Below are 144179 nucleotides of genomic sequence, written 5' to 3'. Positions count from 1 at the left end.
AGAACACTCATAATAATAATAATAATAATAATAATAATAATAATAATAATAATAATAATAATAATAATAAAGTACGCTGCTCGAAACGTCCCAATATCATTTCTGTAGGGAACTACAGAACACTCAATCATTAAAAACGTAATGTGAAGGCACTTACGTCTATAAAGGACACTCTGTCAGGCCCATATTTTCATTAATCAGTTTTGATGTGTCTGGGTTCTGCTTCCACTGGGGAAATTGACTAGTAACATGATTGGAATATCGTAAATATTCATATTGAACTCTTGGCCTTTTGCAGTTTGTATATATCGCGAAGTTTTTACAATTAAGTGTTTATTATTATTATTATTACTACTTGCTAAGCTACAACCGTAGTTGGAAAAGCAAGATGCTATAAGCCCAGGGGCTCCAACAGGGAAAATAGCTCAGTGAGGAAAGGAAACAAGGAAAAATAAAATATTCTAAAAGGAGTAACATCAGCAAAATAAATATCTCCTATATAAACTATATAAACAAAACAAGAGGAAGAGAAATACGATAGAATAGTGTGCCCGAGTGTACCCTCAAACAAGAGAACTCTAACCCAAGACAGTGGAAGACCATGGTACTGAGGCTATGGCACGACCCAAGACTAGAGAACAATGGTTTGATTTAGGAGTGTCCTTCTCCTAGAATAGCTGCTTACCATAGCTAAAGAGTCTCTTCTACCCTTAGAAAGAGGAAAGTGGCCACTGAATAATTACAGTGCAGTAGTTAACCCCTTGGATAAAGAAGAATGGTTTAGTAACCTCTGTGTTGTCAGGTGTATGAGGACAGAGCAGAATATGTAAAGAATATGCCAGACTATTCAGTGTATGTGTAGGCAAAGGGAAATGATCCGTAACCAGAGAGAAGTATCTAATGTAGTACTGTCTGGCCAGTCAAAAGACGCCACAAATCTCTAGTGGTAGTATCTCAACGGGTGGCTGGTGCCCTGGCCAACCTACTACCTACAGTGAATAGATTTATATAGCATGACCTATGCAGGCCATGAACTTGCTAAGTATTAGACAAAAGGGAAAAATTTAGTCTCGTGAATCAAAGTAAGATTCGAATATAAATAAAGACTCACTAGTCAGCCAACACGAATCTGCATATTATTTTCAATGGCAAATGTACAACCATAGTTGGAAAATCAGGATACCATAAGCCCAATAGTTCCATCAGGGAAAGTAACTTGGTGTGGAAAGGAAACAAGAGAGATAAAGAATAAACTATAGAATATATGAAGATCAGAAACATTAAAATAAATCAGGCATATATAAACTACTGGAAAGAAATTTATGTCAACCTGTTCATCAAAGATGTATTTACTACAAGTTTGTATTTCTGACGTTCCGCGAATTCTACGGCCAGATTAGGAAGATCATTCCACAATCAGTTACAGCTGGAATTAAACTTTTAGAATAGCATGTACCATTGAATGTTATGATGTAGAAAGCAAGACTGTTAGAATTATTATCATTATTACTACTTGCTAAGCTACAACCCTAGTTGAATAAGCAGGATGCTATAAGCCCAGGGGCCCCAACAGGGAAAATAGCCCAGTGAGGAAAGTAAAAACTTAAAAATAAAATATTTTAAGAACAGTAACATCAAAATATATATTTCCTATATAAACTATAAAAACTTTAACAAAACAAGAGGAACAGAAAGATAGAATAGTGTGCCCGAGTGTACCCTCAAGCAAGAGAACTCTAACCCAAGATAGTGGAAGACCATGGTACAGAGGCTATGGCACTACCCAATCCTAGAGAACAATGGTTTGATTTTGGAGTGTCCTTATCCTAGATGAGCTGCTTACCATAGCTTAAGAATCTCTTCTACCCTTACCAAGAGGAATGTAGCCACTGAAAAATTGCAGTGCAGTAATTAACCTCTTGAGTGAAAAAGAATTGTTAGGTAATCTCGGTGTTGTCAGGTGTATGAGGAAAACGGAGAATCTGTAAAGAATAGGCCAGACTATTTGGTGTAGGTGTAGGCAAAGGGAAAGAACCGTAACCAGAGAGAAGGATCCAACGTAGTACTGTCTGGCCAGTCAAAGAACTCCATAATTAGTATTACGAATATGATGGTACAGTCTAGTAAGATCTGAACGCCAAGAATAATTATGAAAATTCTTATGCCGCATACACAAACAAATAACTGAACGACGGTACCAGAGTTTAATATACAGATCAGTGATAAGAATTTTAATAAAATAGGTTTGTGTTCACCAAATTAAGATAAGAGTCAGCCGCTAAAGACCAAACAAAACTCTAAACATGGTAGAATGATGTCATGGAAATATTTTCTCAGGATAGATTTATCACGAAAAATCTTAACAAGACTTTCTCTAAAAGCCAATCATGTAAGAAGAAATAGACTAAACGTGTTTCTAAAAAGTATATTTTATATTAATAACCATTACCTAGAATCTTAAATGAGTTGTATATAGTAAAGACACGTTGGCAATGCAGCAATGGATGTTGAGGAGCACCTATCCTTGACCTACTTAGAACCGGACTTAAGAGTTTTGCTAAGTTCAGCTTCATCCCTAAAATTCACCCCCAAAGGATCAATAGTTAGAGTTTAGCAATACATATTCGAACCCTGAGCATTCGTCTACGAATGTGAAGCCAAGCGAATAATCTCGTTTACAGGGAAACGATTTTAAATTCCTTTCCTATTATGTGAAGCAATAACTTAAGACACAAGGTTTAATCATTTGCCAAAAATATAAAAACTCCTAATTCATCTCCATCCACTATAACATTTTTTTCCTACAACAATAGACTTAATTATTTCACCAAATAATAAGTTTCATCTCTTGTCTTCATGTAATGCCTAACAAACCTCTCTCCCAAACTATACAAGCTAATAGCCAGTCTTTAAATATGACCAAAATCTAGTCTCCAAGAGAGATGCCTGACACTCAGACTATAATTATTCACCATAATCATGGCAATAAGCAAACAATTCCCAAACGACTAAAATTTCACCTTAAACAAAATACTCTTTGTCTCTTCTTCTTAACATTCTTCACATTAAAAAAAAAAAAATCTTAAATCAATGTGAAATTCAATATTAGTCAAGTAGACGAGTTAAATTGAAGAGAGAAAATAATGGCCATAAAAAATATTTTAAAGTTCAAATACACTTTTTCAAAATACAGAAATTTCAATTATTTAAAACCGAAATAACTTCACTGTCGCCACAAAAAGCATAAGATATCCGAAGTGGAAATAGTGCTAATGTTGCCACAGCTACCTAATTGGCTCCTTCATTAGTATATAAAATAAAGGTAGATGAATAAATATAATTTCCTCCCTTCACTTATTGGGACTAAGCTAAGAGGGAATTTAAAAAAATAAAATAAAAAAAAATCATAAAAACCTATGGCTGTACTGGATTTTGAACCAAATGTTATTGTGCATATGGTGATAGTAATTTAATCACCATTACAAATCATCCATTTGGTTAATCAAAGAAATCATTACCTCTACTTTTCATAAATTATCTCATAAAGACTGTTTGACTCATAAAAAAGATGGCTGTTTAAAACAAATGAAGTGGTCACTCAAAATAGCAATACTTGTCATTAACTGGTGAATTATGACACAATTTAATTCCCAGAAAACTTATCACATTATTGACTATAGTCCATTTCTTTTATCGAGGCAGATTTGCACCGACTCGCAGCGATGCCCTTTTAGCTCGGAAAAGTTTCCTGATCGCTGATTGGTTAGAATTATCTCGTCCAACCAATCAGCGATCAGGAAACTTTTCCGACCTAAAAGGGCACCGCTGCGAGTCGGTGCAAATCTGCATCGCTAAAAGAAATTGACTATAGTCTATATACGTTCATCTAAGCCTATATTCACACTCTAAACTTGACATACTGTATATCATGCACATAATTGCACACTTCACATATTAGCAAAGTCTGGAAGGGTTTGTCCTAGGACGAAATTAGAGCCAATCACAGAGCGAGCTGGCTATGCAGAGACGAGCAATGCCAACATTTAATAGCAACACACGTGGATGGCGTGCACAGCATATCCATATACCACTTGCCAGAACAGAGAAGCAATATTATCTTTGTAATCTGTTCTTTCCACATGACTGAGCCGCCAGAACAGAGAAGCAATGAGATTATGTTTAATTGTTATCCCTTCTTTCCAAATGACTGAGCCGCCAGAACAGAGAAGCAATGAGATAATGTTTAACTCTCATCTGTTCTTTCCACATGACTGAGCCACCTTAAAATACTTTGATCCGTTAATTCATCAATGTTGAGACCTTTTACTACTTCTTGATTTACTGTACAACATAGAAATTCCCCTAAATCGACATATATTGCACATACAGTTCATATCAACAGTTTCAAACATTTTTCAATCCATACCCACACTTCAAATCCATACCAGAGCTGGTTCAATTATCCATTCATATAGTAACACTTTGGCTTCCACCATCTATAATAACATTCATTACTTTATCTTCCACTTATTATTACCTTGCTCTTTCGCTATTCCTTATCAACTTTCTCTTCCTGCAACATATCTAAACGTTTCAAAATACATAAATACCGTACTGTATATTTATTTACACAAACATACAGTACACACAAAATACACACACATATAACTATTCAGATGCATCCATATACAGGCTACATACGCATGTTCGTGTATGTATGGATATGCATCTGTATATACTAGTGTCTGCAACCCGTCGAAAGTGATGGCTAAATATACCACTGTACTAACTACTGTAGTAGCCAGGAGGCTACTTCCACCTCTGCTTGGGTATGAGAATTGATTTCTCCCAGTTTACCACAATCACCAGATCATAGCAAAATGCAAGAATTCTACCTCAATCCTAAAGCAACTACCTCTTTGAAGAGGCCAGGATCAACCAATCGTCGAGATACACAAGAAGACGTATCTCTCGCGAGTGGGCCCTAAGTGGCTATCAAGGTAACCATGAGTGAATGCCTGGGGAGCCGTACAATCTCCAAAGTATAGTCTTTGGATGGTACACTGTACTGCAGATGGAGAAGAGGAGGTACTTTTGAGAGGTCTGATAAACAGGCACTTGAAAGTATGTGTCCTTCAGGTCTATCAAAAGCATGAAGTCTCCCTCTCTGACTGAGGACAGCACTGACCGTACTGTATTCATCCTTAAAATTTTCTTTGACGAACAAATTTGTTCAGCGGAGAGAAGTCGATGACCGGTCTCCAACCCACAGTCGACTTTTCAACCAGGAATACCAAACCGACTTTAGAAACCAGGAAATCCATCTCGAATGACTTCAGGCGTGGTGTTCTCCAATATCCCTTCACCTCTGCCCCTAGGTCCTGGGCTTTCATTGATGTTGGATAATCGAAGAGGAACTATATTATAACTAGAGGTATGGGAGGTCAATGGTCCAGGAAGGGTAGCAACTACGATAACCATCCTGAACGACACTCACCACCAAAGACTCAGCCCCATGATTCTGCTAAGTCGCCCATTGATGAGGCAATCCACACCCCCCTCTCGGCAGTGGGAAAAGGAGAATGCTGGCATCAGCATCTCCTTGATAGTTTATATATAAAAGTAAAAAAAAGAAAATCCAATTTCATTTTTTATACATGGGAACATGGTGGTGGCTATTGGGTATGTACTATTCACAAGCTTGGGGCTTCAACATTTTTCCTTGATGTAATTATTAAACAATGTATTGAACAAATTAAAACTTGAAAACTTTCCATGCTTAACTTCCTGCATGTTTACCTATTACAGTCAAGCCATATTTTGACAACATTCTTAGTTAACCTATGACATGTCTGCTGTGGCCTTGATACAGCATTCCAGTGAAACCTAGGGGAGGTAGCAAAGATCTTGCTAGAGTAGGATATGTCCACATCTATTAACCACACAACAAATTTTTTTAATCTAATAAAAGTTCACATACACAGAACACCAAGTGTTCACAGGAACATCAAAAGTTACATTCACTGTAGTGGAACGAAAAAGCAATACTTCATGAAATACTTTTGTCGTTACATCTACACCAATAATTGTAAAGTCTCCCGAATAACTATGAGTCAAGCTTATTCAGTTACCAAGATGGACGGTTCCACAAATTCTGCTCAAACCCACCAAACTGTACCTTTACCCAACTACAGTATTAAAAGTGTACTACAGGTAGTTCCTTCAGATACAGAAAAACCTTAGCCTTTGACCTCAACGGCAAAAGGTAAGAAATAATGAAAATATTACATTGACTGATGTTTTCTCTAAGGCTTTCTAATGGATATAATCTTGTAAGTCAAATTAAGAAAAGAGTCTGTCTTTAAAATGAAAAAATCCCCCAGTAGGCAAATAAAAAATAAAAAGGAGAGGAGCAGGTCTCCTAAGCTAGGTTAGTTTTTCTTTTTGTTAGGATGAATCTCTGCATTCTATCAGCTCTTGTGATAAATGATAACCTACAGCTTAATAAAAAAACATGGGAGGAGTAGCAGGGACTGGTAGAAGCCTGCCTGGTACCCAATGAAGACAAAGTGACCTAGATTAGGTTAGGTGGGTGTAGTGAGATTATGATGCATAATGCACCGTAGAATTTCACTCATTTGATTTCCTCCATCCCCTTAAAAGGCTCTCCCATGACATATGAGTTACAGTATACAGTATATATTTTATATCTAGTTTTGGTATAATTTGTACATGCCCAAGACTATTCCAAGGTTTGATATACAGTACTTGATTTTGGGTCTTGCCACCAAAAACAATTTACCACTGCACCAAAAATGATGGTCAGAAATACATAAAACAAGATTTGGCAAGAAATTAAAGTATGATATGAATATAATCCGTTAAATTAAACCTTTCTCTCTGGCTCTCTATTCATCAATAATCACATGTAGCACATACATACATACATACATATATATATACAGTATATACATATATATATATATATATATATATATATATATATATATATATATATATATATATATATATATATATATATATATATATATATATATATATATACAAGCTAAGCTATAACCCTAGTTGGAAAAGCAAGATGCTATAAGCCCAAGGGTTCCAACATGGAAAAATAGCCCAATGAGGAAAGAAAACAAGGAAACAAATAAACCATAAGAGAATAAACAATCAAAATACAAATATTTTAAGAACAGTAACACCATTAAATTGGATCTTTCATGTATAAACTACAAAAACTTAAAAAAAAAAAAAAACAAGAGAAATAAGATAGAAAAGCATTTCTGAGTGTACTCTCAAGCAAGAAAACTTTAATCCAAGAAAGTGGAAGACCATGGTACAGAGGCTATGGCACTACCCAAGACTAAAGAACAATGGTATGATTTTGGAGAGTCCTTCTAGAAGAGCTGCTTACTTTGTCTTAAACACAATATTATAATGGTAGTTCCATGATTTACGAAATATTATGATTTAGTGTTATTCCGCAGGAGTGAAGCCAGTTGAGTGAACAAACACATGGATGAGACAGTTGTCTTTGTTGTTGTAGATTGCCTGGCTCTTCAGGGTAAGTACGGGGTCTTGCAATTCCGCAGCCGGTAAAAAAGCAGACTTAGTACAAGGGCAAGCTAATGATACGGTCACAGGTTGGAGGGTAAGTAGTTAAGGATATGACATCTAGGTTAGGTTAGGTGGAGAGCCTTAAGGTGATATTTTGATAGAGTCCCATCCAGTAATTACTGCTTACCAGTAGGCTACATATGAGCTTGATGTTTTCATTTCTTTGAGAGCGAAGCGAACGCACAACGGAGCAAAAACCATTAAGGACTATCAAAAAGTCACAGAAATCTAATGGTTTTTGCTGGGCCATGCGCTCACTTCGCTCGCGAAATAAGAAAAGCCTCCAGCTCCTATGTACTGGCAAGCGGCAATGGCTGGGTGGGACACTATCGAAATATTACCAACCATAGTTTAGGTTGTGTTCTTGTGTTTGGCTTCCTCTTGAAATATTTATGTCTTTCAGCCATAAAATTTGAGACTTTCCAATCAACTGCAAATGGGAAAAAGTCTAACTATTCAATAACCTAGTTGCTTTTACATTAAACTCGCTTAACACGGGGGTACATAATTGCAAGAGCCCGTGCTTGGCCTAAAAATCCATGAAATCTAGGTTCTATTTAAAAATATGGTTAATATTTATTATAGGAGAGATCTCAAATATAAGAAATGCGGCTTATGAGCCGTAAAAACCAAACGGATTGATACAAAACTGCCAAAAATATACGAAGATTTTTTAGGGGAATTAATTTGGGATTACTTTGTTTAGACTATGTTATAATACCTAATACTTTTGCATGCATTTCATAATACTTCCCCACACATTTCATGTAAGTATCGTGTCAGTGAAGCACAGGGACAAATTAGACGCTATCTTAATGTAAACAAAACAAAACATAAATCACTTAATTAGACAGTAGGTCAATGGAAAAAATATATACTTACATCAAAGCTCAATGAATCACTTTAAACGCCAACATGCATCTTGTAAATACACTATATAGGACATTTTTTATTGAAATTTACGCGAAAACGTCCGAACTCCACCGTACACCTGTTAACTCACCAAGGAACATGCAAATTATGGAACTGAGAATTTGAGAAAGTTAGACGTGTGAACGGCATAGGTCTAGTGACTGTGATAATGCAGTGTGCCAGATTTCAGCAATCAAACAGCCCCTTTTCTTTTATTTTACTATTAAAAACCTTATGATATTATTGTTGTAAATAATTTTCACAATATTCTGAACTTTGATATTTTAAATAAAAAAAAAGTTTGAAAGTATATGACTAGTGATAAACTTATAATGCAGTGTTGCCAGATTTCGGTAATCAAACATCCACTTTTATTTTATTTCCCCCTTAAAAAAACTAATGATATTATTGTTGTAAATATTTTCCACTATATTTTGAACTTTGGTATTTTGAATTAAAAAAAAAAGTTTGAATGCATATGACTAGTAATAGTGCAGTGTTGCCAGAATTGGGTAATCAGACACCCACTTTTATTTTATTTCCCCATTAAAAAAATAATATTGTTCTAAATACTTTTCATAATATTCTGAACTTTGATATTTTAAATAAAAAAAAAAGTTTGAACGCATATAACTAGTGATAATGCAGTGATGTCAGATTTCGGTTATCAAATATCCAATTTTCTTTTATTTTCCCATTAAAAAAACCTAATATTGTTGTAAATAATTTCTCAATATTCTGAACTTTAGTATTTTAAATAAGAAAAGTAAGAAATAAAAAATGTAGCCTACGGTTGCCACAGATTTTGTTGTTGTTAATATTTGGCATCGTTTACCATTGAAATTAAATAAAATAACAATTATTTAAATTCATATTGGGACTATCTTCGATGCTATTACGAATATAATTTCTGTAGATTTGATTAAACTTTTATATACCCTCTTCTTTCAATTATTTCCTTATCCGCCAATCGCCATTGCTTTAAATTATATGCAGAATGAAATTAGACAAGTTTGCATTTCTTCTTATGGTCATATTGTATCACATTAGATCCCTCTTTGGTTACAGTTCATTTTCCTTTGCCTACACATCACGTGACATACACCGAATAATTGTGGCCCATTCATTATATATTCTCATATTTCCTCATACACCTGATGACACTAAGACGACCTAACAAAATCTACACTCAAAGGGTTAGTTAAGGCACTATAATTGTTCAGTGGCTATTTTCCACTTGTTAAGGATAGAATAGACTTTGGTTATGGTAAGCAGCTCATCTACAAGAAGGGCACTCCAAAATCAAACCATTGTTCTCTAGTCTAGGGTAGTGCCATAGCCTCTATACCATGGTCTTTCACTGTCTTGGGGTAGAGTAGAGTTCTCTTGCACACTATTCTGTCCATATTCCTCACTGGGTTATTTTCCGTCAAGTCCTGGGCTTACAACATCCTGCTTTTCAAACCACATTTTAAAGGTCACTCGTAAATGGCAAACACAAGGCACACTAATATTGCCCTAGCAAGCAGGGCAATTCTGTAGAGACTGGCCACATATACATATGATCAGAAACCAAGCCTCCCAAACTAGGACCAGGGAGGCTCAGGCAATGGCTGCTGATGACTCAGCAGGTAGACCTTAAGGCTCTCCAATACCTCATCCTTAGCTCACAAGGATGGTGAGATTGCAGCAACCAAAGGAACTAACGGGTTTGAGCGGGACTCGAACCCCTGTCTGGCGATCACCAAGCAAGGATTATTATTATTATTATTATTATTATATAATTAGCTAAGCTACAACCCTAGCTGGAAAAGCAAGATGCTATAACCCCAAGGGCTCCAATATGGAAAAACAGCCAAGCGAGGAAAGGAAATAAATAAACGATATGAGAAAAAATTAACACAAAAAATATTCTAAAAACAGTAAGAACATCAAAGCAGAAATGTCATATATAAACTTTAAAAAGATTTATGTCAGCCTGTTCAACATAAAAACATTTACTGCAACTTTGAACTTTTGAAGTTTTACCGATTCAACTACCCGATTTGGAAGATCATTCCACAACTTGGTCATAGCTGGAATAAAACAGGTTATTATTAATATTAATGATAATGGTGATAATAATTGAATAGACCGGCGAGATGATTTAAGAGGGCCTATAATGACTTATTTAGACCACCCATAACCTTCTAATAAAAAATTTACTTGCTTCTTTTAAGATTGGAGTTCTTAATTCGATCTTAAGATCACTGTTTATGAGAAATTATCCCTAATATACCTGGTATGACTTTGTAATGATGGCTCGATTTGTTTAATGTGCCTGCGTACTAGACAGATGATGTACAAAATAACGAATAGTCCTACCATTTAAAAACACATATGTGCCTTAAGCTATTACACATAAAAATAAAAATATATCAATCTAGTTTAGATAACCTACTGAAAACTCTAATCGACTTACTTTTCATTGAAAACTTACTCTGACGAGGCATAAGGACTGGTGCAAGAGCCAAGGAGACCATTCAGCATTAAAGTAGGCCTACATCTGAAGGTGATTCCATCAGTTGCATTACAATCAAAACGTTAAGAGGTTAGGTAGTAAGATAAAAGAACTGAAACGGTATTGAAGTTAGGATACAGTAGAAGGCAATATATTAACTGCAGTCAGGAGAAACATGTTTAGAAGACAGGACAGGTGAGACTTACTTTTCTGACACACGCATGGTTTAATACTTACCATTGGTGAAGATTCTTCAAGTTTTCTCTTTTCTATTTTATTTATTATCATTTACAATTATTTCAGTCACCCTATCTTTCCGTTATTTATTCTACAATATGTTACTGATCCAATATGACATAAGCCTTAAAATAACTCCTTTTTGCCTTGGAATTCCAAGTCTCTGTCACCATTGATGATATTTCCAACATTCTGTCCTCATGCACTTAATTTGTTCATCATCCTTTCATGTTGCATAATTCATCCTTCACCTCATAATAACATCCTTCGATGCTCAAGACATCATGCAGGTTTGAATTCCATGGCCCTTCCTTTAATGTCCTCATTATGTATTTTCCAGGATGAATTATTCTCATATGTTTTTTTTAAATTCATGCACAATCATTATATACACCAGACAGGTTTTACTTTATCCATATTCTCCTTGAGATGCAAAATTACTCCTCGTATTCTTTATAGACATCTCTCAAGACTTCTGCTTCTATGAAAAGATTGATCCAGACTTTTGGATTCGACATGATACCTCAAGCTCTGCACAGATGTCTGATGTAGGTCTGCCTTTAAACCTGTTGGAATTGCGCATACCAGGTGATGATGCGCCCAAAACGACTGTGTTCACCTCCAGTCACCATTATGCAAGGAGCTAACATTTGTCTCTCACACCATTAAGTTTATGGGTGTATCTGAGGTCCCCCTCTTGCTTTAACATCACTTTCTAAAGATGAAGTGTGTTTGTAGTTTGCATCATCTTGAGTAACCTAGCAGCATCATCTACAGCAGTCTCGAAATTCTTCTGACTAAAGGGCCCCCTTAAAGATTTGAAACGGCATTATAAGTCCCATCAAAAAGGCCTCCCAACCAATGACAATTACCGAGAATTAGAACTGAAAAGGGTCATCAAGACAGAGGCTTAAAAGAACTGCAGCCAAGTATTAAAGGACCACATCATTAGAACTTCAGAGGATTCAAGCATCAACCCGGACCATAAGAAGTTTCGTCAATCACACGAGTTGGTAAAGGCGTCTACATGGCCACACTTCCCACCACTCTTAGCTAAACAAATATCTAAGAACCCTTCATTTAGGTATATTCATATTTTATCCGGCTATGAACATTAGGGTGTGCCCATAGAAGTTTTTGTATCAATTGGTTTTGTTATCTATATTTCATATCATTGTTTTTGACTGACCCCTTGCTTACGGAATAACTGTTTGATCTCTATTTAAAACTGCACTAATCAACAACATAAGCTAGTTACAATTTTTTCATTAGGTAAATTTTGTGAATAAGTTTATAAGTTTAAAGTGATCACTGATTTCAACTAAACCCCTTTTCTTAATCTGGATCTCATTTTACAAATACTATTACAAGTCTAAATTGACTCGTAATAGCCGCATGATCCCGGTCTCATAGCTGTAGCCCCCGTGGTAATGCCCCTACTGTTAACCATAATCGGATAGCGTGGTTCAGTAATGATTCAACTGTCCAGGCTGATCAGATTGCCTCTATTCCTTTGCCCACCTTTACAGGTGACCTACTTAGTGGCAAATTTAAACATTTGACTCGCATTTTTCTAGATTGTGATGCCCAATGCACCTTTGTAGGCCTTCACCCCAATGTAGTCTAGTCCTTAAACCTTAATCTTATTGGAACAATTGTATTCCAGCTTGATTTAGTTAACCTTGATGACCCCCTCCAGATGTTAAGACTTACTCCATTTTAATATGAAAATTGGTCAGCGCAAGCATAAAATTGCCCTTATGTATCCTAATGTAGGCCTGACTTGAGATTATTCTAGGTGTGGACTATGTTCCCTTGTACCTCAAACATGACAACATTTAAAGGTGTTATTCTATTTAGTACCCCTCTTGATTATGTGATGTAGGGAGTAATACCAGAATAGTTACTGTACTTGAAGGAAGAAATCCCCGAAAAGTCAGTGCCCTATCAATTACCCTTAACAGCATAAGCATAGAAAATCTCACAATGATAGAAACCTTAATTGAGAATCTCCGGAAGCTCCTCACAATTGGTATTATCAATGAACCTTTTAGCCATTTCAAGGACCAAGGTGTTGATCTCTTTAAGTGTGTTACGCCATATAAAACCAAAGGTAAACCAAAGGTACATAGTCCAGTTGCCCTTCAAAAAGCATTAAATGCCCCAAGATTAATTACGGTAGAGCTTTTGCCAAATTATTGTCCCGTAAGAAATCTACAGACTCTACTTGTTTGCTAAGTACAGGAACATCCTCAATGAATATGTCTCAAATCGTCACTCTGCTGAAATATAAAATACAGTAATAAAAATTTCAGGAGACACAAATGCCGGTATCAACATACATTTATTAAAAATAGAAAAATTTAGCAGTAAATCTACAATAATACAGAATCCTTAAAATCCAAAATTGATTTTTAATAATCTTTTATAATATACATACAAATTTAATGACAGTTATTGAGCAAAGTAAAAGACCTTCAGACCTCACCAATGACATTAACCACAGAAATAGAAATAATTAAGTAAATTCCATTTTATTATTAGCCATTTTACCTTACACACATACATTTTATGAATTGAATACTATATTTATAATGCATTGCACATAAAATGAAATAATAATTTAATTGATGATGATGAAAAACAAGATTTTGATAAAATTCATTACTTCAATACTTACCTTACAGTCATCATGCTAAAATAACCAAAACCTCCAACTCCTTGACATCTAAATTTCTCTCTTTCTTCCATTTTCCTCTCATATATTCTGCCTAGCCATCCCAGTAGACAGTGCCTCGGGAGGAACACAGCCACAACAAGAACTTCATATATTCAAGGTCATTGTAAACCTCTATATAAACTAAATTCTTGACATCACTAAAAAGAGGGGAGGAGGGAAGGAAATAGATAACTAAAAGGTAAGTATTGGTATCATAATAAACCTTATCAAAATTCAGTTTATTTTAATGATTTTACCTTGTAGTCAACGAGCTGAATCCTACACTCTTTTGGAGGTGGATATGTGATGGAGAAAAAGAAAATGTGAACCATTTCTTAAAATTGAATCACACATAACTAAATCAACTTGATCAATCTTACCTTGGAGGCTACTACTGCATATTGCTAAATAATTTTGTTGTTAGACATACGGAGCATTTGCATTCCTCTCTGGTTTGGGTGGTTTCATATGCAGGTGGAATCTATAGTGTTGTGGACCCGGTAGCAAGCAGAACGCATTTTAAAGGCTAAAGGGTTAAAGGTGTCAGGTTTCAGTTACAATTTCATCCCAAGAGATGTTCAACAATGTTACCTGAGCAAGCCCAAGCACAAACAATGATGCTTAACTACAGCAGTAACCGCCCCAGTAAACATCTTAAAATCTTGGGCTGAGGCAGGTCCTGATCGGCTCTCCATGGAAATACAAAACTAGTGTGTTACTGCTGTACTAGCCAGGACATAGGTACTATTTGACACTTTAAAATTGATCACACGGAGGCGAGTTGTTTCTCATCATTCTGTCCCTCCTTCTTCTTGGGACATCTCTTTCTGTCCCAGAGACAATGTTCAAAGTTTTGGACTAGCAGGAGGAATGCCCAGGAGGAGTTTGATCTTCTAGAACTCAATGACAGTCTCCAATGGTAAATCTCTGTATGAGGAAAGCTAGCCTACTTTTATCAGGTTTGGAAAAACCTCCTTCTAGAGCCATGCCTTCTCTCTGTGGTGAATGCAAAACATTGGATTCCTCTGTCCTCCAACAACCTCTCTCTTTTCCAAGTTACATTAGCAATTCAGCAAAATCCAATATTTTGAAATTAAGAGATTGCAAAAATTCTTATTTTTAACAGAAAGTTATTTCTAGCACCCAAGACATCAAGTATTGGAAGCTAGTTCTAGAAGTCTCAATTCTAAAGAGGTGTATTGTTCTCACCTAGTTTTTAATGGAGACTTTCTATAATTTAGGGGGAATAAGAAAATAAGAAATTTTTTTCAACAGATTTGACAATGCCTATTTCCACATTCCCATTCATCTGAAGTCACAATATTTAGCGAATCCATGTTGTGAGCCTTTGGAAGGGCTGTCCTTCAAAATGTTATGACTTTTCTGTTGACTTGGGTTTGCCTAAACATGAAATACAGGCTCTTTCCACGAGTGTGGATTTTAGTGTTGATAAAATGGTTTATGGCGAAGAATGATTTTAAGGAAAATATTTTTCCCATGACCTACAGGTGCCAAAGAATCATACAGATCTACACATCCAGAGAACAGTTCAACAATAGGATCTGTTTCCTATGCTGTAACTGTCAGTTAACAATTATCTTACATGAAGTAGTACTTAACATGTTGCTAACTTTGTACACCTCTGCCAGCCAACAAGAAATCCTAAATCAAGTACTGTCCCAGGTTCAATTGTATGCCACTAATATTTAGTTGTCAGTAATCCTTCCTGTATATTCCTTGTCAATAGCCTATTGAACCCTTAAAGGCCTAAGAAGACAGCCTAAACTTAAGGAAAAGAAATGCCTTTCCCTGCAAAGTAACATACAATATTTATTTACTCAGCATCACTATGGGTGCAAAACCCAACACCAGCATAAAAAGTATCAAGAATACAAGACTTTTTTTGGAAGTAATGCCTAGTAAGTCAAAACAGTATCTTTAAAGATGCCATTTTTTAATTTGTTTTCAAAACATCAAAATATACCCAAAGAAAGGGAATAGTGAGACTCCTACTAAATAAGGAAGATATAGAGTGGACATGGCTGTAATAAGACCAACCTTCAGATTAGGTAAGTAAGGATTGGACAAAGCCAGTTGCAAGAGAGTCCTCAGACAAGGTGGATACGGAGCATTTATGGCTGGGCTGGTATCAAGGTTGGTCATCAGGTAGGAGAGAAATAAGAATCTTTGGAGTGGACCAGGCAGGAGTGGTAGGCGAGATGAGTATACACAGAACTACACATCATACTGAACATTAAAGGTCACTCATGAATGTCAGTGGTAAGGAACACTGACAATGCCCTAGAGACTGACCATATATACATTTGATCAATGCCCAAGCATCTCTTGGGCCTCTCCAAACCTGGGAGGGCCATGCAATGGCTGCTGATGACTCAGCAGGTTGGCCTATAGGCTTCCCCAAACCCCCTTCATTAGCTTTCAAGGATGGCGAGGTTGCAGACACTACAAGAAACTATTGAGCTTGAGCGGGTCTCGAACGCCAGTCTGGCTGATCACCAGGCAGGGATGTTTCCAATAGGTTACCACTTGGATAACAGGCACAAGTAAAGATACTGTATCAAGAAACAGCCAAGGATAGACATCATCCAATAGTAAGGCTTTCTCCATCACGAGGCTCAATACTACACAGTATTCTAGAAGTTTTATTCCAGCTATGACCAAGTTGTGGAATGATCTTCCTAATCAGGTAGTTGAACTGGAGAACTTCAAAAGTTCAAACTTGCAGCAAATGTTTATATGTTGAACAGGCAGACATGTCTCTTTTTATAGTTTATATATGGAAGATGTTTTAATATTGTTACTGTTCTTAGAATATTTTATTCTATTTTTTTTACCTTTCATATACTGTAGTTTATTTATTTCCTTTCTTCACTGGTTTAATTTTTTCTGTTGGAGCCTTAAGCTTATAGCATCCTCCTTTTCCAACTAGTTTTTTAGCTTAGTAATAATAATAATAATAATAATAACAATAATAATAATAATAATAATAATAATAATAATAATAGTAGCACTTTTTCACTAAGATCCATAACAATATTATTGTCATTGTCTACCGCGAGACAGAAACTCCAAAAGTAGAGGCAGTAGACAATTCAATAGAAGACCTCTTTTAATTGATTCCCCCTGAATGCCTCCCTTAATGGGCAGGCAAGCCAAATGCAGGTGAAAACAGCCAGGTCAGTAGGATTGACTACCACCATCACAGCTTTTTTCAAATAAGTGGATCAGTACATCTTAACATGACTACAACTCCAAGATGAAGTGTCTGTTGAGGGAGGATATGAGTGCAAGACAAAATTTATCTGGACCTGATAAGAACACTGATATGGAACACAAGGCTTTGATAAATTGAGTAAAAACTGATAAAATATTCTCCTCAAAGACAAAACTTCCTTATCAATTTTATTATAATTGATTTCATCAGTATTACGATTCTCGTAACCTTCTAAATCATATATCTATTCATACTTGTACAGTACTGAAAAAAAAGACTACAGGAATGTTTGTAAGATTGTGTAGAGACCAGAGGTTTCAAGATTAAGACATTTAACACCTATGCATTATCTAGGACATTTTGTAACTCAAAAACCACTAAAACCTTTCATTATTTTCTTTAATATTTGCTAAATTATTAAGTACGATGTTGTATTTCATTGCATGACTCTAATTACAGTAGAGCCTGTCTTAATGTATGAGCAACCACTCACTTGTGGAATGGATTTGTTGCTTGTAATTTTCTCCAGATTGTATATGAAGAGTAGGTTACTGGTACATATTGTTACCTCATTGTGCATTTCATGGCCGAGTCTAATTGAATTTTGTCAATAAAATCACAAAAGCTTCGGCTATGGATAGTATTTTGGAAAAATTTATTTGAAGCCTCAGCCTAATTGGCAAAAATATGCAGTGATGTTTAATGTTGATAATTAAGGTACTTATCAAAGTAAACTAGAGACATTTAAATGGTGATTTATCTAAATCTATCACGATCACAGATAGAGGCTAGTAAAATGTCATTATTGATACTGTAGTATGACGTACTATGTTAAAAATGTAGACTCAGATGTTTGAAGTATAAATAGTATATGGAATATCTATATTGTTTCACACACTCAACACCTACACACACGCGCACTCTCTCTCTCTCTCTCTCTCTCTCTCTCTCTCTCTCTCTCTCTCTCTCTCTCAACACCTAAACACAAACACACTCTCTCTCTCTCTCTCTTTCCCTCTCTCTCATTTTTTGATGAGTCATGCCTTTTAAGTAGTAGAGTACAATAAGGGAATGGGCATCAAGTGAGAATATTAACTGTAAAACAGTTCCATCATATAATTAACTTTTCCCTTAACTTTTGATAATATTAAGCCAGCATTGTGTTTTGAGCAGACCATAAATGAGGAACCTTTAACAAGAATAGAGAAAATAAAAAATTTCTACAAGAGCAAAGGTAAAATTGGAAGCAAAAGATCACTCTCTAAAAGTAACTTTTGTCCACGTTCATCCTCATCATCCTGGTATAGGTCTTCTGTATCCTGTCATCAATATCTAAATTTATAATGATAGGTCCCACAGGCTCCTGAATGTTGTCCAATGACCAATAGCCATCCTCAAATTCTCGAGATTGTCTCACTGCAGATTTCCAAACACTTTGAGTGACCAAAAGCCTGGCTTCTTCCAGTCTTGCCTGAATCGATGTAAGGATTAACAGACATGACGTTACATTCATTACCATACCTGCCCAATGACATTGAGCTCTAGGTAATCATGTGACAGCAGACCATCTTGTGGCCTCACTCTCAGATGATGGTCACGGTGTACCGTAATTTTGGCCAATTCTCTTGGCAGCTAAGCAGCAACTAGGGTTGTATCTCTTTACTTGCTATCATACTTCTAGTGCATCTGATGTTATATTTTACATCACAACTAGCCTCTTTCTGGGTTCTTACTAAATTTAGTTAAGTTTCCCTCTGACTTGTACCTTAATAATACAATTTACACGTCACAGCATATTTTTGGAAATTAGGCTGTGGCTTCTAGTAGTTATTTCCAAAATATGACCCATATCCCATCTTCTGGTAGGATTTTATTGATGAAAATCAATTAGACATGGCCTGAAATGCACAGTAGATCACAGACACTAATAACTGTCAAGTAAAGTAATTACTAAGATCTTATTGTTAGGATATGCCATTTGATCATTTATTAATTTTATTCCAGATATTTATTTCTATTTCCCCCTTTAGCTTAACAGTCTATTGTAAGTAAATAAAGTTTCCTTTGCTTTTCAATATGGTCACAGAAATCTATACATTGCATGGTCTAGGTCAGGTTTGGAGTGTACCTACTAATAACGGAAAATGCAGCACTGGTATACTTTTTTCACAGGGAAACAGTTTTGAAGGGAATAGTTTGACTGCAAAACATCTTCTATTTCTAGTAGTTCACACACTAAACCTGACTGAGACCACACAAGGGGCAGGCTGATTTTCTGCTGTACTCCGAGAACCAGTTTTGGAGGGAGAGTTTAATAGTGCTGCATATTCAACTGGTAGAAGCATACAGTAAACATAACATACACTATTAAGGGAAAGGGAAATTTTCCGTGGCCTATAGTGAAAAACAAACAATATCTTAATTGTCAAAATTGATTGAATGATTGAAAGTTTTCTGGCATCCTGACATTAAATGTCATAAAATATAGTATAGGTATAGTAAAGTACTGTTATAGCTTAAGGGGCAAAATGATAAACACCTGGAATATAAAGAATAAAGGTTCAAATGGCATGGAATAACAATAAGATCTTGGGTGCTTTACATTTTCTCATAAAGTAATCCCAAAATTAAAATAAAATTCTCCCTATATAATTCATTGATGCACATTGTAGTGCATGGTTTGATAGCCCTATTGTAATAATTTTTTTCTGTGCTGTTGGTCTTCCTTGCTTGTGGTTTTCAATACAAACAGGAAATACATGAACAGAAAATTGAAAAAAAAACCAAGTAACATAAAAAATAACTCTACTGAGTGATTAAATATGAAGTTTGTCCTCTCAAAAAAATAATCTTTTAGAACAAAATTAATGCATGCATATTGACATAATCATATGACAGCCTGTTAGTTATCTTATACAAGAAAAGATCAAATGACTCGAGAATGTTAGCACATACACTTCCTTGAATCATACATTAGATTGCCTTGTCTTTTTGGTCAGTCAGAAGCTCATGTTAAGTTCTTGGTACTCAGCTGAATCATTCATATTATAGCCTGATCCAACTGGGAAAGAGCTGCAAAAATGTTATTTTTATTAATAAAATAAATTTTTGAATATACTTACCCGGTGATTATATAAGCTGCAGCTCTGCTGCCCGACAGAAAAACTCTACGCTCAAAATACGCCAGCGATCGCTATGCAGGTAGGGGGTGTACATCAACAGCGCCATCTGTCTAGCAGGTACTCAAGTACTCCATGTAAACACAGAACCAATTTTCTCCTCGGTCCACTGGGTCTCTATTGGGGAGGAAGGGAGGGTCCTTTAATATATAATCACCGGGTAAGTATATTCAAAAATTTATTTTATTAATAAAAATAACATTTTTCAATATTAAACTTAGCCGGTGATTATATAAGCCGATTCACACCCAGGGGGGTGGGTAGAGACCAGCATTACTTGTTTACATTATTATGAGCTAAGTATTTTGTATTTCATTTTAGCAGTTATTCAAAATAACAAACATAAAATTAATAAGTACCTGGTAAGGAAGTCGACTTGAACAATTACTCTGCCTTTTTAAGTACGTCTTCCTTACTGAGCCTCGCGATCCTCATAGGATGCTGAGCGACTCCTAGGAGCTGAAGTATCAAGGGTTGCAACCCATACTAAAGGACCTCATCAAAACCTCTAATCTAGGCGCTTCTCAAGAAAAGAATTTGACCACCCGCCAAATCAACCAGGATGCGAAAGGCTTCTTAGCCTTCCGGACAACCCAAAAAACAACAATAAAAACATTTCAAGAGAAAGATTAAAAAGGTTATGGAATTAGGGGAATGTAGTGGTTGAGCCCTCACCCACTACTGCACTCGCTGCTACGAATGGTCCCAGGGTGTAGCAGTTCTCGTAAAGAGACTGGACAATCTTTAAGATAAAAAGACGCGAACACTGACTTGCTCCTCCAATAGGTTGCGTCCATTATACTCTGCAGAGATCTATTTTGTTTAAAGGCCACTGAAGTTGCGACAGCTCTAACTTCATGTGTCCTTACCTTCAGCAAAGCATGGTCTTCCTCATTCAGATGGGAATGAGCTTCTCGTATCAACAGTCTGATATAATAGGAAACTGCATTCTTTGACATAGGTAAAGAAGGTTTCTTAATAGCACACCATAAAGCTTCTGACTGTCCTCGTAAAGGTTTAGTTCGTCTTAAATAGAACTTAAGAGTTCTAACAGGGCATAAGACTCTTTCTAGTTCATTTCCAACCAAATTAGAAAGGCTTGGAATATCGAACGATTTCGGCCAAGGACGAGAAGGTAGTTCGTTTTTGGCTAGAAAACCAAGCTGTAAAGAACATGTAGCCGTTTCAGATGAAAATCCGATGTTCCTGCTGAAGGCGTGTATCTCACTGACTCTTTTAGCTGTTGCTAAGCAGACGAGGAAAAGAGTCTTTAAAGTGAGATCTTTAAAGGAGGCTGATTGTAGTGGCTCGAACCTTTCTGACATAAGGAATCTTAGTACCACGTCTAAATTCCAACCTGGTGTGGCCAAACGACGCTCCTTCGAGGTCTCAAAAGACTTAAGGAGGTCCTGTAGATCTTTGTTGTTAGAAAGATCTAAGCCTCTGTGACGGAAGACTGCTGCCAACATGCTTCTGTAACCTTTGATCGTGGGAGCTGAAAGAGATCTTTCCTTCCTCAGGTATAATAGGAAGTCAGCTATTTGGGTTACAGAGGTACTGGTTGAGGATACTGATACCGACTTGCACCAGCTTCGGAAGACTTCCCACTTCGACTGGTAGACTCTAAGAGTGGATGTCCTCCTTGCTCTAGCAATCGCCCTGGCTGCCCCCTTCGAAAAGCCTCTAGCTCTCGAGAGTCTTTCGATAGTCTGAAGGCAGTCAGACGAAGAGCGTGGAGGCTTGGGTGTACCTTCTTTACGTGTGGCTGACGTAGAAGGTCCACTCTTAGAGGAAGTGTTCTGGGAACGTCCACCAGCCATTGAAGTACCTCGGTGAACCATTCTCTCGCGGGCCAGAGGGGAGCAACTAACGTCAACCTTGTCCCTTCGTGAGAGGCGAACTTCTGCAGTACCTTGTTGACAATCTTGAACGGGGGGAATGCATAAAGGTCTAGATGGGACCAATCCAGTAGAAAAGCATCTATATGAACTGCTGCTGGGTCCGGGATTGGCGAGCAATAATTTGGGAGCCTCTTGGTCATCGAGGTTGCAAAGAGATCTATGGTAGGTTGGCCCCATGTGGCCCATAGTCTCTTGCACACATTCTTGTGTAGGGTCCATTCTGTTGGGATGATTTGACCCTTCCGACTGAGGCAGTCCGCCATGACATTCATGTTGCCTTGAATGAACCTCGTTACTAGAGACAGGTTTAGATCTCTTGACCAGGTGAGGAGGTCCCTTGCGATCTCGTACAACGTCATAGAATGGGTCCCTCCTTGCTTGGAGATGTACGCCAAGGCCGTGGTGTTGTCTGAGTTCACCTCCACCACCTTGCCTAGAAGGAGAGACTTGAAGCTTTTCAAGGCCAGATGAACTGCCAGTAGCTCCTTGCAGTTGATATGTAACGCTCTTTGATCAGAGTTCCAAGTTCCCGAGCATTCCCGACCGTCTAATGTCGCACCCCAGCCCGTGTCCGATGCGTCCGAGAAGAGAACGTGGTTGGGGGTCTGAACAGCCAGGGGCAGACCCTCTCTGAGGTAGATGTTGTCCTTCCACCAAGTCAGTGATGACTTCATCTTCTCGGAAATGGGGATCGAGACCGCTTCTAGTGTCTTGTCCTTTCTCCAGTGAACAGCTAGGTGAAATTGAAGGGGACGGAGGTGTAGTCTCCCTAACGCAATGAACTGGTCCAGGGATGAAAGCGTCCCTATCAGACTCATCCACTGTCTGACTGAACATCGATCCTTCTTTAGCATGTTCTGGATGCATCCTTGGGCTTGACTTGTTCTGGGGGCCGACGGAAAAGCCCGAAAAGCTTGACTGTGAATCTCCATCCCTAAGTACACTATAGTTTGGGATGGGACCAGTTGGGACTTTTCCATATTGACCAGGAGACCCAATTCCTTGGTCAGATCTAGAGTCCACTTTAGATTCTCCAGACAGCGACGACTGGAAGAAGCTCTTAGAAGCCAGTCGTCCAAATAGAGGGAGGCTCTGATGTCCGCTAAATGCAGGAATTTGGCAATATTCCTCATCAGTTTCGTAAAGACAAGAGGCGCCGTGCTTAGGCCAAAGCACAGGGCTTGAAATTGGTAGACAACCTTCCCGTAAACGAACCTTAGAAAAGGTTGGGAATCTGGGTGGATGGGGACGTGAAAGTAAGCGTCCTTTAGGTCTAAAGAGACCATCCAGTCTTCCTTCCTGACCGCTGCTAGAACAGACTTTGTCGTCTCCATGGCGAACGTCTGCTTTGTGACAAAGACATTCAGAGCACTGACGTCTAGCACCGGTCTCCACCCTCCTGTCTTCTTTACCACTAAGAAGAGACGGTTGTAGAAGCCCGGGGATTGATGGTCCCTGACTTTGACTACCGCTCCCTTTTCTAGTAAGAGAGACACCTCTTGCTTCAAAGCTAGTCTCTTGTCCTCCTCTCTGTACCTGGGAGAGAGGTCGATGGGAGACGTTGCTAGAGGGGGCTTGCGCATAAACGGGATCTTGTACCCTTCTCTGAGCAACTTCACAGATTGTGCATCTGCGCCCCTGTTCTCCCAGGACTGCCAGTAGTTCTTGAGTCTGGCTCCCACTGCTGTCTGAAGAAGGTGGCAGTCAGACTCTGCCTTTAAAGGACTTGGTACCTTTCTTCTTAATCCCACGTCTCCCTTCGGCACGAGCACCTCCTCTGCTGGAGGCTCTGCCACGAAAGGGCGGAATAAATCTGGACGCTGGAGTGTCCATCCTGGGTCTAGACACGGTAGGCAAAGGGGTGGCTTTGCGGGCAGATGACGCAACCAGGTCATGCGTGTCTTTTTGAATCAAGGAGGCAGCAATCTCCTTGATCAACTCCTCTGGGAAAAGGCACTTTGAGAGAGGAGCAAACATAAGTTCCGATCTCTGACATTGTGTTACTCCAGCTGACAAGAAGGAGCAAAGGTTTTCCCGTTTCTTGAGGACCCCGGAAACGAACGAAGCCGCAAGCTCACTGGAACCGTCCCGTATGGCCTTGTCCATGCAGGACATAAAGAGCATGGAAGTTTCCTTGTCAGAAGGGGAGGTCTTCCTGCTCAACGCTCCCAAACACCAATCCAAAAAGTTAAAAACCTCGAAGGCTCTGAACACTCCTTTCATCAGATGGTCTAAGTCTGAAGGAGTCCAACAAATCTTGGAGCGTCTCATGGCTAGCCTGCGGGGAGAGTCTACTAGACTTGAGAAGTCGCCCTGGGCAGAGGCAGGAACTCCCAAGCCGAGAACTTCTCCCGTGGCATACCAGACGCTCGATCTGGAAGCGAGTTTCGCAGGGGGAAACAAGAATGCTGTCTTCCCAAGGTGCTTTTTGGACTGCATCCAATCTCCCAACACTCTTAAAGCTCTCTTAGACGAGCGGGCGAGGACGAGCTTCGTAAAGGCAGGCGCGGATGACTGCGTGCCTAAAGCGAACTCAGATGGAGGAGAGCGTGGGGCTGCAGAAACAAACTGATCAGGATACATCTCCTTGAACAGTGCAAGAACTTTCCTAAAGTCCAAGGAGGGAGGCGTGGTCAAGGGGAATTCAAAATCTATCCAAGTCGTCAACAAATAATCCAAAAATCAATAAAAGAATGCAAGGATGTATTGAAGATAACCTCTGCAAAGCGAAAGCTAATAACTAGAAATGTGTACTTCACCAAAATCTGTGAAAACCAATCCAGTAAGCAACAGCGAATTTAGTAGGTCTTGCCGGTGGCACGACAGAGAGAAAATTGGTTCTGTGTTTACATGGAGTACTTGAGTACCTGCTAGACAGATGGCGCTGTTGATGTACACCCCCTACCTGCATAGCGATCGCTGGCGTATTTTGAGCGTAGAGTTTTTCTGTCGGGCAGCAGAGCTGCAGCTTATATAATCACCGGCTAAGTTTAATATTGAAAATTGGTTTTAGGGTAATTGTGTTAAAGTGATGCATTTCTAAGAGCAAGCATTAAAATGCAAAATAACAAAATGCAAATTGCCTAAAAAATACCCCGGACATCAGACGCACCAGATCACGAATAATTTGGTGACTGAACAAAATTTCCTACCATTTTTTGCTGTGGAGATTGCACAACATTTTAAGCTTGATGACTTTCAACACAGATATTACCAAAGATAACGATTAAAATATGAACTTTAAATTAAAAACAGTCCAACTCTAACTACCTCCTGCTTTTCAGAGACAAAACTGGGACTAAATATTGTTACAAAATCTTCACCAAATAAATTGCACATCTGAGAGACTGAAAATCTCATCACAACTAGAGTAAATGAAACCAGTAAAGAAGTAGTTTGATGAAATAAAAGGCTGGTGCTATTCCCATTCCTTTGCAGGGGTTCATTGAAAATTGTGAAAATCTTAACCATATAATTAATGTTACTGCCATCACACTGAAAAGATTAATAAACTAAATTAATGAAAATATTTGAAATGTAAATTGAAAAAGGCACAGTAATCCTCAAGGGCTCTTAAATTCTGGGAACAACTGAAGGTGGTAACCAGTTGACATACTCACTAGAAGTGATTTGGTTAACCACCACGTACTTAGGGGAGCATAAGTGCAAGTGCCAACCTACTTGATCCACCTGATTTTTACTGTCTTATGGAAGTGGCATTATATGACTGGAATTTTCAAATGACGTACAAATAGCCTATGGAAAATTGACAGGCTTGAAATGGAAAAATATTTGGAATACTAATGCTGTAAGTCTGTGCTGTCAACTTATGAAGAGGAAAGATTTTAAAGGAGTCTGAGAACTGTATAAATATATCTTTATGTACAGAATGCAGTGTTTCCACATACACATAAGATAGAAAACTATAAATATTTTTTTAATACTTAATCAGTATCATAAAACTCATACATCCAACTCCGAAACATGACCATCTCGTTGAAGTGGCAAGCTGGAGTTGAATGATTGTCTTGATTCTTGTCATCAAAAGCATCTCTTAAGACATTTTTTATGCGTACGACGAGGGCTGGACGGGACTCTCTGAAATACAAAATGAGCATTAATTTCGCAATGAGCACAAATTTTATTAGCATACAAATGGCAAAAGAGAAAATGACATATGAATTTATTTAGTATACCTGACTAGTAAAAATATCTTAGAATAAAGTAACCTAACACATACAATATGTATTCCATATCTGTTAAGTCTAGATGCTGCTTGACTTAAACATGTTTTTTTTTTCTTACATTTTCCTACAAGAAACTAAAGTGAGCAAGACTTAGAGAAGGTTTCCATAGTGTCCTTCTGAGAGGTAACTGTTAACCCCAAAGCCTTGACTTCTCGTGATTTCCTCAGGTTCACGATCAGTCGAGAAGCCTTATTTTTAGGCACGGTCTTTGAGTGCTTGCACTCTCTGAGGTATGAACATAAGAGAACGAAGGGAGGAGACTGATGGTTGCCTTCCTTTCTCTTGATGTCCTAGGCTCAGGATCTGAACGGATCTTCATCTGATATGAAGAAGGCTGCGGGAGGTTTTCATCGTTCCTTCTACTACTAAGGAGAGGGGAACGAGAGTGTGTCCATCTCAATCACTGATGGTGAAAACTCCTTGATGTAGGTGATCTCCATGGGTGATCTGGGGCCCCGATGGGTTGTAGGATGGAGAGTATCACCCATAGGAGGAGTCAACTGGCACTGTTGTTTACATCTCTTATCATCTAGTCTAATTGGCATGATTTCCCATTCCTGAAATTGAGGATCACTGTAATCTTCTGAGGAGCTGAGGAGTTCGTGCCCTAACGCTCTCAGGTAAGCGTTCTTGAAAATGTGAGGGTTCTAGATGGCAGTCCAACATGAAGGTGCGAGGACCATGAGCAAGCCTAGGATCCTGTTGGACTTTCAGCAGGATCAAGTGCCCTGCTACATCACTGGTTAACTACGAACAATATTCTGATAGCGAGCATGAACTATGATGGCTCGCCTTTTAATGATATCTGTGGCAGGTAGGTAACCTGCTGTCTGCCTATAAATAGTTGAGAGCTCGCTGTAGGAGTATGCTGTTGAATGACACACATCATAGTGCATCCTCACTCCCCAGATGTAGGTGAGGGAGGACTGCGTTGAATTACCAGGCATGCACACAGGTGAGCTACTGCACTCAAGAGTAAATACGCCCCTATAAAGTACTTAAGAACGTGCCGATGGTTCTCGTGATTGCTATGAAGAGCAGGAGACAGGGCACGCTCATATACGAATCTCTGTTGGTGATGAAGAGACAATTTCGAAGAGCAGGGGTGCTCAAGTGCTTCTGAGCTTTCTGTAAAGCTGATGAGACCCCTACAGGAATGTTTGCACATATACTCAAGGACAAGCTCCAAAGGGCCGACAAGCTAAGAGGGTGTGTTGAGAGGCAATTTGCTCATCAACATGTACTCACATCCTAGAGGGAGGGCGTGCAGTGTGTGGGAGACTTACTAGCAAGTGTGTCTCCTACAAGGAGCTCACAAGGCTCTGGGTGCATGAAACCAAGATGAAGAAACTCTTTCTTCTCTACTTTAGAGGGAGATGAGCTGATGGCATCTCCGACAAAAGCCAAAATTCACTCCTGATGAGTACCTGAGACAGACCCTTCACCAGATGTTCATTGGAGGGGGATTCCTGCATATCCAAGGAAAGCCATGACAGTTGCAAGGCATCATCTATCTGAAAACTGGGTTCTCCCTGAGAGGAAGGCCCTCTGTTTCGCTAGGCAAAACAGGAAGGTCCTCCTGCTTTGAGGTTTCCCCTAACGTTAAAGGACCATCACTTCTACCCAAGCAGCCTTCAGAGGAGACCAAAGGAGAAGGGTCGTTATGGGAGCACACCAGGGGTTGGGAGAGATGTAGGGATTTCTTTGACTTCAGGCGCTACCCCAAGGAAGAAGAATCACTTTTCGACCTCTTCTTCCTCCTCCTGCCGTAAGCTTCCCACTGGGCATGAAAGGTGAGGATCTGTTTCCCTTTTAGACAAGAAGGTGCCACGCTTCTGACCCGACATATCCGTGCAAGCCTGCATCTCCAGCATCTCCCCGAAGACACTTCCTCAAAAGTACAAGAAAATACAAAGCAATTAAAGCAGCCAGTACTCTAGTCAGTGGAACGTCCATTCTCACCAAGGGTTGAAATCTAAGTGGTTTGTCAGTGAGCAGGCATGGGAGCAGTGCTTCCCCTCTACAGGCCGGCAACTACTGAGCAATTGTTTACATTTACCGTAGTTATAAAATTTTAACGACCGTATACTCCAGCTTCGCCATTATTTCTTCTATGTAAAGATGGTTTGTATATGTATTGGAACAAATGCACATAAGATATCAAAATACTGCATAGCGTTTACAGTATGGTGAAAAATAATAATGCAGGTGTGATAAGCACAAATGGCATAACTCTGGGACAACAATACAGGGGAGATGTTCACTGAACTTAAACATTATACTATCCCTATGAGAGTTTAGAAATTAAATAATGGCCTGAATAAGTTTCTCCATATTAACAATGATTTTGATACTTACAAATTCTTGAATTTTCTCATCAGTTTGATGCATTTATCTCTCGTCACCAAGCTTCCTAGGATGAATACAAAGATAAGACCCAAGTGGTTTTGAATAAGATGCTCGATAGCATCTACGTTTAACGGCATCATATCTCTTTCAGACAAAAGAGCAAACCTCTTGAGCTTTGGGCATTCCTCTACTGCTTTGAATATGGCTGTTCCTGGTGCTAAGTAGTTCTGTTCAACTCTGAAAAAAAAAAGACAGAACTTCAATCATAAAATCCATTATTTCCATACTTACCTTCAAGACATATGGCTAATACAGTATCTACACAATGCCATCTCCCTGACCTTAAGAAGGAAAATTTAAGTCAATTATATCAATACTTGCCTATATTAAAAAAGTTACATACGTTTTAGCACAAGCTTTTACGTAAAACATTTAAAAAGCCTATGATCTCAGCAGGCCATAGACTAGGTCTAAAGGTAAGTATAAAAAAGCACCACTAATCTAGGTAGAACCCAGTACCCAGTTCTTAAGCCTATTCCAAGTTGCTTTTGTTTTAGGTATACTGTACAGTATGTTGGGAAGATGTCACTGGTCTAAATATTAAGTACTGTATTGAAATTATAAATTTCCTTATAAATTTTTTTTTATTTCTATGATTGATATAGATGGCCAGAGAGTAATGAATCATTAAGGACAGTTGAAGATCCACCCCAAAAATATAAAAAAATATAAAAATTCCTTCAACATGGCTGTCATTTTTCAAATCTACATCAAATAAGCTTATCATAATTTAGAGTAGGGGTTAGGACTATAGATAGGAGTTACTTCTATACAAAAATAATAGCCTGAATAGTAGAGATCTAAGATATCTACAGTACCACCCAGATAAGTTAGTCATTCTAAGCACAGTTCTCAAAGGAAAAGAATGGAATACTTATTTATTTAGAATTTTATATATCACTAATTTGGAGAAAGTTGCTGTTTATCTTTTGAGATACAGAAGAGATTTTTCTTGAATAAATTCTAGGGGGCCTACATTTTGAGTTAAGGTTATACATGGTAAGGGAACATACTTAAAATAATTCCAGAATAAGTTAACTAACAGAAGGAAAGACTCATCCAACAGGTTAATATTTCAGCCACTACCATTCCATTAATAAGATTAAAAGCTACTGTATATGCAATGTTACGGTGCCTGGATTTAAATCTTGTAGCCATAGAAAATTCTTCAGTAATCAGGGATAACAAAAACATCCCTTCAGTCATATATAACAACGAAGGGGCCTTGTGAATTACTCAAAACAGCATCAATCCAAAGATGAGGATGAGATAAGCATCCCTTGTCTCTATGGAACAGACCCTTAGACTTGATCCACAGGCAGCCGAAGTGTGCCAAGATATATTCGAGACTAAGGGTAAGGGCCCACAAAGAAGAAGACATTTGGTGATGGTGTATTGAAGTACAGAAGTGTCAGAGAAAATCATGGTACATTAGGACTAACATTTCAATATACATTAGGTTTAAGAGGCTGGTTCCATGCCACGACAAAGAGGGATGTTTCAGTATATTTCCATAAGGTTTGGGCACCTTGATACCAAAAGAGAAAAAGCATGTAGATGTTAAAAAAGTGAATTAGGAGTCATAACCCACTATCTACAAGTTGTTGAGGCTTTATGTAGATGACAGACTAAGGAGCAAAAGAGAGAGCTATAAGCTACTACAAGTCCACATATGAGACTCTACTCTAAATCAAAGACACAAATTTACGCCCATATTCATTTGTTCCGGGAACACCCTTGCATTACCACTTGGTCTCCTATATCTTGGGCAGTCTCTCCCACCATCCATAAAAAGCAATAAAATGTTGAGATGTAACCTTGTGAATAACAGAAATGCTTCATATCACTGAAGTCATGGAAGAGTTTTATAGTTTCTTCAAATCTCTCTCAGTCATTGAAAGTGGGGATGAGGGGGGAAATATGTGACTTAAAGTCAAGTATCAAAAAAATGATATTTTAATTATAAAATAAATTTTTGAATATACTTACCCGGTGAATATATAATAGCTGCTACTCAGCGGCTCGACAGAAAACACACTCAAAAAACTCGCGAGCGATCGCTATGAAGGTTGCGGGTGTGCCCACCAGCGCCAACTATCGGCCAGATACCACTCTTGCATGTAAACAAACCCTTCAATTCTTCTCGTCCCGCTGCGTCTCTATTGGGGAGGAAGGGAGGGCCTTTAATTTATATATTCACCGGGTAAGTATATTCAAAAATTTATTTTATAATTAAAATATCATTTTTAAATATTTAACTTAGCCGGTGAATATATAATAGCTGATTCACACCCAAGGCGGTGGGTAGAGACCAGAGTTAATTAAGTTTACAGCGTATAAGCTAAGAGTTTTTGACAGTTATCAATATAACAAAACCAAAATATATAGGTACCTGGTAAGGAAGTTGACTTAGACGATTACTCTGCCTTGTAAGTCTGTCTTCCTCACGAAGCCCAGCGATCCTCTTAGGATGCTGAAAGACTCCCAGGAGCTGAAGTATAAAGGGTTGCAACCCATACTAACAGGACCTCATCAAACCCCTAATCTGGGTGCTCTCAAGAAATGACTTTGACCACCCGCCAAATCAACAAGGATGCGAAAGGCTTCTTAGCCTTCCGTACAGCCCAAAAACAATATTAAAAAACATTTCAAGAGACAGATTAAAAAGGATATTGGAATTAGGGTAATGTAGTGGTAGAACCCTCACCCACTACTGCACTCGCTGCAACGAATGGACCCAGTGTGTAGCAGTCCTCGTAAAGAGTCTGGACATCTTTTAAGTAAAATGACGCGAACACTGACTTGCTTCTCCAAAAAGTCGCGTCCATAATACTTTGCAGAGATTTATTTTGCTTGAAGGCCACGGAGATTGCTATAGCTCTAACTTCGTGCGTCTTAACCTTAAGCAAACATCGGTCTTTCTCATTCAAGTGAGAATGAGCTTCTCGTATTAAAAAATCTGATAAAATATGACAAAGCATTCTTTGACATAGGCAATGATGGTTTCTTAACTGAGCACCATAATGCCTCAGATTTACCTCGTAATGACTTAGTACGAGCTAAATAGAACTTAAGAGCTCTAACAGGACATAATACTCTTTTCAGTTCGTTGCCTACGATCTCTGATAAGCAAGGAATATCAAAAGATTTAGGCCAAGGACGAGAAGGCAGTTCATATTTTTGGCCAGGAAACCAAGTTGAAGTGAACAAGTGGCTTTTTCTGTAGAAAAAACCAATGTTCTTACTGAAGGCATGAAGTTCACTGACCCTTTTAGCCGAAGCCAAGCACACTAGGAAAAGTGTCTTGAGGGTGAGATCCTTCAGGGAGGCTGAATGTAATGGCTCAAACCTGTCTGACATGAGGAACCTTATGACCACGTCTAAGTTCCATCCAGGAGTTGCCAAACGACGTTCCTTAGAGGTCTCGAAAGACTTAAGGAGATCTTGGAGATCTTTATTGTTGGAAAGATCTAAGCCTCTATGTCAAAAGACCGAAGCCAACATGCTCCTGTAGCCCTTAATCGTGGGAGCTGAAAGGGAGCGAACCTTTCTCAGATGTAAAAGAAAATCTGCGATTTGGGCTACAGAGGTACTGGACGAGGACACAGATGCTGACTTGCACCAGTCTCAAAAGACTTCCCACTTCGACTGGTATACTCTAATGGTAGAAGCTCTCCTCGCTCTTGCAATCGCACTGGCTGCCTCCTTCGAAAAGCCTCGAGCTCTTGAGAGTCTTTCGATAGTCTGAAGGAAGTCAGACGAAGAGCGGGGAGGCTTTGATGGACATTCTTTACGTGGGGCTGACGTAACAGATCTACCCTTAGAGGAAGACTTCTAGGAAAGTCTACCAGCCATTGAAGTACCTCGGTGAACCATTCTCTCGCGGGCCAGAGGGTAGCAACCAACGTCAACCTTGTCCCTTCGTGAGAGGCGAACTTCTGCAGTACCTTGTTGACTATCTTGAATGGTGGGAATGCATATAAGTCCAGAAGAGACCAATCCAGTAGAAACGCGTCTATGTGGATTGCTTCTGTATCTAGGACTGGAGAGCAATAGATTGGTAACCTTTTGGTCAACGAGGAGGCAAAGAGGTCTATGGTGGGTTGACCCCAAGTAGCCCAAAGACTCTTGCCCACGTCCTTGTGGAGGGTCCATTCCGTGGGTATCACCTGACCCCTCCGACTGAGACAGTCTGCCAAGACGTTCAAGTCCCCCTGGATGAATCTCGTCAACAGGGAGATACCTCGATTTCTTGACCATAAGAGAAGGTCCCTTGCGATCTCGAGCAGCGTGAAGGAGTGTGCCTCCTAGCTTGGAGATGTACGCCAAAGTTGTGGTGTTGTCTGAGTTGACCTCTACCACTTAGTTTCGAAGAAGCTTTCGAATATCATCAAGGCCAAGTGGACTGCTAATAGCTCCTTGCCGTTGATGTGCATGCTCTTCTGACTTGAGGTCCACAGACCCAAGCATTCCCGACCGTCCAGGGTCGCACCCCAACCCAAATCCGACGCGTCTGAGAACAACATGTGGTTTGGGTTCTTGACTGCTAGGGATAGTCCCTCTCTCAGACTGATATTGCTGTCCCACCATTTCAGGCATGCCTTTACTGGTTCGGAGACTGGGAATGATACCGTCTCTAACGTCTTGTCCTAGTTCCAGTGAGAGGCTAGATGGAACCGGAGAGGCAGAAGGTGTAGTCTCCCTAGTGAGACAAACTGCTCCAGGGATGAGAGAGTCCCTACGAGACTGTTCCAACTCCTGACTGAACAAACGTTTTCTTTTCAGCATTAGTTGGACTTCGAGAGGGCTTGTTCTATTCGGTGGCAGACGGAAAAGCCCGAAAAAAAAACTGGACTGCGAATCTCCATCCCCAAATATAGAATACTCTGGGATGGGATCAGTTGGGACTTTTAGGTTGACCAAAAGTCCCAACTCCCTGGCCAGACTCAACGTCCAATGTAGATCCTGCAGACAGCGAAGACTGGACGATGCTCTGAAAAGCCAGTCGTCCAAGTACAGGGAGGCTCGGATCCCCGATAGATGGAGGGATTTTGCCACATTCCTCATGAGCCTCGTAAACACGAGAGGAGCAGGACTGAGGCCAAAGCACAGGGCTCGAAACTGGTACCCCACATTCCTGTAAGCAAACCTCAGAAACGGTTGGGAATCCGGGTGTATAGGAATGTGGAAGTATGCCTCCTGAAGGTCGAGAGAGACCATCCAGTCGCCTTCCATAAATGCTGTCAAGACAGCCTGGTAGACTTCATCGTGAAGTTTGTCTTGACAATGAACACATTAAGCGCACTTGCCTCTTACGTACTCCTGCATTGAACATGACTGCCAGATCATTGGAGCCATCCCTGAGGGACTTGTTCCTGCAGAGAACGTGGCTGTCAGATCATTGGAGCCATCCCTGAAAGCCTTGTTTATGCATGACATAATTGTACAGCAAAACTTCAAACGCTCGAAAATAGCTCTGAAGTCGACCATAAAATCTTGGAGCGTCTCATGGCCAGGCACCAGGGAGAGTCTATGAGGTTTGAGAAGTCTATCTGGGCAGAGGCAGGAACTCCCAAGCCGAGAACTTCTCTCGTGTCATATCAGACTCTCGCTCTATAAGCCAGCTTAAAAGTAGGGAAAGCAAAGGCTGTCTCCCCCAAACTCCTCCTGGTGATAAACCAGTCGCCTAGCAAACGTAAAGCTCTCTTAGAAGAGCGAGAGAGCACTAGCTTATAAAACAACGGCTTCGAAGTAGCTAGGCCTAGTGTAAACTCTGACGTTTAGGCGAACGAGGAGCAGCAGTTACAAAAAGATCCGGACAAAGATCCTTAAAAATCAGCATGATTTATTTAAAGTCCATAGAGGGCTAAGCAGCTTTAGGCTCCTCTCCATCTGACAGAGTCCTCAAGGGAATATCAGTAGGAGGGGGAACAGCAACTTCCTCATCTGAAGGAACCTTGTCCGACAATAGCCGAGTCTCAAGCAAGGGAGAGACCTACCGTGGTAGCAATGCTTTACAAGCAGAGTCCACACGCACTGGTGCATTAGTAGCGGACCAGGACGCAACGTCATGTAACTGCTTAACAGTCTGTGAACTGTCAACAACAACAGATGCGGGAGGACGCTCGGCGTCCACTCGAGACTGTTTTGACTGCCTAGTCTGAGCAGTCAAAACAACTCTGGACTGCGGTAGTTGACGCTCAGCGTCAAAACAAGTTAACTCCGCTGGTTGGCGAACGTCCTGAACGTCAACAGGAGCATTAGGAAGCGGCCTAACGTCCAAATGCGGCTGAAAGTCAACACGTGACCGCATCGAGTGAGGCTCTACATATCGTGACTGACGTGACTTAGCTACGCCAACGTCAACAGGACGCACAAAGGTTCGTTTGGGCGGCTGAAGGCCAGGATCTCGATGAGATAAACGGCTAGGATCAACGTGAACCTTATCGGCAGAATAGTCTTCCATAAGAGAGGCAAGCTTATTCTGCATGTCTTGCCGTACAGCCCATTTAGGATCAACGGGAATGGTTGCGGTAAGAGACGAGGGTAACGTCTGTGACTGCAAAACCTTGCCTACAAAAAGACTCTCGGAGCCTGTGTTACGCTTTTGTTTTGGCGGCGAGCAGTCTTCCGATGACTGCATATGGTCAGAGCTGTCCTAATAGTTAAAACCAGGACGCTGGACCTGTCCTGAAAGGACTGACTTTCGCTTAAAGGGCCTCGAAACCTTGTTCCACGGTTTCTTATGTGAAAAGCCTTCGGATGACGAGGAGAAAATGGTCTCTCTCGCCTTATGGTAGGGGTGATCTTGGTGAGATACGCCCGATACCATAGAGGGAACGTCTGTTCGCTGATCAAGGCCTCTCGAACCCATAAGTCGTACGACATTACTTCTCCCCTGGGCTTGGGAGCTTGCAAGAGGTCCCGGACTAGGCGAACGACAGGCACGAACAGACGAACCCTCGGTCGCAACACTGATAACACTTTGCGCAATATCACTTTATCACTACGATTTTCTGTTTTGCACTTATTTCACTGAAATCGAATTTTTTAACAATTCACATTAGGTATGAATAAAACTGATTTCTACCTGAAGCACGCAATTCTACCCTCATCAAAAGGTTATAATTGCGAAATCAGTCGTATAATGTAAGCACATTAATACAAGCAAAAAACAGTAAACATATTTTAAGATAAAAAGATCAGTGGCTGGGAAAGAGACTAAACACTAGTTCATTCAAAACTACGTTTTCAATCTCTCACCGTACAGTGCCTTGGAACGAGAATAAAAACTAAAAACGTTTTATCCTTTCTCCCCGTAAAGAGACTAGGGACGAGAGTAACACGAGAACAACGTTACTCGCTTGGGACGAGAATAAAGATCGGAACGTTCTCTCTCCTTTGTCTCTCTCCGTCTCTATCTCTCTCTCTCTCTCTCTCTCTTGATTTCGCACCGAAGAGAAGAGCCCACTTACGTTTCGTCAATAAACAGGTTATTTGACCAAAGGAAAAAACTGAAAGGTTTTTCAATTAAAAAGTTCCTTTAAAATAGAATTTAAAACATTTAAGCTTTGAAAGAAGAATGAACAAAACGTCAAAATCGATTTACTCTTTCTGCAAAGTGAAACCATGATACTCTCTCTCTCTATCGTAACGATAGAGCGCAAACTGCGTAGCATAAATAAACTAAACGTTAGTTCATCTTCGAAACAGTACGAAGACTATTCAAAGAAATTCTTTCATAAAATATCTACTAAAAAATATTCATTTAATAAGTTTTAAATCATTAGCTCTGTAAAAGTTATTTACGATTGAAAGGGCTCAACGTTGTTTAACTTCGGTTTCCAAGTTAGGACCGCCTACTCTCAGGAAAGGTCGCATATAAACAAATCATTAAAATTTATCTTGATGTTTATTATACATGGAAAGCTAATCGAAGAGGCCTAATAAAGGCGGTTGAGATATAAAATATATAGAGGAAAATCTATAATTAATTTATAACGTGATAAGATAATTGCTAAAAGCCAAAAACACTTCCGTACTAAGGGAAGGGTCGGCCATTTAAAATTCAAAGAAAGTCCATAAAACAATCCAAAGTCATCAAAAATTAAATCTATCCAAAACGAGTTCAAGATTTAAGTTGAAGATAAAACACCTGCACTGCGAAAGCTCAACCCAAAATGAAGTACTTCACCAAATATGTTGAGAAAACTCCAGGTTCTACAGCGAGTAATGATACGTCTTGTCGTCAAGGTCGACAGAGAAGAATTGAAGGGTTTGTTTACATGCAAGAGTGGTATCTGGCCGATAGTTGGCGCTGGTGGGCACACCCGCAACCTTCATAGCGATCGCTCGCGAGTTTTTTGAGTGTGTTTTCTGTCGAGCCGCTGAGTAGCAGCTATTATATATTCACCGGCTAAGTTAAATATTTAAAAATTAATTCTATCATCAAAATTGTTTATTTTGATGAATCATACCTAGGAGTCACATTGGTGGCAACCAAATTCCTTAGGAGATAGGTAAGTAATGGAAGGTGATGAAACAATTAATCAATCTTAAATATAAATAACCTAAAACATTCTGATATATCTCATCTTATAAATACTAATAACATTTTCTGTTTGGCTTGATTTTGGAACAATTACAGAGATCTTTATTTTTCTTTTTGACACCATCTAAAAATAAAAGCTTGCTCTCAAGAGCATTGCTGACTTTGTACTTCCCCCTTTGAGCAAGGCAACCACATCTCAACCATGCATCTCCTACTACCAAATTAAAAACTTCCTACCAGACCTCCATGGAATTAAGAATAAACAAGCATAGAGAAAAATGCTGTATAAAACTAATACATAATATAAAAAAACAAGTACAATTATTTGAAATAGCTCATGCCATGACGAAGCTATTCAGCCAAAAGCCCAATAACCTTAATAAACTAACCAAGACTTTTTCAAATTTTTTAAAATGTTGATTTAGTGCTCCACTGAACTGCGGCTAATACGTTTCTTTCCCAATGATAATTTTTTAAAGAAATTAAGAGACGTAGCTGCACCCCTTATATCATGAATTCTAACTTTCAGGAGTGGAAATATACTCTGCTTCCAGCTCTTAATGAGCTTTAATGACTAAACCCTTTATAAGAAAAGACATTGCATTCTTAGATATAGGATTATTAACCCTTTTACCCCCAAAGGACGTACTGGTACGTTTCACAAAACCCATCCCTTTACCCCCATGGACGTACCAGTACGTCCTTGCAAAAAAATGCTATAAAAAATTTTTTTTTCATATTTTTGATAATTTTTTGAAAAAATTCAGGCATTTTCCAATAGAATGAAACCAACTTGACCTCTCTATGACAAAAATTATGGCTGTTAGAGCAATTTAAAAAACATATACTGCAAAATGTGCTGGAAAAAAAATAACCCCTTGGGGGTTAAGGGTTGGAAATTTCCAAAGAGCCTGGGGGTAAAAGGGTTAATTACATGCCATTGCGCCACTTGTCCCTGCTTCTAAAACACCTTAGATGAAAAAAATTAATCTTAATCAGATATCTAAGATATCTTCTCTCATTGCATTAAACTATGACTTTCACTGCACATCAAAAGCTTTGAAAACTGTAGCAAATAAAAGTATAGAAACAAATAAAAACTTCTATAGAATATTACCTTAGATGAACCAGATTTTTGCAGAATGGTAAAGCCTCTGCCAGCTGCGCTGAATAAACACACTTTCCAGAGGGCCCCAATCGCTTCAGGCGAAGGAATTCTAGACGAGAACAACCTTTAGTAATCTGCAAATATATCACACTAAATATAGAGAACTCAAAATAATATGTAGCAACCTGAAAATAAGCCAAACAAAATAATATGAACATTGTACTAAACAAAAAACATATATACTAATTTTTTAGATAAGTTTTCAAAAAATGAGTGAAAGCTAAATCAAGCTGACTTTGTTTATCCCTAATAGTAATCTTGAATTATGTCTTGTTAATCAAACTTTTTTTGAGAAAGAAAGAATACTAATCTACAAAAATATAATGAATACAATAGCAATGTTTTAGGTTCTCCACATAACTATTGTTTTTTAGTTCCCACTCTTATTTCAAAATATGCACTCGTTCCATACTTTTATCATTATTTAATAACAAGTCTACTCATGTGTACTTATTTGGAACAGTTTTATCCTTATGAGCATGGGTATCAGAAAATTAATTACTTTTAAGATTTCACAAAAAAATAAAAAATCAAGCAAACATACATGCAACTGCTACAGATGAAAGTTTTTTGTCAGAAAACTACATCTGAAACTTTCAAAGGTACTTTGAACTTCTTAAAAAGATTATTAACACTTTTTAAGTACTTTGAAAAGGTTTTTTTAAAACGAAACTGTTTTTCATGCAAACTCATCAATCCTATCAATTGTAAGACATTTTCAGTCTCAAATGTCCTCGGACTCAAATACTTTTCTCTAACAGGCAAGAGAACTTAATCTTAAGGCAAACTCAATGAAAGCCCAGGTACAGAAGGTCCCCAACTTACAAATATTTGGAGATACAATCACAAATCCAACTGAAATCATAAACCTCAGATTTTGTATCAAAAGTCTTGTAAGGACAGTGAGACGAGCTATCACCAACAACAACTGACGGTTTATTCAAACAGGTGCGAGAATATAATACAAGGTGCGGACGGCAATGTAGCATGCGCGCTGGCGCAAATCTGGCTTGAACCAACCGTCACAAAATGTGTGTTTTTTTACACTTATAAATACTTGAAATACAAGTCAATAGAAATATGTAGCGAAATGATAAATATGTTATTTTCCTTAGTAAAATAAATTTTTGAATATACTTACCCGTTGATCATGTAGCTGCAGCTCTGCTGCCCGACAGAAAAAACCTACGGGCGGAATACGCCAGCGATCGCTATACAGGTGGGGGTGTACATCAACAGCGCCATCTGTCTAGTAGGTACTCAAGTACTTCTTGTCAACAAAGAACCAATTTTCTCCTCGGTCCACTGGGTCTCTATGGGGAGGAAGGGCGGGTCCTTTAATTCATGATCAACGGGTAAGTATATTCAAAAATTTATTTTACTAAGGAAAATAACATTTTTCAATATTAATCTTACCCGTTGATCATGTAGCTGATTCACACCCAGGGGGGTGGGTGGAGACCAGCATACATGTTAACATTAGAAGCTAAGTATTCCGTATTTCATTTTAGCAGTTATTCAAAATAACAAACATAAAATTAATAAGTACCTGGTAAGGAAGTCGACTTGAACAATTACTCTGCCTTTTTAAGTACGTCTTCCTTACTGAGCCTCGCGATCCTCTTAGGATGCTGAGCGACTCCTAGGTGCTGAAGTATGAAGGGCTGCAACCCATACTAAAGGACCTCATCACAACCTCTAATCTAGGCGCTTCTCAAGAAAAGAATTTGACCACCCGCCAAATCAACCAGGATGCGAAAGGCTTCTTAGCCTTCCGTACAACCCAAAAACAACAATAAAAACATTTCAAGAGAAAGATTAAAAAAGGTTATGGGATTATGGGAATGTAGTGGTTGAGCCCTCACCTACTACTGCACTCGCTGCTACGAATGGTCCCAGGGTGTAGCAGTTCTCGTAAAGAGACTGGACATCTTTAAGGTAAAATGATGCGAACACTGACTTGCTTCTCCAATAGGTTGCATCCATTACACTCTGCAGAGATCTGTTTTGTTTGAAGGCCACTGAAGTTGCGACAGCTCTAACTTCATGTGTCCTTACCTTCAGCAAAGCATGGTCTTCCTCATTCAGATGAGAATGAGCTTCTCTAATCAAAAGTCTGATGTAATAAGAAACTGCGTTCTTCGACATCGGTAAATCAGGTTTCTTAATAGAGCACCATAAAGCTTCTGATTGTCCTCGTAATGGCTTCGTACGTCTTAAATAGTACTTAAGAGCTCTTACTGGGCAAAGTACTCTCTCTTGTTCGTTTCCAACCAAACTGGACAGACTTGGAATCTCGAACGATTTGGGCCAAGGACGAGAAGGGAGTTCGTTTTTAGCTAAAAAACCAAGCTGTAAGGAACATGTAGCCGTTTCAGATGTAAATCCTATGTTCATGCTGAAGGCGTGTATCTCACTGACTCTTTTAGCTGTTGCTAAGCAGACGAGGAAAAGAGTCTTCAAAGTGAGATCTTTAAAAGAGGCTGATTGAAGCGGTTCGAACCTTGCTGACATCAGGAACCTTAAAACCACGTCTAAGTTCCAACCTGGTGTGGCCAACCGACGTTCCTTCGAGGTCTCAAAAGACTTAAGGAGGTCCTGTAGATCTTTGTTGTTGGAAAGATCTAAGCCTCTGTGGCGGAAGACTGCTGCCAACATGCTTCTGTAACCTTTGATCGTAGGAGCTGAAAGGGATCTTACCTTCCTTAGGTGTAAAAGGAAGTCAGCTATCTGAGTTACAGAGGTACTGGTTGAGGATACTGAATTCGCCTTGCACCAGCTTCGGAAGACTTCCCATTTTGACTGGTAGACCTTGAGAGTGGATGTCCTCCTTGCTCTGGCAATCGCTCTGGCTGCCTCCTTCGAAAAGCCTCTAGCTCTTGAGAGTCTTTCGATAGTCTGAAGGCAGTCAGACGAAGAGCGTGGAGGCTTGGGTGTACCTTCTTTACATGCGGCTGACGCAGAAGGTCCACTCTTAGAGGAAGAGTCCTGGGAACGTCTACTAGCCATTGCAGTACCTCGGTGAACCATTCTCTCGCGGGCCAGAGGGGAGCAACCAACGTCAACCTTGTCCCTTCGTGAGAGGCAAACTTCTGCAGTACCTTGTTGACAATCTTGAACGGGGGGAACGCATAAAGGTCTAGATGGGACCAATCCAGAAGAAAGGCATCTATGTGAACTGCTGCTGGGTCCGGAATCGGTGAGCAATAAATTGGGAGCCTCTTGGTCATCGAGGTAGCGAACAGATCTATGGTGGGCTGACCCCACAAGGCCCATAGTCTGTTGCAAACATTCTTGTGAAGGGTCCATTCTGTTGGGATGATCTGACCCTTCCGGCTGAGGCGGTCTGCCATGACATTCATGTCGCCTTGAATGAACCTCGTTACTAGAGATATTCTTCGATCTCTTGACCAGGTGAGGAGGTCCCTTGCGATCTCGAACAACGTCATCGAATGAGTCCCTCCTTGCTTGGAGATGTACGCCAAGGCTGTGGTGTTGTCGGAGTTCACTTCCACCACCTTGCCTAGAAGGAGGGACTTGAAGCTTCTCAAGGCCAGATGAACTGCCAGTAGCTCCTTGCAGTTGATGTGCAGTGCTCTTTGATCCGAATTCCACGTGCCCGAGCATTCCCGACCGTCCAGTGTCGCACCCCAGCCCGTGTCCGATGCGTCCGAGAAGAGAAGGTGGTCGGGGGTCTGAACAGCCAGTGGTAGACCTTCCCTGAGCAGAATGTTGTTCTTCCACCAAGTCAGTGCAGACTTCATCTTCTCGGAGATAGGAACTGAGACCGCTTCTAGCGTCATGTCCTTTCTCCAGTGAGCAGCTAGGTGATACTGAAGGGGTCGGAGGTGGAGTCTCCCTAACGCGATGAACTGGTCCAGCGATGAAAGCGTCCCTATCAGACTCATCCACTGTCTGACTGAACATCGGTTCCTCTTCAGCATGCTCTGGATGCATTCTAGGGCTTGACTGATTCTGGGGGCCGACGGAAAAGCCCGAAAAGCTTGACTCTGAATCTCCATACCTAGATATACTATAGTTTGGGATGGGACGAGTTGGGACTTTTCCATATTGACCAGGAGACCCAATTCCTTGGTCAGATCCAGAGTCCATTTGAGATTCTCCAGACAGCGACGACTTGACGCAGCTCTTAAAAGCCAGTCGTCCAAATAGAGGGAGGCTCTGATGTCTGCTAAATGCAGGAATTTGGCAATATTCCTCATCAGTTTGGTAAACACTAGAGGTGCCGTGCTTAGGCCAAAGCACAGGGCTTGGAACTGGTATACCACCTTCCCAAAAACGAACCTTAGAAAAGGTTGGGAATCTGGGTGGATGGGGACGTGAAAGTACGCGTCCTTTAGGTCTAACGAGACCATCCAGTCTTCTTTCCTGACCGATGCTAGAACCGACTTCGTCGTCTCCATGGTGAACGTCTGCTTGGTGACAAAGACATTCAGAGCACTGACGTCTAGCACCGGTCTCCACCCTCCTGTCTTCTTCGCCACTAAGAAGAGACGGTTGTAGAAGCCCGGGGATTGATGGTCCCGGACTATGACTACCGCTCCCTTTTGTAGCAAGAGAGACACCTCTTGCTGTAAAGCTAGCCTCTTGTCCTCCTCTCTGTACCTGGGAGAGAGGTCGATGGGAGTTGTTGCTAGAGGGGGCTTGCGCAAGAATGGAATCCTGTACCCCTCTCTGAGTAACTTCACAGACTGTGCGTCTGCACCCCTGTTCTCCCAGGCCTGCCAGTAGTTCTTGAGCCTGGCTCCCACTGCTGTCTGAAGAAGGTGGCAGTCAGACTCTGCCTTTTGAGGACTTGGAACCCTTCTTCTTGTTGCCACGTTGACTAACGGCACGAGTACCTCCTCTGCTGGAGGTTCTGCCACGAAAGGGCGGAATGAACCTAGACGCTGGTGTGTCCATCCTAGGTCTAGGCACGGAAGGTAAAGCTGTGACTTTACGTGCGGATGACGCCACCAGGTCATGAGTGTCTTTCTGGATCAACGAGGCAGCAATCCCCTTGATCAGCTCTTCAGGAAAGAGACACTTCGATAGCGGAGCAAACATCAGTTCTGACTTCTGACATGGGGTGACTCCCGCCGACAAGAAGGAGCAAAGGTGATCCCGCTTCTTGATAACTCCAGACACGAAAGAAGCCGCAAGCTCGCCAGACCCATCCCGTATGGCTTTGTCCATGCAGGACATGATGAGCATGGCAGAGTCCTTATCCGAAGGGGAGGTCTTCCTGCTCAAGGCTCCCAAACACCAGTCCAGGAAGTTAAAGATCTCGAACGCACGGAAAACTCCCTTCAAAAGATGGTCCATATCCGAAGAGGTCCAGCAAATCTTGGAGCGTCTCATAGCCAGTCTGCGGGGAGAGTCTACCAGACTTGAGAAGTCGCCCTGGGCAGAGGCAGGAACTCCCAAGCCGAGAACTTCTCCCGTGGCATACCAGACGCTAGATTTGGAAGCAAGCTTGGTCGGGGGAAACATGAAGGATGTCTTCCCAAGTTGCTTCTTGGCCTGCAACCACTCTCCCAGTACCCTTAAAGCTCTCTTGGATGAGCGAGCGAGTACGAGCTTCGTAAAGGCAGGAGCTGCTGACTGCATGCCTAAAGCGAACTCAGAGGGAGGTGAGCGTGGAGCTGCAGACACAAACTGGTCCGGATACAACTCCTTAAACAGGGCAAGGACTTTCCTAAAGTCTAAGGAGGGAGGTGTAGTCTTGGGTTCATCTATGTCGGAGTGTTGGTCGTCCAAATGCGCAGCTTCGTCGTCATCAGAGATTCCTTCATCCGAATGCTGAGGAGGAAGCGGCAAAGGAGGAGATAAAAGCTGAACGGCTGAATCCGGCAGCACGGGTGCATGCGTAGCTGCACTGGATCCAACATCATGCCGCTGTTGGTCAGTCTGAGAGCTGACAACAACCAAAGCGGAGTGGTGGTGCGTGGTGGGGACTGCCGTGGGTTGCGGAGACTGCCGCATCGCGTCAAAACACGGCAGCTTGACTCCACCTTCCTGCTGATGCGGTAGCTCACGCATGTCAACGGAGGGTGCTGCACGTCGGCTAACGTCAACATGCGTCTGGCAGGGTCGACTGCGCATCGGTGGTGGAGCTCTCACAGCCGGAGTGTGGGAGCAGGCAGCCGCAGTGTCAGCTGAGCGCACAACCGTGGCAGGTTGTAGGTTAACGGGTGCAGCGTCAACCTTCTCAGCACGATACTCCTGCATGAAGGAAGCTAGCTGAGTCTGCATAGACTGCAGCAAAGACCACTTAGGGTCTACAGCGGTTGGTGCGGCAACAGACGGAGTGATTGCCTGCTGCGGAACCACTCTACCTCTCTTGGGAGGTGTGCAGTCTTCGGAAGACTGCGGCGAGTCAGAACTGACCCAGTGGCTACACCTGGGCCGTTGGACTCGCTCGGAAGGGACCTTGCGCTTGAGAGGTCGTGAGACCTTGGTCCAGCGTTTCTGTCGAGAAACCTCTTCCGCAGACGAGGAAAGAATGGGCTCACTCGTCTGTTTGTGGGTGGGACGATCTCTGCAAGATACGTCCTCAACCACGGAGGGTACGTCTGTACGCTGATCAAGGCCTGTCGAACCCTTTGGTCGTACGACATTGCTTCTCCCCTGGGCTTGGGAGCTTGCAAGAGGTCCCGGACTGGGAGGACGACAGGCACGAACAGACGCACCCTCATGCGTAACACTGACACTTTTCACTGCACTGACACTCACTACACTTCCCACTGCACTTTTCTCCTTCAACTCTTTGACGTCAGCCAAGAGTTGATTGCGGTCATTCGCTAATGACTCAACTCTGTCACCAAGAGCCTGAATGGCACGCATCATATCCGCCATCGAAGGTTGATGAGAGCTAGTAGAAGGGTCGGGTGTAACCACTACAGGGGAAGGAATAGGTTGAGGGGCATGGGGAGAGGAAAAATCAATAGAGCGAGACGAACTCCTCCTGATCCTATCCTTCTCTAGCCTACGTGCATTCTTAAGGAATTCTTGAAAATCGAATTCCGAAAGCCCAGCGCATTCCTCACATCGATCTTCCAATTGACAGGCTTTACCCCTACAATTGGAACAAACGGTGTGAGGATCTATAGAGGCCTTCGGAAGACGCCTAGAACAGTCCCTAGCGCTACACTGCCTGTACTTGGGGACTTGAGTAGGGTCAGACATCTTGAATTAGTCAAAGGGGGAAATCCAAAATCTATCCAAGTCGTCAACAAATAATCCAAAATCTAATCAATGAAAGTGATAAAGTATTGATGATAACTTCTGTACAGCGAAAGCTAATAACTAGAGAGAATACTTCACCAAATAGCGTGAAAATCAACTCCAGAAACAACAGCGTATCAAGTAGGTCTTGCCGGTGGCACGACAGAGAGAAAATTGATTCTTTGTTGACAAGAAGTACTTGAGTACCTACTAGACAGATGGCGCTGTTGATGTACACCCCCACCTGTATAGCGATCGCTGGCGTATTCCGCCCGTAGGTTTTTTCTGTCGGGCAGCAGAGCTGCAGCTACATGATCAACGGGTAAGATTAATATTGAAAAACATGAAATTGTAGCTCTGAGGGAGCGGAACAAATATATACAGTTAGCCACAGTGTGGCGAAAGGAGAATTTAAATGAAATGGAGAATTCGATGAGAATGCTGGACGACGGAGGGAGCGATGTCCTTACAGTCTGTATACTGTAATAAGATAAAGAATTAAAGTACTGTAATAAAACAATATTATATCATTTAACACAGTATGCAAAATCAATTTTGCTATAATCTGATATTTTCAATATTAATCTTACCCGATAATCATGTAGCTGTCAACTCCGTTGCCCGACAGAATTCTACGGAAGGGATACGCCAGCGATCGCTATACAAGAGGGGGGTGTACTCACCAGCGCCACCTGTGGCCAGGTACTGCAGTACTTCTTGTTGACACCACCTCAATTTTTCCTCTGTCGTGCCTCCGGCTAGACCTACATGGATACGCTGTTGATTCTGGAGTTTTTTGCTCACGATTTGGTGATGTATTTGCTCTAGAGTTTAGCTTTCGCTATTCAGGAAGTTTTATCATTAGCTTAGCTAGCTTTTGGAATTAATTTGATTAATTATGGTGACGAAGAGAGTATGAACTCTCTTTCACTTTTAAATGGCCGACCCTTCCCTTAGACGGAAGTGTTGGTGTCTAAGAGAGTATAGACTCTCTTTCTTAATTTTGCTTAACAAAAGTTATAGATTTATTTTATATCTCTCCGCCTTTTATAGGCCTCTTCGATTAACTTCCTTTTATTATAAACTTATTAAAATTAATTTTTATATTTGTTTATATTCGACCTTTCCTAATAGTAGGCGGTCTTTTCTTGGTACCGAAGTTAATTAACATTGAGCCCGTCATTTCGGTTTTACCTGTTAACATATTATGCTATTTTAATGTTTTTGAAAGAATTTCTTTGATAGTCTCGTACTGTTTTCAAAGTTGAACTAACGTTTTGTTTTGTCTCTGCAGTTGTTGACGTTCAGAACGTTCAACTTGCGCTCTATCGTTACGATAGAGAGAGAATTTTCACGGTGTCACGTTGCAGTAAGAGTAAACCGTTTCTAGCGTTTTGTTCATTCTTTCTTAGCTTAATGGTTTTAATTCTAATAAAGGAACTTTTTATTTGGGAAATCTTTCAGTTTTTTTCCTTTAACAATAATATGTTTTAACGATATATATGATTGGGCTCTTCTCTCAGGTTCTAAGTCAAGAGAGAGAGAGAGAGAGAGATAGAGACGAAGGGAGAGAGAGGAGGATAAACGTTTCGTTCAAGCGAGTAACGTTGTTATCGTTTTTGCTCTTCTCCCTAGTCTCTTTAGGGGAAGAAGGTAAACGTTTCTAGAGTTTTATTCTTGTTCTCAAGCTTTATGCGGTGAGAGATTTTAAACGTAGTTTATTTGATCTAGTGTTTAGTCTCTTTCCAGCCACTGAATTATTTATCTTTCATTAGATTTTTCTGTTACATTGTAATTCTGTTTTCGCAATTACTAACTTTTAAGGAAGGATAGAATTGCGTGTTTCAGGTACAAACCACTTAAAGTTTCGAGTTCAGTGAAATAAGTGCAAACAGAAAATCAAAAGTGATAAGTGATAAGCGCAAAGTGTTACAGTGTTGCGTTCGAGGGTTCGTCTGTTCGTGCCAGTTGTTCGCCTAGTCTGGGACCTCTTACAAGCTCCCAAGCCCAGGGGAGAAGTAATGTCGAAGGACTTATGGGTTCAGCAGGCCTTGATCGACGAACAGACGTTTTCCCTCCGTGGTTTCGGGTGTATCTACACACGTTGCCGACGTGATCACCCCACCCACACAAAGACGAGAGAGCCCTTTTATTCCTCGTCTGCGGAAGAGGTTTCTCGCAGAAACCATGGACCAAATCTTGCAGCTTTTAAGTGCAAGTCGGTCCCTTCCGCACAAGTCCAACTCCTAGGTGTAGCCATTAGCCCTGGGTCAGTTCGGACTTGCTGCAGTACGACAACTGCACACCTCCCAGAGAGGCAAGGTGGTATCGCAACAGGCAGTAGCTCCGTCTGTTGCCGCACCAGCTGTTTTAGACCCTCAGTCTCAACGGACAGTAGCTCCGTTTGTTGTTGTCTTTCTTAAACTCTTGTGGTCTATACTGCAGACAATGCAGTCTCAGCTTGCGGTTTTGATGCAGGAGTTTCAGGCAGAGAAGGTTAATACACCTCCTCCTGCGAACGCTCCTCCCCCTCTGCGCAGTACAATCTGCCAGACGTATGAGGTTGAGGTTCCTCTAGCTACCTCCATGCGTGAGCTGCCGCGTTGGGAGTTGCCAGATACCAGCGCTGTGCAGCAACCTCCACTTTCCTTGAGGCTGGAGCCTCTTACCACGCAGCAACCTCCTCAACAATGGGGGCAGGAGCCTTATGCCTTACAACCTCCTCTTCCCTTGAGACAAGAGTTTCTTGCAGTAAGACCATCCTCGAGGCAGCAACCTCTTGAGGTACGACAACCTCTACCATCCTTGAGGCAGCCACCTCAGCTCTCGCAGCTGCAACCTCAACTCTCGAGGCAAGCACCTCAAGAACCTCAACTCGTGAGACAGGAGCCGCGTTCTGCGCAGCCGCCACCTCAACTCTCGCAGCTCACACCTCAAGAACCTCAACTCGTGAGTCAAGAGCCTCTCTCTGCGCAGCCACCTCAACCCTTGAGGCAAGCGCAACTCTTGAGGCAGGAACCTCATGCTATGAGTCAGCCACCTCAACGCATGCATCTGCCACTTTCTCCTCAGCTTGAGCCTCTTCCCATTCAACTTTGAAATAACAAATGACAATAATAACACCTCATTACTTTCATAACTTGCATTTGTAAAACATATACATGTATGCCTACACAAACATTATGATAATGGAGGTTATTCGTATTACTTAAAAAAAAAAAAAAAAAAAATATATATGTATTCCTTGCAATATATTTTTAACAAAATCGCAAAAATATGGCAAAAATATCTTCAAAACAAAAATGAATCATGAGTTATGAATGTAATGTAAATATTATGTTGATATTAAAACCCCATGCAAGCATGCATGAAGTAATGCAGTGTTGCCAACAGGGCGAGTTTCCCTTTCCTGAGGTGAAGTAGATTATAGTACGTATATTTAGTGCAGCTTAATTCTACGATTATCATGCCGGCTATCAAATTCATCAACAAAACAGTCTAAATCAATTCCCTCGGCACGTGCACTTTCAATGGACAGTAATGCGATATTACTCAATCTAGCACTGGTCATGGAATTTCTGAGAAATGTTACACGCCATGCAACATGCTCTGCTTACCTTACAGCATGCTCTACATACAGCATGCTCTGCATACAGCATGCTCTGCATACAGCATGCTCTGCATACCTTACCGCATGCTTCTCAGTCACACATCTTTGGTTGTTGCCAACTCACTAGACTGTCAAGCAGTTTCATAACGTTGCCTTCTAGTCTGCTGCTTTTGCACCAGTGAAACCCTCACTGAGAGAACTTAGCTTTTCTCGGATATGGTCCCTGTAGATGAGAAAGTGCTTTTCTCCCTCCTTCTGATATTCCCTTGAGGACTCTGTCATTTGGAGAGGAGCCTTTAGCTGCGTAGCCTCCTATGGACTTTTATTTAAGCATAACATGCTTCCAGGGAAGGTAATGGTTCCACTTCAGTCGCTAACCCCGTCTGTTACCACACCTGCTCCCATAGACCTTGAGCTGTGTTGCAAGACATGCAGTCCAAGCTTAGTCCTTGTTAGAGGATTTTTTGTTTACGGAGTCAGTGTGTCACTGGGAAGACGTTCAACAACCAGCAGAAGTGACTTGTTGTGACGCAGTGCGGCAACCTCAGCAACCCGATAAGGAGTTGTCTGTACGACCCAGACAGTCTAGACAGCTTCGGGTTGTCACTGTACTTCCTCGCTTCCCCATGGTTGACAGTTCACAGACTGTGCAGCAGTACCATGATCTTGTGTCCGGCTCCGTCAGACGACTGGCTTTTAAGAGCTCCCACAAGTCGTCGCTGTCTGGAGATTCTCAGATGGACTATGGATCTGACCAAGGAACTGGGCCTCCTGGTCAATTTTGAGGAGTCCCAGCTCGTCCCATCCCAGACCATTGTCTACCTGGGTATGGATCTTCAGAGTCGAGCTTTTCGGGCTTTTCCGTCGGCCCCAAGGATCTTCCAAGCCCTAGAATGCATCCAGAGCATGCTGAGAAGGAACCGATGCTCAGTCAGGTAGTGGATGAGTCTAACAGGGACACTTTCATCGCTGGCCCTGTTCATCGTGTTAGGGAGACTCCACCTCCGCCCCCTTCAGTATCATCTAGCTGCTCACTGGATAAAGGACATGACGCTAGAGACGGTCTCAGTTCCTGTTTCCGAAGAGAGGAGGTCTTCTCTCGCGTGGTGTAAGAACAGCTTTCTTCTCAAGGAAGTCTACCTTTGGCTGTTCAGAAACCCGACCGCCGTCTCCTCTCGGACGCATCAGACACGGGCTGGGGTGCGACTTTGGACGGACAGGAATGCTCGGGAACATGGAATCAGGAGCAAAGGACACTTCACATCAATTGCAAGGAGTTGTTGGCGGTTCTTCTGGCCTTGATAAACTTCAAGTCCCTCCAGCTTAACAAGGTGGTGGAGGTGGACTCTGACAACACCACAGCCCTGGCTTACATCTCCAAGCAGGGAGGGACTCTTTCGTGGAAGTTGTTCTAGATCGCAAGGGACCTCCTCATCTGGTCAAAAGATCGAAAGCTCACGCTGGTAACGAGGTTCATTCAGGGCGGTATGAATGTCATGGCAGATCGCCTCAGCCGGAAGGGTCAGGTCATCCCCACAGAGTGGACCCTTCACAAGAATGTTTGCAGCAGACTTTGGGCCCTGTGGGGTCAGCCAACCATAGATCTGTTCGCTACCTCGATAACCTAGAGACTCCTGTTGTATTGTTCTCCGATTCCAGACCCAGCAGCAGTTCACGTGGATGCTTTTCTGCTGGATTGGTCCCATCTCGACCTGTATGCATTCCCGCCGTTCAAGATTGTCAACAGGGTACTTCAGAAGTTCTCCTCTCGCAAAGGGACACGGCTGACGTTGGTTGGCTCCGCTCTGGCCCGCGAGAGAATGGTTCATAGAGGTACTGCAATGGCTGGTCGACATTCCCAGGACTCTTCCTTTAGGAGTGAACCTTCTACGTCAACCTCACGTAAAGAAGGTACACCCAAACCTCCACACTCTTCGTCTGACTGCCTTCAGACTTTCGAAAGACTCTCAAGAGCTAGGGGCTTTTCGAAGGAGGCAGCCAGAGCGATTGCCAGAGCAAGGAGAACATCCACTCTCAGAGTCTATCAGTCTCAAGGGGAAGTCTTCCGAAGCTGGTACAAGACCAATGCAGTTTCCTCAACCAGTACCACTGTAACCCAGATTGCTGACTTCCTGTTACATCTAAGGAAAGTAAGATCCCTTTCAGCTCCTACGATCAAGGGTTACAGAAGTATGTTGGCAGCGGTTTTCCGCCACAGAGGCTTGGATCTTTCCACCAACAAAGATCTACAGGACCTCCCTAGGTCTTTTGAGACCTCAAAGGAACGTCGGTTGTCCACTCCAGGCTGGAATCTAGACGTGGTCCTAAGGTTCCTTATGTCATCAAGATTTGAACCTCTCCAATCAGCCTCTTTTTAGGACCTCACATTAAAAACTCTTTTCCTCGTGTGCTTGACAACAGCTAAAAGAGTAAGTGAGATCCACGCCTTCAGCAGGATCATAGTTTTCACATCTGAAACGGCTACATGTTCCTTGCAGCTCGGTTTTTGCTAAACGAGCTTCCTTCACGTCCTTGGCCTAAGTCGTTCGAGATCCCAAGCCTGTCCAACTTGGTGGGGAATGAACTGGAGAGAGTACTTTGCCCAGTTAGAGCTCTTAGGTACTATCTAAAAAGGTCTTAACCTTTACGAGGACAATCAGAAGCCTTATGGTGTGCTATCAAGAAGCCTTCTTTTCCAAGGTCTAAGAACTCAGTTTCTTACTATTCAGGCTTCTGATTAGGGAAGCACATTCTCATATGAAGGAAGAAGACCTTGCTTTGCTGAAGGTAAGGACACATGAAGTGAGAGCTGTGGCTACTTCAGTGGCCTTCAAACAGAACCGTTCTCTGCAGAGTGTTATGGATGCAACCTATTGGAGAAGCAAGTCAATGTTCGCATCATTCTATCTCAAAGATGTCCAGTCTCTTTACGAGTACTGCTACACCCTGGGACCATTCGTAGCAACGAATGCAGTAGTAGGCGGGGGCTCAGCCACTACATTCCCATAATCCCATAACCTTTTAACCTTTCTCTTGAATACTTTTTATGGGTTGTACGGTCGGCTAAGAAGCCTTCCACATCCTTGTTGATTTGGCGGGTGGTCAATTCTTTCTTGAGAAGCGCCGAGGTTAAAGGTTGTGATGAGGTCCTTTAGTATGGGTTGCAGCCCTTGATACTTCAGCACCTTAGAGTTGTTCAGCCTCCTAAGAGGAACGCTGCGCTCAGTAAGGAAGACGAACTTATTTAAGGCAGAGTAATGGCTCAAGTCGACTTCCTTACCAGGTACTTATAATTTCATTGTTATTTTGAATAACTGATAATATGAAATACGGGATACTTAGCTTCTTGATATACATGTACACTGGTTTTCACCCACCTCCCTGGGTGTGAATCAGCTACATGATTATCGGGTAAGATTAATATTGAAAAATTTTATTTTCATTAGTAAAATAAATTTTTGAATATACTTACCCGATAATCATGATTTAATTGACCCACCCTTCCTCCCCATAGAACCAGTGGACCGAGGAAAAATTGAGGTGGTGTCAACAAGAAGTACTGCAGTACCTGGCCACAGGTGGCGCTTGTGAGTACACCCCCCTCTTGTATAGCGATCGCTGGCGTATCCCTTCCGTAGAATTCTGTCGGGCAACGGAGTTGACAGCTACATGATTATCGGGTAAGTATATTCAAAAATTTATTTTACTAATGAAAATAACATTTTATATCTTATGATATGGGACTATTTGTTGACTTTTGTAGCTGGAGATAGTAGGCATGGGAGTCAGGCTAGGCCTACCCTAGGCCGAAATGTAACAAAATTTTATTTACAAACAACTACTTGGAACCTATTAAGTTTGTAAGTTGAGGACCTACTGTATGCTCATTCCATCTTGACAACCACCAACCATACAGAAAACTGAAATTAAAATGGGAAAACACAGAACTGCAAAACCTTCCACATCCACTCTATCTCGATGTCACTCTTAATAGAATGCTGACTTTCTAAGAGCATGTTAACAAGCTCAACAAGAAAGTGGCCACCATAAATAACCTCCTCAGCAAAATAGCCTCCACCAAGTGTGGAGCTGATGGAAAACCTTTAAAACAAACAGTCTGAAACTCAGATACTCCACAGCAGAATATTGTGCTCCTCTGTGGGAAAGATCAAGCCACACCAAAAGAGTAGAATAAAGCCTGCTGATGAATCATTGGTACATTGAGAGCACCACCCCTACCAGCTTTAAATAGACTAGCCATCATTGCAACCACCTGACATCTGTTGAGATGCCATGGCTAGATATGAAAAGACCAAACAAGCAAATGATCCCAAGCACCTACTCTATAACCATCGCGAAACAAGAAGACGTCTGAAATCATGGAAGAGCTTTATGACTGTGAAAGAACTGGAGATATCATATCTCTAACATCCATCATTATCATTTATGTTATTACAGGACTCGCTATTCACAAGTGACTGTGGAAAAAAACATGAGTCTTGGTCTTACTGCATTGAATATAGCTAATTCTCTTGCTTGATGGTACACTCGGGCATGCTGTTCTGTCTTGTTTCTTTTCCTCTTGTTTTATTAAAGTTTTTATAGTTTATATAGGATATTTATTCTAATGTTACTCTTCTTAAAAATTTTATTTTTCCTTGTTTCCTTTCCTCACTGGGCTCTTTTCCTTGTTGGAGACCCTGGGCTTATAGCATCCTGCTTTTCCAACTATAGTTGTAGCTTAGCAAGTAATAATAATAATGATAATAATAATTGTTTATATTAAACTACCCTAATTGTACAGTATTTAGAACTTGAGTAAGAAAATGGTATACCCACTTATCTTATTTATCAAGAAACTCAACTCTTTCAATAATGGTGATGACTGCTTGTGTATGCTTTTGAGGAGTATTCACTTCTTAAAAATTATTAATTTATTATAAACTTCTGGATTTTGAAGTCTTTAGTGTCCAAAATATACAACAGGAATTTTAACAGTAGTCACCAGAAACTTTCTTTTTTTGGTGGTTTTACTTTAACTTGTACTATGGATCTGGAGAAAGCGTATGATAGAGTTGATAGGGAAGCAATGTGGAATGTGATGAGGTTATATGGAGTTGGTGGAAGGTTGTTGCAAGCAGTGAAAAGTTTCTACAAAAGTAGTAAAGCATGTGTTAGGATAGGAAATGAAGTGAGCGACTGGTTTCCGGTGAGAGTGGGGCTGAGACAGGGATGTGTGATGTCGCCGTGGTTGTTTAACTTGTATGTTGATGGAGTGGTGAAAGAGGTGAATGCTCGAGTGCTTGGACGAGGATTGAAACGGGTAGGCGAGAATGACCATGAATGGGAGGTAAATCAGTTATTGTTTGCGGATGATACTGTACTGGTTGCATACGCGGAAGAGAAGCTTGGCCGATTAGTGACAGAATTTGGAAGGGTGTGTGAGAGAAGGAAGTTGAGAGTTAATGTGGGTAAGAGTAAGGTTATGAGATGTACGAGAAGGGAAGGTGGTGCGAGGTTGAATGTCATGTTGAATGGAGAGTTACTTGAGGAGGTGGATCAGTTCAAGTACTTGGGGTCTGTTGTTGCAGCAAATGGTGGAGTGGAAGCAGATGTGCATCAGGGTGAATGAAGGATGCAAAGTGTTGGGGGCAGTTAAGGGAGTAGTAAAAAATAGAGGGTTGGGCATGAACGTAAAAAGAGTTCTGTATGAGAAAGTGATTGTACCAACTGTGATGTATGGATCGGAGTTGTGGGGAATGAAAGTGACGGAGAGACAGAAATTGAATGTGTTTGAGATGAAGTGTCTAATGAGTATGGCTGGTGTATCTCGAGTAGATACGGTTAGGAATGAAATAGTGAGGGTGAGAACGGGTGTAAGAACTGAGTTAGTAGATAGAGTGGATATGAATGTGTTGAGGTGGTTTGGCCATGTTGAGAGAATGGAAAATGGCTGTCTGCTAAAGGTGATGAATGCAAGAGTTGATGGGAGATGTACAAGAGGAAGGCCAAGGTTTGGGTGAATGGATGGAGTGAAGAAAGCTCTGGGTGATAGGAGGATAGATGTGAGAGAGGCAAGAGAGCATTCTAGAAATAGGAATGAATGGCGAGCGATTTTGACGCAGTTCCGGTAGGCCCTGCTGCTTCCTCTGGTGCCTTGGATGACCGCGGAGGTAGCAGCAGCAGGGGATTCAGCGTTATCAAGCTTCATCTGTGGTGGATAATGGGGGAGGGTGGGCTGTGGCACCCTAGCAGTACCAGCTGAACTCGGTTGAGTCCTTTGTCAGGCTGGGAGGATCGTAGAGAGGAGAGGTCCCCTTTTTTGTTTCATTTATTTGATGTCGGCTACCCCCCAAAATTGGGGGAAGTGCCTTGGTATATGTATATATGACTATGACAATGTTTAGCCTTTTAGCATTCATATTTTCTTACTGTTTGAAAAAAAATAATGAGGAACCTCTTAACTATGGTGCTTGCTTGAAAATATTTCTATGACTTGTGCAAGAAAAATTTCATAGCCCAGAATTATCAATATTGTAAGGTATTCTTACAAAGTTTCCCCATCGTTTATCATTTTTCATTCATTGTAAAAAAAAACATGTTTTCTCCATATTTTATTTCTTTTGGCCATATTTTCATATCTTACCATAGCCTTGAGCTTTTAATATTGTATAAGATTATTTGTATTTGTTAATATTTTCATCATAACTTTCTGTATAAAGTATGGCTTCATACTTAATTTTTCCTTATCTTAATGATCTTTGTCTTTGTTATCTTTGACTATAAAAAACAAAAACCTGAGTCTGGAGCTTTATGAAATTCATTACTTTGAAGTCTATTTCTGTGAAGTTTTACTGTATTTATATTGGGAGGAACGTAGAGAGTAGAGGTCTCCTTTTTTGTTTTGTTTCATTTGTTGATGTTGGCTAACCCCCAAAATTGGGGGAAGTGCCTTGGTATATGTATGTATGTATGTAGAAGAACTAGAATGTTATAGAGAGGCATAACATCAAAACATACTAGGTCTAACAAAAAATAATTAATACCAGCTACTAACCTCAATTAGGAATCCCCCACTTGTGATAGGAATGCTGTCCAAGGTCAATCTGGTTAAATTTTCAAGTTTCTTCATGTTTGATAGACATTCCCACTGAACTTTCAATGGACTGCATGAAATCCTGAATAAAAGAAATAAAAAATATGTCAGTGCATAGTACCATAATTATATCTAAATAAAGAGGTTCAATGTAAGGAAAGACACATGCTGTGCAATGTGAATATGACAAAATAAAAAATGTGATAAAAATGACAAATTCGTAGATAATTTGTATTTTTCCTAACTATACAAACCTTAGCTATTTAAATGGGGTAATTACTTCGGCGTAGCTGAATGACGAGCCATAAGAATTTTAACGAGGGTTTACTACCCCACCGCTAGTTAGCGGGGGGGGGGGGGGGGGGGGTAGCAAGCTACCCTTCCCCCCTCACACACACAGTGAGTGCTTCACTTTGCTTAGAGGTAGGACTTATCCCGGGGGACAGGGCTGGCGGGAAAATATGTGTAAATAGCTAAGGTTTGTATAGTTAGGAAAAATACAAATTATCTAAGAATTTGTCATTTGTTCCGTAACTGAAATACAAACCACGCTATTTACATGGGGTGACTTAACCCTTAGGTAGGGTGGTAAGTCCCTGCCATACTGGCTTTGGCTTGCCCGGGGACTCCATATTCGAGTGTCTACGTACTCAGACAATAGGGAATCCCTGCTCCTCGCTAGCAGCTGTGAAACTGCTGCGGCCTACGTAAGGTGTGTGCGAAGGTGAAAAGTGACTCGTCCTAGGAAGTTGACCTGGAGTTCCTCAGATGGAAATCTAGGCTAGGACTCTCCCAATACCACCTCATCAGGGTATGGGGACATGACAGTATTACACTTAATACTAGGAACACAAGGAAGCATGGTTTACCTGCAGTGGTTTGAGGTCAGCTGTGCAGAGAACCCAGGAGGCTGCTTTCTCCAAGGGAGGAGAGGATGAAGAAAAGAATAAGGGCCAGACATACCTTTTCATTCATGCAGACTAAAACCGGGTAACAATGCCCTCAACCTTCTGCTACTTGTCCATTAAGGAGCCAGAGGTTTAGACCAGCTGTTGTGCAGCCACCACAGGGCCGATAGAAAACGTATCGAGCCTCCTGTGGGTCACGTCTTGCAGGTAGTGGGCTGTGAAGGTGGTCTGACGCCTCCACACCCCAGCTTGAAGGACCTGCGTCACTGAATAATTCTTCTTGAAGGCCAGGGACGTAGCTATGCCCCTGATATCATGCGCTCTAGGGTGACGTGACGGAGAAGGGTCAGGATTCAAGGCCAGGTGTATTACCTTGCGAATCCAGGCTGAGATGGTATTCCTGGTGACCCTCCTCTTCGTTTTCCCAGTGCTCATGAACAAGGCTTGAACCTGGGGACGAACTGCAGCTGTTCTTTTAAGATACAACCTCAGACTCCTAACTGGGCACAGTAGGAGATGGTCTGGGTCATCTGTTACAGAAAGGAGACTCGAAACCTGGAAAGAGTCGAACCGAGGGTCAGGCACTCCCGGGTTCTGAGTCTTGGCAACAAACTCAGGGACAAACCTGAACGTTACCTCCCCCAATCCCCTTGAATGGGTGCTGTCGTATGAGAGACCATGTAGTTCGCTGACTCGCTTGGCCGAGGCCAAAGCTAGCAGGAACACCGTCTTCCAAGTAAGGTGACGATCTGAAGCCTGCCGTAGTGGTTCGTAAGGAGGTCTCTTTAGAGACCTGAGAACTTGAACCACATTCCAAGGAGGGGGTCTCACTTCCGACTGAGGGCAGGTAAGTTCATAGCTTCGTATGAGAAGAGAAAGTTCCAGTGAGGAAGAAATATCCATTCCTTTGAGCCTGAAGGCAAACTTAAAGCTGAGCGATAGCCTTTCACTGCCGAGACTGAAAGGCGCATTTCCTCCCGCAAATACACGAGGAACTCCGCTATTGCTGGAATAGTGGCATCGAGTGGAGAGATACCCCTTCCACGACACCAACCACACAAAACTCGCCACTTCGCCTGGTAGATCCCTGCGGATGACTTGCACAGGTCTCCAGACATCCTGTTTGCAACTTGTTGCAAAAATCCTCTCTCTTTGAGGAGATGCTGGATAGTCTCCAGGCGTGAAGTCGAAGCGAAGCTACGGCTTTGTGGAAGATGTTGGCATGTGGTTGTTTGAGTAGCTCGTGACGTGGAGGGAGTTCCCTTGGAGGCTCCGTAAAGAGTTGCAGAAGGTCCGGGAACCATTCTGCGTGATGCCATAGCGGAGCTATGAGGGTCATTGACAGGTTGACCGATATTCTGTTCTTGTTGAGTACTCTCCTCATCAGACAGAACGGGGGAAAGGTGTACACATCGATGTTGTCCCACCGTTGTTGGAAGGCATCTTGCCAGAGAGCCTTGGGGTCCGGGACTGGGGAGCAGTACAGCGGGAGCTTGTAGTTCAGCGCTGTAGCGAACAGGTCCACAGTCGGGGAACCCCACAAAGTCAGGACTTTGTTGACTACTTGAGGATCCAAAGACCACTCGGTACTCACTATCTGTGTCGCTCTGCTCAGACTGTCGGCGAGCACATTCCTTTTGCCCGGAATGAAGCGAGCTGCTAGTGTGATCGAGTGGACTTCGGACCATCTCAGTGTCTCTACTGCAAGATGGGATAGCTGTTCTGAAAAGGTACCTCCCTGCTTGTTGATATAAGCCAACACTGTGGTGTTGTCGCTCATCACTACCACAGAGTGGCCCGCCAGGACTTGGTGGAACTTCTGAAGTGCCAGGAACACGGCCTTCATTTCTAGCAGGTTTATGTGAAGGTAATTTTCTGATTCTGACCACAGCCCTGAGGTCCTGTGGTTCAGAACGTGGGAGACCCTTTCTTTGATGCGTCCGAAAACAACATCAAGTCCGGCGGGAGGATGAGAAGATCCACTCCCTTTCGTAGGTTCTCGTCTGCCACCCACCAATGGAGATCCGTCTGTTCCGGTTGTCCCATAGAGATCAGGGTGTCCGGGGAATCGTGTCCTTGATTCCACCGCGACTTGAGTCGCCACTGGAGATATCTCATTCTGAGGGGACTGTTGGGAACCAGACGGGCCAGGGAGGAGAGATGGCCGAGGAGACGTAACCACGTTTAAGCTGGAAGTTTTTCTCGTGTGAGGAAAGGTCTCGTGACCTTCCTCAGCCTTGCTATCCTGTCGTTTGATGGGAAGGCTTTGTGGAGATTGGTGTCTATGACCATGCCTAGGTATACCAGTCTCTGAGAGGGCTGCAGAGAGGACTTCTCGAGGTTTACCATGATCCCCAGATCTTGGCAAAGTTCGAGAAGCTTGTCTAGGTGGCGAAGAAGGGTTGCCTTCGAGTCTGCTAGGATCAGCCAGTCGTCCAGATAACGGAGGAGACGGATGCCGATCCTGTGAGCCCATGATGAAATCAGGGTGTACACCTTGGTGAACACTTGGGGTGCTGTGGAGAGACCGAAGCACAGCACCTTGAACTGGTAGATCTTGTCGTCTAGGCAGAATCTTAAGTACTGTACTTCCTTGACGACGGGTGGACTGGGATCTGGAAGTACACGTCCTTCAGGTCCAGTGTGCACATGAAGTCTAGTGGTCTCACTGCAAGCCTGACCGTGTCTGTCATCTCTATACTGAACGGAGTCTGTTTGACAAACCCGTTCAGTGTCGAGAGGTCGATGACTGGTCTCCAGCCTCCAGACGCCTTTCTCACAAGAAAGAGTCGACTGTAGAAGCCTGGGGACCGTCCACAACCTCTTGGAGAGCGTCCTTCTTCAACATGGTCTGGACTTCTGCCAGGAGGGCCTGTCCCGTTACCGATCCCACGGTAAGGGAGCTCAATGACACTGGATTCGCTGTCAGGGGAGGTAGACATGAGATGAACGGGACGCGATAACCCTGACCGATTACGGAAATCGTCCAGGTATCTGCCCCGAGTTGCTGCCACCTTGTCGCGCAACTTTATAGGCATCCCCCCACTGGTGGACATGCAGGGGGACTGCCAATCCTAGCGTTTACGGCCTCGGCCGTTCCTTCTAGAACTTTTACCTCCTCCCCTGGAGGACTTCTTGCCCCTTCTGCCCTTGGCAGGAGAGGGCTTAGACACCTTCTGCTTTGCTGCCGTTGTCGTTGTCTTCCTAGTGTCCTTAGCTGGACGGGGTTGCTGAGCTGCTGGAGGTTTGTAAGGCCTCGATGTCAGGGCCCTGTGGATGAGGGAATCCTGATTGGACTTCCTCCACCTCTCAGCGGCTAGCTCCACGTCCTTTGGCTCAAACAAGCTCTTACCGAGAGCGGAAGAGTGTCTGAGCCTGCTAACATCAGAACTGGGGACCTTCTGGTGGAACCTCTCAGCCACTGCGTCCCGACGCTTGAGAATCGTGTTGGCCCACAAGCTCGAGACTTGATGGGCCAGAAACTCAATGGTTCGGGTGCCTGAGAGTAAGACTGTCTCCAGTGCCTTCCTGGTACTTTCTTTGGAGAGGTCCTCAGAACGTACCAGGATGCCCAGAGATCCCAGCCAGATGTCCAGCCACGAAGTTGCCTGCATGGCACACTTCGCAACTTTCTCCTGGCTTAGGATCTCAGTTGCGCAATAGGACACTTGCCGGTTGGAGAGTCTCTCAAGAGGGACTCCCCCAGTGAGCTCTTCCACCGAATGGTGTACTGGAAGACTCAAACAAGTCTCCTCTAGGATTTCAAAGTACCTCATCTGATGTACTCGAGGAGGAGGGAGGAGCTTGTTACCGGCACTGGATCGATTGGAGGAGGCAAGCTCAGAGAGCTGGCCCTCGACCTTGTCTCTGGCACTCTTCCTCCCCTGAGACCAGGGCAAAGCTGCACTGGCCCTAGAGGGTTTCTGGGTGCCGTAGATTCGGTCCAGGACCGTATCTTTCCCTTCACGAGGAGGAATCTCTGGGTCTGGAATCCCATTGATGTTCCTCATGAGGGTCAGGACTTGCCAGAACGCATGTTCTGACTCCTGGTGCTCTCCTCCTGACGGACTGGCAGCGAAGTCTCCCGTCCCCAGACGCTCTTCCTGGGGAGACTCACGGACATTCTCCAAAAGTCTATCTGGTTCCTGTCGGGTCCTTGCGGAAGACTTGGGAACAGTCTTCGAGTCCTTCGGCTCCCTCCTAGGAGGGATGCAGGACTCCAGCAATGAAGGATGTAAGGCCTTCGCCACCTCTATACGAGGAGACTTCTCAGGAAGCAGCAGAGTTTCCCCCATTGGTGCGATGGGGGAACGGACCGGATCTTGCGGCTCTCCTAAGGATGGGTAATACTTATCCGCAGAGGAGCGAGAGAAAGTCTGAGGTGGGGTAGGATCCTTACGTAAGGACTTGCGAGGAAACAGGATAGTCCTTGGAGAAGTTACCACGTCTGGGACTCCTCTCTTCCTCTTCAGGGGGGAGGAAGTTGCCACTGATTTGTGACCCTGTCAGAAAGCACAGGCTTCATTGCCTGCATAAGCGCTCTGACAATGGTACCAAACCAGGGCTGCTGGCTGACAGTCGCGCTGTCAGATACTCCCTCTGGAGGGAAGGGGATCGTTCGATCCCTTGGAGGAGTCGACACGAGGGTTCGCCTGTTGAGAATCTGCAATGAAGGAAGAAGAAAGGTCCTTAGACCTGTCCGGAAACCTCCCCTCCTCCGGCGAGCGCACTGTTCTGCGCTTGCGGGGAGGGGAGCGCGATGATAACCTGTTCGCCTGTACCCCTGATGTAACTCGAGCGTGATCGCGTTGGCGATCGTTGCGCCGATCACCGTGTGAAAAGCCCTGTTCTGGATCGCGCGTAAATGAATCATGCGCAGCAGGACATTCTCACTCGCGCGCGCGTGAGCGTGGGCGTGCGAGGTTGAGGGCGCGGGCGCGCAGGAGGGGACGCGGGCACGCGTAGGAGATGGCGAGGGCGTGTGGCGCACAGGAGCTATCTTATGAGGCGGGGTAGAAGGCTGGATGCGAGGGCGCACAGTGGGCTGATGGGCTACTGATGAGCGCGAGTGCGCGGTAGCATGCTGGCGCGTGTCTGTCACGACCGGGCGTGGGCGTGATTGCGCAGCCTGGTGATAGCACGAGAGCGAGATCACGCGTTGGTGCGCAGACGAGAGATGCGCATGTGCAGGTGCCTTAGGCGGGCGCTCATGGCGCGCATCAGGATGTGGGCGCACAGGTGTGCGCTGTTGCAATGGGTGCGCAGGGCGCGCAGCAGGAACTGACCGTGTAGATGTGCACTGTTGGGTTGGGCGCGCATCGCGTGCAACTGGAACCTCGCTCGGTACTGGAACATTGTGCGCAGTTTTTATATTGCGCGCAGTTAGCAGAGAGTCCAGGGGAACCCATGAGCGCCCGTGCGCTATCTTGGGAGCCTCCTGGACTGCGCGCTGTGATGTAGAAGCGCGCTTGCGCTATAACAGGAACAGCGCAAGGTTGGCGTGCATCACTTTTAGTAATATAAGAGTGTTGGGGGTCTAGAGGCACCTGTGAGCGCCTGTGCGCTAACTTAGGTGCCTCTTGGACCGCGCGTTTATCAGGAACTGCCGGGCGCGTTTGCGCAGGCGAGCGCGTGTGCGCAGGTGGGTGTGGGAGCGCTATTTCAGGAACTGCTGATGGGTGCGGGCGCGCCGAAGGTTGTGGGCGCGCAGGGGAACCCTGGCGCGTAACTGGAACATTTGCGCGCACGCTCGCAGGTGAGCGCCGTGGCGCTAAATCAGGATCAGCGGCAACAGCAGAAGGGCGCGCAGGCATAACCTGGCGCGCAGGGGTTTGATGCGCAGTTTTGAGCTTATTACCCTTTTGCCCCGAAGGGACCGGTGCCTGCGCAATGACAGGTTTAGATGGCACGTAGCGCGTATCATCCTTGAAAGGAGATGGCAGGACAGCATGTCTGGAGGGTGACTGGATACAAAGTCCTGAAGGACGACCATCCTCCGACGGGGATCGCGAACGATCCCTGGAGAGGTCTAAGGTGGTAGCTGGCAGGAACGGTGATCGGCGAGTTGTCTCCTCCTCAGAGGACTGCGAGGATGACGAGCCGAAGAGGCGCCTCCTAACTCTCTTGTGAGGAGCAGGAAGGCCTCTACGGCGAAGGGGAGGACGAGCCTTCCGCCTTATACGCCCACAAGGGGCCGTTGGATCAGAACTCTGACCTTTGTAGGGCCTCCGCAGAGGAGTCTCTGTTAGTGAACTCCCCCGAGGGGGAGAATCACCGGCAGAAGAGACCGTAGGACTTAGTTCCTCCCTCGAAGGATGTTCGGAGGGGGAACCTAAGCCTTCAGCTACCTCAGCAACAACAGGCACAGGAGTTTGAGCAGAACCACTCGATGCCTCCGTTACAACAACGTCAACGACCGACTGAGGATCTATCCCTGCTGTCGTCGGCGATTGTTTAACAGCTGCACCCAGTTTGATCATGTCAAACAGGGCTTGCCTGGAGGGCGAACCCTGAAGCCCCAAGGAAGCCCAAAGCTGTAATAAATCATTGTTATTAACAGACAAATAAATATTTAAATCCTCCTCCGGGGGAGGAGGGGCAGCTGCCTCGCTATGGGAGGCAACTACCTCTCCCGCAACCCGGGATCGGTCAACAGCAATACGGTCTACGCTACCACTCGCCGGCCTCTCGGAAGAGACCGCTTGAGTGAGAGCTTCGGAGGAGGAAAGGGCTACGGAAGAAGTAGTCTTGGAATTTTCTCTCTTCAAAGAAGCCTCTAAAGGAGAAATATCCCTTTTAGCCTTCTTCTTGCGGCACCGGGCAAACCTCTCCCACTGGGAGGTAGACCACTCTCTACACTCGATACATACGTTAGACCTATCACACCGTTGGCCCCTACACTGAGGGCATAAGGAGTGAGGATCGGTGTCCAAGGCCGACATAAAGGTACCACAAGGGCGGCCGGCTTGTCCAGGGCACGTACGTATGATGAAAGAATAGAGGCCAACTTCAAACACACACTGAAAGAAAAAGCAAAACAAATTATGGCAGTCAAAAACGGAGGAGAGCGCAGACAGGTCTGTCGTCTCTCCGAGCCAAAAGCAAAGTGAAGCATTCACTGTGTGTGAGAGGGGGGAGGGGTAGCAAGCTACCCCTCCCTAACCACCCGCTAACTAGCGGTGGGGTAGTAAACCCTCGTTAAAATTCTTATGGCTCGTCATTCAGCTACGCCGAAGTAATTACCCCATGTAAATAGTGTGGCTTGTATTTCAGTTACGGAACAAATCTTGCTTTAAAATCCCTCAGAAAAAAATACAACACTGCATCCTATAGACATGTTTTGGAAAGATATTGTATAATCATTTAAAGAACATGATCAGTTTTTTCAAAACCCAAAATTCAAAATAATCCACATTCTGTCAATGGAACCTTTGTAGAATGGCAGACCATGCCTGCCGCTCGCATGGAAAATCTGAATTTTCAATCCCATTTTATATGGAAAACTTCCTAGCTATATCAGTTGTCACCCATACTGAATTCAGAGTTCAGTATTTACTTGTATATTGGTCTGCCAAAGTAAGATTATTACTGTAATTCACTAAGTGGTCTTTACTCTGCTGTGGTTCACTTCACTCACAATTTAACGTTATCTACTTGTTTCTCTGTTACTGCAAATGATACATGTTGTACAGTACTACAATTTTTAGCATCATAGGGAAATATCTTAACATTTTAATTATATAATTAACAACTTGATTCAACTGGCTTTTGCTGTGCAGTAGCATGCTTCACTCACAATCTAACAATATGTTCTTATTCCCAGTCCACAGGAGCTAGCTGTAGTAAATGAAAGTTCCAAGATTTTTCTATCCTCCAGTCTTAACTTGTCCGAAAAACCATTTCCATTTTCAAGTTAGCTATGAAATACAACAAAGGCACTAATTTTCAATCTAAAGATTGTAAAATTTTGGTACAAGATATGATAAAAGAGGTATTAAACATTTCTCCCGGGCTTTCACAAGAGGTTATTCCTCGTCCCTAAAGTGTCGGGGGTTTGAGAACCATTTCTGTATATCAAGAATATCAAAAGTTTACAGTTCTCACAAATTTTTTCATGAAAACACCATCAATGGTTCTGGGAGGTGGTAAAAAAAGGTGATTAGGCTTCTCAACAGATCTAAAAATTGACAAATTCGTAGATAATTTGCATTTTTCCTAACTATACAAACCTTAGCTATTTATATGGGGTAATTACTTCGGCGTAGCTGAATGACGAGCCATAAAAGTTTTAACGAGGGTTTACTACCCCGCTGCTAGTTAGCGGGGGGTAGGGAGGGGTAGCTAACTACCCCTCCCCCTCACACACACTGGTGAATTAGCTCACTTTACTTAGAGGTAGGACTTATCTTGGGGGACAGGGCTGGCGGGCACATAACTGTAAATAGCTAATGTTTGTATCGTTAGGAAAAATACAAATTATCTACGAATTTGTCATTTGTTCCGTAACTGAAATACAACGCTATTTACATGGGGTGACTTAACCCTTTGGAAGGGTGGTAAGGACCCTGCCATACTGGCTTTGGCTTGCCCGGGGACCCTGAACTCGAGTGTGTAGGAACTCAAGAAGTAAGGGGTCCCTGCTCCTCGCTGACAGCTGTGAAACTGCTGCGGCCTACGTAAGCTGTGTGTGAAGGTGAGAAGTGACTCGTCCTAGGAAGTTGACCTGGAGTTCTTCAGATGGAAATCTAGGCTAGGACTCTCCTAATACCACCTCGTCAAGAGTATGGGGACGTGACAGTATTACATCTTAATACTAGGAACACAAGGGAGCATGGCTTACCTGCAGAGGTTTGAGGTCAGCTGTGCAAGGAACCCAGGATGCTGCTTTCTCCAAGGGAGGAGAGGATGAAGAAAAGAATAAGGGCCAGGCAGATCTTTTCATTCATGCAGACTAAAACTGGGTAACAATGCCCTCAACCTTCTGCTACTTGTCCAATAAGGACCCTGAGGTTAGACCAGCTGTTGTGCAGCCACCACAGGGCCGATAGAAAAGGTATCGAGCCTCCTGTGTGTCACGTCTTGCAGGTAGTGGGCCGTGAAGGTGGTCTGACGCTTCCACACCCCAGCTTGAAGGACCTGCGTCACTGAAAAGTTTTTCTTGAAGGCCAGGGACGTAGCCACGCCACTGACGTCATGCACTCTAGGGTGACGTGACGGAGGAGGGTCAGGATTCAAGGCCAGATGTATTACCTTGCGATTCCAGGCTGAGATGGTATTTCTGGTGACCCTCCTCTTCGTCTCCCCGGTGCTCACAAACAGAGCTCGCACCTGGGGACGAACTGCAGCTGTTCTTTTAAGATACAACCTCAGACTCCTAACTGGGCACAGTAGGAGATGGTCTGGGTCATCTGTTACAGAACGGAGACTCGAAACCCGGAAGGAGTCGAACCTTGGGTCCGGCACTCCCGGGTTCTGAGTCTTGGCAACAAACTCAGGGACGAAGCTGAACGTTACCTCCCCCCATCCCCTTGAATGGGCGACGTCGTACGAGAGACCATGAAGCTCACTGACTCGCTTGGCCGAGGCCAAAGCTAGCAGGAAAACCGTCTTCCAGGTAAGGTGGCGATCAGAAGCCTGGCGTAATGGTTCGTAGGGAGGTCTCTTAAGAGACCTGAGAACTCGAACCACGTTCCATGGAGGAGGTCTCACTTCCGACTGAGGGCAGGTAAGTTCATAACTCCGTATGAGAAGGGAAAGTTCCAGCGAGGAAGAAATGTCCATTCCTTTAAGCTTGAAGGCAAGACTTAAGGCTGAGCGATAGCCTTTCACTGCCGAGACTAAAAGTCGCATTTCCTCCCGCAAATAAACGAGGAACTCCGCTATTGCTGGTAAAGTGGCATCGAGGGGAGAGATACTCCTTCCACGACACCAACCACAGAAAACTCGCCACTTCGCCTGGTAGACTCCTGCGGATGATTTGCACAGGTGGCCACACATCCTGTTCGCAACTTGTTGCGAAAATCCTCTCTGTGAGGAGATGCTGGATAGTCTCCAGGCGTGAAGTCGAAGCGAAGCCATAGCTTTGTGGTAGATGTTGGAGTGTGGTTGTTTGAGTAGCTCGTGACGTGGAGGGAGTTCCCAGACCTTCTGCAACTCCTCACGGAGGTTCCGAGGGAGCTCCCTCCACGTCACGAGCTACTCAAACAACCACACTCCAACATCTACCACAAAGCTGTGGCTTCGCTTCGACTTCACGCCTGGAGACTATCCAGCATCTCCTCACAGAGAGAGGATTTTCGCAACAAGTTGCGAACAGGATGCCTTCCTGGTGCTTTCTTTGGAGAGGTCCTCGGACCACACCAGGATGCCCAGAGACCCCAGCCAGATGTCTAGCCACGAAGTTGCCTGCATGGCACACTTGGTGACCTTCTCCTGGCTTAGGATCTCAGTGGCTGAGAAGGACAAGTGCCAGTTGGAGAGTCTCTCAAGAGGGACTCCCCCTGTGAGTTCTTCCACAGAGTGGTGCAACGGAAGACCCAGACAAGACTCCTCAAGGATCTCGAAGTACCTCCTCTGATGGACTCGAGGAGGAGGGAGGAGCTTGTTACCAGCACTTGATCTGCTGGAGGAAGCAAGCTTAGAGAGCTGGCCCTCGACCTTGTAACTGGCACTCTTCATCCCCTGAGACCAGGGCAAAGCTGCACTGGCCCTAGAGGGTTTCTGGGTGCCATAGACGCGGTCCAGGACCGTGTCCTTACCTTCACGAGGGGTAATCTCAGGGTCTGGGATCCCATTGAGGTTCCTCATGAGCGTCAGGACTTGCCAGAAAGCGTGTTCTGACTCCTGGTGCTCTCCTCCTGAAGGGCTGACAGCGAAGTCTCCCGTCCCCAGTGGCTCTTCCTGGGGGGACACGTGGACATCCTCAGCGGCTCTAGACGGTTCCTGCCTGATCCTTGCTGACGATTTGGGAATCGTCTTAGAGTCTTTAGGCTCCCTCCTGGGCGGGATACAGGACTCGAGCAACGAAGGGAGCAGGCTCTTCTCCACCCCTGGACGAGACGACTTCTCAGGGAGAGGCGGAGCTTCCCCCATTGGTGCGATGGGGGAATGGTCCGGCTCATCCGACTCTCCTGAGGAAGGGTAGTTCTCATCCGCAGGGGAGGGAGAGAAGGTCTGGAGGGGAGAAGAAGCCTTGCGCAAAGACCTGCGAGGAGACAATATAGGCCTCGGAGGAGTTTCCACGGGAGAGACTCCTCTCTTCCTCTTCTGGGGGGAGGAAGCTGCCGCTGGTTTGTGACCCCGTCAGAGAGGGCGGGCTTAATCGCCTGCACAAGAGCTCTGACTAGGGTGCCGAACCAGGGCTACTGGCTGACAGTCGCGCTGTCAGACACCCCCTCTGGAGGGAAGGGGATCGTGCGATCCCTAGGAGGAGTCAACAAATGTGGGTTCGCCTGTGGGGCTGAAAGGAAAGAGTCCCTAGACCTGTCCGGGATGCGCCCCTCCTCCGGCGAGCGCGCTGGTCTGCGCTTGCGGGGAGAGGGAACGAGAAAAAGACCTGTCCGCCTAACGGCGATCGCGCTGGGGCTCGTAAGACGGGCCCAGGTCAGGGTCGCGCGTGAAGGGCTCGCGCGACACACGAATCTCGCGCGCGCATCCGCGTGGGCGGGGGCGGGCGCGCAGGCGTGGATACAGCAGCGAGGGAGCGATGGTGCACTGGCGATGGAGCGGGCGCGTGAGCGCACAGCAGCTGGAGCGGGCGCGTGGTCGCGCAGCAGCTGGAGCGGGCGCGTGGTCGCGAGAGCGTGTAGGCGATGGCGAGGGCGTGTGGCGTGCAGGAGCCGGCACGGGAGGCGGCCGAATGCGAGGGCGCGCAGCGACCTGATGCGGCCCCGGAGGGCGCGAGACAACGGGGGCGCCTGAGCGCGTGTCCGGAAGAACCGGGCGAGGGTGCGTGAGCTCTGGTGCGGGATCGCAAGCGGCATGGATGGCGCGTTGGCTCGGATGTTGGCGCTGGTCCGACAGGACCGACATGCTCGCCTGTGGGCGCGCTGGACGCGCTGGTGATCGTGGGCGCGCATGGCGTGCATCAGGATGTGGTCGCACCGGGGTGCGCTGCTGCTGCAGCGGCCGCGTAGGGCGCGCGGTTGGATGAGGGCGCTCAGGTGTGCGCTGGATGGTTACGTTAGGCGCCTTGAAGACAGGAACGGGGCGCGTGACTGGAACAGGGCGCGTAACCGGGGCGTCGTGCGCGGTTGCAGTACGTGCAAGCTCGCGCGGTCTGGAAGGAGAGCCCAGGGGCGGCCGTGAGCGCCCGTGCGCTAGCTTGGGAGCCTCCTGGGCAACGCGCTGGGATGTCGTAGCGCGATGGCGTGTTGGTGAGCGCGTGAGCGCTGGAGCTGGAACAGCGCGTGGGCGCGTGTCACGCGTCTCTCCAGACGGGCGCGACGAGTCCGGAGGAGCCTGTGGGCGCCTGTGCGCCAGCGAAGGGTGCCGGTGGGCGCGTGAGCGCAGGTGGCCGCTGGGGCACCGGTGGGCGCGTGTGCGCAGGTGAGCGCTGGCGCGCTGTAACAGGAACTGCTGGAGGGCGCCAGGGCGCAGAAGGGCGTGGGCGCGCAAGGGGACCCTTGCGCGTAGCAGGAACGGTGGCGCGAACGCGTGAGGGTAAGCGCCGTAGCGCTAAGTCAGGAACAGCGGCAACGGCAGCCACAGCAGAGACAGCAGCAAGAGAGCGCACAGGAGGAACCTGGCGCTTGAGGGCAAGGGGCGCGGTTTTGCGCTCAAGACCCTTCAGCCCCGAAGGGCCCGGAGACTGCGCAGCGGCAGGATCAGGTGGCGCGTCACGCGCATCAGGAACATTGGAAGTTGACGGTCTGGGATACTGGTCACTATGTCCCGGAGGATGACCATCATCCGAAGGAGATCGCGAACGATCCCCGGAGAGGTCTAGGTTGGTAGCTGGCAGGATCGGTGAATGGCGAGTCGTCTCCTCAGCAGAGGACTGTGGTGACGACGAGCCGAATAGGCACCTCTTAACCCCCTTGTAAGGGGAAGGAAGGCCTCTACGGCGAAGGGGAGGACGAGCTTTCCGCCTTATACGCCCACAAGGGGCCGTGGGATCAGCAAGCTGACCATCAATGGGCCTCCGAAGAGGAGCCTCTGTAAGTGAACTCCCCCGAGGGGGAGAATCACCGGCAGAAGAGACCGTGGGACTTAGATCCTCCCTCGAAGGGTGTTCGGAGGGAGAATCTAAGCCATCAGCTACCTCAGCCACAGGAACGGGGGTTTGACTAGATCCATGGGATAACTCCGTCACAACAACGTCAACCACAGACAGAGGATCTATTTCCGCTGTAGTTGGCGATTGTTTGACGGCTGCACCCAGTTAGATCATGTCAAACAGGGCTTCCTTGGAGGGCGAACCCTGCAGCCTCAAGGAAGCCCAAAGCTGAAACAAATCACGGTTAGACATTAAGTCCTCCTCCGGGGGAGGAGGGGCAGCCACCTCGCTATGGGAGGCAACTACCTCTCCCACAACCAAGGATCGGACAACAGCACAGCGGTCTACGCTACCAATCGCCGGCCTCTCAGAAGAGACCGCTCGAGGGGGAGCTTCGGAGGAGGAAAGGGCAACGGAAGAAGAAGTCCTGGAATTTTCTCTCTTCAGAGAAGCCTCTGAAGGAGAAAGATCCCTTTTGGCCTTCTTCTTACGGCGCCGGGCAAACCTCTCCCACTGGGAGGTAGGCCACTCCCTACATTCAATACATACATTGTCACTATCACACCGCTGGCCCCTACAGTGAGGACACAAGGTGTGGGGATCAGTGTCGACCGCCGACATAAAGGTCCCACAAGGGCGACCGGGAAGTCCAGGGCAAGTACGCATTATCAGTAGAGGCCAACTTCAAGCACACTGCGAAAGAGAAAAAGCAAAAAACAGATTAATATGGCAGTCAAAGCGAGGGAGAGCACAGACAGGTCTGTTCTCTTCCCGAGCCAAAAGTAAAGAGAAGCATTCACCGGTGTGTGTCGGGGGGGGGGGGGTAGCTAGCTAGCTACCCCTCCCTAGCCACCGCTAACTAGCGGCGGGGTAGTAAACCCTCGTTAAAACTTTTATGGCTCGTCATTCAGCTACGCCGAAGTAATTACCCCATGTAAATAGCGTGGTTGTATTTCAGTTACGGAACAAATAGGTATTTTCCTCAGAGATGAATATCCCAGACCTATCCCTGTTTACAGATCTTTCACAAAAAGTATGAGAAAAAATTCTAGTTTTTATACATCTATCAGAGAAATGGATGTCACAGGAATTGACTCTTCACAATAATTTCCATGAACTTATAAAGATTTACAAGGCCCTTAAGCATGAGAGAAAAACTGATGGGGGAAAGACCATGGTATAATTCTCACACAACAAGACAGCATTGGCAAAGGGGAAAAGATCAAAATCCCTGTACTGGTTGTAGAAATACTACTTATTTGGACAAATTTGAGATAAGAGTTCTTTTTACTTGGTTCATCGAGGGGATATCAAACATGTTAGCATATCAGCTATGCATAAAAACCAAATGGCTTCAAAAGAATGGTTGCCACATCTGCCAAAGTGTCTAAAAATTTGGAAGTTGTGGGGTAAACTAAACACTGTCATGTTTGCAACCTCACTGGAGAAAAATACAGATTGGTTTTATTACACCATGGAAGGTAGTTGACATGTTATCAAGACTTGTCAAATCTGTATCTTTACACCTTTCCGTCTGTTGATATAATCCAGCAGGTGATAAGACAAATTTAGGATATCTGTAAACAGCAGGATGGCGCTGACAACTACGTTTTGGCCACAAAGAGAATGGCTCACAGTTCTGGGCCCTCTGTTAACAGAGTTTTCGAAGAGGTTGCTGTGCTAAGCAATGCTTCCAGACAAGCAATTACAGGTAATACTACTAAACTCATACATGCTGCATCTTACTGAATGTAGTCCTATTCACTGAATCCTTAGAAGAAAATGACTTTTCAGGTCCTCTAGGATGGCAATCATAGGTTCCAAAATAAAGTCTACTAATAATAGATATAAGAAATGATTGAATGTTCAATTAGATTAGATTTATCAGTATCAGGCATTTTGGTATGTATTTCTATGGCATCAAAAGGATAGGGAATTATTTAGAATTTGAGACTGAAGAGTCAATGAGCTTCTGGAGATTAAAGAAATATAAACATCAGATGAGTATAAGAACAAATTCTATTATCAAAATTACACTTTTTATGCACAATGACCTCTGAACATGCATTATTTGAATGTTCTTACTTCCTAAGAGATTGAACATTCTGTATCAATCAAAAATACTCTAACATATTTCATCTAACAAAGAAAACTCCAGTACAATGGACTCAGTATTAACATGTCAGATGGCAGAAATAAATATCTAAAACTTACTCTTGATTGAATCCAATCTGAAGCATCTCTATTTTGGGACAGTTTTCGAAAACTTCATTGAATGCAGCCAACTCAACAACGGCAGACTCCCTTGAGCCTACTCTTCTACGCTTAAAACTAATGCAGTCAGTGTAATCAACTTCCTCTTCAAAAACTTGTCTCTTTTCTTTGCTACGTATCTCTGAAAAATCAGGACTTGTCATAAAATCTTGTATTTACTTGCTTACCTACAAATAATAAGCTAATGATTTAGAAGCATAAGGTCCATGACCATAGAACTTCAAAAGTTCAAAGTTGCAGCAAATGTTTTTATGTTGAACAGGCTGACATGAGTCTTTTTATAGTTTATATATGACTTATCTCTTTTGACGTTGTTACTGCTTGTAGAATGATTTATTGTTAATTTGTTCTCATTATTTATTTATTTCCTTATTTCCTTTCCTCACTGGGCTATTTTTCCCTGTTGGAGCCTTTGGGCTTATAGCATCTTGCTTTTCCAACTAGGGTTGTAGCTTGGCCAGTAATAATAATAATAATAATATACTGAAAAAGTAATGAATAGATAAATTAACATCAATCTCATCTTCCCCCTCCAGAACAAATTACTACTGTATCGCTCCACAACGTTAGCTGTTAAACACACTTGATTTGAAGCAAAATGTCTTTTGGCCTGAAGCTCAGTTTGCTTTAGTCATGCTTCAACCAACTACCACCCTCTCTTTCATGGTATAATAAGTGCATCATTAACCAATAGTGATTATGCTGAGTCATCTTTTTCTTTATTTTGGCGAGAGACAGGATAGCAAGTATGTCGTCTGTTAAAAGTTCCTAGATACCATTTGAATTGTAATACAAATTAGCTATATCCAGAGTTGTTAACCTGCATTCAATTTGTGTTTCTCGTAAAAGGTCAGATCGTACTTAAAACATTGTTATTCTCAATGCACTCATTTAGATCAAGTCCAGAAGGGATAATATTTTAATTTACTTAAGAAAAGAACTAAACAGATGTATTATTATCATTATTATTATTATTATTATTATTATTATTATTATTATTATCATTATTTGCTAAGCTAACACCCTAGTTGGAAAAGCAGGTTGCTATAAGCCCAGGGGCCCCAACAGGGAAAAATAGTCCAGTGAGAAAAGGAAACAAGGAAAAACAAAATATTTTAACAACAGCAACAACATTAAAATAAATATTTCCTATATAAACTATAAAAACTAACAAAACAAGAGGAAAAGAGATTAGATAGAATAGTGTGCCTGAGTGTACCCTCAAGCAAGAGAACTCTAACCCAAGACAATGGAAGACCATGGTACAGAGGCTATAGCACTACCCAAGACTAGGACTGATTTTGATTACAAAACAATAACTACATTTATGATGTACATACATAGAAAACCAATTAAATAAATCAGGTAGAAATGACTACCTAAGATGTTGCAAATATAATATAAATATTCCAGTACTATCACAGCAGGACTTTTAAGCAATATTTCTCAGTTAACAATAAATCTCCAAATGCTAAGAAAAAAAAAATGACAAAATTCAGAACTTTCTGTAGCTCAGAATGTCACTCAGTAAGTCAACACAACTCTTTATTATTACAGCTGATTCCTATAGCATTTTATAACTATAAGCCTAACTTGATAACATAAGGCAATGGAATATTATAGAGTAAATTCAAAGTAAACTCACCAATCAGAGCACAAACCGGAACTGATAAATGGGTTAAATTATGAAACTGTGCAACACCCGATGCAATTTTAGGTGGACCTTGCAATGGTTGACAGTGCAGACTTAGTCTCTCAATATCAGGTAATTTTTCATAAACTTTTGTTATATCCTGAAAAAGAATAAAAAAATTAACCATGGAATTATAATATACTGAAGCGTTATTGAAACATACAGTAACTGTGAGTAGCTGACACATCAAAAATAAGAAAAACAACAAATTGCTAAAATGATCAGAATTGAAATGAGGAGTCATAAAACAGATCATTGACTCTATTGTTAGTATTTAAGAAATTAATCACTATATACTCTCCTAAGTAAACTGAAGTAAAACAGACTGGAATTGGAAACATGTTCCTGTCTTTTGTAAGACTAACGTGTGCCATAAAGGACACTTGTGGCAGGTGATAATAATAATAATAACAACAATAATAATAATAATAATAATAATAATAATAATAATAATTATAATAATAAATCTTGAGAAGGTAGAAGCCAATACAGCCCCAGGACTTGTGCAAAAGAGTGTGCTACTTGAAACAGCACATATAGTAAGGAAAGTGATGGATTCATAAAAAAGCTGGATTTAATACAGAACACCACACAATAAACCACCAGTCTCTATAGACTGTGATTAACAAATAATAATAATAATAATGATAATAATAATAATAATAATAATAATAATAATAATAATAATAATAATGATATTTTAATTATAAAATAAATTTTTGAATATACTTACCCGGTGAATATATAATAGCTGCTACTCTGCGGCTCGACAGACAACATACTAAAAAAACTCGCGAGCGATCGCTATGCAGGTTGCGGGTGTGCCCACCAGCGCCAACTGTCGGCCAGCTACCACTCTTGAATGTAAACAAAACCTTCAATTCTTCTCGTCCCGCTGCGTCTCTATTGGGGAGGAAGAGAGGGTCATTTAATTTATATATTCACCGGGTAAGTATATTCAAAAATTTATTTTATAATTAAAATATCATTTTTAAATATTAAACTTAGCTGATTCACACCCAAGGAGGTGGGTAGAGACCAGAGTTAAAATGTTTACAGCGTATAAGCTAAGAGTTTTTTCATTTTGACAGTTATCAATATAACAAAACCAAAATAAATAGGTACCTGAAAGGAAGTCGACTTAGACGATTACTCTGCCTTGTAAGTCTGTCTTCCTCACGGAGCCCAGCGATCCTCTTAGGATGCTGACAGACTCCCAGGAGCTGAAGTATCAAGGGCTGCAACCCATACAACAGGACCTCATCAAACCCCTAATCTGGGCGCTCTCAAGAAATGACTTTGACCACCCGCCAAATCAACCAGGATGCGAAAGGCTTCTTAGCCTTCCGTACAACCCAAAAAACAATATTAAAAAACATTTCAAGAGACAGATTAAAAGGATATGGAATTAGGGAAGTGTAGTGGTTGAGCCCTCACCCACTACTGCACTCGCTGCTACGAATGGACCCAGTGTGTAGCAGTCCTCGTAAAGAGTCTGGACATCTTTCAAGTAAAATGACGCGGACACTGACTTGCTTCTCCAAAAGGTCGCGTCCATGATACTTTGCAGAGATCTATTTTGCTTAAAGGCCACGGAAGTTGCTATAGCTCTAATTTCGTGCGTCTTAACCTTAAGCAAAGATCGGTCTTCCTCACTCAAGTGTGAATGAGCTTCTCGTATTAACAATCTGATAAAATATGACAAAGCATTCTTTGACATAGGTAAGGATGGTTTCTTAACCGAACACCATAACGCTTCAGATTTACCTCTTAAAGGCTTAGTACGAGCTAAATAGAACTTAAGAGCTCTAACGGGGCATAATACTCTCTCTAACTCGTTGCCTACGATCTTTGATAAGCTAGGAATATCAAAAGATTTAGGCCAAGGACGAGAAGGCAGTTCATTCTTGGCTAGGAAACCAAGTTGAAGAGAACAAGAGGCTTTTTCTGTCGAAAAACCGATGTTCTTGCTGAAGGCATGAAGCTCACTGACTCTTTTAGCTGAGGCCAAGCACACCAGGAAAAGAGTCTTAAGAGTGAGATCCTTCAGGGAGGCTGAATGTAAAGGCTCGAACCTGTCTGACATGAGGAATCTTAGGACCACATCTAAATTCCATCCAGGTGTAGCCAAACGACGTTCCTTAGAGGTCTCAAAAGACTTAAGGAGATCTTGTAGATCTTTATTGTTGGAAAGATCTAAGCCTCTATGCCGGAAGACCGAAGCCAACATGCTCCTGTAGCCCTTGATCGTGGGAGCTGAAAGGGAGCGAACTCTTCTCCGATATAAGAGAAAGTCCGCGATTTGGGCTACAGAGGTACTGGACGAGGATACAGATACTGACTTGCACCAGTCTCGGAAGATTTCCCACTTCGATTGGTAAACTCTAATGGTAGAAGCTCTCCTCGCTCTTGCAATCGCACTGGCTGCCTCCTTCGAAAAGCCTCTAGCTCTCGAGAGTCTTTCGATAGTCTGAAGGCAGTCAGACGAAGAGCGTGGAGGCTTTGGTGTACCTTCTTTACGTGTGGCTGACGTAATAGGTCTACTCTTAGAGGAAGACTTCTTGGAAAGTCTACCAGCCATCAAAGTACCTCGGTGAACCATTCTCTCGCGGGCCAGAGGGGAGCAACTAACGTCAACCTTGTCCCTTCGTGAGAGGCGAACTTCTGCAGTACCTTGTTGACAATCTTGAATGGTGGGAATGCGTATAGGTCTAGGTGAGACCAGTCTAGGAGAAAGGCATCTATATGTATTGCTGCTGGGTCTGGGACTGGAGAGCAATAGATTGGAAGCCTCTTGGTCATCGAGGTTGCAAAGAGGTCTATGGTGGGTTGACCCCAAGTCGCCCAAAGCCTCTTGCACACATCCTTGTGGAGGGTCCATTCGGTTGGAATTACCTGACCTTTCCGACTGAGACAGTCTGCTAGAACGTTCAAGTCGCCCTGGATAAACCTCGTCACTAGGGAGATGCCTCGATCTCTTGACCAGATGAGCAGGTCCCTTGCGATCTCGTACAGTGTCAGTGAGTGGGTACCTCCTTGTTTGGAAATGTACGCCAAGGCTGTGGTGTTGTCCGAGTTGACCTCCACCACTTTGTCTAGAAGGAGACTCTCGAAGCTTATCAAGGCCAGGTGAACTGCCAAAAGCTCCTTGCCGTTGATATGCATGCTCCTCTGACTTAAGGTCCACAGACCTGAGCATTCCCGACCGTCCAGTGTCGCACCCCAACCCAAATCCGATGCGTCTGAGAAGAGAACGTGGTTTGGTTTCTGAACTGCTAGGGGAAGTCCCTCTCGTAGACTGATATTGTCTTTCCACCAATTCAGGCAAGTCTTTACTGTTTTGGAAATCGGGATCGAGACCGCCTCTAGCGTCTTGTCCTTTTTCCAGTGAAAAGCTAGATGGAATTGTAGAGGTCGGAGGTGTAGCCTTCCTAGCGAGACAAACTGCTCCAGGGATGATAGAGTTCCTATCAGACTCATCCAATTCCTGACTGAGCAACGTTCTCTCTTCAACATCTTTTGGATTACGAGCAGGGCTTGATCTATTCTGGGGGCCGACGGAAAAGCCCGAAAAACTGGACTGCGAATCTCCATCCCTAAATACAGAATAGTTTGGGATGGGATCAGCTGGGACTTTTCCAAGTTGACCAGAAGTCCCAATTCCTTGGTCAGATCTAAAGTCCAATTGAGATCCTTCAGACAGCGATGACTGGACGAGGCTCTGAGAAATCAGTCGTCCAAATAAAGGGAGGCTCGGATACCCGATAAATGAAGGAATTTTGCCACATTCCTCATAAGCCTCGTAAACACGAGAGGAGCAGGACTTAGGCCAAAGCACAGGGCCCGAAACTGGTACACCACATTGTCGAACACAAATCTCAGAAAAGGTTGGGAATCTGAGTGAATGGGGATGTGGAAGTAAGCGTCTCTTAGGTCGAGAGAGACCATCCAGTCTCCCTTTCTGACCGCTGCTAAAACTGACTTCGTGGTCTCCATGGTGAACTTTGTCTTTGTGACAAAGACAATCAGAGCACTGACGTCTAGCACCGGTCTCCAACCTCCTGTCTTCTTCGGTACTAGGAAGAGACGGTTGTAAAACCCCGGTGATTGAAGGTCCGAGACTTTGACCACCGCTCCCTTCTCTAGCAAAAGAGACACTTCTAGTTTCAGGGCTTGTCTCTTTGCTTCCTCTCGGTACCTGGGAGAGAGATCGATGGGGGACGTCGCTAGAGGAGGTTTGCGTACAAATGGGATTTTGTACCCCTCTCTGAGCAACCTCACAGACCTTCTCCCAGGCTTGCCAGAAGTTCTTGAGTCTGGCACCTACTGCTGTCTGAAGCTGCGGGCAGTCAGACTCTGCCTCGCGAGGACTTGGCTCCTTTCCTCTTTCCTCTCTTCCCTTCGGCACGAGTACTTCCCCTGCTGGGGGCTCTGCCACGAAAGGGCGGAATAAACCTGGACGCTGGGGTGTCTATCCTAGGTCTAGCAGACAAGGCAGACGAAGGGGTCCCTTTGCGAGCCGAAGACGCAACCAAGTCATGGGTGTCCTTCTGCACAAGGGACAACGATATTTCTTTAACTAAAAGTTCAGGAAACAAGAACTTAGATAAAGGGGCAAAGAGTAGCTCAGATCGTTGACAGGGCGTCACTCCTGCTGACAGAAAAGAGCACAGAGACTCTCGTTTCTTTAGGACTCCTGACGTAAACGAGGCAGAGAGCTCGTTGGATCCATCGCGGATGGCCTTATCCATGCAGGACATGATGAGTAAGGAAACATCTCTATCGGCTGATGAGATTTTCCTACTCAGGGCTCCCAAACACCAGTCAAGGAAGTTAAAAACTTCAAAAGCCCTAAAGATGCCCTTAAGTAGATGGTCCAGGTCTGAGGATGACCAACTAATATTCGAGCGTCTCATGGCTAGGCGGCGGGGAGAGTCTACAAGACTTGAGAAGTCGCCCTGGGCAGAGGCAGGAACTCCCAAGCCGAGAACTTCTCCCGTGGCATACCAGACGCTCGATCTAGACGAGAGTTTAGTTGGGGGGAAGGCAAAGGAAGTCTTCCCTAAACTCCTCTTGGTTTCTAACCAATCGCCTAACAGCCGTAAAGCTCTCTTGGATGAGCGAGAGAGAACGAGTTTTGTAAAGGCTGGCATGGCAGCAGGAACGCCTAAAACAAACTCAGACGGCGGCGAACGAGGAGCCACAGAAACAAAGTGTTCAGGGAACAACTCTTTAAAAATGAGCATGACTTTCTTAAAGTCCATAGAAGGCGGAACTGCTCTAGGCTCATCAATATCTGAAGGATGATCCTCAGGCTGAGGGTCAGCAACGTCCTCATCCGAAAGTTCCTCATCTGATAACTGATGAGAAACAAGCAAAGGGGTAGGCAATGCTTGACACGCAGCGTCCGCCCGCACTGGTGCATAAGTGACGGAGCAGGACGCAGCGTCCTGAAACTGCTGAACAGTTTGGGAACTGTCAACAACAACAACAGGTGCGTGAGGACGCACAGCGTCCACCCGAGACTGCTTAGACCGCCTGGGTTGTGCAGTCAAAACAACTCTAGGTTGCGGAGGTTGACGCACCGCGTCAAAACAAGTCAACTCTGATGGTTGGCGAACGTCCTGAACGTAACCAGGCGCATCAGTGAGTTGCTTAACGTCCACATTCGGTTGAAAGTCCACACGAGACCGCATCAGGTGTGGTACAACCACAACTGGTTGACGTGAACTGGCAACACCAACGTCAACAGGACGCACAACAGAACGCTTGGGTGGCTGACGGCCAGGATCTCCATGAGATAAACGGCTAGGTTCAACGGAAACCTTCTCTGCGTTGTAATCTTCCATAAGGGACGCAAGCTTAGACTGCACGTCCTGCAGTATAACCCATTTAGGGTCTACGGTAACGGGTGCGGTAACAGCCGGGGTTAGCGTCTGAGACGGCACAACTTTGCCTTGCTTAGGCGGCGAGCAGTCATCCGATGACAGCAACGGGTCCGAACTGTCCCAATGACTACATCCAGGACGTTGGACCTGTCCTGAAGGGACCGACTTGCGTTTCAAAGGCCTAGAAACCTTGCTCCATGGTTTCTTGCGTGAAACGCCTTCGGAAGACGAGGTAAAAATGGGCTCTCTCGTCTTAAGGTAGGGGCGATCTTGACGAGATACGCCTGATACCATAGAGGGAACGTCTGTTCGCTGATCAAGGCCTCTCGAACCCATAAGTCGTACGACATTGCTTCTCCCCTGGGCTTGGGAGCTTGCAAGAGGTCCCGGACTAGGTGAACGACAGGCACGAACAGACGAACCCTCGGTCGCAACACTGTTCACAACACTTTGCACACTAATCACTTTCCCACTTTCCGCCGTGGCACTGTGGCACTTAAGTTCCTTCACGTCAGCCATGAGTTGATTACGGTCACTTGCTAACGCTTCAACCCTCTCCCCCAAGGCATGGATAGCACGTAACATGTCTTGCATCGACGGTTCCTGAGTGCTAGAAGGGGGGTTAGGAACAACCACTACAGGGGAAGGATTAGGTTCAGGGGCATGAGGAGAGGAAAAATCTACGGACCTAGAAGAACTTCTCCTTACCCTATCTCTCTCTAGTCTGCGTGTATACTTATCATATTCGATAAAATCGAATTCCGAAAGGCCCACGCATTCCTCACACCGATCTCCCAATTGACAGGTTTTACCCCGACAATTGGAACAAACAGTATGAGGGTCGAGAGAAGCCTTTGGAAGACGCCTATTACAGTCCCTAGCATTACACTTTCGAAACCTAGGTACTTGAGAAGGGTCAGCCATTTTGAATTAGTCAAAGAAAATTCCAAAAACAATCCAAGTCATCAACAAATAATCCGATTCAATAAAGAGTTCAAGAGTTTATGTTGAGGAAAAACACCTATACTGCGAAAGCTCAAACCAAAATAAAGAACTTCACCAAATATGATGGGAAAACTCCAGGTTCTACAGCGAGTATAAGTACGTCTTGTCGTCAACGTCGACAGAGAAGAATTGAAGGTTTTGTTTACATTCAAGAGTGGTATCTGGCCGACAGTTGGCGCTGGTGGGCACACCCGCAACCTGCATAGCGATCGCTCGCGAGTTTTTTGAGTATGTTGTCTGTCGAGCCGCAGAGTAGCAGCTATTATATATTCACCGGCTAAGTTTAATATTTAAGAATAATAATAATAATAAAATTGAAGACCTTAAATAACTACAAAAAACTTAAACACTTACTAGAGCAATGTTGAGACCAAAAAGAACATTCAAACTTTGAAGATTTGGACAAGAAGTTACAATAGTTGTTAAGTTGATTGTGACAGCAGCAGCTCCTACAACCATTAGTTCTCTGATATTGGGCAGAACTCCGAGGCCTTTAATCTTCTCAAAGGAATCTAAAGTTAGGCCTAAATATAACCTGGAGCACTTGGAAAATATTTCATCACCTGGAACAAAATTTTTTTAAATTTTGTTTACTTAATTGTTTCACTATCTACAAGTGTGGGTCTATTTAAGCCAGATAAAACTTACACCAAAAGCTGAAGTTTGTTCTTTTACAAATTAAATCTATTTTTCTTCATAAAATCTCATACACTTAAAATTACAATCCTGTGGTCAGCATCACCTCAGTTATCTTAACAAACTGTTACATGCTCTGCATAGAAGACTGGCAGACCAGATATAATCTCATTTGAAATTATTGGAACCCCAAAAGCTTAAAAAAATAAGGTATTTTTATGCAAGAGTAAATAAATTCTGTTCTATTCTAATAAAACTTACTATAGGCAAAAGATCAATGCTATAAAGCATATATAATACGGTAATTAAATGTTTAAACTTGATATAAAGATAAAACACGAAATATTGAACTAAATCAATGCTTGACAAAGATGCTTTGTGTCTTAGTTAATACTCACTTATAAGTTCCATGTTTGCTGCTGGATGCCGATTGTTGATCCAACAAATTTTCCAGTCCACAGCTTTGTCCTTTTTACCATTTCCCTCTTTTTCCTCGCTCTTGTCACACTTGGCTCCAGACAGAATACCCCTACAAAAGTCTTCAGCATTTTAGATCATGAATATGACAAGTTTGAAAGTAATTTGTATTCTTTCTAACTATACAAACCTGAAGTTCTTTATGAGAAGTCTCAATCACCCAGCTACTCCTTGTAAAGAACAAGGGTTTATATTCATGTCAGAACAAAAACTCAGTACAAGAATCAAGTACAAATATGATGGAATGTTCAGTAACATATTTAAACTTAAACTAATGATTGCAATACTTACCCTGTACTCAAGTGCCCTGCCTTATTTATTCAAGGAAGGAGAAAATTGACTGCAATCAATGCATAGAATATGTTATTTTCCTTAGTAAAATAAATTTTTGAATATACTTACCCGATGATCATATAGCTGTCAGCTCTGCTGCCCGACAGAAAAAACCTACGGGCGGAATACGCCAGCGATCGCTATACAGGTGGGGGTGTACATCAACAGCGCCATCTGTCAAGTAGGTACTCAAGTACTCGATGTCAACAAGAACCAATTTTCTCCTCTGTCCACTGGGTCTCTATTGGGGAGGAAGGGTGGGTCCTTTAATTTATGATCATCGGGTAAGTATATTCAAAAATTTATTTTACTAAGGAAAATAACATTTTTCAATATTAAACTTACCCGATGATCATATAGCTGATTCACACCCAGGGGGGTGGGTAGAGACCAGCATTACATGTTGACATTATGAGCTAAGTATTCCGTATTTCATTTTAGCAGTTATTCAAAATAACAAACATAAAATAAATAAGTACCTGGTAAGGAAGACGACTTGAACAATTACTCTGCCTTTTTAAGTACGTCTTCCTTACTGAGCCTCGCGATCCTCATAGGATGCTGAGCGACTCCTAGGAGCTGAAGTATGAAGGGTTGCAACCCATACTAAAGGTCCTCATCAAAACCTCTAATCTAGGCGCTTCTCAAGAAATGATTTTGACCACCCGCCAAATCAAGTAGGATGCGAAAGGCTTCTTAGCCTTCCGGACAACCCAAAAATATTTCAAGAGAAAGATTAAAAAGGTTCTGGAATTAGGGAATTGTAGTGGTGGAGCCCCCACCACTACTGCACTCGTTGCTACGAATGGTCCCAGAGTGTAGCAGTTCTCGTAAAGAGACTGGACATTCTTAAGATAAAAGACGCGAACACTGATTTGCTATTCCAATAGGTTGCGTCGAATATACTTTGCAGAGATCTATTTTGTTTAAAGGCCACGGAAGTTGCGACAGCTCTAACTTCGTGTGTCCTTACCTTCAGCCAAGCTTGGTCTTCCTCATTCAGAAGGGAATGAGCTTCTCGTATTAACAGTCTGATAAAATAGGATAAAGAATTTCTGACATAGGCAAAGATGGATTCTTAACTGAACACCATAAAGCTTCAGACGGGCCTCGTAAAGGTTTTTAAAATAGAATTTAAGAGCTCTTACAGGACATAATACTCTTTCTAGTTCATTTCCAACCATACGATAAGTTTGGAATATCGAACGATATTGGTCAAGGCCGAGAAGGCAGCTCGTGTTTGGCTAGAAAACCAAGTTGTAGAACATGTAGCCGTTTCGGATGAGAATCCGATGTTCTTGCTGAAGGCATGAATCTCACTGACTCTTTTAGCTGTGGTTAAGCATATCAGGAAAAGAGTCTTAAAGGTGAAATCTTTCAGGGAGGCTGATTGAAGCGGTTCGAACCTGTCTGACATAAGGAATCTTAGAACCACGTCTAAATTCCAACCAGGTGTAACCAAACGACGCTCCTTCGTGGTCTCAAAAGACTTAAGGAGGTCCTGTAGATCTTTATTGTTGGAAAGATCTAAGCCTCTGTGACGGAAGACTGATGCCAACATGCTACTGTAACCCTTGATAGTGGGAGCTGAAAGAGATCGTTCTTTCCTCAGATATAAGAGGAAGTCAGCTATTTGAGTTACAGAGGTACTGGCCGAGGATACGGATACTGACTTGCACCAGTTTCGGAAGATTTCCCACTTCGATTGGTAGACTCTAAGAGTGGATTTTCTCCTTTGCTCTAGCAATCGCTCTGGTTGCCTCCTTCGAAAAACCTCTAGTTCTCGAGAGTCTTTCGATAGTCTGAAGGCAGTCAGACGAAGAGCGTGGAGGCCTTGGAGTACCTTCTTTACGCGTGGCAGACGTAGCAGGTCCACCCTTAGGGGAAGTGTTCTGGGAACGTCTACTAGCCATCGAAGTACCTCGGTGAGTTATTCTCTCGCGGGCCAGAGGGAAGCAACTAGCGTCAACTTTGTCCCTTCGTGAGAGGCGAACTTCTGCAGTACCTTGTTGACAATCTAGAACGGAGGGAATGCATATAGATCTAGATGTGACCAATCTAGTAGAAAGGCATCTATAAGAACTACTGCTGGGTCCGGGATAGGTGAGCAAAGTATTGGGAGCCTCTTGGTCATCGAGGTTGCGAAGAGATCTATGGTTGGCTGGCCCCAGGTGGCCCAAAGTCTCTTGCATACATCCTTGTGGAGGGTCCAATATGTTGGAATTATTTGTCCCTTCCTACTGAGACAATCTGCTATGACATTCAAGTTGCCTTGGATGAACCTCGTTACTAGTGAAAAGTCTAGATCTGTTGAACAGGAGAGGAGGTCTCTTGCGAACTCGTACCATGTCAGAGAGTAGGTCCCTCCTTGCTTGGAGATGTACGTCAAAGCAGGGTGTTGTCCGTGTTCACCTCCACCACTTTGCCTTGAAGGAGAGACCTGAAGCTTTTCCAGGTCAGACGTACTGCCAGTAGCTTCTTGCAGTTGAAATGCATTGTCCTTTGACTCGAGTTCCATAATCCCGAGCATTCCCTACCGCCTAATGTCGCACCCCAGCCTACGTCCGATGCGTCCGAGAAGAGAACGTGGTTGGGAGTCTGAACAGTCAGGGGAAGACCCTTTCAAAGGTTGATAAAGTCCTTTCACCAAGTCAGACCAGACTTTATCTTTCCGGAAACCGGGATCGAGACCGCTTCTAGCGTCTTGTCCTTTTCCAGTGAAAAGCTAGATGATACAGAAGAGGACGGAGGTGTAGTCTTCCAAGTGACACAAATTGAACCACGGATGACAGTGTCCTAACCAGACTCATCCACAGCCTGACAGGGCAGTGTTCCTTCTTCAGCATCTTCTGGATGGATAACAGGGCTGGGGGTTGATCGTCTTGTTCAGCAATGTCCTCATCAGAGGGTTCCTCATCCGAAACTGATGAGGAAACGGCAACGGAGTGGACAACGTCTGACTCGCTGAATCCGGTCGCACTGGTGGATGTGTGACGGAGCCGGACACAAGATCATGGTACTGCTGCACAGTCTGTGAACTGTCAACCATGGGGACGCGAGGAAGTACAGCATCAACCCGAAACTGTCTAGACTGTCTGGGTTGTGCAGTCAACCCCCTACCGGGTTGCTGAGGTTGCCGCACTGCGTCACAACAAGTCACCTCTGCTGGTTGTTGAACGTCTTCCTAGAGACACACTGAACGTTCACAACCACCTCCGAGAGTCTCTTAACGTCAACGTGCGACTGGCAACCCACACTGGGTCGCACCGGTGGAGGAACCACCTCAACTGGCGGACGTGAGAAGGATACCTCAGCGTCAACAGGGCGTACAACCAACCGGTAGGAAGGTTGTTGGCTAGGAGGTTCTTCTCCGTAAAAAATCCTCTATCAAGGATACAAGCTTGGACTGCATGTCTTGCAACAAAGCCCATTAGGGTCTATGGGAGCAGGTGTGGCAACAGACGGGGTTAGCGACCGAAGCGGAACCATTTACCATCCCTGGAAGCCTTGTTATGCTTTAATTAAAGTCCATAGGAGGCTAAGCAGCTTAAGGCTCCTCTCCAAATGACAGAGTCCTCAAAGGAATATCAGAAGGAGGGAGAACAGCACTTTCTCATCTACAGGAACCATGTCCGAGAAAAGCTAGGTTATCTCAGTGAGGGTCTCACTGGTGCATAAGCAGCAGACCAGAAGGCAACGTTATGTAACTGCTTGACAGTCTGTGAACTGTCAAAAACTGAACTGTCAACCACAACAGGTGCGTGAGGACATACAGCACTGGTGCATTAGTAGCAGACCAGAAGGCAACGTCATGTAACTGCTTGACAGTCTGTGAGCTGGCAACAACCAAAGCTGTGTGGGGAAGCCTCAACTCCTGACTGACTAGTCTGCTGCGGGCGAGTGGCGGTAACCACAGTGGGTTGCGGAGGCTGACACACCGTGTCAAAACACGGCAGCTTGTGGTAGCTCACGCACGGCAACGGAGTGCTCCGTGTGTCTGTGGGAGTCAGCATGCGTCTGGCAGGGTCGACTGCGCATGGGTGGAGGAGCTCTCACAACAAGAGTGTGGGAGCAGGCAGCCATGCTGGGCGCACAACCGTGGCAGGTTGTAGGCAAACGGGTGCATCGTCAACCTTCTCCGCAGTCGGAGTGTGGGAGCAGGCAACAACCAAAGCGGAGTGGTGGTGCGTGGTGGGTACTGCCGTGGGTTGCGGAAACTAATGCATCGCGTCAAAACACGGCAGCTTGACTCCACCTTCCCACTGCTGATGCGGTAGCTCACGCATGTTAACGGAGGGTGCCGCACGTCGGCTAACATTAACATGCGTCTGGCAGGGTCGATTGCGCATCGGAGGTGGAGCTCTCCGCAGCCGGAGTGTGGGAGCAGGCAGCCTCAGCGTGAGCTGGGCGCACAACCGTGGCAGGTTGTAGGCTAACGAGAGCAGTGTCTACCTTCTCCGCACGAAACTCCTGCATAACCGCAGCTAACTGAGTCTGCATAGACTGCAGTAAAGACCACTTAGGGTCTACAAAAAACGGCAACAGACGGAGCTACTGTCCGTTGTGACTGAGGGTCTAAAACAGCTGGTGCGGCAACAGACGGAGTTACTGCCTGTTGCGGTACCACCTTGCCTCTCTTGGGAGGAGTGCAGTCGTCGGATGACTGCAGCGAGTCCGAACTGACCCAGTGGCTACACCTAGGCCGTTGGACTTGCGCGGAAGGGACCGACTTGCATTTAAAAAGCTGCAAGATGTGGTCCATGGTTTCTTACGAGAAACCTCTTCCGCAGACGAGGAATAAATGGGCTCTCTCGTCTTTGTGTGGGTGGGGCGATCTCACGTCGGCTAACGTGGGTAGATACGCCCGAAACCACGGAGGGAAAAACGTCTGTTCGTCGATCAAGGCCTGTGGAACCCATAAGTCGTTCGACATTACTTCTCCCCTGGGCTTGGGAGCTTGTAAGAGGTCCCGGACTAGGTGAACAACTGGCACGAACAGACGAACCCTCGGACGCAACACTGTAACACTTTGCGCATATCACTTTATCACTTTTGATTTTCTGTTTGCACTTATTTCACTGAAATCGAAACTTTAACTGATTTCTACCTGAAACACGCAATCCTATCCTTCATTAAAAGGTAGTAATTGCGAAAACAGTTTTACAATGCAACAGAAAAACATAAAAAAAAAGATAAAGAATTCAGTGGCTGGAAAAGAGACTAAACACTAGATCAAATAAACTACGTTTACAATCTCTCACCGCATAAAGCCTGGGAACAAGAATAAAACCCTAGAAACGTTTTACCTTCTTCCCCTACAGCGACTAGGGAGAAGAGTAAAAAACGAGAACAACGTTACCCGCTTGAACGAAACGTTTATTCTCCTCTCTCTCCCTCCGTCTCTATCTCTCTCTCTCTTCTCTCTTGATTTAGCACCTGAGAGAAGAGCCCAATTATATATCGTTAAAACATGTTATTTGCTAAAGGAAAAAACTGAAAGGTTTCCCAAATAAAAAGTTCCTTTATTTAGAATTTAAACCATTTAAGCTAAGAAAGAATGAACGAAACGCTAGAATCGGTTTACTCTTACTGCAACGTGAAACCGTGATACACTCTCTATCGTAACGATAGAGCGCATGTTGAACGTTCTGAACGTCAACAACTGCGGAGACTAAAAAACTAAACGTTAGTTCATCTTTGAAAACAGTACGAGACTATCAAAGAAATTCTTTCATAAAACATTAAAATTAAAAAAGTATTAAATTCTTAAAAGGTTAAATACGATATAACGGGCTCAATGTTAATTAACTTCGGTTCCAAGTAAGGACCGCCTACTATTAGGAAAGGTCGCATATAAACAAACATAAAAAAGGGATTTTGACGTAGGAAAAATCTATTTCTGGGCGAGGGACCTGTGCCGCCCAGTGAATAAGCTCCTATTAGCACTTATTCTTAGGTAATTTACTGCTAAATATACCAGAGAAAAAATGTAAAGGAGTGCTAGGTTAACTAGCTCGCTCACCTATTGGTGTCGGTATAAAATTGGGCGTATAATCCAGAGGTCCCGCACTATTTAGATTCATCCACGACAAAGACCCCAATAGAGGAGAGCCGTTCAACCTCACTCGGCACCACCAACTCTGCATCCGCTCAGAACCCAACTCCTTAGCACCCAAAGTTTGGGGATTTCAAGGGAGAGGAGCTGGGAGGGTTCACTGGGCGGCACAGGTCCCTCGCCCAGAAATAGATTTTTCCTACGTCAAAATCCCTTTTCTGGGCTTGAACCTGTGCCGGCCAGTGAATATATACAAGAGAAATGTCACCAAACTTGCAAAATAAAGGAAAAAACATAAACATAAGGGAAATACAAGTTGCTTTAATCAGAGATGAGTGCCAAAAACAGCTATAAGGGTATCTTAAAAAGAACATAAATCCACTTGGTAGAACAATTGTCAAAAAGGGTAAGGTATAATAATGCCGTGAGTGATGATATATACAGATACTGAGAGGTCAAAAATTTACAAATATAGTAATAATAATCAGGTGCAAAACCAACGAATACAAATAGGGTATAAATGAGGCAGGTAAGGGGGAGATAAAATGACAAAGAATTAATATGTGAGTTACCTGGGGGTAACTACACTCCCTGCAGCTACTGTAGGAAATTTAAGGGCTTCCAAATGTTTAAGGTAGTGTTTCTTGAACACTGACGGTGATTTCCACCCTGTATACCTGGAAAGGTCCGTAAAATTCATGTGGTGAAAAAAGTTCACCGAAGTAGCAACCGCTCTGATATCATGTGCAAGAGGAAAAGAGTCAGGGCTAGCTTGTTTAATAAAATACAAAATTTGTTGCCTGATCCCTTTAATGGTAATGGTACCGCCTTGTTTTCTAACGAATAGAGGCCCCGAGGAGTTAGAGGAGGTCCGGGATAAATAAGACCTAAGAATAGTAACAGGGCACAGAGACGGATCTTGCGTGAGGGGACCAATATTCCAGGAGGACCATCTGTTCTGAGGGTCTTCGTTCTTAGCTAAAAAGAATTTGTTAGGTGAAAGAAGGACCTCTCCCGAAGGAAGGAACTCAATATGACCCGGGTCTCTTGACAAAGCTGCCAGTTCAGAAATTCTTGCCCCGGAAGCCAAACTCACCAGGAAAAGTGTTTTCCTGAGAAGGGGAATGTAATCACAAGAACTGTTAATGGTATCAGAAGCCAATTTGAGTACATCATTAAGGAACCAGGTAACCGGGGTAGGACGAGTAACCGGTTTCAGTCTGGCACAGGCTTTCGGAATTGAAGCTAACAAAGAGTCGGTTAAGTCTATGTTAAAACCCACTAGGAAGATCTTTTTCAAGGCAGATTTAATAGTGGTGATAGTATTGGCTGCCAGACCTGATTCTAATAAAGTTCTAAAGAAAGTGACTGTAAGGTTCTAGTTCATACAGTGTACGTCTGAGTCTATCAAAAATTTAGCCAACTTTTTAACCGCAGAATCATATTGGCGGATGGTGGAATCCCGTTTATCTGATTCTAGGAACAGGGTGTTTTGAGGATCGATATTGGCACCATGCATGGCCGCAAACTTCATGAAGTCCATAAAGTTAGGGCGCTCTGAATGTTTGAGAAAGCGTACACAACGCGTGTTTGTACTATCTGAGACAGAACCGGATTAGGTATCGGGTGAGGATGTAGTCTCAACTCTCGCAGGAGAGGGTACCAATTGCTCTTGGGCCAGTTGGGTGCGACCAAGGCTACTCGTCCCTTGAAGGATCTCAGTTTGTCTAGGACTTTCAGTAAAAGATTCACCGGGGGAAAGAGATAAATCCTTTCCCAGATGTCCCAATTCTGTGACATGGCATCTGTGGCGTAGGCCTGAGGGTCTAGATTGGGAGCCACATATACTCTCAATTTGTGGTTGGACCCCGTGGCGAAGAGGTCCACTTGGAGACCCGGAACCCGAGAGAGAATCCACCGGAATGACTTTAGATCGAGTGACCATTCCGATTCTAGAGGGGAGGTCCGGGACAAGGCGTCTGCCACTACGTTCCGGACTCCCGCCAGGTGGACAGCTGAAAGATGCCAACGGTTCGAGGCTGCTAGGGAGAATATGGCTACTAGAACATGGTTCAGAGGCCCTGATTTTGATCCGCCTCTGTTGAGGCAGCGGACCACCACTTCGCTGTCGAGAACCAGACGAAGGTGTTGTCTCTTGGGTGGAGCGAGACGTTTCAGGGTTAGAAGAACTGCCATGGCCTCCAGCACATTGATGTGAAATTGGCGGAATAAGGGAGACCAAAGACCTTGAACTTTCCTGAGCTGAGAATAGCCTCCCCAACCTGATAGGGATGCGTCCGTGTGAATGATTAACTTCGGAGGCGGAAATCGAAGGGGAACTGACTTTGACAGATTGTTGGCCCTTGTCCAAGGTAGAAGTCTTTCCCGGAGAATGGGAGGAAGGCGGACTTTCCTGTCCCGGAGCTTCCGGTTCGCCCTCGAACGCCAGACACGATTGATATCTTTCAATTTTGCCTTCAGAAGTAGATCCGTCACTGAAGCAAATTGAAGGGACCCTAGGATCCTCTCTTGGAGTCGTCTGGAACTTACTTTGTCTTTTAGAAAGCGTTTGGTGTTCATTGCAATCTCTAACCTCTTGGGTTTGGGAAGACACAGAGTATGAGATATAAGATCCCATTGCAGGCCGAGCCATTGGAACTTTGATTTCGGAAGAAGACGGGACTTCTTGAAGTTGATCTGGAAGCCTAGAGATTGAAGGTATTGGATGACTCTGTGAGTGGCTTTTAGGCAATTTTGGGAGGTGTCTGACCAAATGAGCCAGTCGTCCAGATAGGCTACTACTTGAATCCCTTGATTTCTGAGTTCCTGAACAGCAACTTCTGCTAACTTTGTGAAGATCCTTGGGGCGATGTTGAGCCCGAAAGGCATCACCTTGAAGGAGTAACTTTTGTCCCCTAGGCGGAAGCCTAGATACGGACGGAAGTGTCTCGCTATCGGGACGTGATAATAGGCGTCTGTAAGATCGATAGAGGTGGTGACGGCCCCACGGGGAAGTAAGGTCCGCACCTGCGAGACGGTAAGCATTCGAAACTTGTCGCATTGAATGGACAAGTTGAGAAGGGATAGGTCTAGAATCACTCTTCTCTTGTCCGAATCCTTCTTCGGGACACTGAACAGCCGACCCTGAAACTTCAGGTGTTTCGTTTCTTGTATGGCGTTCTTTTGTAACAGGTCCTGGACAAATTCGACTAGGTCCGGAGTGGAATGTTGATGAAATCTGTTCGGAGGTGGAGGTCCTTGAATCCAACTCCACCCCAGTCCCTTGGAGATGATACTGAAAGCCCAGGGACTGAACCTCCATTTGTTGCGGAAGGCATAAAGTCTCCCCCCTACCCGCTGCACCTCAGTATTGGTTTGAGGAGTTGCCTCCACGTCCGCCTCGGAAGTTCTTTCCCTTGCGAAAGAATCTACCTCTACCTCTGTTCTGGTTTGAACCACGGTGGTAGCCTCTACCTCTGTTATAACTCTGGGAAGAGCCTTGAGCCTCATAAGACTGGTTAAAGGCTGGAGAGGTGGTGGAGGCACCGGGAAGCTGGCTCTTAGGGAGCAGAACGGTGACATAGTCGTCCGATGAAGGAGCCTGAGAGGTGGAAGGCTGTGCAGGAGCAGCAGGAGATGGAGGAAGAGGCTGACGGAAAACAGACGAACTACTCTGCTGTTGCCGGAACTGGGTGGAGGTATACGGGCGGAGCTTCTTCCTACCCCGGGCTTGGTAATTTGCGGGATCATATTTCCGCTTAGGAGTCAAATCCCAACGGGCTTTAAGGCTCTGATTAACCCTAGTAGCCTCTGCCAAGACTTCCTCCACAAGATCCTCAGGGAAAAGATTTGAACCCCAGCAAGAGGACCGGATAAGTTTATTAGGCTCGTGCCTAATAGTCGCCTCAGCCAGGACGTGTTTGCGGCACCTACGTTTAGCAATAGCAAAGTCATTTAAATCGAAATATAACGACTGCAAAGTAGCCTTATTGAGAGACTTAAAGATACTCTCAGTATCATAAGTTAAGGCTATCGACTCCGTAGACGTGGCCAAGTTCAAAGTTCGACCAACACGTAGGCGGGAATCATACTCCTGTTTAATAAGAGATTCCGGGAGACGGGGAAGCCGTTCACTAAACATAACTGAAGCACAGTCCGCTGTTAGCATGCCAGAAGTAAAAGTGGTATGGACATTGTCCCAACACTCATTACCTGAAGGAAGGAGGGAGATCGGATCCACCTCTCGGATGGGAGGCAAGGGCTTCTCCTCCAGAGCATATTGGAAAGCAAGCTCTGCAACCTTATTGACGCATGGAGTCACGGTGTTCTTGTCCATTAAGAACATTGTGAAAGAACTCTTATAAGGCGTCAACATGGTATTGGTGCAACCAATATCATTCAGAAACCTAGCCCAAACAGATTGGGCTTGTTCTTTTGGGAAAATGACAGTCTCTTTGGGGACCTTATCCAGCCGAACCAGAGCTTCCTCGGTAAGCCTGGCATAACCATGAAATGGAAATGCGAGACCAGGAGGAAAGAATTCAAAATCCTCTAGAGGACGAGTACCAAGACCTTCCAATGTTAACATCCCATCTGAGAATGGGGAATGAAGAGCCATGCGCCAAGGGTTATTCTTGGTAAACGGCGGAAGCTTAGAGGCATCCGGGATGAGAGAGCTTTGAACTCGCTCCGGAGCACCTTGCTCTAATGCCCCAAGTCTCTGACCAATGTTAGAGAACATCGTGTCCATCTTGGCCTGCATTTCCGACACAAACTTAGATTGCATCTCCGACACGATGCGAAGCATGGCTGATTCGGAAAGGCCCGGGCTAGGAGCAGAAGTGGCGGGTTGTACTCCCGGGTCGTGAGACTTAGAGGAGGAGCCGGAAGCCTTAGATGACGGGTTTGTATTAGACTTGGAACTATGGGAAGCCTTGTGGGGCTTACGAGCTTTTGGCAAAGTTCTCGATGTAGACTTATCTTTGGGGGGAACTGGGTGTGATCGATGAGACGAATCACGGTCCCCAGAAAAACCATGGAAAGAAGAGAGATCAGATGAAGAAGAAAGAGCGGGGCTGAGGATAGGAATCTCAGCGCCGGTAACACCTGCCTCACTTACCACCCTACCTGCATCCGGATCATCCAACAACATAGGTTCAACGTCCAAGTTCATGGAAGCCACATTGTCTTCCAGATCTCCGGGGGCATCCAACGGATCTTGTTCCTGGTCGATGAATCCCACTATGGTGGCATCAATGTCGGCAATGATGGGTGCCGCGACATGCCTAGCCACAGCGGCTGAAGACTTGGCATTAGGGTAGATCATGGCACAGTAGTCTTCAGATAGGACGTAAGGCTGTTTAGATTTCACGTTTCGGGCAAATCCCCCAACCCACACTTTCAGGGTGGCCCGAGCCGCAGTCTTCTGCTCCGGGGATGCCTGAAATAATAGTGGGAATTACAAAAAGGAAGATTCCCGGCAGTCCTTCAAGACCATAGAAATCTTACTAAATAGTGTATGTATACCAAAAAAGGTAAAATAATTAGAAAGGCAACATAGCCAACGGGACTCACCGAATCAGATCCGAGGGTGGTGATGAGGTCAAAACAGACCATACAGTTATCAGGGTGCCAGACCACGATGTCCTCCAGCTGAACTCCGCAGAGGGCGTGAGACCTACATACAGTATGGCCACAAGGCTGATGAAGAACAGCCGCACAAGCCGTCGTCTGACAATGCACCATCTATAAAAAGAATAGTATATGAGAAACTGTAATTCTCTTAAGTAGGGGCGGGTCCGGAGGACCCGGGACTAAACATGAGTCTAACTTAAGACTAGAGCTTAACTGTAATACTCTTAAGTAGGGGCGGGTCCGGAGGACCCGGGCCTAAACATAAGTCTAACTTAAGACTAGAGTATAGCTATCCATTCCGGTCGAGCCGGGATCATAAAGAAGGATGCAACAAAGAATTAAGACACATGGTGTCTGATTTCCCGGAGCGAGGTTAAGCCCCGGGCCGGGAAATAAAAGTACATCCATAAACCAATACATATAGGAACTCCGGGATAGTGATCTGTCATATATAATCATATATAATCATAGGAACTGTTATAAATTAAGAGGGGGGCGGAACTGTAGATAAGAACCGCCAACAGAACCCGGAGGGTTTCGTATAACATAATAAAAGTGTGATAGGTAAATATAAAATAGGGTGCACCGGGATCCTACTCTGTTGACCGGTGGCCAACCCGTCTAGACAGAGACGAAACCGCCGGGACACCCGGAGGACAAAGTCCATAAACACTGAACTACCCCCTCTAAAAGGAGGGAAGGCAACGGTCCCCTAGGGGAGGGGGGAGAGAAGCCTAGCCACCCACCTAGCGAGAGGGGGAGCTTGGGGGAGGATCACGTGATACGGAGCAGCAGGGCTACCAACTGACGATCCCCAAACACAGATCATACGGAGTAATAAGCACAAATATTCATTATAAAAGTAATAGCGTTGAAAAATATATAAATATACACATAAAAAATTAGGGCAAGGCGTGCAACATAATAGATAAATCCCAAAGGACAACAACCTGATGGCTTATATAATAAAATTGCCGCCCAGTAACGAAGGTCGGCAAGCCATCTACGATACGTAACTGATATCGGCCCTAAATATGAACCACAAGGGTTCTAAACGCTAAATAATGAATATCCACAATAAAACATATAAAATTTAAACTAATAATAAAATTAATACACTTAGTAACACCGCGAGTGAAACTAAAAGCTCTCAAAACAGGAGTACCAACTGTAAGCGGAATCGAGCAAGACCGAGATGATCGAAGAGAATAAACTCCTATAATTTAAATATTAAACGATCTAGATTGCTCAAAACACAGCAAAACATAGCTTGGTACTTAACTTAGACGGTGTCTCCTGGGAAACCGATGAAGAAGCCATAATCCAGTGAAAAATAAGGCAAAACACGAGAGCACAAAAAAAGCGGGTTACAACACAGGCGTGCTAAAAAGGAGTTGGGTTCTGAGCGGATGCAGAGTTGGTGGTGCCGAGTGAGGTTGAACGGCTCTCCTCTATTGGGGTCTTTGTCATGGATGAATCTAAATAGTGCGGGACCTCTGGATTATACGCCCAATTTTATACCGACACCAATAGGTGAGCGAGCTAGTTAACCTAGCACTCCTTTACATTTTTTCTCTGGTATATTTAGCAGTAAATTACCTAAGAATAAGTGCTAATAGGAGCTTATTCACTGGCCGGCACAGGTTCAAGCCCAGAAATTAATTTTTTATAAGTTTATAATAAATGGAAAGTTAATCGAAGAGGCCTATAAAGGCGGAGAGATATAAAATAAATAGATCTATAACTTGTTAAGCAAAATTACCAAAAACCTAAACACACTTCCGTCTAAGGGAAGGGTCGGCCATTTAAAAGTGAAAGAGAGTCCATACTCTCTTCGTCACCATAATTAAATCTATCCAAAACGAGTTCAAGTTTTGAAATGAAGATAAAACCCCTGCATAGCGAAAGCTCAAAACTGGAATAGTGTACTTCACCAAATCGTTGTGCAAACAAATCCAGTTAGGGACGGCGTATTTAGTAGGTCTTGCCATTGGCACGACAGAGAGAAAATTGGTTCTTGTTGACATCGAGTACTTGAGTACCTACTTGACAGATGGCGCTGTTGATGTACACCCCCACCTGTATAGCGATCGCTGGCGTATTCCGCCCTTAGGTTTTTTCTGTCGGGCAGCAGAGCTGACAGCTATATGATCATCGGGTAAGTTTAATATTGAAAACTAAATATTCACTAAGGCTTGTAAAACCCTTAGTTCCTGCTGAAAAGAGACACTGGTGAAACGAACAAGAGAGAAAATGTCCTCTCAAGCCTGTGACCATTTACAGTAAATAGTAATTACTGTATCTTGACTGACAACATGAAACTAATATCTCTAACAGCTATTATGACAAAACTGATTGTTGGTAGCAAGAACAGAAACACTGGTCTCCCTCAAAGACAGAAAGAAGCACAGGACCTTACATAAAAGCAGCTGTTGGTTTTATAATTTAACCGTAAAATTAATAATTTCAATTCCAATTTTGTCATCAAACTATCAGAGTACTGTAAAAGGAGAAACTTATCCTCCAAATACCATACTGTATTTTACTCTATGAGGCTAGTACCCCTGCCTGGTGAACACGGACAGGGGACATGTGTAGCTCAAAACTAAGCTATTATGCTCAATATAGGAAAAATACATACCAGGAAATACAGTAATGCATACCTGAACAGTCCTGATGCCCACATACATTTTAGTGCACTTAAAATTCACTATTTATCAGCACGAATGGAAAGGTCTACGTATGGGTCTCGTCAACAAAGGTAGTGGGAGACCCAAGAAAGTGAGGGGCTAAACCATTGAGCATGATTTTCATGCCATGAATTGTGTAACATTCTCTGACTGGGTGGTTCCAGAATGGAAGAATATACAGAGATGGGGGAGAAAAAATGTATCTTTTTATGAAGTTCACAAAGCTCATACTCAGATATTATTAATGTAACCTAAATGTAAAATTAATCAAAATATGCACCCAACAGGTTGATTGAAAACATCCAACCTCCCATTTTAATTGCAGCTAAAACCTGGGAAGGTATCTGCATGGAGAATCTCGTAAAAACTAGAATCTCCTTGAGAAGAGACACGTCTAGAACTAGTCTCCAATCTCCAATATTGTAAAAGCCTGGAGAAGTAACTAGAAATTTTATCACTCATTTTGATAGCAATGCAAATAATTCTTCTAAAATCTTTACCTCTTTTGGATTGTAAAGGCATGAAGGATGGGACATTGAAATGATGGATAACAGGCTTTATATTTGAAAGGAAATTAGTGGCCCCTCTCTAATGATACTAGCACCCAAAGGGTCTGACAGAAGCAGACTCTAAACATGATGGAAAAAAAAAAAAACCTGTCACCTACTTTTATTGATCTGTTGTTGTTCCTTGTTAGATTTGCTAAGTTTTAATTCCCTGTTTGAGAAACTACATTTCCTCTGACACAAGCTTAAGACTCGCTAACAAAAAATCTATCACTAATCCTCGTCCTACCTCTGCCTCCATAACAACCTTGAGGAGGAGGCTGATATGAAGTAGACAGACCAATGGTTTGCTGGGAAGAGGAAGGAGGAACTTGTGCAGTATGAAGAGCGAGAAAAACTTAAGTCTTTTTACCTCTGCCAACGAAGTTGAAAGTAGGTTATGTTTTACCCCCTGTTTTTGTGTTTGTTTGTGAACAGCTTCCTGGCCACAATTTTAATCATAGAGTAATGAAACTAGCAGGGATTAACTGTTATGTAAAAAGCTGGAAAGGATTAAATTTTGGAAGGTCAAGGTCACGGTCAAGCATAGCGTCCATTCACGTAATCAGCCATAAGTTTGGACATCGTTGTCACAGACTTCAAACTTGGTTCATATTTGAGTGTATGAACATCCATGCCAATTAATACATGTTAAGGTCAAAGGTCAAGGTTACACAAAAGGTCAAGAAATAAGCTGCCGCGGCGGAGGTCTGCCAATCTAGTTTGTTCTAAAATTAACTTGATTATTAACTTAACCCTTTTACCCTCAGGCTATTTGGAAATTTCCAACCCTTAACCCCCAAGGGTTATTTTTTATTCAAGCACATTTTGCAGTATATATTTTTCAAATTGCTCTAACAGCCTTAATTTTTGTCATAGAGAGGTCAGGTTGGTCTCATTCTCTTGGAAAATGCCAGAATTTTCTCAAAAAATTATCAAAATAATAAAAAAAAAAAAATTGTAAATAGCATTTTATTGCAGGGACGTACCGGTACGTCCATGGGGGTAAAGGGATGTGTTTTGTGAAACGTACCAGTACGTCCTTTGGGGGTAAAAGGGTTAAGACAAACAGCCTTCATCAATAAGTGTACATGGGTTTGGGCATCAAACAAGTTTCTATCCAATATACAATAAATCTGCAATTGCATGATTTAGATATTTTATAGATACTAAAATATCAGTCAAAATATTTTGAGCTTCAGCAGAACTGATCTCTACTTGTATAGCTACAAAAGAATTATATAACACCTATAGCTGAATCTACAAAACAATGAATTTCTAAGCGTCTACTGTATTCAGAACTTCTATGATTCCCTCATTTTTTTTTTTAGAATGGAATGAATCTTTACCTTTTTAAGAGGCTGTTTATCAGGCTCTATCACCAAATTCATGAATGATACAATATCTAAATCTACTTTCAAAAACAGAAAATCCTTGGTCTCATAAATACTTGATCGTTTGGGTTTCAAAATAAGAGTATTGACCAGAGTATAGCTTTTTTTCAATACCCCTCCTGAATGTAGACCCTTGGTTGCTGAAGCCCTTAAAAAAATCTACATAAAATTAGTGAATGATGCCAATTATGGCGAATGAAGTTCAGCCTCAACTAAACTCAAAGTATGATTGTGAATAGGTTAAGGACAATGGCTCCTCAACATTCACTTCTTTGCATCGACAATGTCTCTTTAACTAAGTTCTAGATGTAATTCTCAATTGAAAACATTAATTTTGAGAAATATGTTATTTTCATTAGTAAAATAAATTTTTGAATATACTTACCCGATGATCATATAGCTGTCAGCTCTGCTGCCCGACAGAAAAACCTACGGGCGGAATACGCCAGCGATCGCTATACAGGTGGGGGTGTATATCAACAGCGCCATCTGTCAAGTAGGTACTCAAGTACTCGATGTCAACATAGAACCAATTTTCTCCTCTGTCCACTGGGTCTCTATTGGGGAGGAAGGATGGGCCCTTTAATTTATGATCATCGGGTAAGTATATTCAAAAATTTATTTTACTAATGAAAATAACATTTTTCAATATTAAACTTACCCGATGATCATATAGCTGGTAGAGACCAGCATTACATGTTGACATTATTATGAGCTAAGTATTCCGTATTTCATTTTAGCAGTTATTCAAAATAACAAGCATAAAATAAATAAGTACCTGGTAAGGAAGTCGACTTGAACAATTACTCTGCCTTTTTAAGTACGTCTTCCTTACTGAGCCTCGCGATCCTCATAGGATGCTGAGCGACTCCTAGGAGCTGAAGTATGAAGGGTTGCAACCCATACTAAAGGTCCTCATCAAAACCTCTAATCTAGGCGCTTCTCAAGAAATGACTTTGACCACCCGCCAAATCAAGTAGGATGCGAAAGGCTTCTTAGCCTTCCGGACAACCCAAAAATATTAATAAAACATTTCAAGAGAAAGATTAAAAAGGTTATGGAATTAGGGAATTGTAGTGGTGGAGCCCTCACCACTACTGCACTCGTTGCTACGAATGGTCCCAGAGTGTAGCAGTTCTCGTAAAGAGACTGGACATTCTTAAGATAAAAGACGCGAACACTGATTTGCTTTTCCAATAGGTTGCGTCGAATATACTTTGCAGAGACCTATTTTGTTTAAAGGCCACGGAAGTTGCGACAGCTCTAACTTCGTGTGTCCTTACCTTCAGCCAAGCTTGGTCTTCCTCATTCAGATGGGAATGAGCTTCTCGTATTAACAGTCTGATAAAATAGGATAAAGAATTCTCTGACATAGGCAAAGATGGATTCTTAACTGAACACCATAAAGCTTCAGACGGGCCTCGTAAAGGTTTTTAAAATAGAACTTAAGAGCTCTTACAGGACATAATACTCTTTCTAGTTCATTTCCAACCATACGATAAGTTTGGAATATCGAACAATATTGGTCAAGGCCGAGAAGGCAGCTCGTGTTTGGCTAGAAAACCAAGTTGTAGAACATGTAGCCGTTTCGGATGAGAATCCGATGTTCTTGCTGAAGGCATGAATCTCACTGACTCTTTTAGCTGTGGTTAAGCATATCAGGAAAAGAGTCTTAAAGGTGAGATCTTTCAGGGAGGCTGATTGAAGCGGTTCGAACCTGTCTGACATAAGGAATCTTAGAACCACGTCTAAATTCCAACCAGGTGTAACCAAACGACGCTCCTTCGTGGTCTCAAAAGACTTAAGGAGGTCTTGTAGATCTTTATTGTTGGAAAGATCTAAGCCTCTGTGACGGAAGACTGATGCCAACATGCTTCTGTAACCCTTGATAGTGGGAGCTGAAAGAGATCGTTCTTTCCTCAGATATAAGAGAAAGTCCGCTATTGAGTTACAGAGGTACTGGTCGAGGATACGGATACTGACTTGCACCAGTTTCGGAAAATTTCCCACTTCGATTGGTAGATTCTAAGGGTGGATGTTCTCCTTGCTCTAGCAAACGCTCTGGTTGCCTCCTTCGAAGAACCTCTAGCTCTCGAGAGTCTTTCGAAAGTCTGAAGGCAGTCAGACGAAGAGCGTGGAGGCCTTGGAGTACCTTCTTAACGCGTGGCTGACGTAGCAGGTCCACCCTTAGGGGAAGTGTTTTGGGAACGTCTACTAGCCATCGAAGTACCTCGGTGAGTTATTCTCTCGCGGGCCAGAGGGAAGCAACTAGCGTCAACTTTGTCCCTTCGTGAGAGGCGAACTTCTGCAGTACCTTGTTGACAATCTTGAACGGAGGGAATGCATATAGATCTAGATGTGACCAATCTAGTAGAAAGGCATCTATATGAACTATTGGGAGCCTCTTGGTCATCGAGGTTGCGAAGAGATCTATGGTTGGCTGGCCCCAGGTGGCCCAAAGTCTCTTGCATACATCCTTGTGGAGGGTCCAATCTGTTGGAATATTTGTCCCTTCCTACTGAGACAATCTGCTATGACATTCAAGTTGCCTTGGATGAACCTCGTTACTAGTGAAAAGTCTAGACCTGTTGACCAGGTGAGGAGGTCTCTTGCGAACTCGTACCATGTCAGAGAGTAGGTCCCTCCTTGCTTGGAGATGTACGTCAAAGCAGGGTGTTGTCCGTGTTCACCTCCACCACTTTGCCTTGAAGGAGAGACCTGAAGCTTTTCCAGGTCAGACGTACTGCCAGTAGCTTCTTGCAGTTGAAATGCATTGTCCTTTGACTCGAGTTCCATAATCCCGAGCATTCCCTACCGCCTAATGTCACACCCCAGCCTACGTCCGATGCGTCCGAGAAGAGAACGTGGTTGGGAGTCTGAACAGTCAGGGGAAGACCCTTTCAAAGGTTGATAAAGTCCTTTCACCAAGTCAGACCAGACTTTATCTTTCCGGAAACCGGGATCGAGACCGCTTCTAGCGTCTTGTCCTTTTCCAGTGAAAAGCTAGATGATACAGAAGAGGACGGAGGTGTAGTCTTCCAAGTGACACAAATTGAACCATGGATGATAGTGTCCTAACCAGACTCATCCACAGCCTGACAGGGCAGCGTTCCTTCTTCAGCATCTTCTGGATGGATAGCAGGGCTGGGGGTTGAACGTCTTGTTCAGCAACGTCCTCATCAGAGGGTTCCTCATCCGAAACTGATGAGGAAACGGCAACGGAGTGGGCAACGTCTGACTCGCTGAATCCGGTCGCACTGGTGGATGCGTGACGGAGCCGGACACAATATCATGGTACTGCTGCACAGTCTGTGAACTGTCAACCATGGGGACGCGAGGAAGTACAGCGTCAACCCGAAACTGTCTAGACTGTCTGGGTTGTGCAGTCAACCCCCTACCGGGTTGCTGAGGTTGCCGCACTGCGTCACAACAAGTCACCTCTGCTGGTTGTTGAACGTCTTCCTAGTGACACACTGAACGTCCACAACCACCTCCGAGAGTCGCTTAACGTCAACGTGCGACTGGCAACCCACACTGGGTCGCATCGGTGGAGGAACCACCTCAACTGGCGGACGCGAGTAGGATACCTCAGCGTCAACAGGGCGCACAACCAACCGGTAGGAAGGTTGTTGGCCAGAAGGTTCTTCTCCGTAAAAAAATCCTCTATCAAGGACACAAGCTTGGACTGCATGTCTTGCAGCAAAGCCCATTAGGGTCTACGGGAGCAGGTGTGGCAACAGACGGGGTTAGCGACTGAAGCTGAACCATTTACCATCCCTGGAAGCCTTGTTATGCTTTAATTAAAGTCCATAGGAGGCTAAGCAGCTTAAGGCTCCTCTCCAAATGACAGAGTCCTCAAAGGAATATCAGTAGGAGGGAGAACAGCACTTTCTCATCTACAGGAACCATGTCCGAGAAAAGCTAGGTTATCTCAGTGAGGGTCTAACTGGTGCAGAAGCAGCAGACCAGAAGGCAACGTTATGTAACTGCTTGACAGTCTGTGAACTGTCAAAAACTGAACTGTCAACCACAACAGGTGCGTGAGGACATACAGCACTGGTGCATTAGCAGCAGACCAGAAGGCAACGTTATGTAACTGCCTGACAGTCTGTGAACTGTCAAAAAACTGAACTGTCAACCACAACAGGTGCGTGAGGACATACAGCACTGGTGCATTAGTAGCAGACCAGAAGGCAAATTCATGTAACTGCTTGACAGTCTGTGAGTTGGCAACAACCAAAGCTGTGTGGGGAAGCCTCAACTCCTGACTGATTAGTCTGCTGCGGGCGAGTGGCGGTAACCACAGTGGGTTGCGGAGGCTGACACACCATGTCAAAACACGGCAGCTTGTGGTAGCTCACGCACGGCAACGGAGTGCTCCGTGTGTCTGTGGGAGTCAGCATGCGTTGGCAGGGTAGACTGCGCATGGGTGGAGGAGCTCTCACAACAAGAGTGTGGGAGCAGGCAGCCGCAGCGTCTGCTGGGCGCACAACCGTGGCAGGTTGTAGGCAAACGGGTGCATCGTCAACCTTCTCCGCAGTCGGAGTGTGGGAGCAGGCAACAACCAAAGCGGAGTGGTGGTGCGTGGTGGGGACTGCCGTGGGTTGCGGAAACTAACGCATCGCGTCAAAACACGGCAGCTTGACTCCACCTTCCCACTGCTGATGCGGTAGCTCACGCATGTCAACGGAGGGAGCCGCACGTCGGCTAACGTCAACATGCGTCTGGCAGGGTCGACTGCGCATCGGTGGTGGAGCTCTCCGCAGCCGGAGTGCTTGCACCAGTTTCGGATTGTAGGCTAACGGGAGCAGTGTAAACCTTCTCCGCACGAAACTCCTGCATAACCGCAGCTAACTGAGTCTGCATAGACTGCAGTAAAGACCACTTAGGGTCTACAAAAGCGGCAACAGACGGAGCTACTGTCCGTTGTGACTGAGGGTCTAAAACAGTTGGTGCGGCAACAGACGGAGTTACTGCCTGTTGCGGTACCACCTTGCCTCTCTTGGGAGGTGTGCAGTCGTCGGATGACTGCAGCGAGTCCGAACTGACCCAGTGGCTACACCTGGGCCGATGGACTTGCGCGGAAGGGACCGACTTGCACTTAAAAAGCTGCGAGATGTGGTCCATGGTTTCTTACGAGAAACCTCTTCCGCAGACGAGAAATAAATGGGCTCTCTCGTCTTTGTGTGGGTGGGGCGATCTTGGGTAGATACGCCCGAAACCACGGAGGGAAAAACGTCTGTTCGTTGATCAAGGCCTGTGGAACCCATAAGTCGTTCGACATTACTTCTCCCCTGGGCTTGGGAGCTTGTAAGAGGTCCCGGACTAGGTGAACGACTGGCACGAACAGACGAACCCTCGGACGCAACACTGTAACACTTTGCGCATATCACTTTATCACTTTGATTTTCTGTTTTGCACTTATTTCACTGAAATCGAAACTTTAACTGATTTCTACCTGAAACACGCAATCCTATCCTTCATTAAAAGGTAGTAATTGCGAAAACAGTCGTACAATGCAACAGAAAACATATATAAAGATAAAGAATTCAGTGGCTGGGAAAGAGACTAAACACTAGATCAAATAAACTACGTTTACAATCTCTCACCGCACATAGCCTGGGAACAAGAATAAAACTCTAGAAACGTTTTACCTTCTTCCCCTACAGCGACTAGGGAGGAGAGTAAAAAAAACGAGAACAACGTTACCAGCTTGAACGAAACGTTTATTCTCCTCTCTCTCCCTCCGTCTCTATCTCTCTCTCTCTTTCTCTCTTGATTTCGCACCTGAGAGAAGAGCCCAATTATATATCGTTAACACGTTATGCTAAAGGAAAAAAACTGAAAGGTTTTCCAAATAAAAAGTTCCTTTAATTTAGAATTTAAACCATTTAAGCTAAGAAAGAATGAACGAAACGCCAGAATCGGTTTACTCTTACTGCAAAGTGAAACCGTGATAAACTCTCTCTCTATCGTAACGATAGAGCGCATGTTGAACGTCCTGAACGTCAACAACTGCGTAGACTAAAAACTAAACGTTAGTTCATCTTTGAAAACAGTACGAGACTATTAAAGAAATTCTTTCATAAAACATTAAAATTTAAAAAGTATTAAATTCTTTAAAGGTTAAATACGATATAACGGGCTCAATGTTAATTAACTTCAGTTCCAAGTTAGGACCGCCTACTATCAGGAAAGGTCGCATATAAACAAACATAAAAATTTATTGTTATATGTTTATAATAAATGGGAAGTTAATCGAAGAGGCCTATAAAGGCGGAGAGATATAAAATATATAGATCTATAACGTGTTAAGCAAAATTACCAAAAACCTAAACACACTTCCGTCTAAGGGAAGGGTCGGCCATTAAAAGTGAAAGAGAGTCCATACTCTCTTAGTCACCATAATTATATCTATCCAAAACGAGTTCAAGTTTTGAAATGAAGATAAAACCCCTGCATAGCGAAAGCTCAAAACTGGAATAGTGTACTTCACCAAATCGTTGTGAAAACAAATCCAGTTAGTAACAGCGTATTTAGTAGGTCTTGCCAGTGGCACGACAGAGAGAAAATTGGTTCTATGTTGACATCGAGTACTTGAGTACCTACTTGACAGATGGCGCTGTTGATGTACACCCCCACCTGTATAGCGATCGCTGGCGTATTCCGCCCGTAGGTTTTTCTGTCGGGCAGCAGAGCTGACAGCTATATGATCATCGGGTAAGTTTAATATTGAAAAACAAGGTCTGTTTCTTCATCAGTTGCACAAAATTTAGCATTTTAAGAGTCTGAGATTTTTGGTGATGTTCTCCCATCCTGTCTTCAGCTGCTGACTCTAATTTTAATTTGTTGGATAAAAACTTGTATTCTATTAAATTCCTTATCCCTGATCTAAATAACCATTTCTGGAACTGTTGTTCAGTTAGGTTTTAAGCAAGTTACATAAGAATTTTCATAATTCTGACTATTCTTTTAATTCAGATCTTCCCAGTGTACCATCCAGTATGTAGTACTAGGTATGCAGTTAATTCTAACAGTATTGCCTTCTACATCATAAGGCTCAATATTACACAGAAGTGTAGAAGTTTTATTTTAACTTTAACCAGATTGTGGAATGATCTTCTTAATATGGCAGTTGAATTAACGGAACAGGGATAAGGAATAAGACAGGGTATGTGTGGTCTGGCCCTTGCTCACTCACAGGCGAGTGTGTTCTGAGAGGCAATTAAACATCCATGGCAGGAAGCATCTGAACTGCAGTGCGCTAGCCAACTGTTCTGGGGAGGGGCTACCTATTCCAGAAAATCCTCCCTGCAAGATGGAAGCCCCCTACCTGTATATGCTAGTTCTGTTACATGAACGCAACAGTAAAGCGCTTGTGAACCAGAGACCGTTAAGTCACTGCTAGTGATGTAGCCTCTGGTGCTCTATCTCTTGTCTGGTACAGATACTCATACCAATTGTATGAAGGAGAGTGCACCCTAGAATGGATGTGCCTGCGTAAGAAACCAAGATAGTTTTCAAATGCCTTCTTCCTAGAAGGAGAAAAGTGTGGATACCATGCTGATGATGTGCATCCAGAGGAGCTCTTAACCCTATGAGAATCAACTTGGTCTGGGCCAGAGGGCTCAGAAGGGAATATGTGCATCTAGAAGGACGTAAACTGATTATCAAGAGAGATTCTGCAGGTGATAGCACACTTGGTCAGTCTAGAATATGTCTCCTAACTGAAGGATAAACCTCTGTCAGTGGGTCATTACCCAAAGAGCACCTCTACTTGTCAGTAAGTGCAAGTGTGTGCCATACTTGGGGAGCACGAATGCATAGAACTTCCGAGTTATGTCGAGAGAGTTCCTATTGAAGGGCGGGCATGTACAATTGCACTTGTCTCTTGGTAAGGACAAGATTTGACAGCGCTGAGCACTTGCGCTCTAGAACAGACATAGTCTCCTCTGATGCACTCTCAGAAGGTGAAGGCTTGAAGGCCTGTAATATTCTAGGAGATTGTGCAAGAACGCTAACTGCTAAATGTGGTTGAGCGCTCACATGTGAGTGCAAGTATCCATTTACTGTACAGGCAAGAATTCGTAAGTGCTCTCAGCAAGAGCCGATGCGCATGCTTAATCGCTAATGGAAAAGAATCCATGAACGCTTAGAGGCGAGTGCGACGAGTGCATGTGCAATCTTGAAAGCGAGTGTGTATGAGTGTAGGCGAGCATGTATGAGCATGTGATGCGAGCAAGTATGATCGCTAAGTAACGAGCGTGTATGATCACAAATAGATGAATTTGCTTGAGTGCGATCTAGCAATCGCTTTTGAGTGCATGAGGCCGATCCCTTATGGGAAAACGAGTGTATGATCTCCAGATATGATGAGTGTGCATTTAATGAGGAATGCGGGTGTCTCACCCAATATGCACCAATAGCATCATGTGTCCAATGGGGAGAGAAATTTCTCAAACCTGTGCGTGTCAAAATGTAGGGGCATAAGAGCGCAATCCAAGGTTCCTGTACGGGAGCATGCTCTCAAAGTAAGACAGACAGGTATCACCTTAACAATGTCAGGCGCTACGAGGTAAGAGCCCAGCAGCAGGGGCGTACTTGCAGACCAAATGTCTTGTCTTGGACCAAAAAGTTCTAGATGGACAATCTTTGGAGGAGGGCGAGGGAATCTTTGATGGGGAGGTAGAAGATGAGGTTGAAGCATCAGACTAAGTGGAGAAAGAGGCCTAAAGCAATTTCTACTCTTACCCACTAAGAGTGCTCCATGAACTGCTAGCGAGGTGAATGCAAAAGGTGAGGATGCGTAATCAACTGCACCTTTTGAGGTCTCTGACAAACTTGAGAGGACTATGTAAGCCATCTCCTCTATGAGGGCTGGAGGATAAGGGTTAGCAGACGAGGAAGCTTTTAGTTTAGGAATCACTAAAGCCAACATGCGCCTCTTCACTGATGGGATGCCCTCCAACCATAAGGATGGCCACAATGTCCTTGGGGCGTCGTCTCTCACCAGGTCATCTAAAAACTTGTCAGATTCACTACGAACCACCTGGGAACTATGCGCCTTTCTAGGGGAAGCCAGTAGGACTAACTCCTTTGGAGATTGCATTAAAGTTAACTTAAGATGGCCGCCCATCTCCGCCACCCCACTGGAGAGGGGTGAAGGAGAAGGTTCGGAGACCTGAGTACCAGAGAAAGGAGAGAGATGTTTAGGGGAACTTTCCGACTAAGAAGAAGGTCTTGGAGAAGAAGTATCTCTTTTACCCTTTCTTTTACTCGTCTTGCTACATTTAAGTCTTGATTTACATTCCTTGTAGGACAATGACTCCTTACAGTCATGGCCCCTGAAAAATGGGCACCATGAACGATGATCCACCAAACTCCTGCTTATAAATATTCCACATTTATGGTCAGGAATGCGAGGGTAGTACGGCATGCCCACATGCAGTTTCTCCATTATCAAAATCAACCAATCTCATTGGGAGGAGAGAAAGAAAAGTTATTAACTAAATATAGTCACACTGAGAGTATTTCTGTACATTACAACTAGGTGGCTGAAGTCAACATGGCTACCATGGAAGCCAGTGGAGGGGGGGGGTGTTCCCTGCCACCCATCTATAACTACCAGTACCTTGCTATAAAATCTTAACACACTAGTTTCCAGTTCCACTAATATCATCCATATCCATATACCAAAGGCACTTCCCCCAATTTTGGGGGGTAGCCGACATCAACAAGAAACAAAACAAAAAAGGGGACCTCTACTCTCTACGTTCCTCCAGCCTAACCAGGGACTCAGCCGAGTTCAGCTGGTACTGCTAGGGTGCCACAGCCCAACCTCCCACATTTCCACCACAGATGAAGCTTCATACTGCTGAGTCCCCTACTGCTGCTACCTCCGCGGTCATCTAAGGCACCGGAGGAAGCAGCAGGGCCTACCGGAACTGCGTCACAATCGCTCGCCATTCATTTCTATTTCTAGCACGCTCTCTTGCCTCTCTCACATCTATCCTCCTATCACCCAGAGCTTTCTTCACACCATCCATCCACCCAAACCTTGGCCTTCCTCTTGTACTTCTCCCATCAACTCTTGCATTCATCACCTTCTTTAGCAGACAGCCATTTTCCATTCTCTCAACATGGCCAAACTACCTCAACACATTCATATCCACTCTAGCCGCTAACTCATTTCTTACACCCGTTCTCACCCTCACCACTTCGTTCCTAACCCTATTAACTCGAGATACACCAGCCATACTCCTCAGACACTTCATCTCAAACACATTCAATTTCTGTCTCTCCATCACTTTCATTCCCCACAACTCCGATCCATACATCACAGTTGGTACAATCCCTTTCTCATATAGAACTCTCTTTACATTCATGCCCAACCCTCTATTTTTTACTACTCCCTTAACTGTCCCTAACACTTTGCAACCTTCATTCACTCTCTGACGTACATCTGCTTCCACTCCACCATTTGCTGCAACAACAGACCCCAAGTACTTAAACTGATCCACCTCCTCAAGTAACTCTCCATTCAACATGACATTCAACCTTGCACCACCTTCCCTTCTCGTACATCTCATAACCTTACTCTTACCCACATTAACTCTCAACTTCCTTCTCTCACACACCCTTCCAAATTCTGTCACTAGTCGGTCAAGCTTCTCTTCTGTGTCTGCTACCAGTACAGTATCATCCGCAAACAACAACTGATTTACCTCCCATTCATGATCATTCTCGCCTACCAGTTTTAATCCTCGTCCAAGCACTCGAGCATTCCTATTAAAGGATGAAGGTTTGTATCCATTTAGGAGCAATCACTCTTTGATAAAGCAGTCCGTACTGCTAAGAAAGAAGTAATCAAAATCTCTTCCTTTTATTTGAAAGTTGTTCAAATAAATGGTCATTATTTTAATGACTCTTACCAAAAATTCATTCTTCAAATAAGTTTCAAAAGTTTTACTATTAAAAAAGTTCTTTATTACCTTCCCCAGCTAGAAGTGAAAATGTTATTAACACACAGCTACTGTAGACCATCCTCACCCACCTCACATGTAAAGAAATCAACCCTTTAAAATTAAATTGGTTGACTATACATACTCTTTTGCTTTAATTTTCAGCTAAATTTTAAATTAAAATATTGGTTTGCACTTAACTAATTTTGTTGCAAAGTATACATGAATGTCTCCTGAATGTTTCTTTAAATTTGTATGACTTTTTAAAATTTTAGGTGTGATTCTCAACAGCATATTTACTTTTGAGAAACACATTAGGTCTGTGACTTCTTCAATTGCACAACAAAATTGGCTTATTGAAAAAGTCTTCTAAGATTTTCGGTGATCAATCTATTCTGAAGAAGTGTTTTAATTCTTTCATTCTACCTTGTTTAGAGTATTGTTCTCCTGTCTGGTCTTAAGCTTCTGAATCTCATCTTAATTTGTTGGACAGAAACTTACGGTCTATTAAATTTCTTATTCCTGATCTAGATATCAATCTTTGGCACCGTCGTTCCATTAGTTCATTATGCATGTTGCATAAGATTTTTCATAACTCTGACCATCCTTTACATTCAGACCTCCCTGGACAATTCTATCCTGTTCGTAATACTAGGCAGGCAGTTAATTCTAATAGCCAGGCCTTCTCCATCATGAGGCTCAATACCACACAGTATTCTAAAAGTTTTATTCCAGCTGTTACCAAGTTGTGGAATGATCTTCCTAATCGGGTAGTTGAAGCAGTACAACTTCAAAAGTTCAAAGTTGGAGCAAATGTTTTTATGTTGACCAGGCTAACATGAGTCTTTTTATAGTTATATATGACTTATCTGTTTTTGACATTGCTAATAGTTTATATAGGACATATCTGTTTTGACGCTGTTACTGTTTTTAGAATTCTTTGTTAATTTATTCTCCTCATTTATTTATTTCCTTTCCTCACTGGGCTATTTTTCCCTATTGGAGCCCTTGGGCTTATAGCATCTTGCTTTCCAAACTAGGGTTGTAGCTTGGCTAGTAATAATAATAATAATAATTTGTTAGCTTGACATCTTTAGCTGTATATAAGTAGCTAGGCCTTCTTTTCATTTCACTTTGTTGGGTAATACTCTAAATAATTGGACTTGTAATGATTGAGTCCTCAGTTTTGGAAGTCTTCCCTCTTTAAAAATAAAACATACTTCAATTACTGTATTAGATATACCTGTACAGTAGAAGAGAGTTTACAAGTTCATCAGCAACTTCAGACTGCCTTAGCCAAGTTTTCTGAAGGCTGAATCTCAGACAAGCTGTTTTATGGTGTTTCGTTACTTATCATTTATTCTATGGTGGATTTTCATTACTATTCCTACCTGACTACCACCGTCCACTTGCCTATCCATTTGGGAATCAGCAATATGAATACTGAGTAAGAGTAATTGAAATAAAGAGAATTTCCAAAAAAATTATTTCAATACTTGACCAATACTATATTCATTTGATCCCACCTTCCTCCCCAAAACATCGCAGTTCATAACATATATGTTAGCCCAAGCTAGCAGTAGTAATTAAAATATGAGAAGACAAGTTATACATATCAACTATTAATCGTCTAATTTTTAAATTTTTAATAAAAGCTGTGCTTTCAAAGCTTGTACCACAATGAATATTGATGAAGTATTGAAGTACTAATATATATTTGAAAGAATCTGTCAATATAGTTTCAACCATCAAAAGTACAGAAGTCATATCTCAGGAAAAAAGGGATATAGATGAAAATAAGTATAATAAAACTTACCCAAGATATGGAATGGGAAACATAACATCTTCCAGATCGACGACAAGCTTTTCAAGATAAGGAAGTCTAAAGTTCCACTTGTCTTGGTCTGAAAAACATTTAATCATATAATAATAAGTCATACAAAGAGTGAAAGTCTATTACTGTACATGATGATTACCTAAGGACCTTATTCTTTTACACAGAATATGTTATTTTTATTAATAAAATAAATTTTTGAATATACTTACCCGGTGATCATATAAGCTGCAACTCTGTTGCTCGACAGAAAAACCTACGGTCAAAATACGCCAGCGATCGCTATGCAGGTGGGGGTGTACATCAACAGCGCCATCTGTCGAGCAGGTACTTAGTACTCCAAGTAAACAAAGAACCAATTTTCTCCTCGGTCCACTGGGTCTCTATTGGGGAGGAAGGGAGGGTCCTTTAATATATGATCACCGGGTAAGTATATTCAAAAATTTATTTTATTAATAAAAATAACATTTTTCAATATTAAACTTAGCCGGTGATCATATAAGCTGATTCACACCCAGGGGGGTGGGTAGAGACCAGCATTACATGTTTACATTATTATGAGCTAAGTATTTTGTATTTCATTTTAGCAGTTATTCAAAATAACAAACATAAAATAAATAAGTACCTGGTAAGGAAGTCGACTTGAACAATTACTCTGCCTTTTTAAGTACGTCTTCCTTACGGAGCCTCGCGATCCTTTTAGGATGCTGAGCGACCCCTAGGATCTGAAGTATCAAGGGTTGCAACCCATACAACAGGACCTCATCAAAACCTCTAATCTAGGCGCTTCTCAAGAAATGACTTTGACCACCCGCCAAATCAAGTAGGATGCGAAAGGCTTCTTAGCCTTCCGGACAACCCAAAAACAATAATAAAACATTTCAAGAGAAAGATTAAAAAGGTTATGGAATTAGGGAATTGTAGTGGTTGAGCCCTCACCCACTACTGCACTCGTTGCTACGAATGGTCCCAGAGTGTAGCAGTTCTCGTAAAGAGACTGGACATTCTTAAGATAAAAAGACGCGAACACTGATTTGCTTTTCCAATAGGTTGCGTCGATTATACTTTGCAGAGATCTATTTTGTTTAAAGGCCACGGAAGTTGCGACAGCTCTAACTTCGTGTGTCCTTACCTTCAGCAAAGCTTGGTCTTCCTCATTGAGATGGGAATGAGCTTTTCGTATTAACAGTCTGATAAAATAGGATAAAGCATTCTTTGACATAGGCAAAGATGGATTCTTAACTGAACACCATAAAGCTTCAGACGGGCCTCGTAAAGGTTTTTAAATAGAACTTAAGAGCTCTTGCAGGACATAAGACTCTTTCTAGTTCATTTCCAACCATACGATAAGTTGGAATATCGAACGATATTGGTCAAGGCCGAGAAGGCAGCTCGTGTTTGGCTAGAAAACCATGTTGTAGAACATGTAGCCGTTTCGGATGAGAATCCGATGTTCTTGCTGAAGGCATGAATCTCACTGACTCTTTTAGCTGTGGCTAAGCATACCAGGAAAAGAGTCTTTAAGGTGAGATCTTTCAGGGAGGCTGATTGTAGCGGTTCGAACCTGTCTGACATAAGGAATCTTAGTACCACGTCTAAATTCCAACCAGGTGTAACCAAACGACGCTCCTTCGTGGTCTCAAAAGACTTAAGGAGGTCCTGTAGATCTTTATTGTTGGAAAGATCTAAGCCTCTGTGACGGAAGACTGATGCCAACATGCTTCTGTAACCCTTGATAGTGGGAGCTGAAAGAGATCGTTCTTTCCTCAGATATAAGAGAAAGTCAGCTATTTGAGTTACAGAGGTACTGGTCGAGGATACGGATACTGACTTGCACCAGTTTCGGAAGATTTCCCACTTCGATTGGTAGACTCTAAGGGTGGATGTTCTCCTTGCTCTAGCAATCGCTCTGGCTGCCTCCTTCGAAAAGCCTCTAGCTCTCGAGAGTCTTTCGATAGTCTGAAGGCAATCAGACGAAGAGCGTGGAGGCCCTGGTGTACCTTCTTTACGCGTGGCTGACGTAGAAGGTCCACCCTTAGGGGAAGTGTTCTGGGAACATCTACTAGCCATCGAAGTACCTCGGTGAACCATTCTCTCGCGGGCCAGAGGGAAGCAACTAGCGTCAACCTTGTCCCTTCGTGAGAGGCGAACTTCTGCAGTACCTTGTTGACAATCTTGAACGGAGGGAATGCATATAGATCTAGATGTGACCAATCTAGTAGAAAGGCATCTATATGAACTGCTGATGGGTCCGGGATTGGTGAGCAAAATATTGGGAGCCTCTTGGTCATCGAGGTTGCGAAGAGATCTATGGTTGGCTGGCCCCAGGTGGCCCAAAGTCTCTTGCATACATCCTTGTGGAGGGTCCATTCTGTTGGAATTATTTGTCCCTTCCGACTGAGACAATCTGCCATGACATTCAAGTTGCCTTGGATGAACCTCGTTACTAGTGATCTGTCTAGACCTTTTGACCAGGTGAGGAGGTCCCTTGCGATCTCGTACAATGTCAGAGAGTAGGTCCCTCCTTGCTTGGAGATGTACGTTAAAGCCGTGGTGTTGTCCGAGTTCACCTCCACCACTTTGCCTTGAAGGAGAGAACTGAAGCTTTTCCAGGTCAGACGTACTGCCAGTAGCTCCTTGCACTTGAAATGCATTGTCCTTTGACTAGAGTTCCATAATCCCGAGCATTCCCTACCGTCTAATGTCGCACCCCAGCCTACGTCTGATGCGTCCGAGAAGAGAACGTGGTTGGGAGTCTGAACAGTCAGGGGAAGACCCTCTCTAAGGTTGATATAGTCCTTTCACCAAGTCAGACAAGACTTTATCTTTCCGGAAACCGGGATCGAGACCGCTTCTAGCGTCTTGTCCTTTTTCCAGTGAAAAGCTATATGGTATAGAAGAGGACGGAGGTGTAGTCTTCCTAGTGACACAAATTGATCCACGGATGACAGTGTCCCTACCAGACTCATCCACAGCCTGACTGGGCAGCGTTCCTTCTTCAGCATCTTCTGGATGGATAGCAGGGCTGGGGGCTGATCGTCTTGTTCAGCAACGTCCTCATCAGAGGGTTCCTCATCCGAAACTGATGAGGAAACGGCAACGGAGTGGGCAACGTCTGACTCGCTGAATCCGGTCGCACTGGTGGATGCGTGACGGAGCCGGACGCAATATCCTGGCACTGCTGCACAGTCTGTGAACTGTCAACAACCATGGGTGCGCGAGGAAGTACAGCGTCAACCCGAAACTGTCTAGACTGTCTGGGTTGTGCAGTCAACACCCTTGCTGAGGTTGACGCACTGCATCACAACAAGTCACCTCTGCTGGTTGTTGAACGTCCTGAACGTCAACAACCACCTCCGAGAGTCGCTTAACGTCAACGTGCGACTGGCAACCCACACTGGGTCGCATCGGTGGAGGAACCACCTCAACTGGCAGACGCGAGTAGGTTACCTCAGTGTCAACAGGGCATACAACCGACCGGTTGGAAGGTTGTTGGCCAGAAGGAGGAACCACCTCAACTGGCAGACGCGAGTAGGTTACCTCAGCGTCAACAGGGCGCACAACCGACCGGTTGGAAGGTTGTTGGCCAGAAGGTTCTTCTCCGCATTTAAGTCCTCTATCAAGGACGCAAGCTTGGACTGCATGGCTTGCAGCAAAGCCCATTTAGGGTCTACGGGAGCAGGTGTGGCAACAGACGGGGTTAGCGACTGAGGCGGAACCATTTACCATCCCTGAAAGCCTAGTTATGTGTGACATAATAGTACAGCAAAACTTCAAAGGCTTGACAAAAGCTGAGAAGTTGTCCTGTAAACAACTTGGAGCGTCTTCTGGCTAGGCGCCAGGGCGAGTCTACCAGAAATGAGAAGTCTATCTGGGCAGATGCATGAACTCCCAAGCCGAGAACTTCTCTCGTGTCCTATCAGACTCTCGCTCTATAAGCCAGTTTAAAAGAAGGGAAATCAAAGGCTGTATCCCTAAAACTCCTCCTGGTGCAAAAACCAGTCGCCTAGCCAACGTAAACGCTCTCTAGGAGAGCGAGAGAGCACTAGCTTAAAAACAATGGCTTCGAAGTAGTTAGGCCTAGTGTAAGTTCTGACGTTTAGGCGAATGAGGAGCAGCAGTTACAAGATCCGGACGAAGATCCTTAAAAAATCATCATGATTTAATTAAAGTCCATAGGAGGCTAAGCAGCTTAAGGCTCCTCTCCAAATGACAGAGTCCTCAAGGGAATATCAGTAGGAAGGAGAACAGCACTTTCTCATCTACAGGAACCTTGTCCGATAAAAGCTAGGTTATCTCAGTGAGTCTCTCACTGGTGCATAGTAGCAGACCAGAAGGCAACGTCATGTAACTGCTTGACAGTCTGTGAACTGTCAACAACTGAACTGTCAACCACAACAGGTGCGTGAGGACATACAGTGTTCACTCGAGACTGCTTTGACTGTCTAAACTGAGCAGTCAAAACAACTCTAGAATGCGGAGGTTGACGCACCGCGTCAAAACAAATCAACTTAGACTGTTGTTGTACCTCGCGAACGTCAACGGAAGGTTCCGTGCGTTACTGAACGTCAACATGCGGCTGGCAGGGTACACTGGAACGCATGGGTGGCGGGACTCTCTCAGCTGGAGTGCGGCAGAAGGTTGCCTCAGCGTCCACAGGACGCACAACCGTGTTGGTTGTAGGCTAGAGGTTGGTGCAGTGTCAACCTTCTCCGCACGAAAGTCCCGCATCAATGACGTTAACTGAGACTGCATGGTCTGCAGCAAAGACCACTTAGGGTCTACAGCAGCAGGTGCGGCAACAGACGGTGTGACTGCCTGATGCGGTACCGCTTTGCCTCTCTTAGGAGGTGAGCAGTCGTCGGAAGACTGCAGCGAGTCCGAACTGACCCAGTGGCTACAACTGGGCCATTGGACTTGCGCGGAAGGGACCGACTTGCGCTTAATAAGCTGCGAGACCTTGGTCCATGGTTTCTTACGAGAAACCTCTTCCGCAGACGAGAAATAAATGGGCTCTCTCGTCTTTGTGTGGGTGGGGCGATCTTGGGTAGATACGCCCGAAACCACGGAGGGAAACGTCTGTTCGTTGATCAAGGCCTGACGAACCCATAAGTCGTTCGACATTACTTCTCCCCTGGGCTTGGGAGCTTGCAAGAGGTCCCAGACTAGGTGAACGACAGGCACGAACAGACGAACCCTCGGACGCAACACTGTAACACTTTGCGCATATCACTTTATCACTTCGATTTTCTGTTTTGCACTTATTTCACTGAAATCGAAACTTTTACTGATTTCTACCTGAAACACGCAATTCTACCCTTCATTAAAAGGTAGTAATTGCGAAATCAGTCGTATAATGCAGCTCATTAATACTAGCAAAAAACAGAAAACATATATAAAGATAAAAAAATTCAGTGGCAGGGAAAGAGACTAAACACTAGTTCAAATAAACTACGTTTACAATCTCTCACCGCACATAGCCTGAAGACAAGAATAAAACCCTAGAAACGTTTTACCTTCTTCCCCGTACAGCGACTAGGGAGGAGAGTAACACGAGAACAACGTTACCCGCTTGAACGGAACGTTTTCTCTCCTCTCTCTCCCTCCGTCTCTATCTCTCTCTCTCTTTCTCTCTTGATTTCGCACCTAAGAGAAGAGCCCAAATATATATCGTCAAAATAACATGTTATTTGACTAAAGGAAAAAACTGAAAGGTTTTCCAAATAAAAAGTTCCTTTAATTTAGAATTTAAAACATTTAAGCTAAGAAAGAATGAACGAAATGTCAGAATCGATTTACTCTTACTGCAAAGTGAAACCGTGATACACTCTCTCTCTATCGTAACGATAGAGCGCATGTTGAACGTCCTGAACGTCAACAACTGCGTAGTCTAAAAACTAAACGTTAGTTCATCTTTGAAAACAGTACGAAGACTATCAAAGAAATTCTTTCATAAAACATTAAATTTAAAAACTTTTAAATTCTTTAAAGGCTAAATACGATATAACGGGCTCAACGTTGATTAACTTCGGTTCCAAGTTAGGACCGCCTACTATCAGGAAAGGTCGCATATAACAAAACATAAAAATTTATTTTTATATGTTTATAATAAATGGAAAGTTAATCGAAGAGGCCTAATAAAGGCGGAGAGATATAAAATATATAGATCTATAACGTGTTAAGCAAAATTACTAAAAACCTAAACACACTTCCGTCTAAGGGAAGGGTCGGCCATTTAAAAGTGAAAGAGAGTCCATACTCTCTTTGTCACCATAATTAATTCTATCCAAAACGAATTCAAGTTTTGAGATGAAGATAAAACACCTGCATAGCGAAAGCTCAAAACTAGAATAGTGTACTTCACCAAATAGTTGTGAAAACAAATCCAGTTAGTAACAGCGTATTAGTAGGTCTTGCCGGTAGCCCGACAGAGAGAAAATTGGTTCTTTGTTTACTTGGAGTACTAAGTACCTGCTCGACAGATGGCGCTGTTGATGTACACCCCCACCTGCATAGCGATCGCTGGCGTATTTTGACCGTAGGTTTTTCTGTCGAGCAACAGAGTTGCAGCTTATATGATCACCGGCTAAGTTTAATATTGAAAATAAAGCTTTCAAACACAGATTATTATTTCAAAAAAGCTGTTTCATTATAATAAAGCTCATATTATGTCTTAAAAACCAAGGTACATCCGTCTTTTCTTAGAGGAATGAACAAGAACAAAGGTAGTCCACATGTTCATATGGACTTTTAGTATATATGAAGTCTAAACATTAAGATATTAACAAAATTCTAATAATAAAAAATTCATAACTTTCCTCTCTAACCTCTATATCATACTTTGGAGTAAAAGCTCACTGGTCTACTATACCTACTCAAGCCCTCTTTCAAATTCTATTGAAGTCATTAAAGTCCTGTAATGTATATGTTCTCGACTACAATGGGTCACTTTAAATGATGAGGTAATTTTTCAAATAATAAATTTTTCAATTACAATTCTGTTTACTTTAACAAGCCTTTATCATTATTATTATTACTATTATTATCATGAAAATTCTTCGCTGCCCCACTCACGTCAATACTCGCTCCACCCACGGCCCTGGAGTCAGCCAATGTAAATAAATAAATAAATATATATATACATATATATATATATATATATATATATATATATATATATATATATATATATATATATATATATATATATATATATATATGTATACATACATACATATATATATATATATATATATATATATATATATATATATATATATATATATATATATATATATATATACAGTATACAGAGTACATCAAGTCTAATGAATACAAATACTTGTCAGATATAAAAATTTAAGAGATAAAAATTTGTGATAAATAAAAACTTAAACTTTATCTATAAAACTTTGGTTTTGTAAAAAAGGAAGATAAACTTACTTTCTGAATGACTACTAGCAGACACACAGAACCTTCGTGAATGATGACCGGTGATGATGAGCGTTTGTAGAGCATGGCAGCGCATTAAGAAAACCATGAAATGCGCAAAGTTAAAATTGACCAAGGCTCGTACCGAACGCATATTCCGAATGACATTTTGAACTTCGTCGATTTTGTTAACTGTTTCTTTCCATTTGTTAAGATTAACTGGTACTGCATCTTCAGGCCAACATACAGATAGGTCTTCAATCTGTTAAAAAAGTGACAAAGATATTAATGGTAAATGAGAGAGAGAGAGAGAGAGAGAGAGAGAGAGAGAGAGAGAGAGAGAGAGAGAGAGAGAGAGAGAGAGAGAGAGAGTAATTCCAAATATTAATTTTATTATACTATAGCTAAGAACTCAAATCAACATATTTAGTTCTTTAAATTGAAACAAATATAAAATACCATTACCTTAGAGCATGCTTTTAGTATTGCTTCAAATTGAACAAAAGTCAATGGAACTGCATTAATCTGTAGAGACTGAAGATTCTTTAACTTTACAATGAGATTTGAAGCCTTTATCCAATAACAATTGGATAAATTCAAAGTGGAAATATGAAGGCATCTTTTACGTGGAACTAGGAATGCCTTGAGATTTTCTGTGGTGCACGTATAAGCCTTGCTAAAATCCAATTGCCTGCGGAAAGAATGAATTCTTAATTAAAAGGAAAATTATATACCTAGGATGGTGGGAGAATTTTAGCAAACTTACAAGTAAATCATTTAGCTATCATCTAAGCACATATATCTCAAGTAATTTGTACTTGTCCAAATATATAAACCTGCATCCTTTAATATGAGCATGACTTCAATGAAGCTGCAATGGTCGTTAAAGATTTAAAGAGGTAGTTATGATTACCGATGGATGCCTAGGAAGCCCTTCTCACCTGTCAGCCAGCTATCATAAGAGTACATGATCACTAACCGATCTGTGATTGCAACCTGATGTCATTCCAAAAGATGCTCACGATAGCAAACACCTGAGGGGAAAGTCAAGTAGCGTGACATCTTACTGTCTCCTTCTTTGTCCCCAGAGAAGGATTGGGCACCCATCTCTTCCATGGGAAGAGAAACTGTAGAAGTGATTTATAAAACTCTTATCAATCGGTCTTCCAGAACTAATCATATAACAGGGGAAAAGGATGGGTCTTGGAATGATGGATGAATTGAGGGAGGATGTGCAGAAAGAGGGGGAGGCCATGAACCTCACCAATTCGAGTCATCAAGAAGAGGATATTTTGTAGCTTTCCAGGAAAAACAAACTCTGGGTGATCTCTAAATGCACTGAGTTTTAGGATGAGGGTCACTTAGATGAGTCTAGCTGGTCTGCAAGGTCTACATTCTACTGGATAGACATGATTAAAAATGCGATTGGAAAGCATGAGTGATTTACTTCCTGCATGTTTCCTGGAAGCACGCATTGTAGGGGGCACATCTTGGATCCTGTTATGAGCGTCTAGGTGAGGCATATTCTGTTAACCCATGAAGCATTGAGGCACATTTCGTTGATGCACGAAGCATTGAGGCCATTCTATGTGATAGGTGAAGAGGAGAAGCGCTTTGTGAAGTACTGAGGGACATGCGTGTTAACCCGCCTGCTCCAATACGCACGCAGAACTGAGCACGTGCCAGTGAGGTGCGCTGCGGATAGCGTGCGCTGCGGTTAGCGTGCGCTTAGGCGCTCTACCACAAGCTCAAGAGAGGTGTTATCTAGTGGAGACAAGTAAGTTAATCTATGCGCACTGAGTAGCTCACCTGTTCCAACCCCTTACAAAGTGAGCATGCATCAAGAGAAATGGGGGTTGTCTAGTGGAGATAGGTGGGTCAACCATGTGCGCGCTCAGGAGTCAACGCGTTTAGGTGTATGTGCGTGGCCACGCTGCACGTATTGAGAGACATGTTGCTAAAAAACGCAGGGATCCCTGTGTGAAGCACTTCTCAATTACTGGCTACAATAGTGAGGCAATGAGCATCTGGGTAATACAAGTGTAGTAACTTGCCTATTGCAAATCTCTCACAGGTTGAGCATGCTCCAGCTATGCGTGCTACTACTGCAGACTTATGAGAGGTGGGGACAGGTCAGTTGATCCCTTTCCCTGTGCATGCTCAGAAGAGCTAGTGCGCTCAGATGTTTGCACGCATCTATGCTTGTGCGTATGTTAGAAGACATATTGCTCTAAGCATGTCTCTTCCTTTGGTGGGGAGAATGTCTTAAGAAAAGTGAGAGCAAAGGTGAGCACGCCCCATGTTCGATGATAAGAGTATCAGGAGCATGATAAGTACAGACAAGGTCTGGCGCGCAGGGTTTCCTTGTGAAAGTGAAGCAGCTTGTTTCGAGGTAATAGGTTGGCGACCTTTGTTCTTAATAAAGGAAAATAGTTTGTATTTGTGTAAGAACAAATGTGGGAATTAACATTGGGAGTGACAACTTTTGATCTTCTGATTGGGTGAAAAGATTACCTAAGCTATTGGGTATTAACCCAGGTAAGGATATATATAATGGATTTTATATTTTGTTGAGGACTGCAGAGAAAATTCTGATAATTTACTGACTTTTGTTTTCAGCATAACCCATCAAGCTTTCACTGTATTTGTACAATAGCTGTCATTTATTTAGTTTAAATAAAAGCCATAAAAAATGGCTCACTTTTCCACTATGGCAGCTAAACTGCAGATGTGCTATTTCAAAATAATGGTTTCCAATGTTTTCAAAGGGGTTTCAAACAATTCTGATGTTTATTTTATCAGAAAATCATAATTTTATATTGATTGTTTGAACAGCCAAGTGAATACACACCAACTAAGGATGTATTCCTTACGTTAGGATATGCTTTCTTAAGTTGCGCTGCTTTGGATTGTGTATAGAATACTGATATCCCCAAATCTACAGAGGCTCTTTTTAGAGATAGAGGTCTCCTCCCAAGACTAACAATAATGGGGTACCACATTGAATAACTGGGATTTTGAGAATGGGTAATCAGAAAGCAAGTGAAATAACAAGTCATCCTTAGGTGACCCTAGTGGTAAATGTGGAATATCTGATTCTGATTAAGGCACAGTACATAAAGTGGTTATTCATATTTATGCAAAATCCTCAGTAAAATTCCCTAGTAGTATCTGGAGTCCCAATTAAGGTTAGGTTTCAAGGTAACCATATACTGTACAGTATTTCATTTGCTTTCCTTCTTCTTAATGGAAAAACAATCTCATCTGTAATATCCCATTTTTGGTATTGGTACTTAAAATGTTATTTTTATTAATAAAATAAATTTTTGAATATACTTACCCGATAATCATGTAGCTGTCAACTCCGTTGCCCAACAGAATTCTATGGAGGGATACGCCAGCTATCACAATACTAGAAGGGGGTGTACTTACCAGCGCCACCTGTGGCCAGGTACTCAATTACTTGTTGTTGACACCTCCTCAATTATTCCTCGGTCCACTGGTTCTCTCTGGGGAGGAAGGGAGGGTCGATTAAATCATGATTATCGGGTAAGTATATTCAAAAATTTATTTTATTAATAAAAATAACATTTTTCAATATTAAACTTACCCGATAATCATGTAGCTGATTCACACCCAGGGAGGTGGGTGAAAACCAGTGTACAAGATTAAAGGATAGCTAAGTATCCCATATTTCATATAACAGTTATCTCAAATAACAATGAAATAATAAGTACCTGGTAAGGAAGTCGAATAGAACCGTTACTCTGCCTCTTTATTTAAAGTTCGTCTTCCTTACTGAGCGCAGCATTCCTCTTGGAGGCTGAATCAACCCAAAGGTGCCAAAGTACACGGGGTTGCAACCCCTACTAAAGGACCTCTACCAAACCTTTAACCCAGGCGCTTCTCAAGAATGAATAGACCACCCGCCAAATCCAAGGATGCGGAAGGCTTCTTAGCCTACCGTAACAACCATAAAAACAACAATAAAAGTATTCAAGAGAAAGGTTAAAAAAGGTTATGGGATTAAGGGAATGTAGTGGCTGAGCCCTCACCTACTACTGCACTCGCTGCTACGAATGGTCCCAGGGTGTAGCAGTTCTCGTAAAGAGACTGGACATCTTTCAGATAAAATGATGCAAACACTGACTTGCTCCTCCAATAGGTTGCATCCATTATGCTCTGCAGAGAACGGTTTTTATTAAAGGCCATCGAAGTAGCTACAGCTCTTACTTCGTGGGTCCTTACCTTCAGCAATGCAAGGTCTTCCTCCTTTAAGTGAGAATGTGCTTCTCTGATCAGAAGCCTTATATAGTACGAAAGCCCATTCTTGGACATGGGTCTCGAGGGTTTCTTGATGGCACACCATAAGGCTTCTGACTGTCCTCGAATAGGTTTAGACCTCTTCAGATAATATTTGAGAGCTCTGACAGGGCAAAGAACTCTCTCTAGTTCGTTACCTACCATGTTGGAGAGGCTAGGTATTTCGAACGATCTAGGCCAAGGACGTGAAGGAAGCTCGTTCTTTGCTAGGAATCCAAGCTGAAAAGAACATGTTGCAGATTCGGTTGTGAAACCAATGTTCTTGCTGAAGGCATGAACCTCACTGACTCTCTTAGCTGTTGCAAGGCAAACGAGAAAAAGAGTCTTGAGGGTAAGATCCTTGAAGGAAGCTGACTGGAGAGGTTCGAACCTAGATGTCATAAGGAACCTTAAGACTACGTCTAGATTCCAGCCTGGAGTGGAAAGACGACGTTCTTTAGACGTCTCAAAAGACTTGAGAATGTCTTGAAGGTCCTTGTTGGAAGACAGGTCCAAACCTCTGTGGCGGAGAACTGAGGCCAACATGCTCCTATATCCTTTAATCGTAGGTGCTGAAAGGGATCTCTCATTCCTAAGATGTAGAAGGAAGTCAGCTATTTGTATCACAGAGGTATTGGTAGAGGATATTGAATTGGCTCTACACCAGCTTCGGAAGACCTCCCACTTAGACTGGTAGACTCTACGAGTGGAAACTCTTCTAGCTCTGGCAATCGCACTGGCTGCCTCCTTCGAAAAGCCTCTAGCTCTAGCGAATCTTTCGACAGTCTGAAGGCAGTCAGCCGAAGAGCGTGGAGGTTTGGGTGCAACCTGTCTACGTGAGGTTGACGTAGAAGGTCCACTCTTAGAGGTAGAGTCCTGGGGAAGTCGACTAGCCATTGAAGTACCTCTGTGTACCATTCTCTTGCAGGCCAAAGGGGAGCAACCAGCGTCAGCCGTGTCCCTTCGTGCGAGACGAATTTCTGCAGAACTTTGTTTATTATCTTGAACGGAGGGAATGCGTACAGGTCGAGATGGGACCAGTTCAGAAGAAAAGCATCCACATGAACCGCTGCAGGGTCTGGAACAGGGGAACAATAAAGCGGAAGTCTCTTGGTTATGGAGGTGGCAAACAGATCTATGGTAGGTTGACCCCACAAGGTCCAAAGTCTGTTGCACACACTCTTGTGGAGGGTCCATTCCGTGGGAATGACCTGATTCCTTCTGCTTAGGCGATCCGCTGAAACATTCATATCGCCCTGGATGAACCTCGTGACCAGAGTGAGGTTTAGACCTCTTGACCAAATGAGGAGGTCCCTTGCGATCTCGTAAAGGCTCCTCGAATGGGTCCCTCCTTGCTTGGAGATGTAAGCCAAGGCTGTGGTGTTGTCTGAATTCACCTCCACCACTTTGCCTAGCAGGAGGGACTTGAAGTTCAACAGGGCTAGATGAACTGCTAGCAGTTCCTTGCAGTTGATGTGGAGTAATCCTTGTTCCTTGTTCCATACTCCTGAGCATTCCCGTCCGTCCAAGGTCGCACCCCAGCCCGAGTCCGATGCATCTGAGAAGAGATGAAGATTGGGGGTCTGGATGGCCAATGATAGACCCTCCTTGAGAAGGAGATTGAGCTTCCACCACAGGAGAGTGGTCTTCATCTCTTGGTTGATAGGGATAGAGACTGCTTCTAGAGTCGAGCCCTTGTCCCAATGAGCAGCAAGATGGAATTGAAGAGGGCGGAGGTGGAGTCTTCCTAGCTCGATAAACAGGGCCAGTGATGAGAGGGTCCCTGTGAGACTCATCCACTGTCTCACTGAGCAATTGCTCCTCTTCAGCATGCTCATGATGCACTCTAGGGCTTGGCTTATCCTGGGGGCCGATGGAAAAGCCCGAAAATCCTGACTCTGAATCTCCATTCCCAGGTACACAATGGATTGGGAGGGAATGAGTTGAGATTTCTCTATATTGACTAATAGACCTAGGTCTCTGATTAAGTCTAAAGTCCAATTGAGGTTCTCCAGACAACGACGACTCGTGGAGGCTCTCAACAGCCAGTCGTCTAGGTAGAGGGAGGCTCTGATGTTCGACAAGTGTAGGAATTTCGCTACATTCCTCATCAGATGAGTAAAGACCATAGGAGCTGTGCTTAGGCCAAAACACAGGGCTTGGAACTGATAGACAACCTTTCCGAAAACGAATCTCAGGAAAGGTTGGGAGTCTGGATGAATGGGAACGTGAAAGTAAGCATCTTTCAAGTCCAACGAGACCATCCAGTCCTCCTGTCTGACCGCTGCTAAGACCGACTTGGTCGTCTCCATCGTGAACGTCTGCTTGGTGACATACTCGTTGAGAGAGCTGACATCCAGCACCGGTCTCCAACCTCCTGTCTTCTTGGCCACAAGAAAGAGACGGTTGTAGAAGCCCGGGGATTGATGGTCCCGGACTATAACCACTGCCTTCTTCTGCACAAGTAGCGACACCTCCTGTTGCAATGCTAGCCTCTTGTCCTCTTCTTTGTAGTTGGGAGAGAGGTTGATGGGCGATGTGGTCAGAGGTGGTTTGAGGCAGAATGGAATCCTGTAACCGTTCCTCAGCCAACTGACAGACTGTGCGTCTGCACCTCTCTTCTCCCAGGCTCGCCAGAAGATCTTGAGTCTGGCTCCTACTGTTGTCTGGAGAAACGGAGAGTCAGTTCTTTCCCTTAGATGTCCTGGATCCTTTCCTAGACTTACTCCTGTGAGAGTCTGGACAGGAGCTTCCTCGGCTGGGGGCTCTACCACGAAAGGGCGGTATGAACCTCGTAGCCGGGGTATCAGCCACTGGGGAGCGATAAGTCTTGGGGACTGAGGTGGCAACCTTAGACTTACGAGCCGATGAGGCTACAAGATCGTGCGTGTCCTTTTGTATCAGGGCAGCAGACAAGTCCTTAACTAGCTCTTCGGGAAAGAGGAACTTCGAGAGCGGAGCAAAAAGGAGTTGTGACCGTTGGCAAGGTGTAATGCTGGCGGAAAGGAAGGTACACAGTTGTTCCCTTTTCTTCAACACCCCTGATACAAACAACGACGCTAGCTCGCCCGATCCATCTCTGATGGCCTTATCCATGCAGGACATTAATAGCATGGCAGAATCTTTGTCCGCAGGAGAGGTTTTCTTGCTGAGGGCCCCCAGGCACCAGTCGAGAAAGTTGAACATTTCAAATGCTCTGAACATCCCTTTCAGTAAATGATCCAGGTCTGAGAAGGTCCAACAAACCTTCGAGCGTCTCATAGCAGTTCTCCGAGGCGAGTCCACCAGACTTGAGAAGTCAGCCTGGGCAGAGGCAGGTACTCCCAAGCCTGGTGCTTCCCCTGTGGCATACCAAACGCTCGCTTTCGAAGTGAGCTTCGTTGGAGGGAACATGAAGGAAGTCTTGCCAAGGTGTTGTTTAGACTGCAGCCACTCCCCTAAGATCCTTAAAGCCCTCTTGGAGGATCTAGCTAGGACAAGCTTAGTATAGGAGGACTTAGCTTGTTGTACGCCCAGCGAAAACTCAGATGGTGGAGAGCGGGGAATAGCAGAGACAAAGTGGTCTGGGTAAATCTCCCTGAGTAGAGCCAAGACCTTACGAAAATCAATAGACTGTGGAGAAAGCTTAGATTCGTCCACGTCTGATGAGGGATCAAGGTGTGCCTCCTCATCATCCGACACCTCATCAGCAGAGTGTAGCGAAGAGATCGGACAAGAATGCTGAACCGCAGAGTCAGAACGGGTAGGAACAATAACAGTGGTTTCCTCTTCCAGTAACTGTTGAGGGAAAACCTGAGGCTCAGACTGCAAAGGCTGAACAACAGACGAAGCAGAAGGCAGGCGCATGGGTGAAGGAGGTTGACTCCTAGCAAGAGAGGTTGAACCCAAGGATTGCACTTGCTGAGCGGAGGACGGAGGCGGAGTAGTCCGTTCCTGTTCCTGTGAGATGAGCGGAGCATGATGAGGTTGAGGCTGCGCAGAACAAGGTAAAGTTCTCGCAAGCTGAGGCTCCTGAGGCGCAAGTCCAGGGTGTAGAGGAGCTTGCCTTGAGGAGGGTTGAGCTCGCTGCAGCGATGGCTGAGCAGACTGACTCACGGAGGGGAGAGGTTGTTGTACCCCAACCGAGAGTTGCACCACTGGTGGAGCAGCAAGGGGAGGCGGAGGAAGAGTGGAATAACTCTCCTGATCCCAAAGCAAAGGTTGCCTTAAAGAAGGCTGAGGCTGAACACCACTGGGAACAGCGAACTCCGAAAGTGGCTCAACATCGTACGCCTGGCAGATGGTGCTGCGACCAGGCGGAGCAAGCGCAGGCGGGGCGAGCACAGGCGGAGCGAGAACAGGCGGAGGGAGTGTAGGCGGAGGCGGAGGTGCAACACTCTCAGCCCGACACTCACGCATCAAGTCCGAAAGCTGTGCTTGCATGGACTGAAGCAGGGTCCACTTGGGATCGGCAGAAACGATAACAGACTGAGGTAAAGCCTTAACAGTCGAGCTCTGTTGTGGCAGAACCTTACTCCTCTTGGGCGGAGTACAGTCGACAGATGACTGAGGCGAGTCAGAGCTGAGCCAATGACTGCAACCTGGCTGAGCACTCGCGGACTGGACTCTACGTTTAAGCGGTCTCGAGACCTGAGACCAACGTTTCTTCCCTGACAGTAGATCAGCGGACGAGAATAAGACGGGCTCAATCGTCTGCAGGTGGGAGTGACGGTCTTTGGAAGACACGCCCGCAACCACCGAGGATAGTTCTGTGCGCCTAACAAGGCCTGCCGAACCCTTAAGCCCTTCGACATTGCTTCTCCCCTGGGCATGGGAGCTTGCAAGAGGTCCCGGACTGGGAGGACGACTGGCTCGCACAGAAAAATCCTCACGCACCACACTGGCACCACTAGCACTTGGCACTGCACCGACACTAGCACTCGTCACAGCACTGGCACTAACTCCACCCACTGCACTCTTGACCTTCAGTTCTTTAACCTCGGCCATCAGAGACTTATGGTCACTTACCACTGATTCTACTTTATCGCCTAAAGCCTGAATAGCACGCAAAACAACTGACATATCAGGCGGAGGGCACACAGTAGGTTTGGGGGTAGCCACTACAGGGGTAGGAAAAGGTAGGGGATCATGAGGTGAGGAAAACATAGAAGAGTGAGAAGAACTCCTCCTAACTCTACCTCTCTCTAACTTAGTTGAATATTTTAAAAGACGGACAAATTCCAATTCCGAAAGTCCGGCGCATTCCTCACATCGATTTTCTAACTGACAGGGCCTGTCCCTACAGTCAGAACAAGCGGTGTGAGGATCTACCGAGGCCTTCGGAATACGCCTATTGCAAGACCTACATCGTCTATGGGAGGGGGCTTGCGAAATGTCAGACATCTTGTAATCCAAAGAGTTAGCTAAAGGGGGATCCAAAAACAAGCAAAATTCGTTAACCGTTATATCAGTATTATATAAAAGCTATCTAGCTAATATAAGAAGGATTCCAGTAAAGCGACAGCCGTTAATCTGAGAGAATACTTCACCAAATATCCGTGAATAAACTCGAAGACCATAAGCGTATCCCAGAACATCTAGCCGGAAGCACGACAGAGGAATAATTGAGGAGGTGTCAACAACAAGTAATTGAGTACCTGGCCACAGGTGGCGCTGGTAAGTACACCCCCTTCTAGTATTGTGATAGCTGGCGTATCCCTCCATAGAATTCTGTCGGGCAACGGAGTTGACAGCTACATGATTATCGGGTAAGTTTAATATTGAAAAATCAATAGACTGTGGAGAAAGCTTAGATTCGTCCACGTCTGATGAGGGATCAAGGTGTGCCTCCTCATCATCCGACACCTCATCAGCAGAGTGTAGCGAAGAGATCGGACAAGAATGCTGAACCGCAGAGTCAGAACGGGTAGGAACAATAACAGTGGTTTCCTCTTCCAGTAACTGTTGAGGGAAAACCTGAGGCTCAGACTGCAAAGGCTGAACAACAGACGAAGCAGAAGGCAGGCGCATGGGTGAAGGAGGTTGACTCCTAGCAAGAGAGGTTGAACCCAAGGATTGCACTTGCTGAGCGGAGGACGGAGGCGGAGTAGTCCGTTCCTGTTCCTGTGAGATGAGCGGAGCATGATGAGGTTGAGGCTGCGCAGAACAAGGTAAAGTTCTCGCAAGCTGAGGCTCCTGAGGCGCAAGTCCAGGGTGTAGAGGAGCTTGCCTTGAGGAGGGTTGAGCTCGCTGCAGCGATGGCTGAGCAGACTGACTCACGGAGGGGAGAGGTTGTTGTACCCCAACCGAGAGTTGCACCACTGGTGGAGCAGCAAGGGGAGGCGGAGGAAGAGTGGAATAACTCTCCTGATCCCAAAGCAAAGGTTGCCTTAAAGAAGGCTGAGGCTGAACACCACTGGGAACAGCGAACTCCGAAAGTGGCTCAACATCGTACGCCTGGCAGATGGTGCTGCGACCAGGCGGAGCAAGCGCAGGCGGGGCGAGCACAGGCGGAGCGAGAACAGGCGGAGGGAGTGTAGGCGGAGGCGGAGGTGCAACACTCTCAGCCCGACACTCACGCATCAAGTCCGAAAGCTGTGCTTGCATGGACTGAAGCAGGGTCCACTTGGGATCGGCAGAAACGATAACAGACTGAGGTAAAGCCTTAACAGTCGAGCTCTGTTGTGGCAGAACCTTACTCCTCTTGGGCGGAGTACAGTCGACAGATGACTGAGGCGAGTCAGAGCTGAGCCAATGACTGCAACCTGGCTGAGCACTCGCGGACTGGACTCTACGTTTAAGCGGTCTCGAGACCTGAGACCAACGTTTCTTCCCTGACAGTAGATCAGCGGACGAGAATAAGACGGGCTCAATCGTCTGCAGGTGGGAGTGACGGTCTTTGGAAGACACGCCCGCAACCACCGAGGATAGTTCTGTGCGCCTAACAAGGCCTGCCGAACCCTTAAGCCCTTCGACATTGCTTCTCCCCTGGGCATGGGAGCTTGCAAGAGGTCCCGGACTGGGAGGACGACTGGCTCGCACAGAAAAATCCTCACGCACCACACTGGCACCACTAGCACTTGGCACTGCACCGACACTAGCACTCGTCACAGCACTGGCACTAACTCCACCCACTGCACTCTTGACCTTCAGTTCTTTAACCTCGGCCATCAGAGACTTATGGTCACTTACCACTGATTCTACTTTATCGCCTAAAGCCTGAATAGCACGCAAAACAACTGACATATCAGGCGGAGGGCACACAGTAGGTTCGGGGGTAGCCACTACAGGGGTAGGAAAAGGTAGGGGATCATGAGGTGAGGAAAACATAGAAGAGTGAGAAGAACTCCTCCTAACTCTACCTCTCTCTAACTTAGTTGAATATTTTAAAAGACGGACAAATTCCAATTCCGAAAGTCCGGCGCATTCCTCACATCGATTTTCTAACTGACAGGGCCTGTCCCTACAGTCAGAACAAGCGGTGTGAGGATCTACCGAGGCCTTCGGAATACGCCTATTGCAAGACCTACATCGTCTATGGGAGGGGGCTTGCGAAATGTCAGACATCTTGTAATCCAAAGAGTTAGCCAAAGGGGGATCCAAAAACAAGCAAAATTCGTTAACCGTTATATCAGTATTATATAAAAGCTATCTAGCTAATATAAGAAGGATTCCAGTAAAGCGACAGCCGTTAATCTGAGAGAATACTTCACCAAATATCCGTGAATAAACTCGAAGACCATAAGCGTATCCCAGAACGTCTAGCCGGAAGCACGACAGAGGAATAATTGAGGAGGTGACAACAACAAGTAATTGAGTACCTGGCCACAGGTGGCGCTGGTAAGTACACCCCCTTCTAGTATTGTGATAGCTGGCGTATCCCTCCATAGAATTCTGTCGGGCAACGGAGTTGACAGCTACATGATTATCGGGTAAGTTTAATATTGAAAAAGGCTAATATTAGTTAGAATGCATATTTGCAACTTTAGAAATATGGGCTTAAGCCAGTTACCATTATCTAGTGCCTAAGAGGACAATATTAGTTAGAAAGTATCTTCATAACTTTAAAAATAAGAGTTTCTGAGTTATTGTCAACAAAATACCTAAAAATACACTAATATTTTCTATGCAATTTTACCTAGCATTCTTGGGTGGGTCCACTGTGCACTGTGGGGGTCACTGGGGGAATAGTGGCCCCAAGTAGGTAAAGACAAGGCATCCTACTTCAGGTTTCAGGTATCTTATAACTTGAAAATTTAGCAATTCAGGGTAGTATGTATAATGTAGGGACAGACATAAAACTTTCTTTATCAATTTGTAATAAGTAAAGTAAAGAAAAGTAAAGTGAAGTTAGGTAAGTTAAGGTAAGGCTATGTGAAGTTAAGATGCTTTTACTTAATTTTCAAACTGAAACTCAACCTCCTAATAATGATCAATTAATTTAGTAGTTTTATTAGGTTAGGTTACGGCATTTTTACTTATTTTATGAACTGTGACCCAGTTTCCTACAATTGATTCTATAACACTTAATAATACACCAGGAACACCTCTTAGAGTCTCTAATTATAAAAATGTTATTTTCATTAGTAAAATGTTATTTTCATTAGTAAAATAAATTTTTTAATATACTTACCCGATAATCATGTAGCTGTCAACTCTGTTGCCGACAGAAATCTACGGTCGGGATACGCCAGCGATCGCTATACAGGTGGGGGTGAACACCACAGCGCCATCTGTGGTCAGGTACTCCAGTACTTCTTGTCAACACCACCTCAATTTTTTCCTCGGTCCACTGGTTCTCTATGGGGAGGAAGGGTGGGTCAATTAAATCATGATTATCGGGTAAGTATATTCAAAAATTTATTTTACTAATGAAAATAACATTTTTCAATATTAATCTTACCCGATAATCATGTAGCTGATTCACACCCAGGGTGGTGGGTGGAGACCAGCATACATGTTAACAAAGAAGCTAAGTATCCCGTATTTTATTTTATTAGTTATTCAAAAATAACATAAAATAAATAAGTACCTGGTAAGGAAGACGACTTGAACCATTACTCTGCCTTTATTAAGTACGTCTTCCTTACTGAGCATAGCGGTCCTCTTAGGATGCTGAACGACTCTTAGGTGCTGAAGTATAAAGGGCTGCAACCCATACTAAAGGACCTCATCACAACCTTTAACCTCGGCGCTTCTCAAGAAAGAATTGACCACCCGCCAAATCAACAAGGATGTGGAAGGCTTCTTAGCCGACCGTACAACCCATAAAAAGTATTCAAGAGAAAGGTTAAAAAGGTTATGGGATTATGGGAATGTAGTGGCTGAGCCCCCGCCTACTACTGCATTCGTTGCTACGAATGGTCCCAGGGTGTAGCAGTTCTCGTAAAGAGACTGGACATCTTTGAGATAGAATGATGCGAACACTGACTTGCTTCTCCAATAGGTTGCATCCATAACACTCTGCAGAGAACGGTTCTGTTTGAGGGCCACTGAAGTAGCCACAGCTCTCACTTCATGTGTCCTTACCTTCAGCAAAGCAAGGTCTTCTTCCTTCAGATGAGAATGTGCTTCCCTAATCAGGAGCCTGAATAGGTAAGAAACTGAGTTCTTAGACCTTGGAAGAGAAGGCTTCTTGATAGCACACCATAAGGCTTCTGATTGTCCTCGTAAAGGTTATGACCTTTTTAGATAGTACCTAAGAGCTCTAACTGGGCAAAGTACTCTCTCCAGTTCGTCCCCCACCAAGTTGGATAGGCTTGGGATCTCGAACGACTTAGGCCAAGGACGTGAAGGAAGCTCGTTTTAGCAAAAAACCGAGCTGCAAGGAACATGTAGCCGTTTCAGATGTGAAAACTATGTTCCTGCTGAAGGCGTGGATCTCACTTACTCTTTTAGCTGTTGTCAAGCACACGAGGAAAAGAGTTTTTAATGTGAGGTCCTTAAAAGAGGCTGATTGGAGAGGTTCAAATCTTGATGACATAAGGAACCTTAGGACCACGTCTAGATTCCAGCCTGGAGTGGACAACCGACGTTCCTTTGAGGTCTCAAAAGACCTAAGGAGGTCCTGTAGATCTTTGTTGGTGGAAAGATCCAAGCCTCTGTGGCGGAAAACCGCTGCCAACATACTTCTGTAACCCTTAATCGTAGGAGCTGAAAGGGATCTTACGTTCCTTAGATGTAACAGGAAGTCAGCAATCTGGGTTACAGTGGTACTGGATGAGGAAACTGCATTGGCCTTGTACCAGCTTCGGAAGACTTCCCCTTTAGACTGATAGACTCTGAGAGTGGATGTCCTCCTTGCTCTGGCAATCGCTCTGGCTGCCTCCTTCGAAAAGCCCCTAGCTCTTGAGAGTCTTTCGAAAGTCTGAAGGCAGTCAGACGAAGAGCGTGGAGGTTTGGATGTACCTTCTTTACGTGAGGTAGACGTAGAAGGTCCACTCCTAGAGGAAGAGTCCTGGGAATGTCGACCAGCCATTGCAGTACCTCTATGAACCATTCTCTCGCGGGCCAGAGCGGAGCCAACCAACGTCAGCCGTGTCCCTTTGCGAGAGGCGAACTTCTGAAGTACCCTGTTGACAATCTTGAACGGCGGGAATGCATACAGGTCGAGATGGGACCAATCCAGCAGAAAAGCATCCACGTGAACTGCTGCTGGGTCTGGAATCGGAGAACAATACAACGGGAGCCTCTAGGTTATCGAGGTAGCGAACAGATCTATGGTTGGCTGACCCCACAGGGCCCAAAGTCTGCTGCAAACATTCTTGTGAAGGGTCCACTCTGTGGGGATGACCTGACCCTTCCGGCTAAGGCGATCTGCCATGACATTCATATCGCCCTGAATGAACCTCGTTACCAGCGTGAGCTTTCGATCTTTTAACCAGATGAGGAGGTCCCTTGCGATCTAGAACAACTTCCACGAATGAGTCCCTCCCTGCTTGGAGATGTAAGCCAAGGCTGTGGTGTTGTCAGAGTCCACCTCCACCACCTTGTTAAGCTGGAGGGACTTGAAGTTTATCAAGGCCAGATGAACCGCCAACAGCTCCTTGCAATAGATGTGAAGTGTCCTTAGCTCCTGATTCCATGTTCCCGAGCATTCCTGTCCGTCCAAAGTCGCACCCCAGCCCGTGTCTGATGCGTCAGAGAAGAGACGGCGGTCGGGTTTCTGAACAGCCAAAGGTAGACTTCCTTGAGAAGAAAGCTGTTCTTTCACCACGTGAGAGTAGACCTCCTCTCTTCGGAAACAGGAACTGAGATCGTCTCTAGCGTCATGTCCTTTATCCAGTGAGCCGCTAGATGATACTGAAGGGGGCGGAGGTGGCGTCTCCCTAACTCGATGAACAGGGCCAGCGATGAAAGTGTCCCTGTTAGACTCATCCACTACCTGACTGAGCATCGGTTCCTTCTCAGCATGCTCTGGATGCAATCTAGGGCTTAGTAGATCCTTGGGGCCGACGGAAAAGCCCGAAAAGCTCGACTCTGAAGATCCATACCCAGGTAGACAATGGTCTGGGATGGGACGAGCTGGGACTCCTCAAAATTGACCAGGAGGCCCAGTTCCTTGGTCAGATCCATAGTCCATCTGAGAATCTCCAGACAGCGACGACTTGTGGGAGCTCTTAAAAGCTAGTCGTCTGACGGAGCCGGACACAAGATCATGGTACTGCTGCACAGTCTGTGAACTGTCAACCATGGGGAAGCGAGGAAGTACAGCGACAACCCGAAGCTGTCTAGACTGTCTGGGTCGTACAGACAACTCCTTATCGGGTTGCTGAGGTTGCCGCACTGCGTCACAACAAGTCACTTCTGCTGGTTGTTGAACGTCTTCCCAGTGACACACTGACTCCGTAAACAAAAAATCCTCTAACAAGGACTAAGCTTGGACTGCATGTCTTGCAACAAAGCTCAAGGTCTATGGGAGCAGGTGTGGTAACAGACGGGGTTAGCGACTGAAGTGGAACCATTACCCTCCCTGGAAGCATGTTATGCTTAAATAAAAGTCCATAGGAGGCTAAGCAGCTAAAGGCTCCTCTCCAAATGACAGAGTCCTCAAGGGAATATCAGAAGGAGGGAGAATAGCACTTTCTCATCTACAGGAACCATATCCGAGAAAAGCTAAGTTCTCTCAGTGAGGGTTTCACTGGTGCAAAAGCAGCAGACTAGAAGGCAACGTTATGAAACTGCTTGACAGTCTAGTGAGTTGGCAACAACCAAAGATGTGTGACTGAGGAGCATGCGGTAAGGTATGCAGAGCATGCTGTATGTAGAGCATGCTGTAAGGTAAGCAGAGCATGTTGCATGGCGTGCGGCTTATGCTGCATGGGATGAGGCTCATGCTGCATGGGATGAGGCTCATGCTGCATGGTATGAGGCTCATGCTGCATGGGATGAGGCTCATGCTGCAAGGGATGAGGCTCATGCCGCATGCGTTGAGGAGGATGCCGCATAGTATGAGGCTCCTGCCTCATGGGTTGAGGCGGTTGCCGCATAGCATGAGGCTCCTGCCTCATGGTTTGAGGAGGATGCCGCATAGCATGAGGCTCCTCATAGCATGAGACTCCTGCCTCATGGGTTGAGGAGGATGCCGCATAGCATGAGGCTCCTGCCTCATGGGTTGAGGAGGATGCCGCATAGCATGAGGCTGCCTCATGGGTAGAGGAGGTTGCCGCATAGCATGAGGCTCCTGCCTCATGGGTTGAGGAGGATGCCGCATAGCATGAGGCTCCTGCCTCATGGTTTGAGGAGGATGCCGCATAGCATGAGGCTCCTGTGAGGTTCCTGCCTCAAGAGTTGCGTCTGCCTCAAGGGTTGAGGAGGTAGCTGCGCAGAGAGAGGCTCATGCTGTGAAGAATGCGGTTGCTGCATGCGTTGAGGCGGCTGCCTCATAGCATGAGGTTCCTGCCTCAAGAGTTGCGTCTGCCTCAAGGGTTGAGGAGGTGGCTGCGCAGAGAGAGGCTCTTGCCTCAAGAGTTGAGGCTCTTGCCTCAAGAGTTGAGGTTCTTGCCTCAAGAGTTGAGGTTCTTGCCTCAAGAGTTGAGGCTCTTGCCTCAAGAGTTGAGGTTCTTGCCTCAAGAGTTGAGGCTCTTGCCTCAAGAGTTGAGGTTCTTGCCTCAAGAGTTGAGGCTCTTGCCTCAAGAGTTGAGGTTCTTGCCTCAAGAGTTGAGGTTCTTGCCTCAAGAGTTGAGGTTCTTGCCTCAAGAGTTGAGGCTCTTGCCTCAAGAGTTGAGGTTCTTGCCTCAAGAGTTGAGGCTCTTGCCTCAAGAGTTGAGGTTCTTGCCTCAAGAGTTGAGGCTCTTGCCTCAAGAGTTGAGGTTCTTGCCTCAAGAGTTGAGGCTCTTGCCTCAAGAGTTGAGGCGGTTGCCGCATAGCATGAGGCTCCTGCCTCAAGGAAAGTGTAGGTTGCTGCATAGCGCTGGTACCTGGCAACTCCCAATGCGGCAGCTCACGCATGGAGGCAGGAGGAGCCTCAACATCATACGTCTGGCAGGGTGGACTGCGCAGAGGTGGAGGAGCGCTCGCAGGAGGAGGTGTGCTAACCTTCTCTGCCTGAAACTCCTGCATCAACACCGCAAGCTGAGACTGCATTGTCTGCAGCATAGACCACTAGAGTTTAAGAAAGACAACAACAAACAGAGCTACTGTCCGTTGAGACTGAGGGTCTAAAACAGCTGGTGCGGCAACAGACGGAGTTACTGCCTGTTGCGATACCACCTTGCCTCTCTGGGAGGTGTGCAGTTGTCGTACTGCAGCAAGTCCGAACTGACCCAGTGCTAATGGCACCACCTAGGAGTTGGACTTGCGCGGAAGGGACCGACTTGCACTTAAAAGCTGCAAGATTTGGTCCATGGTTTCTGCGAGAAACCTCTTCCGCAGACGAGGAATAAAAGGGCTCTCTCGTCTTTGTGTGGGTGGGGTGATCACGTCGGCTACGTGAGTTGGTTACACCCGAAACCACGGAGGGAAACGTCTGTTCGTCGATCAAGGCCTGATGAACCCATAAGTCCTTCGACGTTACTTCTCCCCTGCTTGGGAGCTTGTAAGAAGTCCCAGACTAGGCGAACAACTGGCACGAACAGACGAACCCTCGAACGCAACACTGTAACACTTTGCGCTTATCACTTTATCACTTTTGATTTTCTGTTTGCACTTATTTCACTGAACTCGAAACTTCAAGTGGTTTGTACCTGAAACACGCAATTCTATCCTTCATTAAAAGTTAGTAATTGCGAAAACAGTATTACAATGTAACAGAAAAACATAATGAAAGATAAATAATTCAGTGGCTGGAAAAGAGACTAAACACTAGATCAAATAAACTACGTTTAAAATCTCTCACCGCATAAAGCCTGAGAACAAGAATAAAACTCTAGAAACGTTTACCTTCTTCCCCTAAAGAGACTAGGGAGAAGAGCAAAAACGATAACAACGTTACCCGCTTGAACGAAACGTTTATCCTCCTCTCTCTCCCTCCGTCTCTATCTCTCTCTCTCTCTCTCTTGACTTAGAACCTGAGAGATGAGCCCAATTATATATATCGTTAAAACATATTATTGTTAAAGGAAAAAAAAAACTGAAAGATTTCCCAAATAAAAAGTTCCTTTATTAGAATTAAAACCATTTAAGCTAAGAAAGAATGAACAAAACGATAGAATCGTTCTACTCTTACTGCAACGTGACACCGTGAATACTCTCTCTCTATCGTAACGATAGAGCGCAAGTTGAACTTTCTGAACGTCAACAACTGCAGAGACAAAACAAAACGTTAGTTCAACTTTGAAAACAGTACGAGACTATCAAAGAAATTCTTTCAAAAACATTAAAATAGCATAATATGTTAACAGGTAAAAACGAAATGACGGGCTCAATGTTAATTAACTTCGGTTCCAAGAAAAGACCGCCTACTATTAGGAAAGGTCGAATATAAACAAATATAAAAATTAATTTTAATAAGTTTATAATAAAAGGAAGTTAATCGAAGAGGCCTATAAAAGGCGGAGAGATATAAAATAAATCTATAACTTTTGTTAAGCAAAATTAAGAAAGAGAGTCTATACTCTCTTCGACACCAACACTTCCGCTAAGGGAAGGGTCGGCCATTAAAAGTGAAAGAGAGTTCATACTCTCTTCGTCACCAAAATTAAATCAAAAATTAAATCAAATTAATTCCAAAAACTTGCTAAGCTAATGATAAAGCTTCCTGAATAGCGAAGGCTAAACTCTAGAGCAAATACATCACCAAATCGTGAGCAATAACTCCAGAATCAACAGCGTATCCATGTAGGTCTAGCCGGAGGCACGACAGAGGAAAAATTGAGGTGGTGTTGACAAGAAGTACTGGAGTACCTGACCACAGATGGCGCTGTGGTGTTCACCCCCACCTGTATAGCGATCGCTGGCGTATCCTGACCGTAGATTTCTGTCGGCAACAGAGTTGACAGCTACATGATTATCGGGTAAGATTAATATTGAAAAATGTTATTTTTATTAGTAAAATAAATTTTTGAATATACTTATCCGATAATCATGTAGCTGTCAACTCCGTTGCCCGACAGAATTCTATGGAGGGATACGCCAGCTATCACAATACTAGAAGGGGGTGTATTTACCAGCGCCACCTGTGGCCAGGTACTCAAGTACTTCTTGTTGACACCTCCTCAATTATTCCTCGGTCCACTGGTTCTCTATGGGGAGGAAGGGAGGGTCGATTAAATCATGATTATCGGGTAAGTATATTCAAAAATTTATTTTACTAATAAAAATAACATTTTTCAATATTAAACTTACCCGATAATCATGTAGCTGATTCACACCCAGGGGGGTGGGTGAAAAACCAGTGTACAAGACTAAAGGATAGCTAAGTATCCCGTATTTCATATAATCAGTTATCCACAATAACAATGAAATAATAAGTACCTGGTAAGGAAGTCGACTTGAACCGTTACTCTGCCTTTAATAAGATCGTCTTCCTTACTGAGCGCAGCGTTCCTCTTGGGAGGCTGAATCAACTCAAAGGTGCTAAAGTATACAGGGCTGCAACCCATACTAAAGGACCTCATCACAACCTTTAACCTCGGCGCTTCTCAAGAAAGAATTGACCACCCGCCAAATCAACAAGGATGTGGAAGGCTTCTTAGCCGACCGTACAACCCATAAAAAGTATTCAAGAGAAAGGTTAAAAGGTTATGGGATTATGGAAATGTAGTGGCTGAGCCCTCGCCTACTACTGCATTCGTTGCTACGAATGGTCCCAGGGTGTAGCAGTACTCGTAAAGAGACTGGACATCTTTGAGATAGAATGATGCGAACACTGACTTGCTTCTCCAATAGGTTGCATCCATAACACTCTGCAGAGAATGGTTCTGTTTGAAGGCCACTGAAGTAGCCACAGCTCCCACTTCATGTGTCCTTACCTTCAGCAAAGCAAGGTCTTCTTCCTTCAGACGAGAATGTGTTTCTCTAATCAGAAGCCTGAATAGTAAGAAACTGAGTTCTTAGAACTTGGAAAAGAAGGTTTCTTGCTAGCACACTATAAGGCTTCTGATTGTCCTTGTAAAGGTTAAGACCTTTTTAGATAGTACCTAAGAGCTCTAACTGGGCAAAGTACTCTTTTCAGATCATTCCCCACCAAGTTGGACAGGCTTGGGATCTCGAACGACTTAGGCCAAGGACGTGAAGGAAGCTCGTTTAGCAAAAACCGAGCTGCAAGGAACATGTAGCCGTTTCAGATGTGAAAACAATGATCCTGCTGAAGGCGTGGATCTCACTTACTCTTTTAGCTGTTGTCAAGCACACGAGGAAAAGAGTTTTTAATGTGAGGTCCTAAAAAGAGGCTGATTGGAGAGGTTCAAATCTTGATGACATAAGGAACCTTAGGACCACGTCTAGATTCCAGCCTGGAGTGGACAACCGACGTTCCTTTGAGGTCTCAAAAGACCTAGGGAGGTCCTGTAGATCTTTGTTGGTGGAAAGATCCAAGCCTCTGTGGCGGAAAACCGCTGCCAACATACTTCTGTAACCCTTGATCGTAGGAGCTGAAAGGGATCTTACTTTCCTTAGATATAACAGGAAGTCAGCAAGCTGGGTTACAGTGGTACTGGTTGAGGAAACTGCATTGGTCTTGTACCAGCTACGGAAGACTTCCCCTTGAGACTGATAGATTCTGAGAGTGGATGTTCTCCTTGCTTTGACAATCGCTCTGGCTGCCTCCTTCGAAAAGCCCCTAGCTCTTGAGAGTCTTTCGAAAGTCTGAAGGCAGTCAGACGAAGAGCGTGGAGGATTGGGTGTACCTTCTTTACGTGAGGTAGACTTAGAAGGTTCACTCCTAGAGGAAGAGTCCTGGGAATGTCGACCAGCCAATGCAGTACCTCTAAGAACCATTCTCTCGCGGACCAGAGCGGAGCCAACCAACGTCAGCCGTGTCCCTTAGTGAGAGGAGAACTTCTGAAGTACTCTGTTGACAATCTTGAACGGCGGGAATGCATACAGGTCGAGATGGAACCAATCCAGCAGAAAAGCATCCACGTGAACTGCTGCTGGGTCTGGAATCGGAGAACAATACAACAGGAGTTTCTAGGTTATCGAGGTAGTGAACAGATCTATGGTTGGCTGACCCCACAGGGCCCAAAGTCTGTTGCAAACACTCTTGAGAAGGGTCCACTCTGTGGGGATGACCTGACCCTTCCGTCTGAGGTGATCTGCCATGACATTCATACCGCCCTGAATGAACCTCGTTACCAGTTAGCTTTCGATCTAAAGACCAGATGAGTAGGTCCCTTGCGATCTAGAACAACTTCCACGAAAGAGTCCCTCCCTGCTTGAAGATGTAAGCCAGGGCTGTGGTGTTGTCAGAGTCCACCTCCACCACTTTGTTAAGCTGGAGGGACTTGAAGTTTATCAAGGCCAGAATAACCGCCAACAACTTCTTGCAAATGATGTGAAGTGTCCTTTGCTCCTGATTCCATGTTCCCGAGCATTCTTGTCCGTCCAAAGTCGCACCCCAGCCCGTGTCTGATGCGTCCGAGAGGAGACGGCGGTCGTGTTTCTGAACAGCCAAAGGTAGCCTTCCTTGAGAAGAAAGCTGTTCTTACACCACGCGAGAGAAGACCTCCTCTCTTCGGAAACAGGAACTGAGACCGTCTCTAGCGTCATGTCCTTTATCCAGTGAGCAGCTAGATGATACTGAAGGGAGGGGAGGTGGAGTCTCCCTAACACGATGAACAGGGCCAGCGATGAAAGTGTCCCTGTTAGACTCATCCACTACCTGACTGAGCATCGGTTCCTTCTCAGCATGCTCTGGATGCATTCTAGGGCTTGGAAGATCCTTGGGGCCGACGGAAAAGTCCGAAAAGCTCGACTCTGAAGATCCATACCCAAGGAGACAATGGTCTGGGATGGAACGAGCTGAGACTCCTCAAAATTGACCAGGAGGCCCAGTTCCTTGGTCAGATCCATAGTCCATTTGAAAATCTCCAGACAGCGACGACTTGTGGGAGCTCTTAAAAGCCAGTCGTCTGACGGAGCCGGACACAAGATCATGATACTGCTGCACAGTCTGTGAACTGTCAATCATGGGCAAGCGAGGAAGTACAGTGACAACCCGAATCTGTCTAGACTGTCTGGGTCGTACAGACAACTCCTTAACGGGTTGCTGAGGTTGCCGCACTGCGTCACAACAAGTCACTTCTGTTGGTTGTTGAACGTCTTCCCCGTGACACATTGACTCCGTAAACAAAAAATCCTCTAACAAGGACTAAGCTTGGACTGCATGTCATGCAACACAGCTCAAGGTCTAAGGGAGCAGGTGTGGTAACAGACGGGATTAGCGACTGAAGTGGAACCATAACCTTCCCTGGAAGCATGTTATGCTTAAATAAAAGTCCATAAGAGGTTATGCAGCTAAAGGCTCCCTCCAAATGACAGAGTCCTCAAGGGAATATCAGAAGGAGGGAGAAAAGAACTTTCTCATCTACAGGGACCTTATCCTAGAAAAGCTAAGTTCTCTGAGTGAGGGTTCACTGGTGCAAAAGCAGCAGACTAGAAGGCAACGTTATGAAACTGCTTGACAGTCTAGTGAGTTGGCAACAACCCAAGATGTGTGACTGAGAAGCATGCGGTAAGGTATGCAGAGCATGATGTATGCAGAGTATGCTGTATGCAGAGCATGCTGTATGTAGAGCATGTTGTATGCAGAGCATGCTGAATGCAGAGCATGCTGTATGCAGAGCATGTTGTATGCAGAGCATGCTGAATGCAGAGCATGCTGTATGCTGAGCATGTAGTAAGCAGAGCCTGCTGTAAGCAGAGCCTGCTGTAAGGAAAGCAGAGCGTGTGCATGGCGTTTAACATTTCTCAGAAATTCCATGACCAGTGCTAGAGTGCTTTATGCATGCTTGCATGGGGTTTAAAAATCAACATAATGTTTACCTTACATTCATAACTCATGATTCATATTTTTGCCATGGTTTGAAAATGGAGGTAAGGTATGCTGAACAGCAGAGTCAGAACGAGCTGGAACAACAATAGTTGTGGTTTCCTCTTCAAGACTCTGTTGAGGGAACACCTGAGGCTCAGTCTGCAAAGGCTGAATAAAAGACAAGCAGAAGGAAGGCGCATGGGTGGAGGAGGCTGACTCCTAGCATGAGTGGTTGAACCCAAGGGTTGCGCTTGCTGAGCGGTTGGCGGAAGCGGAGTAGCAAGTTCCAGTTCCTGTGGTGTGAGCGGAGCGCGATGAGGAAGAGGCTGCGCAGAACAAGGTAAATGTCTCGCAAGCTGAGGCTCCTGAGGCGCAAGGCAAAGGTGTTGTGGTGCTTGCCTTGTGGAGGGTTGAGCTCGCTGCAGCGAGAGCTGAGGAGACTGACTCATGGACGGGAGAGGTTGTTGTACCTCAACCGAGTGTTGCATCACTGGTGGAGCAGCAAGTGGAGGCGGAGGAAGAGAGGTAAAATCCTCCTGATCCCATTGTAAAGGTTGCCTTAAGGAAGGCGGAGGCTGAACACCACTGGGAACAGCAAACTCAGCACGTGGCTCAACATCGTACGCCTGGCAGGTGGTACTGCGATCAGGCGGAGCGAGCGTAGGCGGAGGGAGTGTAGGCGGAGGCGGAGGAGCAACACTCTCAGCCCGACACTCACGCATCAAGTCCGAAAGCTGTGCTTGCATGGACTGTAGTAGAGTCCACAACATCGTACGCCTGGCAGGTGGTACTGCGATCAGGCGGAGCGAGTGTAGGCGGAGGGAGTGTAGGCGGAGGCGGAGGAGCAACACTCTCAGCCCGACACTCACGCATCAAGTCCGAAAGCT

General features: G+C 44.1%; 1 protein-coding gene and 1 long non-coding RNA gene across 2 annotated transcripts in view; both read right to left on the bottom strand.

Moving 5' to 3' along the window:
* The window catches only part of LOC137624985 (uncharacterized), a 148711-nt gene extending 140090 nt beyond the window's left edge, over positions 1–8621 (bottom strand). The window contains exon 1 of the long non-coding RNA XR_011040793.1: positions 8518–8621. This is a non-coding gene — a long non-coding RNA (uncharacterized lncRNA). The remainder of the gene's footprint in view (positions 1–8517) is intronic.
* Positions 8622–25360: 16739 nt separating this feature from the next.
* LOC137624416 (F-box/LRR-repeat protein 18-like) lies at positions 25361–120199 on the bottom strand. Its single transcript, XM_068355161.1, has 11 exons — positions 120066–120199; positions 119613–119862; positions 112152–112239; positions 82645–82775; positions 81965–82173; positions 74670–74817; positions 72965–73145; positions 56588–56708; positions 38643–38767; positions 28924–29151; positions 25361–26416 (listed from the first exon to the last, which is right to left on the bottom strand). The coding sequence occupies exons 2-11, from the start codon at positions 119752–119754 to the stop codon at positions 26263–26265; spliced, it is 1527 nt and encodes a 508-aa protein (XP_068211262.1). The 5' UTR covers positions 119755–119862; positions 120066–120199; the 3' UTR covers positions 25361–26262.
* Between the last annotated feature and the right edge of the window lie 23980 nt (positions 120200–144179).

The sequence above is a fragment of the Palaemon carinicauda genome, chromosome 31 (assembly GCF_036898095.1).
Source record: "Palaemon carinicauda isolate YSFRI2023 chromosome 31, ASM3689809v2, whole genome shotgun sequence".
Lineage (NCBI taxonomy): Eukaryota > Metazoa > Arthropoda > Malacostraca > Decapoda > Palaemonidae > Palaemon > Palaemon carinicauda.
This window is presented reverse-complemented; position numbering and strand designations above follow the sequence as displayed.

Bases quoted from the DNA above. Each gene is read 5' to 3' on its own strand.
- LOC137624416 (XM_068355161.1), bottom strand. From the start codon at position 119,754: ATGCGTTCGGTACGAGCCTTGGTCAATTTTAACTTTGCGCATTTCATG. The intron at 82,174-82,644 runs GTGAGTATTAAC...ATTTTGTTCCAG, and splicing joins AGCAAACATGGAACTTATAA to GTGATGAAATATTTTCCAAG. The intron at 74,818-81,964 runs GTAAGTGTTTAA...ATTCTTTTTCAG, and splicing joins TTGGTCTCAACATTGCTCTA to GATATAACAAAAGTTTATGA.